The following is a 144179-nucleotide window of genomic DNA, read 5'->3' as shown; positions in this document are numbered from 1 at the left end:
TGTGAATTTTATTCAAAAATATTTTTTACATCATTTGCAGCAAGCTGGAAGTTCATGTTATTATCTCACCCCCAGTTGAGGGGGAGTGTTGGAAGATAAGATCAAGCCCAAAAAACCAAGGAAGGCCCACATATGTTAGATTATTATAAGATGGGCCACATGACCAAGGATTGCCCACAAGATGGGCCCAAGCCCACAAGAAGTAGGACCCACAATGATTACCAAGAGCAGGCATCCTTATCATATCAGTTGGAAGATCAAGAAGGACTCACAAAAGTATCTTTATCTTAAGGTCACGACCAAGAAGAGTTTTAGTTTAAATTATATTTGTCTTTTATCAATATTGAGTTACCTAATTATGTTAGGACTTACGTTAAGTGTTAGAGTTTGGGTGTAATTGGGACAAGGGTAGTTTTATTGTAATTGGACTCTACTACCTTCCTCTATTATAAATAGAGGTTCAAGTACTCTGATTACAATAAGTTATTGAAGTCAATGAAGTATTTCACTTTTCCATAAATTCAACATTTACAAAAAGCGGACCTAACACATATAGATCGACTTTTGATCGATTAATGATGTGTAACGAATATAATTTTTGTTAGAAATGACTTATGGTTTGGGAGTCTACACTCAGTTAAAATGCCTCGCCCCCCCTTTACCGATGATTGCAAAACCTAATATATAAAAAACTAAAAGTGTTTACAATCCTTAAAAATCACAGATACTTTTTGGAAATATCACTCTCAGCATTTGTGCATTTCCTTTTTGGATGTTCAATTTTTTTTCAAATCCAAACTTGAGTTTTCACTTTCCCATTTTTCTCGTAAACAAAAAGATAAGGTAAAAAGATCACAACAAAATGAAAATTTTAGAGTTTATGTATGCAAAAAATTGAAAACTATAATAAATGGAAGGGCAGAAAATTATTTCATGCACTAAAAATGAACACCAAAGTTTTGTTATCCATGTTTTGGAAATTCCACTAGTACAACCCCTAATAGCTTGGTGGAATTTTATGAGAAAGTGATTTCTAATTGATCCTAACATGTTTGAAATAAGGATATGCATGCCTGAAACGTGTTGAAGATACGAATGACCTAATGATCCAAAAGTTTCAAGGCGTACAAAAAATTAAATTCTCAAGTTAACGTGTGGTGGGATATTTACCAGTGCCAAACAACCCAATTGTTGCCTATTTACAAAATGAGGACCTAACAGTCATAGATCATCATAAATATTTTGATCAATTAATGATGTGTAATGGCTAATTTTTTTGTTAGAAATGACTTATGGTTTGAGAGTCAACACTCAGTTAAAAATGCCTCACTTTTCCTTTTCCAATGATTGCAAAACCTTATATATAAAAAACTAAAAGAGTTTAAAATCCATAAAAATCATAGATAATTTTTGGAATTATCTCTCTTAGCATTTGTACATTTCTATTTTGGATGTTAATTTTTTTTTTCAAATCCAAACATGAGTTTTCACCCTCCCAATTTTCTCATAATAAAAAACATAAGGCAAATACATTACAACAAAATGAACAGTTTAGATTTTATGTATGCAAAAAATTGAAAACAATAATAAAATGTAAGTGAAGAAAATTATTTCATGCACAAAACATGAACACCAAAGTTTTCTTATCCATGTTTGGGAAATTTTACTATTACAACCCTTAATGGCTTGGTGGAATTTTATAAGAAAGAGATTTCTAATTGATCCTAACATGTTTTAAATATGAATATGCATGCATGAAACATGTTGAAGATGCAAGTGACCTAATGATCCAAAAATTTCAAGGACTAGAAAAATTAAATTCTCAAGTTAACGTGCGGTGGGATATTTACCAGAGCCAAACAACCCACTTTTTGCCTATTTACAAAAAAGAGGACATAACAATCATAGATAATCGTATATGTTTTGACCAATTAATGATGAATAATGGCTATAATATTTTTTATAAATGACTTATGGTTTGGGAGTGAACACTCATTTAAAAATGCCTCCCCCCCCCCCCCCCCCCCCCCTCAGCTTTTCTGATGATTGCAAAACCTAATATATAAAAAACTAAAAGAGTTTACAATCCTTAAAAATCACATATACTTTTTGGAATTATTTCTCTCAGCATTTGTACATTTCTATTTTGGTTGTTCAATTTTTTGTCAAAATCAAACTTGAGTTTTCACTCTCCCACTTTTCTCGTAAACAAAAAAAAAGGCAAATATATCAATACAAATGAAAATTTTAGAGTTTATGTATGCAAAAAATTGAAAAATATAATAAACAAAAAATAAAATTCTGAAGTTAACGTCTGGTGGGATATTTACCAGAGCCAAGCAACCAAGTGTTTGCCTATTTATAAAAAGTGAACCTAACAATTATAGATCATCGTAAATGTTTTGATCGATTAATAATGTGTAACGGCTATAATTTTTGTTAGAAATGACTTATGGTTTGGGAGTCAAAACTCAGTTAAAAATGCCTGCCTCCACACCCGTCCCCCTCCCCCTCCTTTTCTAATGATTGAAAAACCTAATATTAAAAAAACAAAAAGATTTTACAATCCTTAAAAGTCACAGATACTTTTTGGAATTATCTCTCTCAGCATTTGTGCATTTCCATTTTGGATGTTCAATCTTTTTGCAAATCCAAACTTGAGTTTTCACTCTCTCATTTTCTCGTAAACAAAAACATAAGGTTAATTCATCACAAAAAAATGAAAATTTTAGAGTTTATGTATGAAAAAAATTGAAAACTATAAAAAAATATAAGTGAAGAAAATTATTTCACAAAAAAAAATGAACATCAAATTTTTGTTATCCATGTTTGGGAAATTCCACTATTACAACCCTTAATAGCTTGGTGGAACTTTATAAGAAAGAGATTTCTAATTTATCTTAACATGTTTTAAATATGGATATGCATGCCTGAAACATGTTGAAGATGCAAGTGACCTAATGATCCAAAAATTTCGAGTAGAAAAAAATTAAATTCTCATGTTAACGTGCGGTGGGATAATTACCAGAGCCAAACAAACCACTTTTTGCCTATTTACAAAAAGTGGACCGAATAATCATAGATCATCGTAAATGTTTTGACCAATTAATGATGTGTAACGGCTATAATTTTTGTTAGAAATGACATATGGTTTGGGAGTCAACACTCAGTTAAAAATGCATCACCTCCCCTTTTCCAATGATTGTAAAAGCTAATATATAAAAAACTAAAAGAGTTTACAATCTTTATAAATCACAGATATTTTTTTGAATGATTTGTCTCAGCATTTGTGCATTTCCATTTTGGATGTTCAATTTTTTTAAAATCCAAACTTTAGTTTTGACTCTCCCAATTTTCTCATAAACAAAACGATAAGGCAAATAGATCACAACAAAATGAAAATTTTAGAGTTTATGTATGCAAAAAATTGAAAACTATAATAAATGTAAGTGAAAAAAATTATTTCACGAACTAAAAAAGAACACCAAAGTTTTGTTATTCATGTTTGGGAAATTCCACTAGTACAACCCGTAATAGCTTGGTGGAATTTTGTAAGAAAGAGATTTCTAATTGATCCTAACATGTTTTAAATATTTATATGCATGCCTAAAACATGTTGAAAATGCTAATGACCTAATGATCCAAAAATTTGAAGGAGTAGAAAAAATTAAATTCTCAAGTAAACATGCGGTGGGATGCTTACTAGAACCAAACAACCCAGTTTTTGCCTATTTACAAAAAGAGGACCTAACAATCATAGATCATCATAAATGTTTTGATCGATTAATAATGTGTAATGGCTATAATTTTTGTTAGAAATGACTTATGGTTTGGGAGACAACACTCAACTAAAAATGCTTCGCCTCACCCTGCCCCCCCCCCCCCTCTTTTCTGATGATTGCAAAACCTAATATATAAAAAACTAAAACAGTTTACAATCCTTAAAAATCACAGATACATTTTGGAATTATCTCTCTCAGCATTTGTGCATTTCCATTTTGGAAGTTCAATTTTTTTTAAAATCCAAACTTGCGTTTTCACTCTCCCATTTTTCTCATAAACAAAAAGATAAGGCAAATAGATCACAACAAAATGAAAATTTTAGAGTTTATGTATGCAAAAAATTGAAAAGTATAATAAATGTAATTGAAGAAATTATTTCATGCACTAAAAATGAACACCAAAGTTTTGTTATCCATGTTTGGGAAATTCCACTAGTACAAACCCTAATAGCTAACTGGAATTTTATAAGAAAGCGATTTCTAATTGATCCTAACATGTTTTAAATATGGATATGCATGTCTGAAACACGTTGAAGATGCAAATGACCTTATGATCCAAAAACTTCAACGAGTAGAAAAAATTAAATTCTCAAGTTCACATGAGGTGGGATATTTACCAGAGCCAAACAACCCAGTTTTTGCCTATTTACAAAAAGAGGACTCAAAAATCGTAGCTCATCATAAATGTTTTGATCGATTAATGATGTGTAACGGCTATAATTTTTGTTAGAAATGACTTATGGTTTGGGAGTCAACACTCAGTTAAAAATGCCTCGCTTCACTTTTTTCGATGATTGCAAAACTTAATATATAAAAAACTAAAAGAGTTTACAATCCTTAAAAATCACAAATACTTTTTGGAATTATCTCTCTCAGCATTTTTGCATTTCCATTTTGGATGTTAAATTTGTTTTTCAAATCCAAATATGTGTTTTCACTCTCCCATTTTTTTCGAAAACAAAAACATAAGGCAAATACATCATAACAAAATGAAAATATTAGATTTTATGTATGCAAAAAATTGAAAACTATAATAAAATGTAAGTGAAGAAAATTATTGGAAAAAGGGGGGTGAGGAATTTTTAAATGAGTGTTGACTCCCAAACCATAAGTCATTTCTAACAAAAATTATAGCCGTTACACATCATTAATCAATCAAAAGCTTTACGATGATCTATGATTGTTAGGTCCGCTTTTTTGTAAATAGGCAAAAGTGGGTTGTTTGGTCTGGTAAATATCCCACCTGATGCGAACAAAGGTTGGTTTTACTGTGTTATATTGTGGGACCCACCATGAAGACATGGGCATGATTTACTCTACTACAATGTGGGACTGACCATAGAGGCACAAGCTGGTGGGATCCACCATGAGATTGCATGGGACCCACAAAGATAACCACGAGTTGGCAATCTATCCTAGAAGGGCAGGTGGTTAGAAGATATTGTGGGGTCCACAAGGATATCCATGAGTTGGCAACATATCTTGGAAGATCTTGTTTGCGTAATATTAGGATTCTATTTACATCAAGTTACTGTAAGTAGTTTTCTTTAATTGAATGTAATTAGGGAAAGGGTTTATTCTATCTAGATTCTACCACGTCCTCCTTTATAAATAGAGGGCTTGTAAATGGATTAAAGACCTTTTATTTTATTCATAATTGAGAGATTATTCTTCTTGAGTTCTTAAAGGAACATTTCGAACTTATCAGGGATTTTCCTTGTGGCGTTCAATCGACTTATCAAAAGGATTTCCATCCCCGTTTGTGGAATCTTCAGCATAAAAGGTTCTTGTTTTGCTAAGCAACGGGTCACAGTTTTCCATCAAACTTGAAAGGTCTTGTAGATGATTACCAAATTTGGTACCAGGTTTCGTCACAGGTTGACGTGGTTCGTATCAGTTGGTATCAAAGCTTTGGTTCATCAAGTTTGCCTATCCTTTTTTTGTTTATCATTCTTGTTTGACAAGAAAAAAATTCGAAAAAAAAATTTCAAAAAAAAAAGATGGGAAGCGATTGATTTAGCCATTGCCTACAAGGAGAAAAAATAATTCTGAAAAAAAAAAAGAAGAACAACTATTTTAGTCGTTGCCGAGAAGGAGGAGAAAAAAAAACAAAAAAGAAGAAGAAGAACGATTGATTTGGCAGAGAAGGAAGAGGAGAGAAAAAAAAGAAAAAAAATGAATGATTGTTTCTCTGTTCAGACCATCGCCAAAGAAGGAGGTCCTTCTACGCCGATGCCGAAGAAAAAAAAAAGAGAGAGAAACATTGTTGATGAGGCTTGCGAAGGACTTCTCTGTTCAGAGTAGGGGAAGGAGTTTTGCGTCTCTGTTCATGTCGTTGTCGAAGAAGGAGAGGCCTTCTCGATGCCGTAACTGTTCAACGCCATTGCCGAAGAAGACAGAAAAAACAAAAACAAAAATTTACGACCTCTAAGCCCGTCGGATTATCACCGAGCTTTCGGAAAAGCAAATCAGGTGTTCCATTATCCTCAGAAAATCATTGGTTGTCGTCGCTAATCTTTAGTTGTGGTCTCGGTGCCCTAAGGAAGACGAAGACCGTCTTTCACTCTGTTCGGTGGCGTGAGGAAGAGAATACCGCTATGTTTGGTGCCGTGAGACATAAAAGACTACCATCACCCGCCATATTCGGTGTCGTGAGGGAAGGATCAGCTGTCGACACATTTCCCGAACTCACCAACGCCACACTATTCGGGATTGGCAGAAGGAAGGAGGTTGCCGATTAAAAATTTTCCGAACTTAGTGATGCCCATACTGTTCGGGATCGGCTGAAGGAAGAAGGATGCCGATTAAAATTTTTCCTAATTTAGGAAAATTTTAATCAGCACCGGGTTGCGTCTCTTCAACTCAGTGAGCGGAGTTTCACGCCAGACCGAGGCTACTGAACCGAGTCAACCCAGGCCAACTCAGACCGGGTCAACTCGGATCCAAAAAAAAAAGAGAGTACTCCCTAGGCAACTCGGACCGGGTCAACTCAGTCAGTCAAATAGGATAAAAAAATGAGTACTTGACCCATTCTCTGTTGCATGTTATTTTAACCTTGTTTACAGATTTATAATCATGTCTCATGATCAAGAGATTTCATCATCCGTAGTTGCAAATCTTCCAAAGCAAGTATTAGTGGGGTAGATGAGACGGATGACGAGGGAGGAGTTAGAGAGGGCAAAAAAGGAAACACAACAGAGGCAACTAGGGGTGGCATCGAGCCGAGCCGAGCCCGAACCTGCCTATGTTCGAGCCGAGCTTCGAACCGAGCCTCTTCTCGGGCCTAAAATTGTTTTTGAGCTCGAGCCCAAATATTTTAACCGAGTTTGAGCCTAGCTTCGAGTCAAGCTCGACCTTCAACATACATTTAAAACTTTTCAAAAAATATATATCAAATAAATTGTATATAAAATTATGCATACATTTTACATAAAATTGGGTATCACCTCTACATAAAATTGGGCATAACCTATATATATAATACATGTATAAGATTGGGCACGACCTCTACTTAAAATTGGGCATAATCTATGTATATAATACTTGTATAAAATTCGATATGACCTCTACTTAAAATTGGGCATAATCTATATACATTATACTTGCATAAATACTCCATAAAATTGTCTATACATTCCATAAACAATCCATAACTCCATAAACACTCCATAAAATTGTCTATACATTCCATAAACACTCCATGAAATTGTTTATACACTCCATACACTCCATAAAATAGTCTAAACACTCCATAACATTATGAATAAACTCCATACAATACTCAAACACAACAAAATTAAATGAAATATCACTATCAATTTACAATCACCCAAATAAAACCTATAAATTCATTATAAATTTACAAACTATAGTTGTTTCTTTTCATGCTAGAAAATAATATACGTCCCTGCATGAGCAAAATCTCCACCTATGACAAAAACAAAAAAATTAAATTAGTTATTGTCAGATAAAAAAATACTCTTCCACTACTAGTTACTTAATGTCATTAAAAATATTAAAATTACCATGATGAGAAAAACATGAAAAATCATGTAGCTGGTAGCATTATCTCTACACTCTTCTTCTCAGGCTGTAATCATAAAACAAAATTTTAATAAATAAAGCTAAAAAATATACTAAAAAATATCATAATAAATAATTAATCATAGAAATTCACCTTTTGATTTTTCTTTACACCGTGAAGAGCCTGAACCCAATCACTGCCACAAATCAAAGCTTGAACTGTATTTGGTGCCAATGAAGAACGATATGAGTCTATTACTCTACCACCAGCACTAAATGTAGACTCTGAAGCTACTATGGATATGAGAATTATAAGGATGTCTGCTACCATCTAAGATAATATCCGAAATTTCATATGATTCACTTTCCACCATTCTAAAACATCAAAATCATATTGTGAAGTTCCCTCACAACTATATACACCTTTTTCAAGATAAATTTCCAATTCTGACCTTGGTGAATTAATTACATCCACTTGTTTCACATAATTCATTAACTTTGACCAACCTGAACTTGATGAAGGCCTACGACTTGTGGAAACACTCATAGAGCTAGTACTTGAAGCAATCTCTTCATTTATAATATCCACATTACATAAGGATACATATTCATCATCGATCTCATATAAGGTGCGTCGAACTAAATTTATATTCATTGTAGCTTCCTCCTTGGAATATATCTCTGGAAAACACATTTCGATCAGCCTTAATTTGACCTTTGGATCCAAAACTGAAGCAACAACCATCAATAAATTGCATTCACCCTAGTACTTCTCAAATTTCTCTTTCATTCTACTAACTGTTGTCTTAATGAAAACATTTTCATTTGTAGAATGAAAATTCAGAACTTCATTTACCTTAGGCTAGTCACTCCCAGAAATTATATTAGTAACTGCATTAAAAACTTCTATAATCTTACACACCATTTCAACCTTTTCCCATTCATCAAGACTTGGTAAACAATCATAAGTTGGTTCTCTAGCTTTAAATCTAAGTTGGTTCACCAAGTTCTAGTTGTTGTACAATTTCAAAAAAAGTGTGAAGTCTAGCCTCAAACAGATTTATGAATTTGACACTCTCACGCACATTCTCAATGATATCCTTAATGTGAACAACACCATCTTGGACTAATAAGTTCAGAATATGAGCACAACAACGCACATGAAACAACTTTCCACCAAAAACCAATTTTTTTTCCTTGAAAAATCTTATTTCAAAACTCTCATACAAAAATACTAAAAACTTTATTTTCGATCTCCCAATCTTTCAAACACTTGTAAATAGCATCTGCTATATCAACGTCACGACGAGGAAGAGGAACATGCACAAAACTCAAGACTCATTTTTGTAGCTTCCAATTACAGTCAATAAAATGCCTAGTAATAACCATGTATTCAATCTTTTGATTTTGGGACTTCCAAAGATTTTTGGTAAGACTAATCTTGTTAATCTCTTTTAATAAAATTTTCAATTTCTTTTACTCTGCCTCATACAACTCCATACACTCCTTCTTAATGGTCTTACCGGATATTTTCTCATAATTCATATTTGCCATCTTCATTGCAAAATTAAATCCATCCTCTTCTACTATCATGAATGGATGCTCATGCATATGAATCCAATGAGCAATGACTACTCTCATTTTAGCTTTGATCATATTTGCCTCCAAAATCCATAAAAGGAAGTCCAAATGAAATCTGATCAACATTAGACCCCACTCCCATTGGTTGAAAGTTTAAGGTTTTTTGTTTTCTCATTGCCACTTTTATACTAGGGCAACGTTTCAAATGTCAACTCATATGTGTGGTCACTCCACTACTAATAGCACTCAAATTGCTTTTACAATGAACACTCTGAGCCTTTTTTGTACCATTAAGTGATACTTCTTTTAATTCCAACCACACATGAGACTTTTTCTGTCTTTTTGAAGTATGGGTAGAGTCACCTTCTTCCTCATTTATGGTAATTTCATCTAGGCCCATTTCTATGATAGAGGGTAGTGACTCTCGTGGAGTTGAGTCACTATTTATGGCCACACTAGAACTAGTTTTAATTATTGATGTCAATTGAGGAGGTGTTGACATTCTTACTTCTACAAAAAAATAAAATTACAAATTAAAAACATAAAGAAAAGAAAACAATCTAAACAACAAAGATCCTACACATAATTTAAGATACTTATCAGTAATAACGAGAATAATGTCATTTACTATAACTTCATAACACAATATCCTAAAATAAAATTTCCCAAATACCCCTGACCTTTAACATTCTTATAAAATGTAGGCCTAATCTTATTTTATCAAACTTGTCTATTCTTAGAGGAAGGTACATGACGTTGTGACAATCGGGAATGACCCTTGTCTTTCAATGCAGCGGGGTCTCTTCGAGCTAGTAGCCCTACACCCAATAGTTTCCAGTCCAATATACCGTTCCTTTTTTTATATATAAATTAAAAAATTTCTAAGAAAAGGAAATAAATGAATTTGACAAGGTTTAGGCATCATATATCTTCCAATGAGTGAATATAAGACATCAAAGGTTCACACACAAGGTCTCAATTTCCAAAAGATAGAAAAGGAACTATCAAATCGTTTTTGCTAATACATCAAGCCAGATAACATTTTAGAACAACAACAGGTATCGTTCAATGAGAATTCAGAAAGAAAACTAACTTTTTTTTTTTTTTTTACAATAAAGATAAATTGGATGAAAATAAGAAAGCTCCTGATTCCATTAACTATAATAGAGTATTATTGAACAGAATATGTTATCAACACTCAAAATCATGAAATGAACTTGCTCAAGAATGCAAAGTCATTTCATCAAATTGCAACAATAGAAAGTGTCCATTTCCTGTTTACAATAATTGAAAATTCCGCCAACACTTGAAATTCCCTATGTCCCTGGTTCAACTTGACAATATATAGATAAAAATGATTAGTTAGTTGCCAATTATAGACCATGTTGAGGAGCTGACCAGCTCCACTTCTGTATGACATGAATATGGTCAAACTACGTGACAGGTGAGTATCAGTGCAGGTCAATGTCATTGTTATACTAAATACTATTGGAGTTCCAGTCTGTGTAGTCTCATCTCACTTGTCTACAATGAAGAGAAAATTGGATATTATGCCTTGCACATATAGGCAAGCTTCTGATTCTTCCATCTTTTCATTCCTCCATTGCGGGTGGAATTGTCAAGTTGGTTCTGGATGGAACATTTATTAAGGAGAACCAATTCTAAAAGTGGTTTAGGGTGTTGCAACTCCTTCACTATTATTATAAGGCTGCCATGATGTGTCAGAATTTTGGGGGATGAGATGGTATAATCTATTTCATGGGAGAGTTTAAGGGCCCCAAGACATGTCTAAATTCAGAGATACCCCCCACTGGTTGGGAATGGGATCTCCATCTCCTTGCTATTTACATGAAATTCACTTGTTAAGAAAATTAAAGTGTTCTTCTTTCTATCACTATTTGTTTGTTTTTTTGAATGATCTTACTGTCTCTTTCTGTCACTATTTAGTAACTATGTTATGGAAAAAGATGTTGAGGAGATGTTTGATTGTCATATGTGCTGGAAAAATGCATGTAGGTCAGGCTTTTGTTTTTAATTTTGCAGTAATGGTATAAGGTGATGAATCTGTTTGGTTCTTAACTAAAACAGGTAACATCCTGGCTGAACTTAACTTTAATGCCTGAACATTATTGAACAGAATATATTATCAACACATAAAATCATGAAATAAAATTCATATCGGCAGTTTCTTCCAAGGATTTCTTCCCGAGTGTACTCAGCAGCAGAAAAAAACTAACATTTTTTATTTTTTTTACAATAAAGAGAAGTTGGATGCAATTAAGAAAGCTCCTGATTCCATTAACTATAATAGAGTATAATTGAACAGAATAAGTTATCAACACTCAAAATCATGAAATAAAATTCATATCGGCAGTTTCTTCCAAGGATATCTTCCCGAGTAGACTTTGTAAGTTCAAGAAACTGTCAGATGCAAAAATCTGCAAAAAAAAAAAAAAAAAAAAGCAGATCGTTATCTTTGCTTAGGCATAACTGCATTCTAATACATAACATTTCACTTACAGAAACAGAGTGTTCGCCGTTCGGATATCTCCAAAAGACTTTTCAAGAATGAAGGAGCACTGAAACAAAAGTGAGAGTTAGAGATTTTGTAGGGTTAGGTCGGTGATGAAAAAAAACATAAGATTAAAGAAAAATCTTACCTCATTCCGTCGGACTATCACTTTCGTCTCATCGGCGAGGAAGAACTTTCGATGAAGAAATCGAAGAGGAAGAAGATAAAAGAGGAAGAAATCACAGAGGAAGAAATCGTAGACGAAGAAATCGAAGTCTTACAGAGAGTGAGGAATCGAAAAGGGAGAGGGAGAACGAGGGATATGAAGACAAAAATCCCTCATTTCCCATGAATCCCCGCCGACGGACAACGATTTCCGCAAGAAAATTGTGTTGAAACGGCATGGAAATGGTAGAGAAGTATGGGAATCGCAGACAGAATGGAAGAGAGTCGCATTGAGACATTCTCAAAAATTTTCCAAATTCCTGAATTCCCGAATCGCCGCTCATTAAATTAACGAACCGGCGAGCCAAACCTGGCTCTGGTCGAGCTCAACTCGTTAATTTAAATGAGTCAATTTAAAATCTCGAGCTCGCCTCGAGCTCGAGAAATAACGAATCGAACTGAGTCAACACCGAGCAAAACTCGAGCCGCTCGTGAGCCAGCTCGGTTCGAAGCCACCCCTAGAGGCAACCATCATTTGTTCCGATCAACCCAAGGAGGAACAAGTTGTACCGAAGGAAAGTTGAGGATATGGGCGAATTTGAAAATTTCAAGGAGTATGATAGGATGTCAATTGCCAGCCATATGAGATATGACCGGAATCGAGAAGCTAGGAACCGGGTAGATAACAACTTGGGAAGTGTCAAGATGAAAATTCTTGTGTTTCAAGGAAGAAGTGATCCAGAAGCATACCTCGAGTTGCAAAAGAAGATGGAGTTGGTTTTCAATTGTCACGACTACTGCAACTTCAAGAAGGTAAAACTCGCTGCAATTGAATTTACTAATTATGCTATTGTGTGGTGGGACCAATTGTGCATCAACAGGAGGCGGAATGGAGAACGTCCTATTGAAACTTGGGATGAGATGAAGAAAGTGATGAGACGATGATATGTGATGAGTCATTACTACAGGGATATATAATTTAGGAGGGGTGGTACATGGCCAAGACCAGAGAACTCGAATGCAGCACCTTGGAGGTCAAACTACCCAACGATAGAAGAAAATCCATCCACCTTCAAGGTCAAACATGAGCCAAAAACAATTACCACTACCATGGATTTTCAAGGTAAATCAGCCCCTATTTCGACTCATTCTAGTGAGAATAAATGTTTCAAATGTCAAGGGAGAGGACACATAGCTAGCCAATGTCCAAACAAGCGAGTTATAGTAATCCAGGAAAATGGTGAAATTGATTCCGAAGACGAAGCTGATGACCTGCCACCAGTGGAGGATGCCCCCATCGGAGATGAGAAGTTTGGGACAGATAATTGTGAGATAGTTGGACTAGTCGCACGCGGTTCCTTAAGCTTGCCAGCTAAAGAAGAGGGAGCAGAAGTACAGCGGGAGAATATCTTTCACACTCACTGCCACTTGAAAGAAGAGGTATGTGGTGTTATTATCGATGGCGGTAGTTGCACTAATGTTGCTAGTACTTCTATGATTGAAAATATAGAGTTCACAACTCTTAAGCACTCTCGTCCATACAAGTTGCAATGGTTGAATGATAGTGGTGAAGTAAGAGTTATGAAGCAGGTTGTGATACCATTTCGAATTGGTAAATATGAGGATGAGGTATTGTGTGATATGGTACCCATGCAAGCTGGACATCTCTTCTTAGGGAGACCGTGGCCATTTGACAAATTTGTGCAGCATGACAGCTTCACCACCATGTACTCATTCGCGTAAAATCAGCGGACAATCACTCTAATTCCAATGACACCAAAACAAGTATATGAGGATGAAGTGAGGCTGCAACAATTGAGTAAGGTCGACCTTGGTGAGGATTTGAGGACAAATCCTTTTCAAGAGGGGGAGAAGGATAAGAACAAAGGTTGGTTTTACGCTGTTATATTGTGGGACCCACCACGAAGTCACAAGCTAGTGGGACCCACCATCAAAGGTTGGTTTTACTTTGTTATATTGTGGAACCCACCATGGAGGCACAATCTAATGAGACCCACCATGAAGACATGGGCAAGATTCACTCTACTACAATGTGGGACTGACCATAGAAGCACAAGCAGGTGGAACCCACCATGAGATTTCATGGGATCCACAAGGATAACCACGAGTTAGCAATCTATCCTAGAAGGGTAGGTGGTTAGAAGATCTTGTGGGATCTACAAGAATATCCACGAGTTGGCAACGAATCTTGGAAGATCTTGTTTGCATTATATTAGGATTCTTTTTACATTAAGTTATCGTAAGTAGTTTTCTTTAATTGAATGTAATTAGGGAAAGGGTTTATTCTATCTAGATTCTACCAGGTCCTCCATTATAAATAGAGGGCTTGTAAACGGATTAAAAACCTTTGATTTTCTTCATAATTGAGAGATTATTCTTCTTGAGTTCTTGAAGTTTTCAAACATATCAGGGAGTTTTCCTTGTGGCGTTTAATCGACTTATCAAATGGATTTCCATCCCCATTTGTGACGTCTTCAGCAAACCAAGGTTCTTGCTTTGCTATGCAACGGGTCGCGGTTTTCAATTTTTGGCTTACATAAACTCTAAAATTTTTATTTTGTTGTGATCTATGTGCCTTATCTTTTTGTTCACGAGAAAAATGGTAGAGTGAAAACTCAAGTTTGGATTTGAAAAGAAATTGAACATCCAAAATGCAAATGCACAAATACAGAGAGAGATAATTCCAAAATGAATCTGTGATTTTTAGGGATTGTAAACTCTTTTTGTTTTTTATATATTAGGTTTTGCAATCATCGGAAAAGGGGGGAGGCATTTTTAACTGAGTGTTGACTCCCAAACCATAAGTCATTTCTAACAAAAATTATAGCCGTTACACATCATTAATTGATCAAAACATTTACGATGATCTATGATTGTTACGTAAGCTTTTTGTAAATAGCCAAAAAGTGGGTTATTTAGCTCAGGTAAATATTGCATTGCACATTAACTTGAGAATTTAATTTTTTCTACTCGAAATGTTTGGATCATTAGGTGATTTGCATCCGCAACATGTTTCAGCCTTGCATATACATATTTAAAACATGTTAGTATCAATTATAAATCTCTTTCTTATAAAATTCCAAGCTATTAAGGGTTGTACTTGTAGAATTTCCCAAACATGGATAACAAAACTTTGGTAGTCATTTTTAGTGGATGAAATTTTTTTCTTCAATAACATTTATAATAGTTTTCAATTTTTTGCATACATAAACTCTAAAATTTTCATTTTGTTGTGATCAATTTGCCTTATCTCTTTGTTTACAAGAAAAAAGGGACAGTGAAAACTCAAGTTTCGATTTGAAAAAAATTTGAACATCCAAAATGGAAATGCACAAATGCTGAGAGAGATAATTCCAAAAAGTATTTGTGATTTTTAAGGATTGTAAACTCTTTTAGTTTTTATATATTAGGTTTTGAATTCATCGGAAAAGGTGGGGCTAGGGAGTTTTAACTCAGTGTTGACTCCCAAACCATAAGTCATTTCTAACAAAAATTATAGCCATTACGCATCATTAAGTGATCAAAACTTTTACAATGATCTATGATTGTTAGGTCTGCTTTTTTTAAATGGGCAAAAAGTGGGTTGTTTGGCTTGAGTGAATATCCCACTGCACGTTAACATGAGAATTTAATTTTTCCTACTCCTTGAAATTTTTTGGTCATTAGGTCATTTGTATCTTCAACATGTTTCAAGCATGCATATCCATATTTAAAACATGTTAGGATCAATTAGAAATCTCTTTCTTATAAAATTCCAAGCTATAGGGTGTTGTGCAAGTGGAATTTCTCAAACATGAATAACAAAAACTTTGGTGTTCATTTTTAGTGGGTGAAAAAAATTTCTTCTCTAACATTTATTATATTTTTCAATTTTTTACATACATAAATTCTATAATTTTCATTTTTATGTGATCTATTTACCTTATCTTTTTGTTTATGTGAAAAATGGGAGAGTGAAAACTCAAGTTCGGATATGAAAAAAAGTTGAACATCCAAAATGGAAATGCACAAATGTTGAGATAGATAATTCCATAAAGTATTTGTGATTGTTATGGATTGTAACTCTTTTAGTTTTTATATATTAGGTTTTGCAATCATCGAAAAAGGGGGCGCGAGACATTTTTCTTTGAGTGTTGTCTCCCAAACCATAAGTCATTTCTAACAAAAATTATAGCCATTACACATCATTAATCTATCAAAAACTTTACGATGATCTATGATTGTTACGTCACCATTTTTTAAATACACAAAAAGTGGGTTGTTTGGCTCTGGTAAATATCCCACCACACGTTAACTTGAGAATTTAATTTTTTCTACTCGAATTTTTTGGATCATTAGGTCATTTGCATCCTCAACATCTTTCAGGCATGCATATCCATATTTAAAACATGTTAGGATCAATTAGAAATCTCTTTCTCATCAAATTCCAATCTATTAGGGGTTGTACAAGTGGAATTTCGCAAACATGGATAACAAAACTTTGGTGTTCATTTTTAGAGAGGGAAAAAATTTTCTTCACTCACAGTAATTATAGTTTTCAATTTTTTGCATACGAAAACTCTTAAATTTTCATTTTGTTGTGATTTATTTACCTTATCTTTTTGTTTACAAGAAAAAAGGGAGAGTGAAAACTCAAGCTTGGATTGGAAAATAAATTGAACATCCAAAATGCAAATGAACAAACGCAAAGAAAGATAAATCCAAAAAGTATCTGTGATTTTTAGGGATTTTAAACTCTATTAGTCTTTTATATATTAGGTTTTGTAATCAATGGGAAAGGGGGGCGAGGGATTTAAACTGAGTGTTGACTCTCAAACCATAAGTCAGTTCTAACAAAAATTATAGCCGTTACACATCATAAATCGATCAAATCCTTTACGATTATCTATGATTTTTAGGTTAAATTTTTGTAAATGGGCAAAAAGTGGGTTGTTCGACTAGAGTAAATATCTCACCGCACGTTAACTTGAGAATTTAATTTTTTTACTACTTGAAATTTTTTGATCATTTTGTCATTTGCATCTTCAATATGTTTCAGAGATACATATCCATATTTAAAACATGTTAGGATCAATTTGAAATCTATTTCTTATAAAATTCCAAGCTATTAGGGGTTGTAATAGTGAAATTTCCCAAACATGGATAACAAAACTTTGGAGGTCATTATTACTGGGTGAAAAATATTTCTTCACTTACATTTATAATAGTTTCCAATTTTTTGCATACATAAACTCTAAAATATTCATTTTTTGTGATCTATTTGCCTTATCTCTTTGTTTACAAGAAAAAAAGGGAGAGTGAAAACTCAATTTTAGATTTGAAAAAAAAATTGAACATCCAAAATGGAAATGCACAAATGCTGAGAGAGATAATTCCAAAAAGTATCAGTGAGTTTTAAAGATTGTAACCTCTTTTAGTCTTTTATATGTAATGTTTTGCAATCATCGGAAAAGGGGAGGGGGGTGAGGGATTTTTAACTTAGTGTTGACTCCCAAACCATAAGTCATTTCTAACTAAAATTATAGTCATTACGCATCATTAATCAATCAAAACCTTTACGATGATCTATGATTCTTAGGTTTGCTTTTTTCAAATGGGCAAAAAGTGTGTTGTTTTGCTCGGGTGAATATCCCTCTGCACGTTAACAAGAGAATTTAATTTTTTCTACTCGAAATTTTTTGGTCATTAGGTTATTTGTATCTTCAACATGTTTCAGGCATACATTTCCATATTTAAAACATGTTAGGATCGATTACAAATCTCTTTCTTATGAAATTCCAAGTTATTAGGTGTTGTTCTAGTGGAATTTCACAAACATGGATAAAAAAACTTTGGTGTCCATTTTTAGTGCGTCAAAAAAATTTCTTTACTTACATTTATTATAGTTTTAGATTTTTTGCATACATAAATTCTAAAATTTTCATTTTGTCATGATCTATTTGCCTTATTTTTTTTGTTTATGAGAAAAAAGAGGGAGTGAAAACTAAAGTTTGGATTTGAAGAAAAATTGAACATCCAAAATGCAAATGCACAAATACAGAGAGAGATAATTCCAAAAAGAATCTGTGATTTTTAGGGATATTAAAATCTTTTAGTTTTTGATATATTAGGTTTTGCAATCATTAGAAAAGGGGAAGGGGGGGGCAAGGTATTTTTCTCCGTGTGTTGACTCCCAAACCCTAAGTCATTTCTAACAAAAATTATAGCCATTACACGTCATTAATCTATTAAAATCTTTACAATGATCTATGATTGTTACGTCACCTTATTGTAAATAGGCAAAAAGTGGGTTGTTTGGCTCTGGTAAATATCCCACTGCATGTAAACATGAGAATTTAATATTTTTTGGTCATTAGGTAATTTGCATCTTCAACATGTTTCAGGCATGCATATCCATATTTAAAACATGTTAGGATCAATTAGAAATCTCTTTCTTATAAAATTCCACCAAGCTATTAGGGGTTGTACTAATGGAATTTCCCAAACATGGATAACAAAACTTTGGTGTTCATTTTTAGTGCGTGAAATAATATTCTTCTCTTACCTTTAATATTGTTTTCAATTTTTTGTATACATAAACTCTAAAATTTTCATTTTTTTGTGCTCTATTTCCCTTATCTTTTTGTTTACGAGGACAAAGGGAGAGTGAAAACTCAAGTTTGGATTTGAAAAAAAATGAGCATCCAAAATTCAAATGCACAAACGTAGAGAGAGAAAATTCAGAAAAGTTTCTGCGCTTTTTAGGGATTGTAAACTCTTTTAGATTTTTATATATTAGGTTTTGCAATCATCGAAAAAGGGGAGGCGAGGCATTTTTAACTGAGTGTTGAGTCCGAAACCATAAGTCTTTTCTAAAAAAATTATAGCCTTTACACATTATTAATCGATCAAAATGTTTACGATGATCTATGATTGTTCGGTCAGCTTTTTGTAAATGCGCAAAAAGTTGGTTGTTTGGCTCGGTTGAAAATCCCAGTTTTTAGTTCATTAGGTCATTTGTATATTAACATGTTTCAGGTATGCATATCCATATTTAAAACATGTTTGGATCAATAACAAATCTCTTTCTTATAAAATTCCAAGCTATTAGGTGTTGTGCTAGTGGAATTTCCCAAACATGGATAACAAAAACTTTGTTGTTCATTTTTAGTGTGTGAAAAAATTTTCTTCACTTACATTTATTACAGTTTTAAATTTTTTGCATATATAAACTCTAAAATTTTCATTTTGTTGTGATCTATTTGCCTTATCTTTTTGTTTACGAGAAAAAAGGGACAGAGAAAACTCAAGTTTTGATTTGAAAAAAAATTTAACATCCAAAATGGAAATGCGCAAATGCTAAGTGAGATATTCCAAAAAGTATCTATAATTCTTGTGGATTTTAAACTCTTTTAGTTTTTTATATATTAGGTTTTGTAATCATCGAAAAAGGGGGGCGAGGCATTTTTAACTGAGTGTTGACTCCCAAACCGTAAGTCATTTCTAACAAAAATTATAGCCATTACACATCATTAATCGATCAAAACCTTTACGATGATCTATGATTGTTACATCAGCTTTTTTTAAATAGGCAAAAAGTGGGTTGTCTGGCTCTGGTAAATATCCCACCGCACATTAACTTGAGAATTTAATTTTTTCTACTCCTTGAAATTTTTGGATCAATAGGTCATTTGCGACTTCAACGTGTTTCAGCCTTGCATATCCATTTATAATATATGTTAGTATCAATTAGAAATCTCTTTCTTATAAAATTCCAAGCTATTAGGGGTTGTACTAGTTGAATTTCCCAAACATGGATAACAAAATTTTGGTGTTCATTTTTAGTACTTGAAAAAAAAAATTCTTCACTTAGTTTTATTATAATTTTCAATTTTTTGCATACATAAACTCTAACATTTTCAATTTGTTGTGATCTATTTGTCTATTCTTTTTATTTACAAGAAAAAAGCGAGAGTGAAAACTCAAGCTTGGATTGGAAAATAAATTGAACATCCAAAATGGAAATGTACAAATGCAAAGAAAGATAATTTGAAAATGTATTTGTGATTTTTTGGGATTGTATCCTCTATTTGTTTTTTATATATTAGGTTTTGCAAACAACGGAAAAGGGGGGCGAGGGATTTAAACTTAGTGTTGACTCTCAAACCATAGGTCAGTTCTAACAAAATTATAGCCGTTACGCATCATTAATCGATTAAAACCTTTATGATTATCTATGATTGTTTGGTTAGCTTTTTGTAAATGGGTAAAAAGTGGGTTGTTCGGCATGAAGAAATATCGCACCGCACGTTAACTAGAGAATTTAATTTTTTCTACTCCTTGAGATTTTTGGATCGTTTGGTCATTTGCATCTTCAATATGTTTCAGGGATGCATATCCATATTTAAAACATGTTAGGATCAATTAGAAATCTATTTCTTATAAAATTCCAAGCTATTAGGGGTTGTAATAGTGGAATTTCCCAAACATGGATAACAAAACTTCGGTGGTCATTTTTACGGGGTGAAAAAATTTTCTTCACTAACATTTATAATAGTTTTCAATTTTTTGCATACATAAACTCTAAAATTTTCATTTTGTTGTGATCTATTTGCCATATCTCTTTGTTTACGAGAAAAAATGGAGAGTGAAAACTCGAGTTTGGATTTGAAAAACAATTGAATATCCAAAATGGAAATGCGCAAATGCTAAGAAAGATAATTCCCAAAAGTATCTTTGATTTGTATGGATTGTAAACTCTTTTAGTTTTTTATATATTAGGTTTTGCAATCATCAAAAAAGGTGGGGCAATGGATTTTTAACTAAGTGTTGACTCCAAAACCATAAGTCATTTCTAACAAAAATTACAGCCATTACGCATCATTAATCATTCAAAACATTTACGATGAATAATGATTGTTAGGCCTGCTTTTTGTAAATGGGCAAAGAGTGGGATGCTTGGCTCGGGCGAATATCACATTGCACGTTAACATGAGAATTTAATTTTTTCTACTCCTTGAAATTTTATCGTCATTAGGTCATTTGCATCTTCAACATGTTTCAGGCATGCATATCCAAATTTAAAACATGTTAGGATCAATTAGAAATCTCTTTCTTATAAAATTCCAAGCCTTTAGATGTTGTGCTAGTGGAACTTCCCAAACATGGATAACAAAAACTTTATTGTTCATTTTTAGTATGTGAAATTTTTTTCTACATTTACATTGATAATAGTTTTCAATTTTTTGCATACATAAACTCTAAAATTTTCATTTTGTTGTGATCTATTTGCCTTATCTTTTTGTTTATGAGAAAAAAGGGATAGTGAAAACTCAAGTTTCGATTTGAAATAAAATTGAACATCCAAAATGGAAATGCGCAAATGCTAAGAGAGATATTTCCAAAAAGTATATGTTATTTTTAAGGATTTTAAACTCTTTTAGTTTTTTATATCTTAGGTTTTGCAATCATCGGAAAAGGGTGGGCGAGGCATTTTTAATTGAGTGTTGACTCCCAAACCATAAGTCATTTCTAACAAAAATTATAGCCATTACACATCATTAATCGATCAAAACCTTTACAAGGATCTATGATTCTTAGGTCCACTCTTTTTAAAAAGGCAAAAAGTGGGTTGTTTGGGTCAGGTAAATATCCCACCACATGTTAACTTGAGTATTTAATTTTTTCTACTCGAAATTTTTGGATCATTCGCATCTTCAACATGTTTCAGGCATGCATATCCGTATTTAAAACATGTTAGTATCAATTAGAAATCTCTTTCTGATAAAATTCCACCAAGCTATTAGGTTTTGTACCAGTGGAATTTCCCAAACATGGATAACAAAACTTTGGTGTTCATTTTTAGTGTGTGAAATTATTTTATTCACTTACATTTACTATAGTTTTCAATTTTTTTCATACATAAACTCTAAAATTTCCTTTTTGTTGTGGTCTATTTGCATTATCTTTTTCTTTACGAGAAAAAAAGGAGAGGGAAAACTCAAGTTTGGATTTAAAAAAAAATTGAACATCCAAAATTCAAATGCACAAATGCAGAGAGAGATAATTCAAAAAAGTATCTGCGATTTTTAAGGGTTGTAAACTCTTTTAGTTTTGTATATATTAGGTTTTGTAATCATCGAAAAAGGGGGGCGACGTATTTTTAACTGAGTGTTGACTTCCAAATCATAAGTCATTTCTACCAAAAATTATAGCCGTTACACATCATTAATCAATCAAAATGTTTACGATGATCTATGATTGTTAGGTCAGCTTTTTTTAAATGCGCAAAAAGCAGGTTGTTTTGCTCGATTGGATATCCCACCACACGTTAACTTGAAAATTTATTTTTTCTACTCCTTGGAAATTTTGGATCATTTGGTCATTCGCATCTTCAACATGTTTCAGGCATGCATATCAAGATTTAAAACATTTTAGGATCAATTAGAAATCTCTTTCTTATAAAATTCCAAGCAATTAGGGGTTGTACTAGTGGAATTTCCCAAACACGGATAAAAAAACTTTGGTGTTCATTTTGAGAGCGTCAAAAAAATTTTTTACTTACATTTTTATAGTTTTCAATTTTTTTCATACATAAACTCTAAATTTTTCTTTTTGTTTTGATCTATTTGCCTTATCTTTTTGTTTACGAGAAAAAAAAGGAGAGTGAAAACTCAAGTTTGGATTTGAAAAAAAAATTGAATATCCAAAATGCAAATGCACATATGCAGAGAGTGATAATTCCAAAAAGAATCTGTAATTTTTAGGGGTTGTAAACTCTTTTAGTTTTTTATATATTAGGTTTTACAATCATCGGAAAAGGGGGGGGGCGAGGCATTTTTAACTGAGTGTTGACTCCCCAACCATAAGTCATTTCTTAAAAAAATTATATCCGTTACACATCATTAATCGATCAAAAACTTTACGATGATATATGATTATTAGGTCCGCTCTTTGTAAATAGGTAAAAATTGGGTTGTTTGGGTCTGGTTACTTGAGAATTTAATTTTTTCTACTCCTTGAAAATTTTGGATCGTTAGGTCATTTGCATCTTCAACATGTTTCAGCCTTGCATATCTATATTTAAAACATGTTAGTATCAATTAAAAATCTCTTTCTTATAAAATTCCAAGTTATTAGGGGTTGTACTAGTGGAATTTTCCAAACATGGATACAAAATTTTGGTGTTCAGTTATAGTGCGTGAAAAAAAATTCTTCACTTACATTTGTAATAGTTTTCAATTTTTTGCATACATAAACTCTAAAATTTTCATTTTGTTGAGCTCTTTTTGCCTTATCTTTTTGTTAACGAGAAAAAATGGAGAGTGAAAACTCAAGTTTGGATTGGAAAATAAATTGAACATCCAAAATGGAAATGCACAAATGCAGAGAAAGATAATTCCAAAATGTATCTATGATTTTTAGGGATTGTAAACTCTATTAGTTTTTTATATATTAGGTTACGAGGGATTTAAACTGAGTGTTGATACCCAAACCATAAGTCATGTTGAAGGGGGGCGAGGGATTTAAACTGAGTGTTGACTCTCAAACCATAAGTCAGTTCTAACAAAAAATTATAGTTGTTACACATCAATAATAGATAAAAACCTTTATGATTATCTATGATTGTTAGGTTAGCATTTTGTAAATGGGCAAAAAGTGGTTTGTTTGGCTCGAGTAAATATCCCACCGCACTTTAACTTGAGAATTTAATTTTATCTACTCCTTGAAAATTTTGGATCATTTGGTTGTTTGTATCTTCAATATGTTTCAGGGATGCATATCCATACTTAAAACATGTTAGGATCTATTAGAAATTTATTTCTTATAAAATTCCAAGCTATTAGGGGTTCTAATAGTGGAATTTCCCAAACATGGATAACAAAACTTTGGTGGTCACTTTTAGTGGGTCAAAAAAAATTATTCACTTACATTTATAATACTTTTACATTTTTTGCGTACATAAACTCTAAAATTTTAATTTTGTTGTGTTCTATTTTCTTTATCTCTTTGTTTACGAGAAAAAAGCGAGAGTGAAAACTCAAGTTTGGATTTGAAAAAAAATTGAACATCCAAAATGGAAATCCACAAATGCTGAGAGAGATAATTCAGAAAAGTATCTGTGATTTTTAAAGATTGCAAACTCTTTTAGTTTTTTATATGTTAGGCTTTGCAATCATCGGAAAAGGGGGGGTGATAGATTTTTAACTCAATGTTGACTCCCAAACCATAAGTCATTTCTAACTAAAAATATAGCTATTATGCATCATTAATCGATCAAAACCTTTACGATGATCTATGATTGTTAGGTCTGCTTTTTGTGAATGGGCAAACAGTGGGTTGTTTGGCTCTGGTGAATATCCCACTACATGTTAACATGAGAATTTAATTTTTTCTTCTCCTTGAAATTTTTTGGTCATTAGGTTATTTGCATCTTCAACATGTTTTAGGCATACATATCCATATTTAAAACATGTTAGGATCAATTAGAAATCTCTTTCTTATAAAATTCCAAGCTACTAGGTGTTCTTCTAGTCAAATTTCCCAAACATGGATAACAAAAACTTTGGTGTTCATTTTAGCGACTCAAAAAAATTTCTTCACTTACATTTATTATAGTTTTCAATTTTTTACATACATAAACTCTGAAATTTTAATTTTGTTGTAACCTATTTGCCTTATCTTTTTGTTTACGAGAAAAAACGGAACATGAAAACTCAAGTTTGGATATGAAAAAAAATTGAGCATCCAAAATGGAATTGTATAACTGCTGAGAGAGATAATTCCAAAAAGTATCTGTGATTTTTAAGGATTGTAAACTCTTATAGGTTTTTTATATTGTAGGTTTTGCATTCATCGAAAAAGGGGGGCGAGGCATTCTTAACTGAGTGTTGACTCCCAAACCATAAGTCATTTCTAACAAAAATTATAACCGTTACACATCATTAATCGATCATAACATTTATGATGACCTATGATTGTTAGGTCCGCTTTTTGTAAATAAGTAAAAATTGGGTTGTTTCTTCTCTGGTAGATATCCTACCGCACGTTAACTTGAGAATTTAATTTTTTCTACTCCTTGAAATTTTTGGATCATTAGGTCATTTGCATCTTCACCATGTTTCAGGCATGCATATCCATATTTAAAACATGTTAGGATCAATTAGAAATCTCATTCTTATAAACATTTCACCAAGCTATAAGGGGTTCTACTAGAGGAATTTCCCAAACATGGATAACAAAACTTTGGTGTTAGATTTGAGTACGTGGAAAAAATTTCTTCACTTACTTTTATTATAGTTTTCAATTTTTTGCATACATAAACTCTAAAATTTTCATTTTTTTGTTATATATTTGCCTTATCTTTTTGTTTTCGAGAAGAAAGGGAAAGTGAAAATTCAAGTTTGGATTTGAAAAAAAGTTGAACATCCTAATTGCAAATGCACAAATACAGAGAGAGATAATTCCAAAAAGAATCTGCGATTTTTAGGTATTGTAAACACTTTTAGTTTTTTATATATGAGGTTTTGAAATCATCAAAAAAGGAGGGGCGAAGCATTTTTAACTGAGTGTTGACTCCCTATCCATAAGTCATTTCAAACAAAATTTATAGCCATTCACATCATTAATTGATCAAAACCTTTACGATTATCTATGATTATTATGTCAGCTTTTAGTAAATGGGCAAAAAGTGGGTTGTTTGGCTCTGGTAAATATCCCACCTCACGTTAACTTGAGAATTTAATTTTGTCAACACCTTGAAATTTTTGGATCATTTGGTCATTTGCATCTTCAACACGTTTCAGCCTTGCATATGCATAATTAAAACATGTTAGTATCAATTAGAAATCTCTTTCTTATTAAATTCCATGCTATTAGGGGTTGTACTAGTGGAATTTCCCAAACATGGATAACAAAACTTTGGAAGTGATTTTTAGTGGGTGAAAAAAATTTCTTCACTTACATTTATAAAAATTTTCAATTTTTTACATATAAAAACTCTAAAATTTTCATTTTGTTGTGATCCATTAACTTTATCTCTTTGTTCAGGAGAAAAATGGGAGAGTGAAAACTCAAGTTTGGATTTGAAAAAAAATTCAACATCCACAATGGAAATGCACATATGTTGAGAGAGATAATTTCAAAAAGTATCTGTGCTTTTTAAGGATTGTAAACTCTTTTAATTTTATATATATTAGGTTTTGCAATCATCGAAAAAGGGGGAGCAAGGCATTTTTAACTGAGTGTTGACACCCAAACCATAAGTCATTTATAACAAAAATTATAGCCATTACACATCATTAATTGATCAAAACATTTACGATGATCTATGATTGTTAGGTCCACATTTTTTAAATAGGCAAAAAGTGGGTTGTTTGGCTCTGGTAAATATCCCACCGCACGTTAACTTGAGAATTTCATTTTTTTCTACTCGAAATTTTTTGGATCATTTAGTCATTTTCATCTTTAACATGTTTAAGGCATGGATATCCATATTTAAAACATGTTAGGATTGATTAGAAATATCTTTCTTATAAAATTCCACCAAACTATTAGGGGTTGTACTAGTGGAATTTCCGAAATATGGATAACAAAACTTTGGTGTTCATTTTTAGTGCATGAAATAATTTTCTTCACTAACATTTATTATATTTTTTAATTTTTTGCTTACATAAAATCTAAAATTTTCATTTTGTTGTGATCTATTTGCCTTATCTTTTTGTTTATGAGAAAAAAAGGGAGTGAAAACTCAAGCTTGGATTTGAAAAAAATTTGAACATCCAAAATGCAGAGAGAGCTAATTTCAAAAAGAATCTATGATTTTTAGGGATAGTAAGCTCTATTAGTTTTTTATATATTAGGTTTTGCAATCATTAAGGGGGGGGGGGGGGGGGGGGGGGCATTTTTTAGTGAGAGTTGACTCCCAAACTATAATTCTTTTCTATAAAAAATTATAGCCATTAGACATCATTAATCGATCAAAACCTTTACGATGATCTATGGTTGTTCCGTCAGCTTTTTGTAAATAGGCAAAAAGTGGGTTGTTTGGCTCTGGTAAATATCCCACCACACGATAACTTGAGAATTTAATTTTTTCTACTCCTTGAAAATTTTGAACCATTAGGTCATTTGCATCTTCAACATGTTTCATCCTTGCATATCCATATTTAAAACATGTTAGTATCAATTAGAAATCTCTTTCTTATAAAATTCCAAGCTATGAGGGGTTGCACTAGTGGAATTTCCCAAACAAGGATAACAAAACCTTGGTAGTCATTTTTAGTGGGTGAAAAAATTTTCTTAACTTATATTTATAATAGTTTTCATTTGTTTCATACATAAACTCTAAAATTGTCATTTTTTTGTGGTCGATTTGACTTGTTTACGAGAAAAAAGGGAGAGTGAAAACTCAAGTTTACATTTGAAAAAACATTGAACATCTAAAATGGAAATGCACAAATGCTGAGAGAGATAATTCCAAAAAGTATCTGTGATTTTTAAGGATTGTAAACTCTTTTAGTTTTTAATATATTAGGTTTTACAATCATCGAAAAAGGGTGGGAGGGGGGGAGGGTGGGGGGTGGGGTGGGGGTGTGGGTGTGGTGTTGAGGGATTTTTAGCTGAGTGTTTACTCCCAAACCATAAGTCATTTCTAACAAAAAATTTAGCCATTACGTATCGTTAATTGATCAAAACCTTTATGATGGTCTATTATGATTATTAGGTCTGCTTTTTGTAAATACGCAAAAAGTGGGTTGTTTGGTTCGGGTGAATATCCCACTGCACGTTAACAAGAGAATTTAATTTTTTGCCTTATCTTTTTGTTTCTGAGAAAAATGGGAGAGTCAAAAGTCAAGTTTGGATTTGAAAAAAAAATTGAACATCCAAAATGGAAATGCACAAATGCTGAGAGTGATATTTCCAAAATGTATCTATGATTTTTAAGGATTGTAAACTCTTTTAGTTTTTTATATATTAGGTTTTACAATCATCGAAAAAGGGGGGCCAAGGCATTTTTAACTGAGTGTTGACTCCCAAACCATAAGTCATTTCTAACAAAAATTATAGCCGTTGCACATCATTAATTGATCAAAACCTTTTCGATGATCTATGATTGTTAGGTCTGCTTTTTGTAAATAGTCAAAAAGTGGGTTGTTTGGGTCTGGTAAATATCCCTCTGCACGTTAACTTAAAAATTTAATTTTTTCTACTCCTTGAAATTTTTTGATCATTAGGTCATTTGCATCTTCAACAAGTTTTAGGCATGCATTTCCATATTTAAACACATGTTTGGATCAATTAGAAATTTCTTTCTTACCAAATTCCACCAAGCTATTAGGGGTTGTACTAGTGGAATTTCCCAAACATGGATAACTAAACTTTGGTGTTCATTTTAAGTGCGTGGAATAATTTTCTTCACTAACATTTATTAAAGTTTTCAATTTTTTCATACATAAACTCTAAAATTTTCATTTTTTTATGTTCTATTTACCTTATCTTTTTGTTTACGAGAAAAAAGGGAGAGTGAAAACTCAAGTTAGCATTTGAAAAAAAATTGAACATCCAAAATGCAAATGCACAAATGCAGAGAGAGATAATTTCAAAAAGTATCTGTGATTTTTAGGGATTGTAAACTCTTGTAGTTTTTTATATATTAGGTTTTGCAATCATCGGAAAAGGGGGCTGAGGCATTTTTAACATAGAGTTGACTCCCAAACCATAAGTCATTTCTAACAAAAATTATAGCCGTTACACATCATTAATCGATCAAAACCTTTACGATGATCTCTGATTGTTACGTTAGCTTTTTGTAAATAGGCAAAAGGTGGGTTGTTTGGCTCTGGTAAATATCCCACCGCACGTTAACTTGAGAATTTAATTTTTTCTACTCCATGAAATTTTTGGATCATTAGGTCATTTGCATCTTCAACATGTTTCAGGCATTCATATCCATATTTAAAACATGTTCGGATCAATTACAAATCTCTTTCCTATAAAATTCAACCAAGCTATTAGGGGTTATACTAGTGGAATTTCCCAAACAAGGATAACAATACTTTGCTGTTCATTTTTAGTGCATGAAATAATTTTCTTCACTTACATTTATTATAATTTTCAATTTTTTTTGCATACATAAACTCTAAAATTTTCATTTTGTTGTGGTCAATTTTCCTTATCTTTTTGTTTACGAGTAAAATGGGAGAGTGAAAACTCAAGTTTGGATTTGAAAACAAATTGAACATCCAAAATGGAAATGCACAAATGCTAAGAGAGATAATTCCAAAAAGCATTTGTAATTTTTAAGGATTGTAAACTCTTTATGTTTTTTATATATTAGGTTTTGCAATCATCGGAAAAGGGGGGTAGACTTTTTTAACTAAGTGTTGACTCCCAAACCATAAGTCATTTCTAAATAAAATTATAGCCATAACACATCATTAATCGATCAAAACCATTACGATGATCTATGATTTTTAGGTCCGCTATTTTTAAATAGGAAAAAAGTGGATTGTTTGAGTATGGTAATTATCCCACCGCACATTAACTTGAGAATTAAATTTTTTTTACTCGAAATTTTTGGATCATTAGGCATTTGCATCTTCAACATGTTTCAGGCATGCATATCCATATTTAAAACATCTTAGGATCAATTAGAAATCGCTTTCTTATAAAATTCCACCAAGCTATTAGGGGTTGTACTAGTGGATTTTCCCAAACATGGATAAAAAAACTTTGGTGTTCATTTTTAGCGCGTGAAATAATTTTCTTCACTTACATTTATTATAGTTTTCAATTTTTTGCATACATAAACTCTAAAATTTTCATTTTTTTGTGACCTATTTTCCTTATCTTTTTGTTTATGAGAAAAAATGGAGAGTGAAAACTCAAGTTTGGATTTGAAAAAAAATTTAACATCCAAAATGCAAATGCCCAAATGCACAGAAAGATAATTCCAAAAGGTATCTGCGATTTTTTTGTATATTAGGTTTTGCAATCATTAGAAAAGGGGGGAGGGGGGGGGGGGGGGGGGGGAGTTATTTTTATCTGAGTGTTGACTCCCAAACCATAAGTCATTTCTAACAAAAATTATAGCTGTTACACATTATTAATCGATCAAAACATTTACGATGATCTATGATTGTTAGGGCAGCTTTTTTTAAATGTGCAAATAGTGGGTTGTTTGGCTCGGTTGAATATCCCACCACACGTTAACTTGAGATTTTAATTTTTTCTACTCCTTGAAATTTTTGGATCATTAGGTCATTTGCATCTTCAACATGTTTCAAGCATGCATATCTATGTTTAAAACATGTTAGAATCAATTAGAAATCTCTTTCTTATCAAATTCCAAGCTATTAGCTACTAGTGGAATTTCCCAAACATGGAAAACAAAGCTTTGGTGTTCATTTTTAGTGCATGAAAAAATTTTCTTCACTTACATTTATTATAGTTTTCAATTTTTTGCATACATAAACTCTAAAATTTTCATTTTGTTTGATCTATTTGCCTTATCTTTTTGTTTACGAGAAAAAAAGGGAGAGCAAAAACTAAAGTTTGGACTTGAAAAAAATTTGAACATCCAAAATGCAAATGCACAAATGCAGAGAAAAATAATTCCAAAAAGAATCAGTAATTTTTAGGGATTTTAAACTCTTTTAGTTTTTTATATATTTGGTTTTGCAATCATCGGAAAAGCGGGGGCGAGGCATTTTTAACTTAGTGTTGACTCCCAAACCATAAGTCATTTCTAACAAAAATTATAGCCGTTACACGTCATTAATCGATCAAAATATATGGTTGTTATGTCAACTTTTGTAAATAGGCTGAAAGTGTGTTGTTTGGCTCTGGTAAATATCCCACCGCACGTTAACTTGAGAATTTAATTTTTTTAATCTTTGAAATTTTTGGATCATTATGTTATTTGCATCTTGAACATGTTTCAGGTTTGCATATCCATTAATGTGAATGAAGGATGGTTATACTCTGTTATATTGTGGGACCCATCATGGTGGCACAAGCTGATGGGACCCACCATGATGACGTTGGCTGGATATTCTCTATTACAATGTGGGACCGACTATGGTGGCACAAGCTAGTGGGACCCACCATGAGAACGTGGGACCCCAAGAAGAGTCCTCATGAGTTAGAATTTCAGTTATATTAGATCTCTAGTAGATTATGTTATCATTTCAAGATATTCTTATCTTAGAGAGATAGAGTTTGAGTTATGTTAGAATTCTAGTTTTCATAGAGTTATCTTATTATGATAGGTTTATCTTTAAGAGTTAGAATTTGAATGTAATTAGGACTCTACCACGTCCTCCATTATAAATAGAGGACTTGTACACGGATTTGAAATTTTTTTTATCATTATTGATATTGAGAAATTATTCTTCTTGAGTTCTTGAACGAACTTTTCAAACTTATTAGGGTTTTTTCCTGTGGTGTTCAAATCGACTTATCAAACGGATTGTCCATCCCTGTTTGTGGCGTCTTCACCATACCAAGGTTCTTGCTTTGCTAAACAATGGGTTGTTATTTTCCATCAAACTTGAAAGGTCTTGGGGATGATTACCAAATTTGGTATCGGGTTTCGTCAGGGGTTGACGTGGTTTGTATCAGTTGGTATCAGAGCTTTCCTTAATCAGGTTTGCCTTTTTTTTTTTTTTTTATTCGTTGTCAAAAAAATCCAAAAAAATAAAAGAAGCCCCACTGTTTAGCCATTGCCGAGAAGGAAGAGAAAAAAAATAAAATAAAAACGAATGATTGAAGCTAGTCGTTGCTGATAAGGAGAAAAAAATAGTAGAAGAGAATGATTGATTTAGCCTTGGCCGAAAAGGAAGAGGAGAAAAAAAAAGAGAAAAAAAAAATGAACGACTGTTTTCCCTGTTCATGCAGTTGCCGAAGAAGGAGGTTCTTCTGTGCCATTGCTGAAGAAAAAAAAAAGAAAGAAAGATGACTCCGTTCTTGAGGCTCATGAAAGAGGATTGGAGTTTAGCTGCTCTCTGTTTGTGCATTGCCGAAGAAGTAGAAGTCTTCACGACGCCGTCGCCGGAGAAGAAGAAGCTCTTTTTGGCACCGTTACCGAAGAAGACAAAGAAAAAAAAACTTTACGCCGATGAAGACGATGGCCTCTGAGCACATCGGATTATCGCCGAGCTTTTGGGAAGCAAGACTGATGTTCATTTATCATCAAAAAACCACTGGGGGTGCGGTCTTTGGTCTTGGTGCGTGATGAAGATTAAGACTGTCTCGGTGCCATGAGGAAGACGAAGACCGCTCTATTCGGTGCATGAGGAAGACGAAGACTGTCTCGGTGCCGTGAGGAAGATGAACACCACTTTGTTTGGTGCTATGAGAAAAAAAGACAACCATTGCCTGCCATATTCGGTGTCGTGAAGGAAGGATCAGCTGTTGAAAAGGATTCCGAACTTACCGACGCCCACACTGTTCGGAATCAGCAGAAGGAAAAAGGTTGCCGATTAAATTTTTTTTGAACTAAACGACTCCCGCACTGTTCAGGATTGGCAAAAGGAAGAAGGTTGCCGATTAAAAAAATTTCCTAAGTTATGAAAAGTTAATCAGCACCGGGTCACGCCTCTTCAACTCAGTGAGCTGAGTTTCACACTAGACAGAGGCGACTGAACCAAGTCAACCCAGGCCAACTCGGACCGGGCCCACCTGGCTAAAAAACAAAAAGGAGTGCTGGACCCATTATTTTTTCCATATTATTCTAACCTTGTTTGCAGATTTTTAATCATGTCACATGATCAAGAGATTCCATCATCCTGTGTTCCGAATCTGCAATTGCAAGCATTAATGGGGGAGATGAGATGGATGATGAGGGAGGAGTTAAAAGAAATACATGGGAGTTTGGATAGGGCAGAAAAGGGAGCACAACGGGTACAAATATCATTTGTTCCGAATATCCCAAGGAGGAACAAGTTGTACAAAAGGGAAGTTGAGGATATGGGCGAACTTGACGATTTCGAGGAGTATGATAGGATGCAAATGGCTAGGCCATAGGAGATATGACCGAAATCGAGAAGCTAGGAACTAGGTAGATAACAACTTGGGAAGAATGAAGATGAAAATTCCTACGTTTCAAGGAAGAAGTGATCCTAAAGCATACCTTGAGTGGGAAAAGAAGATGGAGTTGGTTTTCGATTGTCACGACTACTCTGAATACAAGAAGGTAAAACTTGCCACAATTGAATTGACTGATTATGCTATTGTGTGGTGGGACCAGTTGTGCATCAATAGGAGACAAAATGGAGAACGTTCTATTGAAATTGGATAAGATGAAGAAAGTGACGACACGACGATATGTGCCAAGTCATTACTATTGGGATCTATACCTCAAACTGCAAGGTCTCTATCAAGGTAATCGAAGCCTTTATTATTATTATCAAGAGATGGAGATCGCTATGATTAGAGCCAATGTGGAGGAGGATTGGGAGGCAACAATGGCCAGATTTTTGAATGCATTAAACCGAGAGATTGCAAAAAAAATCGAGATACACCATTATGTGGAATTGGCTGATTTGGAGCATATGGTAATCAAAGTTGAGAGACAACTTAAGAGGGGTGGTATACGGCCAAGACCGGCTCTACAGAATTCAAGTACAACACCTTGGAGGTCAACCTACCCAAATAAAGAAGAAACTTCATCCACCTTCATGGCCAACCACGAGCCCAACATAGACACCACTACCATGGATTATCAAGGTAAGTCAGCCCCAATTTCGACTCATTCTAGTGAGATTAAATGTTTCAAATGTCAAGAGAGAGGACACATAGCTAGCCAATGTCCAAACCAGCAAGTTATAAAGATCCAGGAAAATGGTGAAATTGATTCCGAAGACGAACTAATATAGATGACATGCCACCATTGGAGGACGCTCCCTTAGAGTTGAGGAGTTCGGAGTAGATAATGGTGAGATGCTGTTATGGACTCGATAGCCGAATGAGTCATCCAAAGGTGACGCGGTGGAAGGGCAACGCAGATCACTCAATTAATTAGAACTTATGTTTGGTTTATTTCAGAAATTACTAAGAACTTATGTTTGAATTATTTCAGCTCATTGAGCGTGTAAGCCATAATGGCACTTTTGTAAAACTATTTTGGTCCTCAGCGAACAGCTTAAGAGGAGCAGCAAAAATGAAAATGGGTATATCGAATTTGAAAACAGAATACGGTTAAGGTTCTCCTCCGATGAACCTAGGTTGCGGACTCCGTCAGAGCCGTAGGTTATGGTGTCCATCATAACCGGGTTATAATCTACCCCCTTCATCCATTTTCGATCACTCTTCTTTTCCCCTTCTCTCTCGCATTCATCCTGAATTCAGAAACATAGGCAGGCCAAGACGTCAATAGCACCCTGGTGTTGAACCTGAGCTGGATGCAGATGTATAATTCCATCGGATTACTCGGTCCATGGTCAGAAACCATAACACATTTGGTATCAGAGTGGGGAAATATGGGAGAGACATCAGGCTAGGAAGAGTGGTTTGAAAGGTTCAGGTAAGAGATGCAAGTCAGGCAGGACGAAGCAGAGGGTCTCTTGGTAAAAACTTGATGTGAAATTTAATTACATCGGCTTTTATACCTCGCAAGCGTACGAATCATTCCTGTAATCTAGCGGGAAGCGAGGGTCATATCCATAGGGAGGACTGAATTTTGTGTATTATTCAGTCAACTAGCCTAACCAAATATGATGAATTAATCTGAACTAAACACTGATTATATCCTAAATTATCAAGAAATGATCTAATTAACTACTTACACAACAGGAAACATCAACTCTGGATTTTACCAGGATTCGTGCCTCTCTCGAGTGCCACGTAACCACGAATCCAAATTCTCAATCCTTGCGTCTAGCCCCTCTCGGGCGCCTAGAGTTAAAGAAAAAGATCAGATTATAATACCAGAATCCAACCTAAATTATAATCTTGCTCTAACTAGCAAATTACTCAAAAAATTCAGAAAAAAAATATTCGATAAACATTAATTCTCAAATCAAATTTAATAAACATTCAAACCTAAGTTCAAACTATAGGAAACTAATTAAATTAAAAAATGATGGATTACTCCCCTTCTTCTTCCTCTCGCTCAGGCAGCAATTCTGTTCTCACGGTTGCTGCAATTTCCAGAAATTAAAGGCTTCGGGTTGCAGGAGTGAGCAGTCGGAAGTGGAGGCGACGTCGGCGAAGCGGAATTGAAATCGGCGTAAGTGGAGGTGGTACGGTGGAAGACGAGATGGAAGCGAAATCCTCTGACACGGCTCTCTCCAGCCTCCGTCGGAGTTAGACTAGGCTCGGGAAGTGGTCGGAAATCGGTAATCGACATCGGAGGATGGTCGGAATGCGGAATCGGCACCCGAGGAGCCCTCTTGGGTCACCTCTCGGCCTGGAGAGCTGAAAATGATAGTGTCAAACTCGCCGCAATGGAGACTCTCTTGAGCTCTCCTCGGGTATGTTCTCGGTTGCCGGACGGCGGTGGACAACGGTGGCGCGATGAACGATGGCTGGAAATCCTCCCGGGTCTCCCTTCTTTCGGTCGGCGGCCTCTCCCTTTCTTCCCTCACCCCCCCCCCCCCCCTGAGCTCCCTCTTCTATTGATCGATTATGCCCTAAAAATCCCTCTCTTTCACTAATGGCATTTTTGTAAATATCTCCTTCTCCACCAAAATTCTCCTGAAATTCCATAATTGAATCCATAAAAATCATTTCAGGAAGAAATAGACCCTAAAAGTAATAAAATATAATTCAGGAGAGAAGAATATACAATATAAGCAGTGATTAATGCCAAATTCAATAAATGCACATTTCATTTGAAAACCGATAAATAACCACCTATAACACAATTATAAGGGTTATTCTATTATAATTAACCAACTCTCATGTCAAAATCTTGCATCTATCACACCCCCAAACCTAAATCTTTGTTAGTCCCTAGCAAAACAACAACATAACCAAAATTAAGGCTAAGAAAACAAAATGTCACTTTCGTAGGGAACACGATTGCATTTAGCGTATGCAACAAGCCATTAAACCCCTACTTTACGGTAGTGGACGAGTTGTGTCTCGTTAGGGTTTGCATGGAATTTACCCACAAAATTCATCTAAATCAACAATATAAAAAGAAAACTGAAAAAAATCTACTCGTCATTAGCATATGACTAACACTTAGTATCGTAAAATGTCTTAAAATCATTTGAAACCCTGGTCAATTTGAAAACCTGTGTAAAATATAACACATAATCAATCCAAATACACTCACGGGTACTCCACCTAAACCAATGTGACCCATAAACAATTACTTCAATAGAACAAAGAGGCAACAGACAACAATAAAATCTTGGTCACATCACAATTAAAAGAAAATCATAGAGTAAGCCTGTTGTATAACAATCTCACAAAAGAAGTATACATATTTCAATCTTGACCTACAACTTCTTTCAACTTACAATTCATCATCAACGTTAAGGAAACTCATTGCTTCCAGATTTAAACCCATTTTTCGCTATTACCAGCATAATAATTGTTTTTCACTGAATTCTTTTGGTAGTACCACCATTTTGTATTCATCCTCATTGCACATGCACTTATTTTTTAAGTAACAAACTGTTCTGGTGCATGTCCTTGCGTTTGCCCAGGCTGTTTATGAGGTTATCTGTCTTTTGCAAGCAAGAGCATTTCAGTTTGCATTCATACATTACAACAAAGAATTTCACTGAGATATAAAAAAGAATAAGATCAAATAGGCATACAAGACTATTCAGACTAACATAGATCGATGTTAGATTCACATGTTTTCTTTTGCAAATAAGTTCCAAGTCTAATGCAATAATAAGTTATCCCACTGAATTCTCATGGATCACAACAAATGATATCAGATTTCTAATATGTATATTCTACACAGTTTTTTCCACATACTAAGAACCACATTTGAGCAACTTACTTTAACTCTACTAAAGTTAACCACATACTTAGAGGAGTAATTTGAAAACCACATACTCAGAGGAGTAATTTGAAAAACACAAACAAAAATAAAATCATTTCTAAGACATAAAAGAACAATTCCCCCCCCCCCCCCCCCCCCCCCCCCCCCCCCCCCCCCCCCCCTCCCCAAACCTAAACCTGACATTGTCCTCAATGGGGAAAAGTTAAAACACCTAAAAAATCAACTAATAATCATTAAAATATCTGATTATACTCCAGTTGACTCACAACTTAGCTGGTTATACTCCAGCAAAGTAAGGGTTAAGCTCGCTCAAGGCTCCTAAATCCATAGGTGGGTCCATATGTGTTTGGTCATCAACAATAATACTGAAGAGTCAATAAAGACCCCCAGGAATGATACATAGTCTCCCTCGAAGAAGGTTTACTCATATCATCCGTACCCGTAGGTAATCCGTAGATGAAACCGCTATCCCACAGCACACTTTGAAGAAATCTCCATGTGACTGGCCACTGAAGGCAGCAGGAATCACGCGTTGAACACAAGTCCTTGAGTTACTCACCATAAGGTTTTCATTCAATACATCAAGATTGAACTGGTCAATCCCAGAATAGTTGTTTGAGTACAGACCACTCAAACTAGGGACCAAAAGTCTGGTCATCGACTACCAAAACCATTTATGCTCTCAGTCGACAAGAGAGTACCCTGAGTCCACGATGGGGCCGACATCGCCGAGGGACCTCCAATCAATCAAGACCAGAGTACACCAAAGGTTATCCAAATAAGAATGAATAAACCAAAAATAAAAATTGTAATGTACAAAGGGATAGAAACATGGGGATTGCCCACAATGTGCTAAGTTTATAGTCGTAAGCCAGACTTTGACACAGTCAAGATGAATGGACAGGTTCCTCCAAGAAAATCACCATCACGTCCTCTGGTGTGGGGACATTCCCAAGATACGGTTTGAGCCTCTGACCGTTAACTTTAAAGACCATCCCATCTCCGTGATTGCGGATATCAATAGTGCCATGAGGAAACACCTGTGTATCCTAATATGGACCTGACCACCTGGATCTCAGCTTCCCTGGAAACAAATGCAATCATGAGTTATAAAGTAAAACATTTTGCCCAACAGTAAAAGACTTACGAAAAATAGATTTATCATGTAAAAGCTTTGTTCGCTCCTTATACAGTTTGGCATTCTCATAAGCATCATGACGTATCTCCTCCAACTCATTTAATTACAATTTCCTCTCCTCACCCACTTGAGTCAAATCAAAATTCAAAGCCTTAATGGCCCAATAAGCTCTATGCTCAAGCTTAACAGGTAGATGAAATGCTTTGCCGAACACTAGGCGAAATGGAGACATCCCAATAGGAGTCTTATAAGCGGTTCGATAGGCCTATAAAGCATCGTCCAATTGAGTGGACCAATATTTCCTATCAATGCGAACCGACTTCTCCAAAATCCGTTTGATCTCCCTATTAGAGATTTCCACTTGACCACAAGTTTGCGGGTGGTATGGAGTGGACACCCGATGAGTGATGGAGTATTTCTTCAACAAGGTCTCAAATGCTCTATGACAAAAATGAGATCCCCCATCACTGATGATCGCTCTCGGGGTATCGAACCGATTAACGATTTTTTCTTTAAAAACTTTACCACCACTTTGTGATCATTTGTCTTACATGCAATAGCTTCAATCCATCTAGAGACATATTCAACAGCAACAAGGATGTATTGATAGCCGAATGAGACAGGAAAAGGACCCATGAAGTCAATACCCCACACATCAAACAATTCAACAATAAGAATGGGGTTAAGAGGCATCATGTTCTTCCTAGACAAACAACCAGCCCGTTGGCATCTATCACACACACGACAAAACTCATGGGCATCTCTAAATAATGAAGGCCAATAGAAACCACATTGCAAGACTTTAGCTGCGGTCTTTCTAGCACCAAAATGTACACCAAGTGCGTGAGAATGACAAAATTCAAGAATGTTGGCAAAGTCTTGCGCAGGTACACAACGCTTAATGACTTGGTCAGGACACACCTTGAACAAATAAGGGTCATCCCAAAAAAAATATTTGACTTGGGAAAAGAATTTCAACCGATCTTGTTTACTCCAATAATCAGGAATCTTACAAGTTACAAGATAGTTGACTATGTCAGCAAACCAAGGCAACTGGGATACTTGGAGAAGTGTTCATCAGGGAAGGAATCATTTAAAGGAAGGGATCCTTCCTAAGGTGCTACACAGATCCTAGATAGATGATCAGCAACAACATTCTCACAACCCTTCTTATATCGAATCTCAACGTCAAATTCTTGCAATTGCAAGATCCATCTAATCAAGCGAGGTTTAGTGTCCTTGATGGATAATAAGTACTTCAAAGCAGAATGATGAGTGAACACTATAACCTTTGACCCTAACAGATATGATCTGAATTTTTTCAAGGCAAACACAACAGCTAGCAACTCCTTCTCAGTGGTAGTGTAATTCAATTGAGCATCATGAAGAGTGCGGCTAACATACTGAATGACACAGGGAATTTTATCCATCTTTTGCCCCAAAACAGCCCCCAATACATAATCAGAGGCATCACACATCAACTCAAAAGGCAAAGACAAAGTAGGGGTTGGACAATGGGTGTAGTGGACAAACATTTCTTCAGTGTCTCAAAAGCATGAATACAGGCATCATCAAAGGCAAAAAGCAACATCTTGAGCAAGCAAATTCGTCAAATGACGAGAAATTTTGCTAAAGTCCTTAATGAAGCACCTATAGAACCCAACATGGCCAAGGAAAGAACGCACCCCTTCACAGAAGTAGGCGGTGGCGGATTGGCATTTAGGTCAACCTTGGCTTTGTCCACTTCTACACCCCGCATAGACACTACATGTCCTAAAACAATTCCTTCTTTTACCATGAAGTGGTATTTCTCCCAATTCAAGACTAAATTGGACTTAATGCAACGGGACAATACAAGTGAAAGATTGTACAGACATGTCTCAAAGCTAGAGCCAAACACAGAAAAGTCATCCATAAAGAACTCTAAAAAGTCACCAATCTTGTCAGAAAAGATACTCATCACGCACCGTTGGAAAGTGTCGGGCGCATTGCATAAACCAAAAGGCATGCGTCTGTAAGCAAAGGTGCCAAACGGACAAGTGAATGTGGTCTTTTCCTGGTCTTCTGGAGCAATGGGAATTTCATTGTAACCGGAGTATCCATCTAAAAAGCAATAAAAACTGTGGCCGGCCAATCGCTCTAGCATCTGATCAATGAAAGGTAGTGGGAAGTGATCCTTCCTAGTGGCATAATTAAGTTTTCTATAGTCAATGCAGACACGTCACTTGGTGGTAGTTCTTGCGGGAATCAATTCACCACTCTCATTTTTCATTATCGCTATCCCTCCTTTCTTAGGGACAACTTGAATTAGACTCACCCAGGTGCTATCAGAAATAGGGTAAATGATGCCTGACACAAGCAACCTGATGACTTCTTCTCTCACAACCTCCTACATATGGCGATTTAACCTACGTTGCATCTCACATGAGGCTTTAGTACCCTCCTCCAAATGAATACAATGCATGCATATCGAGGGGCTAATCCTTTTTAAGGCATCAAGAGTCCAACCCAATGCCTCTCTGGGTGCTTGTAAAACTTCAGCCAATTGTTCCTCCTGCTCAGTACTTAAATCAGAGGCAATAATGACTGGCAATGAGTTCATGGGCCCCAAGAATGCATACTTCAACGTGGGAGGAAGTGGCTTAAGATCTAGCTTGGAAGTTTCAAGAGGTTTGTCCTAGTCAAGATGAAGATCCTGTGATCTATTTGCCTTATCTTTTTGTTTACGAGAAAAATGGGAGAGTGAAAACTAAAGTTTCGATTTGAAAAAAAAATTGAACATCCAAAATGGAAAAGCACAAATTTAGAGAGAGATAATTCCAAAAAGTATCTTAGATTTTTAAGGATTTTAAAATCTTTTAGTTATTTTATATATTAGGTTTTGCAATCATCGGAAAAGGGTGTGCGATGCATTTTTGACTGAGTGTTGACTCCCAAACCATAAGTCAAATCTAAAAAACGTTATAGCCGTTACACATAATTAATCGATCAAAACCATTACGTTGATCTATGATTTTTATGTCAGATTTTTGTAAATAGGCAAAAAGTGGGTTGTTTGGCTTTGGTAAATATCCCACCCCACGTTAACTTTAGAATTTAATTTTTTCTACACCTTTAAAATTTTGAATCATTAGGTCATTTGCATCTTCAACATGTTTCAGGCATCCATATCCATATTTAAAACATGTTACGAGCAATTAGAAATATTTTTCTTATAAAATTCCATGCTATAACAAAAACTTTGGTGTTCATTTTTATTGCTCAAAAAATATTTCTTCACTTAAATTTATTATAGTTTTCAATTTTTTGCATACATAAAATCTAAAATTTTCATTTTGTTGTGATCTATTTGACTTATCTTTTTTTTTACGAGAAAAATGGGAGAGTGAAAACTCAAGTTTTGATTTGAAAAAAAAATTGAACATCCAAAATGGAAATGCAAAAATTCAGAGAGAGATAGTTCCAAAAAGTATCTGAGATTTTTAAGGATTGTAAACTCTTTTAGTTTTTTTATATATTAGGTTTTGCAATCATTAGAAAGGGGGGGGAGCCTTTTTTGACTAAGTGTTGACTCCCAAACCATAAGTCATTTCTAACAAAATTTATTGCCGTTACACAAAATTAATTGATCAAAACCTTTACGTTGATCTATGATTGTTACGTCAGCATTTTGTAAATAGGCAAAAAGTTGGTTGTTTGGCTCTGGTAAATATCCCACCGCACATTAACTTGAGAATTTAATTTTTTCTACTCCTTGAAAATTTTGGATCATTAGGTCATTTGCATCTTCAACATGTTTCAAGCATGCATATCCACATTTAAAACATGTTAGGATCAATTAGAAATCTCTTTCTTATAAAATTCCACCAAGCTATTTGGGGTTGTCCGTGTGGAATTTTCCAAACAAGGATAATAAAACTTTGGTGTTCATTTTTAGTGCATGAAATAATTTTCTTCTCTTACATTTATTATTGTTTTCAATTTTTTGCATACGTAAACTCTAAAATTTTCATTTTGTTGTGATCAATTTGCCTTCTTTTTGTTTACGAGAAAAAAGGGAGAGATAAAACTAAAGTTTGGATTTGAAAAAAAATTGAACATCCAAAATACAAATGCACAAATGCCGACAAAGATAATTCCAAAAAGTATCTCCAATTTTAGGGAATGTAAACTCTTTTAGTTTTTTCTATATTAGGTTTTGCACGAAAAAGGGGGGGCGAGGCTTTTTAACTGAGTGTTGACTCCCTAACCTTAAGTCATTTCTAACAAAAATTATACCCATTACGCATCATTAATCGATCAAAACATTTATGATGATCTATGATTGTTAGTTCAGCTTTTTGTAAATACGCAAAAAGTGGGTTGTTTGGCTCGGTTGAATATCCCACCGGACGTTAACTTGAGAATTTAATTTTTTCTACTCCTTGAAATTTTTGGATCATTAGGTGATTTGCATCTTCAACATGTTTTAGGCATGCATATCCATATTTAAAACATGTTAGGATCAATTAGAATTCTCTTTCTTATCAAATTCCAAGCTATTAGCTGGTTGTACTAGTGGTATTTCCAAACATGGATAACAATACTTTGGTGTTAATTTTTAGTGCGTCAAAAAATTTTCTTCACTTACATTTATTATAGTTTTCAATTTTTGGCGTACATATACTCTAAAATTTTCATTTTGTTGTGATCTATTTGCCTTATCTTTTTGTTTATGAGAAGAAAGGGAGAGTAAAAACTCAAGTTTGTATTTGAAAAAAAATTGAACATACAAAATGCGAATGTACAAATGCAGAGAGAGATAATTCTGAAAAGAATCTGTATTTTTTAGGGAATGTAAACTCTTTTAGTTTTTTATATATTTGGTTTTGCAATCATCGAAAAAGGGGGGGCGAGGCATTTTTAATTGAGTGTTGACTCCCAAACCGTAAGTCATTTCTAACAAAAATTATAGCCATTATGCATCATTAATCAATCAAAACCTTTACCATGATCCATGATTGTTAGATCTATGTCTTGGGTGAATATCCCATTGCACGTTAACATGAGAATTTTATCTTTTCTACTCTTTAAAATGTTTTGGTCATTAGGTCATTTGAATCTTCAACATGTTTCAAGCATGCATATCCATATTTAAAAAATGTTAGGATCAATTAGCAATCTCTTTCTTATAAAATTCCAAGCTATTATGTATTGTGCTAGTGGAATTTCCCAAATATGGACAACAAATACTTGGGTGTTCATGTTTAATGCGTGCAAATTTTTCTTCACTTACATTTATTATAGTTTTCAATTTTTTGGCATACATAAACTCTAAAAATTTTAATTTTTTGTGATTTATTTGCCTAATCTTTTTGTTTATGAGAAAAATGGGAGAGTGAAAACTCTAGTTTGGATTTGAAAAAAAATTGATCATCCAAAATTGAAATGCACAAATGATGGGAGAGAAAATTCCAACAATTATATGTGATTTTTAAGGATTGTAAACTCTTTTAGATTTTATATATTAGGTTTTTCAATCATCGGAAAAGGGGGGGCGAGGCATTTTTAAGTGAGTGTTAACTCCTAAACCATAAGTCATTTCTAGCAAAACATATAGCTGTTACACATCAATAATCGATCAAAACCTTTATGATGATCTATGATTGTTAGGACATCTTTTTTAAATAGGTAAAAAGTGGGTTGTTAGGGTCTGGTAAATATCCCACCGCACGTTAACTTGAGAATTTAATCTTTTCTACTCGAAATTTTTAGATCATTAGGTCATTTTCATCTTCGACGTGTTTCTGACATGCATATCCGTATTTAAAACATGTTAGGATCAATTAGAAATCTCTATCTTATAAAATTTCACCAAGCTATTATGGGTTGTACTAGTAGAATTTCCCAAATAGGGATAACAAAACTTTGGTGTTCATTTTTAGTGCGTGATATAATTTTCTTCACTTACATTTATTATGGTTTTCATTTTTTTGCATACATGAACTCTAGAATTTTCTTTTTGTTGTGATCTATTTGCCTTATCTTTTTGTTTACGAGAAAAAAGAGAGAGTGAAAACTGAATTTTGGATTTGAAAAAAAATTGAACATCCAAAATGCAAATGCACAAATGCAAAGAGTGACAATTCCTAAAAGTATCTATAATTTTTAGGGATTGTAAACTCTTTTAGTTTTTTATATATTAGGTTTTGTAATCAGGCATTTTTTACTGAGTGTTGACTCCCAAACCATTAGTCATTTCTAACAAAAATTATAGCCGTTACACTTCATTAATCGATCAAAACATTTATGATGATCTATGATTGTTAAGTCAACTTTTTGTAAATGCGCAAAAAGTGGGTTGTTTGGCTTGGTTGAATATCCCACCGTACGTTAACTTGACAATTTAATTTTTTCTACTCCTTGAAATTTTGGGATCATTAGGTCATTTGCATGTTCAACATGTTTTAGGCATACATATCCATATTTAAATCATGGTAGGATCAATTAGAAATCTCTTTCTTATCACATTCCAAGCAATTAGCTACTAGTGGAATTGCTCAAACATCGATAACAAAACATTGGTGTTCATTTTTTGTGCGTGAAAAAAATTTCTTCACTTACATTTGTTAAAGTTTTCAATTTTTTGCATACATAAACTCTCAAATTTTCATTTTTTTGTGATCTAGTGTGATACGAACCACGTCAACCTGTGACGAAACCCGATACCAAATCTGGTAATCGTCCCCAAGACCTTTCAAGTTTGAATGAAAACCGCGACCAGTTGCTTAGAAAAGCAAGAACCTTGGTATAGTGAAGATGCCACAAATGGGGATGGACAATCCGTTTGATAAGTTGATATTGAACGCCACAAGGAAATCCATGATAACTTCGAAAATTTCTTTCAAGAACTCAAGAAGAATAACTCTCAATTTCTATAATGATCAAATCTTTTTAAATCCATGTACAAGTCCTCTATTTATAATGGAGGACATGGTAGAATCTAGATAGAATAAACCATTTCCCTAATTACATTCAATTAAAGAAAACTACTTACGGTAACTTGATGTAAATAGAATCCAAATATATTGCAAACAAGATCTTCCAAGATATGTTGCCAACTCGTGGATATCCTTGTGGTTACCGGAAGATCTTCTAACCACCTGCCCTTCTAGGATAGATTGCCAACTCGTGGCTATCCTTGTGGTCCCACGAAATCGCATGGTGGGTCCCACCAGCTTGTGATTCTATGGTCGGTCCCACATTGTAGTAGTGTAAATCTTGTCGATGTCTTCATGGTGGATCCCACTAGCTTGTGTTTCCATGGTGGGTCCCACAATATAACAGAGGAAAACCAACCTATGTTGGTGGGTCCCACTAACTTGTGACTCTATGGTGGGTCCCACAATATAACAACGTAAAAGCATCCTTTGTTCGCATCATTCCCCCCCTCTTGAGAAGGATTTGTCCACAAATCCTCACAAGGGTCGACCTTACTCAATTGTTGCAGCCTCACTTCATCCTTGTATACTTGTTTTGGTGTCATCAGAACTAGAGTGATTGGCCGTTGATTGGGCGCGAATGAGTACATGTTGGTGAAGCTGTCATGCTGCACATATTTGTCAAATTGCCACGGTCTCCCTAAGAGGAGATGTCCAACTTGCATTGGTACCACATCACGCAACACCTCATCCTCATATTTATCAATTCGTAACGGTACAACAACCTGTGTCGTAAACCTTACTTCACCACTATCATTCAACCAGTACAGTATGTATGGAGGAGGGTGCTTAAGACTTGTGAAACCTAGCTTTTCAATCATGGAAGTACTAGAATTGTTAGTGCAACTACTGCCATCGTAATAGCACTACATACCTCTTCTTTCACGTGCCAGTGAGTGTAAAATATATTCTTCCGTTGTACTTCTGCTTCCTCTTCTTTAGCTAGCAAGCTTAAGGAACCTTGTACGACTAGTCCAAGAATCTCACAATTATCTACTCCGAACTCCTCAACTCTGATGGGGGTATCTTCCAATGGTGGCATATCATCTAGATCAGCTTCGCCTTCATAACCAATTTCACCATTTTCTTGGATCATTATAACTTGCTGGTTTGGACATTTGCTAGCTGTGTCCTCTCCCCTGACATTTGATACATTTAATCTCACTAGAATGAATTGAAAGAGGAACTGATTTACCTTGAGATGTCGTGGTAGTGGTGGCTGTTTTGGGCTCATGTTTGGCCTTGATGGTGGACGGATTTTCTTCTTTCTTATGGTAGTTTGATCTCCACGGTGTTGTACTTGAATTCTGTGGAGCTGGTTTTGGCCATATACCACCCCTCTTGAGTTGCCTCTCAACTTTGATAGCCATATACACCAAATCTTCTAATCCCTTATAATGGTGTATCTCAATTGCGTTAGCAATCTCTCGGTTTAAAACATTCAAAAATCTGACCATTGTTGCCTCCCGATCCTCCTCCACATTGGCTCTAATCATAACCATCTCCATCTCTTTATAATAATCATAAACGCTTTGGTTACCTTGATAGAGACCTTTAAAATAATCTCGGTATTAATAACTTGGCATATATTGTCGTCTCATCACTTTCTTCATCTCTTCCCAATTTTCAATAGGACGTTTTCCATTCCGCCTCCTGTTGATGCACAACTGGGCCAACCACACATTACCATAATCAGTAAATTCAATTTCAACGAGTTTTACCTTCTTGAATTCAGAGTAGTCGTGACAATCGAAAACCAACTCCATCTTCTTTTCCCACTCAAGGTATGCTTCCGGATCACTTCTTCCTTGAAACGCAGGAATTTTCATCTTCATACTTCCCAAGTTGTTATCTACCCGGTTCCTTGCTTCTCAATTCCGGTCATATCTCCTATGGCTGCCCATTGACATCCTATCATACTCCTCGAAATCGTCAAATTCGCCCATATCTTCAACTTCCCTTAGGTACAACTTGTTCCACCTTGGGATATTCGGAATAAGTTATTGTTGCACCCGTTGTGCTCCCATTTCTGCCCTATCCAACTTCCCATGTATATCTTTTAACTCCTCCCTCATCATCCATCTCATCTCCCCCACTAATGCTTGTATTTACAGATTTGGAACATCGGATGATGAAATCTCTTGATCATGCGGCATGATAGAAAATCTTCAAACAAGGTAACAATAACATGCAAAAGAGACTAGGTCCAATACACCTTCTTCTTTTTTTTCTTTGTTTGACCCGAGTTGACTCACTGAGTTGACCCTGTCTGAGTTGGCCTGAGAAAACTCTCTCTTTTTTTTCTCACTTTTTTTACCTGAGTTGACCTGCTTCGAGTTGCCCTGGGTGGACTCGGTTCAGTCGGCCCGGTCCGGCACTCAGCTCACTGCGTTGAAAAGGCGCGACCCGGAGCTGATTAAATTTTTCCTAACTTAGGAAAAAATTTAATCAGGAAATAGTGTCGTCTTCAACCTTCCTCCTTCTGCTGAATCCCGAACAGTGCAGCGCTCAATAAGTTCGAGAAATCTGTCACTAGCTGATCTTCCCTCACGGCACCAAATATGTCGGGCAACGGTTGTCTTTTTGTCTCACAGCACCAAACAGAGCGGTATTCTCCCTCATGGCACCGAACAGAGGCAAAAGAAGGGCTTCGTCTTCCTCATGGCACAATCTAGTAGTTTTACGATGATAAAGGAACGTCCGATTTACTTTTCGAAAGCTCGGTGATAATCCGATGGGCTCAAAGGCCATCGTCTTCATCGGCACAATTTTTTTTCTTCATCGTCTTCTTCGGCAATGGTGCCGAACAAAACTTCTCCTTCTCCGGTGACGGCGTTGAGAATGCTTCTTTGGCGACGGCACAGAGCTTCTCCTTCTTCGGCAACGCACGGACAGTGAGAAAAAAAACTCTTCCTCCTCTGAATAGAGAAGTTCTTCGCGAGCCTCAGCAACTTTTCTCTCTCTCTCTCTTTGTTTCTTGGCAACGACTATCTTCAGTCGTTCTTTGCTTTAGTTTTTTTTTTGGATTTTTTTTTGACAAAGAAGAAAATAAACAACAAAAAAAGGTTAGGCAAACCTGATAAACCAAAGCTCTAATACCAACTGATACGGACCACGTCAACCCGTGACGAAACCCAATACCAAATCTGGTAATCGTTTCCAAGTCCTTTCAAGTTTGGATGGAAATCGAGACCCGTTGCTTAGCAAAGCAAGAACCTTGGTATAGTGAAGACGCACTAATGGGGATGGAAATCTGTTTGATAATTCGTTTTGAATGTCATAAGGAAAAATCCCTGATAAGTTCAAAAAGTTCCTTCAAGAACTCAAGAAGAATAATTATCAATTTCTATAATGATCAAAGGTTTTTAAATCCGTGTACAAGTCCTCTATTTATAATGGATGACGTGGTAGAATCTAGATAGAATAAACTCTTTCCCTAATTACATTCAATTAAAGAAAATTACATACGGTAACTTGATGTAAATAGAATCCTAATATATTGCAAACGAGATCTTTCAAGATATGTTGCCAACTCGTGGATATCCTTGTGGATCCCACAAGATCTTCTAACCACCTGCCCTTCTAGGATAGATTGCCAACTTGTGGCTATCCTTGTGGGTCCCATGAAATCTCATGGCAGGTCCCACCAGTTTGTGACTCCAAGGTTGGTCCCACATTGTAGTAGAGTAAATCTTACCGATGATTTCATGGTGGGTCCCACTAGCTTGTGCCTCCATGGTGAGCCCACAATATAACAGAGTAAAACCAACCTATGTTGGTGGGTCCCACTTGCTTGTGACTCCAAGGTAGGTCCCACAATATAACAGTGTAAAACCATCAATTGTACACATCATAGTGGCATTATCTTTTTGTTTAGGAGAAAAAAGGGCCAGTGAAAACTCAAGTTTGGATTTAAAAAAAAATTGAACATCAAAAATGCAAATACACAAATGCTAAAAGAGATAATTTCAAAAAGAATCTGTATTTTTAAGGGATTGTAAACTCTTTTATTTTTTTATATATTAGGTTTTGCAATCATTGGAAAAGAGGGTGGGGGGGGGGGGGCGAGGCATTTTTAATTGACTGTTGACTCCCAAACCATAAGTCATTTCTAACAAAAATTATAGTCATTACACATCATTAATCGATCAAAACATTTATGATGATCTATGATTGTTAGATCCATTTTTTGTAAAATAGGCAAAAAGTGGGTTCATTGGCTCTGGTAAATATCCCACCTCACGTTAACTTGAGAATTTATTTTTTTCTACTCAAAATTTTTGGATAATTAGGTTATTTGCATGTTCAACAAGTTGTAGGCATGCATATCCACATTTAAAACATGTTAGGATCAATTATAAATCTCTTTTTTAAAAAATTCCACCAATCTATTAGGGGTCGTACAAGTTGAATTTCCCAAACATGGATAACAAAACTTTCGTGTTCATTTTTAGTGCGTGTAATAATTTTCTTCACTTACATTTATTATAGTTTTCAATTTTTTGCATACATAAACTCTAAAATTTTCTTTTTGTTGTGATCTATTTGCCTTATCTTTTTGTTTACGAGAAAAATGAGCGAGTGAAAACTCAATTTTGGATTTGAAAAAAAAATTTACATCCAAAATGGAAATGCACAAATGCTGAGAGAGATAATTTCAAAAAGTTTCTGTGATTTTTAAGAATTGTAAACTATTTTAGTTTTTTATATATTAGGTTTTGCAATCATCGAAAAAGGCGGGGCAAGGCATTTGTAACTGAGTGTGGACTCCCAAACCATAAGTCATTTCTAACAAAAGTAATAGCCGTTACACATCATTAATCGATCAAAACATTTACGATGATCTATGATTGTTAGGTCCGCTTTTTGTATAATAGGCAAAAAGTGGGTTATTTGGCTCTGGTAAATATCCCATCACACGATAACTTGAGAATTTAATTTTTTCTACTGCTTCAAATTTTTGGATCATTAGGTCATTTGCATCTTCAACATGTTACAGGCATGCATATCCATATTTAAAACATGTTAGGATCAATCAAAAATCTCTTTCATATCAAATTCCACCAAGCTATTAGGGTTATACTAGTGGACTTTCCCAAACAAGGATAACAAAACTTTGGTGTTCATTTTTAGTTCGAGAAATAATTTTCTTTACTTAAATTTATTATAGTTTTCAATTTTTGCATCCATTAACTCTAAAATTTTCATTTTGTTGTGATCTATTTGCCTTATCTTTTTGTTTACATGAAAAAAGGGAGAGTGAAAACTCAAGTTTGGATTTGAAAAAAATTGAACATCCAATATGCCAATGCACAAATACAGTGAGAGATAATTCCAAAAAGTATCTGTGATTTTTAGGGATTTTAAACTCTTTTAGTTATTTATATATTTGGTTTTACAATCGACGGAAAAGGGAGGGCGAGGCATTTGTAACTGAGTGTTGACTCGCAAACCATAAGTCATTTCTAAAAAAAATTTTAGCCGTTACCAATCATTAATCAATAAAAACGTTTATGGTGATCTATGATTGTTAGTTCAGCTTCTTGTAAATGCGCAAAAAGTGGGTTGTTTGGCTCGGTTGAATATCCCACTGCACATTAACTTGGGAATTTAATTTTTTTCAACTCCTTGAAATTTTTGGATCATTAGGTCATTTGCATCTTCAACATGTTTCAGGCATGCATATCCATATTTAAAACATGTTAGGATCAATTAGAAATCTCTTTCTTATCAAATTCCACCAACCTCTTAAGGTGTTCATTTTTAGTGCGTGAAATAATTTTCTTCACTTACATTTATTATAGTTTTCAATTTTTTGCATACATAAACTTTAAAATTTTCATTTTGTTGTGATCTATTTGCCTTATCTTTTTGTTTATGAGAAAAAAGGGAGAGTGAAAACTCAAGTTTGGATTGGAAAAAAAATTGAACATCCATAATACAAATGTACAAATGGAAAGAGAGATAATTCCAAAAAGTATCCGTGATTTTTAGGGATTGTAAACTCTTTTAGTTTTTAATATATTAGGTTTTGCAATCATCGGAAATGGGAGGGCGAGGCATTTTTAACTAAGTGTTGTCTCCCAAACCATAAGTCATTTCTAACAAAAATTATAGCCGTTACCCATCATTAATAGATCAAAAAGCTTACGATGATCTATGATTTTGAGGTCAGCTTTTTGTAAATGCGCAAAAAGTTGGTTGTTTGGCTCGGTTGAATATCCCACCGCACGTTAACTTGAGAATTTAATTTTTTCTTCTCCTTGAAATTTATGGATCATTAGGTCATTTGCATCTTCAACATTTTTCAGGCATACATATCCATATTTAAAACATGTTAGGATCAATTAGAAATCTCTTTCTTATCAAATTCCAAGCTATTAGCTACAAGAGGAATTTCCCAAACATCGAGAACAAAACTTTGTTGTACATTTTTAGTGCGTGAATTTTTTTTCACTTAAATTTATTATAGTTTTCCATTTTTTGCATACATAAACTTTAAAATTTTCATTTTTTGTGATCTATTTGCCTTATCTTTTTTATTACGAGAAAAAATTGAGAGTGAAAACTCAAGTTTGGATTTGAAAAAAAATTGAACATCCAAAATGCAAATGCAAAAATTCAGAGAGAGATAATTCCAAAAAGAATAAGAGATTTTTAGGGATTGTAAACTCTTTAAGTCTTTTTATATATTAGGTTTTGCAAATATCGGAAAAGGGAGGGGGGGGGGGGGGGGGGGGGGGGTGCAGACATTTTTAACTGAGTGTTGACTCCCAAACCATAAGTCATTTCTAACAAAAAATTTAGCCATTACACGTCATTCATCGATCAAAACCTTTACGATGATCTATGATTGTTACATCAGCTTTTTGTAAATAGGCAAAAAGTGGGTTGTTTAGCTCCGGTAAATATCCTACCTCACGTTAACTTGAGAATTTTAATTTTTCTACATATTGAAATTTTTGTATTATTAGGTCATTTGCATCTTCTTCATGTTTCAGCCTCTCATATTCATCTTTAAAACATGTTAGTATCAATTAGAAATCTCTTTCTTATAAAATTCCAAGCTATTAGGGGTTGTACTAGTGTAATTTCCCAAACATGGATAAAAAAAATTTGGTAGTCATATTTAGTGGGTGAAAAAATTTTCTTCACTTACATTTATAATAGTTTTCAATTATTTGCATACTTACACACTAAAATTTTCATTTTGTTGTGATCAATTTGCCTGATATATTTGTTTATGAGAAAAAAGGGAGAGTGAAAACACAAATTTGGATTGGAAAAAAAATTGAAAGTCCAAAATGGACATGCACAAATGCTGAGGGAGATAATTCCAAAAAATATATGTGATTGTTAAGGCTTGTAAACTCTTTTAATTTTTTATATATTAGGTTTTGCAATCAACGGAAAAGGGGGGCGAGGGATTTTTAACTGAGTGTTGCCTCCCAAACTATTAGTCATTTCTAAAAAAAATTATTGTCATTACGCATCATTAATCGATCAAAACCTTTACAATGATCTATGATTTTTACGTCAGTTTTTTGTAAATAGGCAAAAAGTGGGTTGTTTGGCTCTTGTAAATATCCCCCCACACGTTAACTTGAGAATTTAATTTTTTCTTCTCCTTGAAAATTTTGGTGCATTAGGTCATTTGCATCTTCAACATGTTTCAAACACGCATATCCATATTTAAAACTTGTTAGGATCAATTAGAAATCTCTTTCTTATAAAATTCCACCAAGCTATTAGTCGTTGTACTAGTGGAATTTCCCAAACATGGATAACAAAACTTTGTTGTTCATTTTTATTGTGTTAAATAATTTTCTTCACTTACATTTATTATAGTTTTTGATTTTTTGCATACATAAACTCTAAAATTTTCATTTTGTTGTGATCTATTTGCCTTATCTTCTTGTTTACGAGAAAAAAGGGAGAGTGAAAACTCAAGTTTGGATTTGAAAAAAATTGAACATCCAAAATGCAAATGCACAATTGCAGAGAAAGCAAATTCGAAAAAGTCTCTGCGATTTTAAGGGAATGTAAACTCTTTTAGTTTTTTATATATTAGGTTTTGCAATCGTCGGAAAAGGAGGGGGGGGGGGGGGGGGGAGGCATTTTTAACTGAGTGTTGACTCCCAAGCCTTAAATCATTTCTAACAAACATTATGGCCATTACGCATCATTAATCCATCAAAATGTTTATGATGATCTATGGTTGTTAGGACAGCTTTTTGTAAATGTGCAAAAGGTGGGTTGTTCGGCTCGGTTGAATATCCCACCGCACGTTAACTTGAGAATTTAATTTTTTGTACTCCTTGAAATTTTTGGATCATTAGGTCATTTGCATCTTCAACATGTTTTTGGCATGCATTTCCATATTTAAAACACGTTAGGATCAAGTATAAATCTCTTTCTTATAATATTCCAAGCTATTAGGGGTTGTACTAGTGGTATTTCCCAAACATGGATAACAATACTTTGGTGTTCATTTTTAGTGCGTCAAAAATTTTTCTTCACTTACATTTATTATAGTTTTCAATTTATGGCGTACATAAACTCTAAAATTTTCATTTTTTTATGATCTATTTGCCTTATCTTTTTGTTTACGAAAATCAAGGGAGAGTGAAAACTCAAGTTTGGATTTGAAAAAAAAATTGAACATCGAAAATAAAAATGCACAAATGCAGGGAGAGATAATTCCAAATAGAATCAGTGATTTTAAGGGATTGTGAACTCTTTTAGTTTTTTATATATTAGGTTTTTCAATCGTTGGAAAAGAGAGGGCGAGGTATTTTTAACTGAGTGTTGACTCCCAAACCATAAGTCAATTCTAACAAAAATTATGGCCGTTACACATCAACAATCGATCAAAACATTTACATTTATCTATAATTGTTAGGTCCGATTTTTTTAAAATAGGCAAAAAGTGGGTTGTTTGGCTTTGGAAAATATCCCACTGCACCTTAACTTGAGAATTTAATTTTTTCTACTCTTTGAAATTTTAGGATCATTAGGTTATTTGCATCTTCAACATGTTTTTGGCATGCATATCCATATTTAAAACATGTTAGGATCAATTAGAAATCTCTTTCTTATCAAATTTTAGGCTATTAGGGGTTGTACTAGTGGTATTTCCAAAACATGGATAACAATACTTTGGTGTTCATTTTTAGTGCGTCAAAAAAATTTCTCACTTAAATTTATTATAGTTTTCAATTTTTGGCGTACTTAAACTCTAAAATTTTCGTTTTGTTGTGATCTTTTTGCCTTATCTTTTTGTTTACGAGAATAAAGGGAGAGTGAAAACTCAAGTTTGGATTTGAAAAAAAATTAAACATCTAAAATGCAAATGCTCAAATGAAAATGCTCAAATGCAAAATGAGATAATTCCAAATAGAATCAGTGATTTTTAGGGATAGTAAACTATTTTAGTTTTTTATATGTTAGGTTTTGCAATCATCAGAAAACGGGGGGTGAATCATTTTTAACTGAGTGTTGACTCCCAAACCATAAGTCATTTCTAACAAAAACTATGGCCATTACACATCATTAATCGATCAAAACCTTTACATTGATCTAAGAATGTTACGTTAGCTTTTTGTAAATAGGCAAAAAGCGGGTTGTTTGGCTCTGGTAAATATCCCACCACACGTTAACTTGATAATTTAATTTTTTCTACTCGAATTTTTTGGATCATTAGGTCATTTGCATCTTCAACATGTTTCAACCTTGCTTATTCATATTTAAAACATGTTAGTATCAATATGAAATTTATTTCTTATTAAATCCTAAACATGGATAACAAAACATTGGTAGACATTTTTAGTGGGTGAAAAAAATTTCTTTACTTACCTTTATAATAGTTTTCAATTTTTTGCATACATAAACTCTAAAATTTTTATTTTGTTGTGATCGATTTGCCTTATCTCTTTATTTTTGAGAAAAAAGGGAGAGTGAAAACTCTTGTTTTGATTTGAAAAAATATTGAACATCCAAAATGGAAATGCACAAATTCTGAGAGAGATAATTCCAAGAAGTATATGTGATTTTTAAGGATTGTAAACTATTTTAGTTTTTTTATATATTAGGTTTTGCAATCGTCGAAAAAAGGGGGGAGGGGGGGGGGGCGGTGAGGTATTTTTAACTGAGTGTGACTCCCAAACCATAAGTCATTTCTAACAAAAATTATAGCCATTATGCATCATTAATCAATCAAAACCTTTACGATGATCTACGATTGCTAGGTCTGGTTTTTGTAAATGGGCAAAAAGTTAAGTTGTTTGGTAAAGTGAATATCCCACTGCACGTTAACATGAGAATTTAATTTTTTCTACTCCTTGAAATTTTTTGGTCATTAGGTAATTTGAATCTTCAACATGTTTCAGGCATGCATATCCATATTCAAAACATGTTAGGATCAATTAAAAATCTCTTCGTTATAAAATTCCAAGCTATTAGGTGTTGTGCTAGTGGAATTTCCCAAACATGCATAACAAAAACTTTGGTGTTTATTTTTAATACGTGAAAAAAATATTCACTTTCATTTATTATAGTTTTCAATTTTTTTCATACATAAACGCTTAAATTTTCATTTTGTTGTGAACTATTTGCCTTATCTTTTTGTTTACGAGAAAAATGGGAGAGTGAAAAAAAATTGATAATCCAAAATGGAAATACAAAAATGATGAGAGAGAAAATTCCAAAAAGTATCTGTCATTTTTAAGGATTGTAAACTCTTTTAGTTTTTTATATATTAGGTTTTACAATCATCGAAAAAGGGCGGCGAGGCATTTTTAACTGAGTATTGATTCCCAAACCATAAGTCATTTCTAACAAAAATTATAGCCGTTACACATCATTAATTGATCAAAACTTTTACGATGATCTATAATTTTTAGGTCCACTTTTTGTAAATAGACAAAAAGTGGGTTTTTGGGGTCTTGTAAATATCCCACTGCACGTTAACTTGAGAATTTAATTTTTTCTACTCCTCCAAATTTTTGGATCATTAGGTCATTTGCATCTTCAACATGTTTCAAGCATGCATATCCATATTTAAAATATTTTAGGATCAATTAAAAATCTCTTTCTTATAAAATCCTCCAAGCTATTACGGGTTGCACTTGTAGAATTTCCCAAATATGAATAACAAAACTTTGGTGTTCATTTTTAGTGCGTGAAATAATTTTCTTCACTTACATTTATTATAGTTTTCAATTTTTTGCATCCATAAACTCTAAAATTTGTATTTTGTTGTGATCTATTTGCCTTATCTTTCCATTTACGAGAAAAAAGGGAGAGTGAAAACTCAAGTTTGGATTTTAAAAAAATTGAACATACAAAATCCAAATGCACAAATGTAGAGAGAGATAATTCCAAAAAGTATCTGCAATTTTTAGGGATTGTAAACTTTTTAGTTTTTTATATATTAGGTTTTGCAATCATCTGAAAAGGGGGGCGAGGCATTTTTAACTGAGTGTTCACTCCCAAACCATAAGTCATTTCTAACAAAAAATTATAGCTATTACAAATCATTAATCGATCAAAACCTTTACGATGATCTATGTTTTTTAGGTTTGCTTTTTGTAAATAGGCTAAAAGTGGGTTGTTAGTGTCAGCTAAATATCCCACCGCACTTTAACTTGAGAATTTTACTTTTCTTCTCCTTCAAATTTTTGGATCATTAGGTCATTTGCACCTTCAACTTGTTTCAGGCATTGGAAACATTTTTGTGTCAGTAACAATTTCAGCAATACAGGAAACGAAATGAAGTCGAATTCCTTTACTCTTGGTTATGGAGATGAAACTTTTGCAAGCCTCCATAATTTCCTTTGGCAGTTTCTCCAACACTGATAAATCGGTGGAGTGCAATACCATCTGTTTTATGAATCCATATGCGTAAAGCATGGATGCATATTTTGAGTCTATTTCATGACTCAGCTTCACTTGATTCCAACTGTTGCTGGGCTCAGTGGTGAAGAAGGGAGTGTTCATCCCTTGCTCAATTTGTTCATTCCATCTCTTGCATATCCGTACTCAAAACATGTTAGGATCAATTAAAAATCTCTTTCGTATAAAATCCACCAAGCTATTACTGGTTGTACTAGTAGAATTTCCCAAATATGGATAACAAAACTTTGGTGCTCATTTTTAGTGCGTGAAATAATTTTTTTCACTCACATTTATTATTGATTTCAACTTTTTGCATACATCAACTCTAAAATTTTTATTTTATTGTCATCTATTTGCCTTATCTATTTGTTTACGAGAAAAAAGGGAGAGTGAAAACTCAAAGTTTAGATTTGAAAAAAAATTGAACATCCAAAATGCAAATGCACAAATGCAGAAAGAGATAATTCCAAAAAGTATATGCGATTTTTAGGGATTGTAAACTCTTTTAGTTTTTTATATATTAGGTTTTGCAATCATCGGAAAAGGGGGGGCGAGGCATTTTTTATTGAGTGTTGATTCCCAAACCATAAGTCATTTCTAACAAAAATTATAGCCGTTACTCATCATTAATCGATCATAACGTTTATGATGATCTATGATTGTTAGGTCAGCTTTTTTTAAATGTGCGAAAAGTGGGTTGTTTGGCTTGGTTGAATATCCCACCGCATGTTAACTTGAGAATTTAATTTTTTCTACTCCTTGAAATTTTTGGATCATTAGGCCATTTGCATCTTCAAAATGTTTCAGGCATGCATATCCATATTTAAAACCTGTTAGGATCAATTATAAATCTCTTTCTTATCAAATTCCAAGCTATTAGCTAATAGTGGAATTGCCCAAACATCGATAACAAAACATTGGAGTTCAATTTTTGTCCGTGAAAAACTTTTCTTCACTTACATTTATTATAGTTTTCAATTTTTTGCATACATGAACTATAAAATTTTCATTTTGTTGTGATCTAGTTCCCTTCTCTTTTTGTTTACGAGAAAAAAGGGAGCGTGGAAACTCAAGTTTGGATTTGAAAAAAAAATTGAACATCCAAATTGCAAATGCACAAATGCAGAGAGAGATAATTCCAAAAAGAATCTGTATTTTTTAGGGTTTGTAAACTCTTTTATTTTTTTATATATTAGGTTTTGCAATCATCGAAAACGTGGGGGCGAGGCATTTTTAATTGAATGTTGACTCCCAAACCATAAGACATTTCTAACAAAAATTATTGCCGTTACACATCATTAATCGATCAAAACATTTACGATGACGTATGATTGATAGGTTAGCTTTTTGTAAATGAGCAAAAAGTGGGTTGTTTAGATCGGTTGAATATCCCATTGCACGTTAACTTGAGAATTTAATTTTTTCGACTCCTTGAAATTTTTAGATCATTAGGTCATTTGCATCTTCAACATGTTTTAGGCATGCATATCCATATTTAAATCATGTTAGGATCAATTAGAAATCTCTTTCTTATCAAATTCCACCATGCTCTTCGGGGTTGTACTTGTGGAATTTCTCAAACATGGTTAGCAAAACTCTGGTGTTCATTTTTAGTCCATGAAATAATTTTCTGCAGTTACATTTATTGTATTTTTCAATTTTTTCCTTACATAAACTCTAAAATTTTCATTTTTTTGTGATCTATTTGCCTTATCTTTTTGTTTACGAGAAAAAAGGAGAGTGAAAACTCAAGTCTGGATTTGAAAAAAAATTGAAAATCCAAAATGCAAATGCACAAATGTAGAGAGAGATAATTCCAAAAAGTATCTGCGATTTTTAGGGATTGTAAACTCTTTTAGTTTTTATATATTAGGTTTCCAATTATGGGAAAAGGGAGGCCGAGAAATTTTTAACTGAGTGTTGTCTCCTAAACCATAAATCATTTGTAACAAAAATATAGCCGTTATGCATCATTAATCGATCAAAACCTTTACGATGATCTATGCTTGTGTGGTCAGCTTTTTGTAAATGCGCAAAAAGTGGGTTGTTTGGCTCGGGTTAATATCCCACCGCAAGTTAACCTGAGAATTTAATTTTTCTACTCGAAATATTTTGATCATTAGGTCATTTGCATCTTCAACATATTTCAAGCATGCATATCCATATTTAAAACATGTTAGGATCAATTAGAAATCTCTTTCTTATCAAATTCAAAGCTATTACTACTACGTTAATTTCCCAATCGATAACAAAGCTTTGGTGTACATTTTTAGTGCGTGAAATTTTTTTATTCACTTACATTTATTATAGTTTTCAATTTTTTGCATACATAAACTCTAAAATTTTCATTTTGTAGTGATCTATTATCCTTATATTTTTGTTTACGAGAAAAAAAGGAAGAGTGAAAACTACAGTTTGGATTTGAAAAAAAATTGAACATCCAAAATGCAAATGCACAAATTCAAAGAGAGATAATTCTGAAAAGAATACGTTATTTTTAGGGATTGTAAACTCTTTTAGTTTTTTATATATTAGGTTTTGCAATCATCAGAAAAGGGGGGCGAGGCATTTTTAACTAAGTGTTGATTCCCAAGCCATAAGTCATTTCTAACAAAAATTATTGCCTTTACACATCATTAATCGATCAAAACCTTTACGATGATCTATGATTGTTACGTCAATTTTTTGTAAATAGGCAAAAAGTGGGTTGTCTGGCTCTGGTAAATGTCCCACTACACGTTAACTTGAGATTTTAATTTTTTCTACTCCTTGAAATTTTTGGATCATTAGGTCATTTGCATATTCAACATGGTTCAGCCTTGAATATCCATATTTAAAACATGCTAGTATCAATTAGAAATCTTTTTCTTATAAAATTCCCAACAATTAGGGGTTGTACTAGTGGAATTCCCAAACATGGATAACGAAACTTATGTAGTCATTTTTAGTGGGTCAAAAAAGTTTCTTCACTTACATTTATAATAGTTTTCAATTTTTTGCATACTTAAACACTAAAATTTTCATTTTGTTGTGATCTATTTGGCTGATCTCTTTGTTTGTGAGAAAAAAGGGAGAGTGAAAACTCAAGTTTGGATTGAAAAAAAAATTGAACATCCAAAATGGACATGCACAAATGCTAAGAGAATAATTCCAAAAAGTATCTGTGATTTTTAAGGCTTGTAAACTCTTTTAGTTTTTTATATATTAGGTTTTGCAATCATCGAAAAAGGGGGGGGGCGAGGGATTTTTAACTGAGTGTTGACTCCCAAACCATAAGTCATTTCTGTCAAAAATTATAGCCATTACACATCATCAATCGATCAAAACCTTTACGATGATCTATGATTGTTAGGTCTGCCTTTTTGTATATAGGCAAAATATGGGTTGTTTGGCTCGGTTGAATATCGCACCGCACGTTAACTTCAGAATTTAATTTTTTTTACGCCTTGAAATTTTTGGATCATTAGGTCATTTGCATCTTCAACATGTTTTAGGCATGCATATCCATTTTTAAAACATGTTAGGATCAATTAGAAATCTCTTTCTTATCAAATTCCAAGCTATTAGGGGTTGTACTAGATGAGTTTCCCAAACTTGGATAACAAAACTTTGGTGTTCATTTTGTGTTCATCAAAAAAATTTCTTCACGTACATTTATTATAGTTTTCAATTTTTGGCAAACATAAACTCTTAAATTTTTATTTTGTTGTGATCTATTTGCCTTATCTTTTTTTTACGAGAAAAAAGGGAGTGTGAAAACTAAAGTTTGGATTTGAGAAAAATTGAAGCCAAAATGCAAATTCACAAATGAAGAGAGAGATAATTAAAAAAAGAATCTGTGATTTTTAGGGATTTTAAACTCTTTTAGTTTTTTATATATTAGGTTTGCAATCATCAGAAAAGGGGGGGCGAGGGATTTTTAACTAAGTGTTGACTCCCAAACCATAAGTCATTTCTAAGAAAAATTATAGCCGTTACACATCATTAATCGATCAAAACCTTTACGATGATCTATGATTGTTACGTTAACTTTTTGAAAATAGGCAAAAAGTGGGTTGTTTGGCTCTAGTAAATATCCCACCGCACGTTGACTAGAGAATTTAATTTTTTCTACTAATTGAAATTTTTTTATCATTAGGTCATTTGCATCTTCAACATGTTTCGGGCATGCATATACATATTTAATTGTTGAACTTTTGAAAAAGTGAAAATGCGTCATTGACATCAATAACTTGTTGTAATCAGAGTACATGAACCTCTATTAAAAATAGAAGAAGGTAGTAGAGTCCAGCTCTTGGTAATCATTGTGGGTCCTACTTCTTATGGGCTTGGGCCCATCTTGTGGGCCTTCCTTGGTCATGTGGCCCAACTTATAATAATCTTACATATGTGGGCCTTCCTTGGTCATTTGGGCTTGATCTTTTCTTCTAACACTCCCCCTCAAGCTAGGGGTGAGAGAACAATGAACTCCTAGTTTGTGGCAAATGAGGTATAAAATATTTTTGTATAAAACAACACATCTTCCAATATGCCTTCATCCTCCAACATTCCCCCTCACGCTGTTGCATCTTTCCATGAGGCCCTGCGGCATTATAAGTGAGAGTAAAAATCACTCCTAGCTGAAAAGCCATTGCTTCATACTCCAGTCTTAATGCTGGATGTAGGGCACACTCCACTGCTATCGATAGTGTGTCTATCAGCATTGCTCTAAAGTGTCCACCACCGTGTCCCTCCATAGGACAACGACTCTCAAGTGGTAGGAGACATAAAAGCCATTACAGGGGGGGTTGGGGGGGATAACATAGATGTAATCATAAGTTCCTCCATCATGGAATTCCAACCACAAATAATTTTCATCTTTTTGACGGGGTTGAAGTTCCTCCGTCGTGGACTCCCAACCACAAATAATTTTTATCTTTTTGAAGGGTATGAAGTTCCTCCGTCATGGACTTCCAACAACAAATAAATTTCATCTCTTTGACGGGGATGAAGTTCCTCCGTCGTGGAATCCCAATCACAAATAATTTTCATCTTTTTGATGGGGATGAAGTTCCTCCTTTGTGGACTCCCAACCACAAAAAATGTTGATCTTTTTGACGGGGTAAAATAAATGATGACATGAGGCCACCTCTTATTCAATAATAATGTCCCCAAAGAGACATAATAGCTGCAGCTGAATATAACATGACCATCTTCCAACACATATAACATGAATCAAATAGTAAACTTTGTCAAAGAACCCATGAAATAATCCGATATAAAAATTTCTTCTTTGATGCACAAGCTTCATCTTTTTTGGTCCCCCTTTCTTGAATATTTTGGTCACATAAACTTATCCACCACATAAGGAATAAAATACCTCTTTCTTGTTCTTCTTCTACTTCTCCCCCTCAAGTTGGGAGGTAATGGCAGTGATCCCAGCTTGAACCAAATATCATAGAAGTAGCAATAATCTTAAATAACAGAGATTTGCAAATAAGCCCTCAAACCAGGGAGAAGTGAGATATTTTCCTGATATATCAACTCAAACAGTGACGTAAAACAATCGGCATAAATTCGGATTTTTCAATACAACAGGATACTAGCATGACCTTTGAATCTTCCAATTCGAATATATCTTTCAATATAGATCAGATTGAAATGAAATATTTTCCTTCTGAAATTAGACTTAAATAAATTTCATCCAATTATAACATCTCTTCATAAAATATAATTATCAGAAGATAAATAATCTGATAGGTTTCGGTCTCTGTCATCTGGCCAAACTAAGTTCTGTTTCTCCTGCTTTTCCAGAACGACCATGGACACTTACAAGATCAATATCTCTTTATAAAAAAATCATACCAAGAATTGGTTGATTATGTCAGAAAATAGACTTGCATACCTTTATCTTGATATATAATTATCCATATAAGGTCTCTTTATTGATAACTTAAAATACCTCGGAAGTTGAGGCTTTCTGATGCCACTCGAATCTCATTTTCAATCTGACCTTTGCTGCTTCAAATATCGATTTCTCTTTGTACATAACTCAGATAAAAAAAATTTTGAATAGGTAAAATAATAAACTTACATATTTTTTGTTTGATATATATTTATCCATATAAATTCTAGTTCTTGATAGCAAAAAATACCTCAGAATCTGAAGATTGCTGATGCTGCTTGAAAATTTTCACAATCTGACTTTCTCTCATTCAAATATCGATATCTCTCTGTAGATAACTCCGATTTGAACAAATCGTTCTTCTTTAGAAAGTAGACTCAAATATATTTCCATTAATATATAACTTGCAATATTAAAAACTACTATAGAGGTTAAAATCCAAACAAAAACTATGGGTGTAGGGACTAAAAAGAATGACTTCGAACCTAGACCTAGGGTTTAGGGTTTAGAGAAAAGGATTACATTACCTCCGTGAGTTGACCAAGTCCACTCACAAAACCTGCCCTGATACCATGTTGAATTTATGGAAAAGTGCAATACTTCATTGACATCAATAACTTGTTGTAATCATAGTACATAAACCTCTATTTATAATAGAGGAAGGTAGTAGATGCCAATTACAATAAAACTACTCTTGTCCCAATTATACCCAAACTCTAACACTTTAGGTAAGTCCTAACATAATTATGTAACTCAATATTGATAAAAGACAAATATAACTTAAACTAAAACTCTTCTTGGTCGTGACCCTAAGATAAAGATACTTTTGTGAGTCCTTCTTGATCCTCCAACTGATGTGATAAGGATGCCAGCTCTTGGTAATCATTGTGGGTCCTACTTCTTATGGGTTTGGGCCCATCTTGTGGCCTGCCTTGGTCATGTGGCTCATCTAATAATAATCTTACATATGTGGGCCTTCCTTGGTCGTTTGGGCTTGATCTTATCTTCCAAAAAAAATATGTTAGGATCAATTAGAAATCTCTTTCTTATAAAATTCCACCATGCTATTAGGGGTTGTACTAGTGGAATATTCCAAACATGGATAACAAAACTTTGGTGATCATTTTTGGTGTGTGAAATAATTTTGTTCTCTTACATTTATTATAGTTTTTGATTTTTTGCATACATAAACTCTAAAATTTTCATTTTGTTGTGATCTATTTGCCTTATCGTTTACAAGAGAAAACTCAAGTTTGGATTTGAAAAAAAATTGAACATCGAAAAAGAAAATGCACAAAAGCAGAGAGAGGTAATTCCAGGGATTGTAAACTCTTTTAGTTTTTTATCTATTAGGTTTTGCAATCATCAGAAAAGGCGGGGGGGGGGGGGGGGGGGGGGGGGGGGGGGGGGGGGGGGGCGAGGCATTTTTAATTGAGTATTGACTCCCAAACCTTAAGTGATTTCTAACAAAAATTATAGCAGCTACGCATCATTAATCGATCAAAACGTTTACGTTGATCTATGATTGCTAGGTCAGCATTTTGTAAATGCGTAAAAAGTGGGTTGTTTGGCTCGGTTGACTATCCCACCGCATGTTAACTTGAGAATTTAATTTTTTCTAGTCCTTGAAATTTTTGGATCATTAGTTCATTTGCATCTTCAACATGTTTTAGGCATGCATATCCATATTTAAAATATGTTAGGATCAATTAGAAATATCTTTCTTATCAAATTCCAAGCTATTAGGGATTCTACTAGTGGAATTTCCCAAACATGTATAACAATACTTGTGTGTTCATTTTTAGTGCGTCAAAAAATTTTCTTCACTTACATTTATTATATTTTTCAATTTTGGAAAGCATAAATTCTAAAATTTTCATTTTGTTGTGATCTATTTTCCTTATCTTTTTCTTTACAAGAACAAGAGTGAAAACTCAAGTTTGGATTTGAAAAAAAATTGAACATCCAAAATGCAAATGCACAAATGTAGAGAGAGATAATTCCAAAAAGAATCTGTGATTTTTTGGGATTGTAAACACTTTTAGTATTTTATATATTAGGTTTTGAAATCATCAGAAAATAGGAAGTGAGGAATTTTTAACTGAGTGTTGACTCCCAAACCATAAGTCATTTTTTTTAACTGAGTGTTGACTCCCAAACCATAAGTCATTTCTTACAAAAATTATAGCCGTTACACATCATTAATCGATCAAAACCTTTACGATGATCTATGATTGTGATGTCAGCTTTTTGTAAATAGGCAAAAAGAGGGTTGTTTGGCTCTGGTAAATATCCCACCGCTTGTTAACTTGAGAATTTAATTTTTTCTACTCCTTGAAATTTTTAGATCATTAGGTCATTTGCATCTTCAACTTGTTTCACCCTTGCATATCTATATTTAAAACGTGTTAGTAACAATTAGGAATCTATTTCTTATAAAATTCCAAGCTGTTAGAGGTTGTACTAGTGGAATTTCCCTAACATGGATAACAAAACTTTGGTAGTCATTTTTAGTGGGTGAAAATTTTTTTTTCACTTACATTTGTAATTGTTTTCAATTTTTTGCATAGATAAACTCTAAAAGTTTCATTTTATTTTGATCTATTTGCCTTATCTCTTTGTTTACGAGAACAAAGGGAGAGTGAAAACTCAAGTTTGGATTTGAACAAAAATTGAACATCCAAAATGGAAATGCACAAATGCTGAGAGAGATAATTCCAAAAAGTATCTGTGATTTTTAAGGATTGTAAACTCTTTTAGTTTTTTATATATAAGGTTTTGCAATCAACAGAAAAGGGAGAGGGGGGGGGGGGGGGGGGGGGGGGGGTCTTTTTTTTTAATCTAAGTGTGACTCCCAAACCATAAGTCATTTCGAACAAAAATTATAGCCATTACGCATAATTTATCGATCAAAATTTTTACGATGATTTATGATTGTTAGGTCTACTTTTTTTAAATGCGCAAAAAGTAGGTTTTTTGGTTCAGGTGAATATCCCACTACACGTTAACATGAGAATTTAATTTTTTCTACTCCTTGAAATTTTTTGGTCATTAGGTCATTTGCATCTTCAACATGTTTCAGGCATGCATATCCACATTTAAAACATGTTAGGATCAATTAGAAATCTCTTATTTATAAAATTCCAAGCTATTAGGCGTTGTGCTAGTGGAATTTCCCAAACATGGATATCAAAAACTTTGGTGTTCATTTTTAATGCTCGAAAAAATTTTCTTCACTTACATTTATTATAGTTTTTGATTTTTTGCATACATAAACTCTAAAATTTTCATTTTGTAGTGATCTATTTGCCTTATCTTTTTGTTTACGAGAAAAATGAGAGGGTGAAAACTCAAGTTTTGATTTGAAAAAAAATTAAACATCCAAATGGAAATGCCCAAATGCTGAGAGAGATAATTCCAAAAATTATCTGTGACTTTTAAGGATTTTAAACTCTTTTAGTTTTTTATATAATAGGTTTTGTAATCATGGGAAGAGGGGGGGGGGGGGGGGGGGGCGGGCTTTTTTACCTGAGTGTTGACTCCCAAACCATAAGCCATTTCTAACAAAATTTTTAGCCGTTACACATAATTAATCGATCAAAACCTTTACAATGATCTATGTTTGTTATGTCAACTTTTTGTAAATAGGAAAAAGTGGGTTGTTTGGCTCTGGTAAATATCCCACTGCATGTTAACTTGAGAATTTAATTTTTTCTACTCGAAAATTTTGGATCATTAGGTCATTTGCATCTTCAACATATTTTAGGCTTGCATATCCATATTTAAAACATGTTAGGATCAGTTAGAAATCTCTTTCTTATAAAATTCCACCAAGCTATTAGGAGTTGTTCTAGTTGAATTTCCCAAACATGGATAACAAAACTTTGGTGTTCATTTTTAGTCTATGAAATAATTTCTTCACTTACATTTATTATAGTTTTCAATTTTTTTGCATACATAAACTCTAAAATTTTCATTTTGTTGTGATCTATTTGCCTTATCTTTTTGTTTACGAGAAAAAAGGGAGAGTAAAAACTAAAGTTTGGATTTGGAAAAAAAATAAACATCAAAGATACAAATGCATAAATGTAGAGAGAGATAAATCCAAAAAGTATCTGTGATTTTTAGGGAATGTAAACTATTTTTATTTTTTATTTATTAGGTTTAGCAATCATCGTAAAGGGGGGGGTGCGTGGCATTTTTAACTGAGTGTTGACTCCTATTGAATTTATGGAACAAAGAAATACTTCATTGACTTCAATAATTTCTTGTAATCAGAGTACATGAACCTCTATTTATAATAGTGGAAGGTAGTATAGTCCAATTACAATAAAACTACCCTTTTCCCAATTACACCTAAACTCTAACACAAAAAGATAGTCCTAACATAATTAAATAACTCAATATTGATAAAAGACAATTATAACTTAAACTAAAAATATTCTTGGTCGTGACCTTAAGATAAAGATACTTTTACGAGTCCTTCTTGATCTTCCAACTGATGTGATAATGAGGCCAGCTCATGGTAATCATTGTGGGTCCTACTTATGGGCTTGGGTCCACCCATCTTGTGGGCCTTCCTTGGTCATGTGGCCCATCTATAATAATCTTACATATGTAGGCTTCATTGGTCATTTGGGCATGATTTCTTCTTCTTTGATGCACAAGCTTCATCTTTTGTGCTGCCCCTTTCTTGAATATTTTGGTCACATAAACTTATCCACAGGATAAGGAATAAAATACCTCTTTCTTGTTCTTCTTCTACTTCTCCCCCTCAAGCTGGAAGGTAATGGCAGTGATCCCAGGTTGAACCAAATATCATAGAAGTATCAATAATTCAAAATAACGGATATTTGTAAATAATCCCTCAAACAAGGGAAAAGTGAGATATTTTCTTGATATATCAACTCAAACAGTGACACAAAACAATCGGCATAAATTCGGATTTTTCAATACAACAGGATACTAGCATGACCTTTGATTCTTCCAATTCGAATATATCTTTCAATATAGATTAGATTGACATGAAGTGTTTTCCTTCTGCAACTAGACTTAAATAACTTTCATCCAAGTATAACTTCTCTTCATAAAATATAATTATCAGAAGATAAATAATCTGATAGGTTTCGATCTTTGTCATACGGCTGAACTAAGTTTTGTTTCTCCAGTTTTTCCAGAACTACCATTGACTCTTCCAAGATCAATATCTCCTTAAAAAAATATTATTCTGTGAATTGGTTGATTAGGTAATAAAATAGACTTACATATCTTTCTTTTTATTTATAATTCTCCACATAAATTCTCTTTCGTGATAGCATAAAATATCTCAGAATTTGAGGCTTTTTGCTGCCGAACCTCTATTTAAATCTGACCTTTGCTACTTCAAATATCGATTTCTCTTTGTAGATAACTCAAATAAAACATTGGTTGAATAGGTAAAGAATAGACTAACAAATATTTCTTTTTATAAATATATCTCTCCATATAAAGTTTAGTCCTTGATAGAAAAACATACCTCGTAATCTGAAGCTTTCTACTGTTGCTCGAACCATTTTTGCAATCTGACCTTCGCTCATTCAAACATGAATATCTCTCTGTATATAACTCTGATTGGAACAAATAGCTTTTCGTTGGAAAGTAAAATCAAATATATTTCCGAAAATATGTAATTTGAAATATAAAAAACTATGTATAGAGGTAAAAAAATGCAAAAACATCTACCAGAGTAGGGACTAAAACAAAATAACTACGAACCTAGACCTAGGGTTTAGGGTTTAGAGAAAAGGATCACATTACCTCTGTGAGTTGACCAAGTCAACTCACAAAACCTGTTCTGATACCATGTTTATTTAGATAAATACTTCATTGACTTCAATAACTTCTTGTAATCAGAGTACATGAACCTCTATGTATAATAGAGGAAGGTAGTAGAGTCCAATTACAATAAAACTACACTTGTCTCAATTACACCCAAACTCTAACACTTAAACATAAGTCCTAACATAATTAAATAACTCAATTTTGATAAAGACAAATAAAACTTAAAGTAAAACTCTTCATGGTCGTGACCTTAAGATAAAGATACTTTTATGAGTCCTTCTTGATCTTGCAACTGATGTGATAATGGTACACGCTCATGGTAATCATTGTGAGTCCTACTTCTTATGGGCTTGGGCCCATCTTGTGGCCTTCTTTGGTCATGTGGCCTATCTTATAATAATCTTACATATGTGGGCCTTCCTTAGTCGTTTGGGCTTGTTCTTATCTTCCAACAACTCCCAAACCATAAGTCATTTCTAACAAAAATTATAGCCATTACGCATCATTAATCGATCAAAACGTTTACGATGATATAAGATTGTTAGGTCAACTTTTTGTAAATGCGCAAAAAGAGGGTTGTTTGGCTCGATTGAATATCCCACCGCACGTTAACTTGAGAATTTAATTTTTTCTACGCCTTGAAATTTTTGGATCATTAGGTCATTTGCATCTTCAACATGTTTTAGGCATGCATATCCATATTTAAAACATTTTAGGATCAATTAGAAATCTCTTTCTTATAAAATTCCAAGCTATTTGGGGTTGTACTAGTGGTATTTCCCAAATATGGATAACAATACTTTGGTGTTCATTTTTAGTGCGTCAAAAAAAAATTTTCACTTAAATTTATAATAATTTTCAATTTTTGGCGTACATAAACTCTAAAATTTTCATTTTGTTGTGATCTATTTGCCTTATCTTTTTGTTTGCGAGAATAAAGGGAGAGTGAAAACTTAAATTTGGATTTGAAAAGAAATTGAACATCCAAAATGCAAATGCACAAATGCAGAGAGTGATAATTCCAAAAAGAATCAGTGATTTTTAGAGGTTGAAGAATCAGTGATTTTTAGAGATTGTAAACACTTTTAGTTTTTTATATATTAGATATTGCAATCATCAACAAACGGGGGCGAGGCATTTTTACCTGAGTGTTGACTCCCAAACCTTAAGTAATTTCTAACAAAAATTATAGCCATTACTCATCATTAATTGATCAAAACGTTTACGGTGATCTAAGATTGTTAGGTCAGCTTTTTGTAAATGCGCAAAAAGTGGGTTGTTTGGCTCGGTTGAATATCCCACCGCACGTTAACTTGAGAATTTAATTTTTTTCTACGCCTTGAAATTTTTGGATCATTAGGTCATTTGCATCTTTAACATGTTTTAGGCATGCATATCCATATTTAAAACATGTTAGGATCAATTAGAAATCTCTTTCTTATTAAATTCCAAGCTATTAGGGGTTGTACTAGTGGAATTTCCCAAACATGGATAACAAAACTTTGGTAGTCATTTTTAGTGGGTGAAAAAAATTTCTTCACTTACATTTATAATAGTTTATATTTTTTGCATACATAAAATCTAAAAATTTCATTTTTTTGAGATCTATTTGCCTTATTTCTTTGTTTATGAGAAAAAAGGGAGAGTGAAAACTCATGTTTGGATTTGAAAAAAAATTGAACATCCAAAATGGAAATGCACAAATGCTGAGAAAGATAATTCCAAAAAGTATCTGTGATTTTTAAGGGTTGTAAACTCTTTTATTTTTTTATATATATTAGGTTTTGTAATCATCAGAAAGGGGGGTGGGGATGGGGAGTGGATGAGGGATTTTTAACTAAGTGTGACTCCCAAACCTTAAGTCATTTCTAACAAAAATTATAGCCATTACTCAACATTAATACCCCAAAATCTTTAAGATGATCTATGATTGTTAGGTCTACAATTTTTAAATGGGCAAAATGTTAGGTTGTTTGGCTCGGGTGAATATCCCACTACACGTTAACATGAGAATTTAATTTTTTCTTCTCCTTGAATTTTTTTGGTCATAAGGTTATTTGAATCTTCAACATGTTTCAGGCATGCATATCCATATTTAAAACATGTTAGGATCAATTAGAAATCTCTTTCTTATAAAACTCCAAGCTATTAGGTGTTGTGCCAGTGGAATTTCCCAAACATGGATAACAAAGCTTTGGTGTTCATTTTAAATGAATGAAAAAAAAATTTCACTTACATTTATTTTAGTTGTCAATTTTTTTCATACATAAACTCTAAAATTTTCACTTTGTTGTGATCTATTTGCCTTATCTTTTTGTTTACGAGAAAAATGGGTGAGTGAAAACTGAAGTTTGGATTTGAAAAAAAATGATCATCCATAATGGAAATGCACAAATTATGAGAGAGAAAATTCCAAAAAGTATCAGTGATTTTTAAGGATTGTTAACTCTTTTATTTTTTGATATATTAGGTTTTGCAATCATTGGAACAAGGAGGGGGGGGGGGGGGGGGGGGGGGGGGGGGGGGGGGGAGGCATGTTTACCTGAGGGTTGACTCCCAAACCATAAGTCATTTCTAACAAAAATTATAGCCGTTACACATCATTAATCGATCGTTAACTTGAGAATTTTATTTTTTCTACTCCTTGAAATGTTTGGATCATTAGGTCATTTGCATCTTCAACATGTTTCAGGCATGCGTATCTGTATCTAAGACATGTTAGGATCAATTAGAAATCCCTTTCTTATAAAATTCCAAGCTTTTAGGTGTTGTGCAAGTGGAATTTCCCAAACATGGATAACAAAAACTTTGGTGTTCATTTTAAATGCATGAAAAAAAAATTTCACTTACATTTATTTTAGTTTTTGATTTTTTTCATACATAAACTCTAAAATTTTCATTTATTTGTGATATATTTGTCTTATCTTTTTGTTTAGGAGAAAAATGGGAGAGTGAAAACTCAAGTTTGGATTTGAAAAAAAATTGATCATACAAAATGGAAACGCACAAATGATGAGAGAGAAAATTCCAAAAAGTATCAGTGATTTTTAAGGATTGTTATCTCTTTTAGTTTTTTATATATTAGGTTTTGTAATCATTGGAACAAGGGGGCGAGGCATGTTTAACTGATGGTTGACTCCCAAACCATAAGTCATTTCTAACAAAAATTATAGCCGTTACACATAATTAATCGATCAAAACCATTACGATGATCTACGATTGTTAGGTCCGCTTTTTGTAAAAAGGCAAATAGTAGGTTATTAGGGTCTGGTAAATATCCCACCGCACGTTAACTTGAGAATTTAACTTTTTCTACTCCTTGAAATTTTTGGATCATTAGGTCATTTGCATCTTCAACATGTTTTAGGCATGTGTATCCGTATTTAAAACATGTTAGGATCAATTAGAAATCACTTTTTTATTAAATTCCACCAAGCTATTACGGGTTGTACTAGTAGAATTTCCCAAATATGGATAACAAAACTTTAGTGTTCATTTTTAGTGCGTGAAATAATTTTCTTCACTTACATTTATTATAGTTTTCAATTTTTTGCATACATAAACACTACAATTTTTATTTTGTTGTGATCTATTTGCTTTATCTTTTTGTTTATGAGAAAAAAGGGAGAGTGAAAATGTTATGGTCTCTGACCATGGGCCTTGTAATCCGACGAGAAGGAGGCTCTGCATCCAACACAGGTTCAGCACCAATGTGCTGTAATCATCTAGGTCTGCCTATGATGGTGAAATCTGGGTGAATTGGATGATGGAAAGGAGAAAAGTGAAGAGCTTGGAAGGAATGGAGGGAAGGAAGGGTAACCCGGCTCTGAGGGAGACCGTAACCTGCTGCTCGTGAAGGGAGACAACAACCTGGTTCATCAAGAGGGGAACCTCCCTGTCGTGTTCTGTTTCTGGGTTCAAAATTTCCATCCTTCTCATTTCAATTTGCCCCTACTTAAGTTGTTCGAAACGGAGCCAAAAATATTACATGTGTTGCCATTATATGGCTTACATAAGCTGCCTTTATGTGGCTTACATGCCTAAGGCTGAAACACACAAGTTGAGCTACGTTGCTGCATCACTCAATATTACAAAAATAGCCCTCAAGACTTACACGCTCAGCATGCTGACTCTGCTGAGCTGCTGAAATAGTTGCTGAATTGCTGACTTAATTCCTATACAAACACTTCCATAAAACACTTCAACTGGGACGCCTTTGGATGACTCATTCAGCTATCGAGTCTATAACATCACTCCCCACTTTCAAAGAGAGCTTGTCCTCAAGCTCCAATGAAGGATACACGTGCTGAAACACCTGTAAATCTTCTAATGTGGCCTCTATGGAATCAATATGCGACCATTGAACCAAAATCTGGGTGTTGTTGTGGAGCTGCCTAGACCGCAGAATTTTGACCGGAGTGAGAGAGACCTTACCGTCTTCAACCGGTGGCAGAGCAGGGATGGACTGAGGTGCTGGGCCCTTGAGAGGCTTGAGCAGTGAAACATGGAAAACATCGTGGATTTGAGACTCCGGTGGCAGCTCACTTACATATATTATAGTTTTCAATTTATTTTTGCATACATGAATTAATAAAATTTCATTTTGTTGCGATCTATTTGCCTTATATCTTTTTTGTTTACGAGAAAAATGGGAGAGTGAAAACTCAAGTTTGGATCTGAAAAAAAATTTGAACATCCAAAATGGAAATGCAGAAATCCTCAGAGAGATAATTCCAAAAAGTATCTGTGATTTTTATGGATAGGCAAAAAGTGGTTTGTTTGGCTCTGGTAAATATCCAACCACACGTTAACTTGAGAATTTAATTTTTTCTACTCCTTCAAATTTTTGGATCATTAGGTCACTTGCATCCTCAACATGTTTCTAGCATGCATATCCACCACATTTAAAACATATTAGGGTTAGTCATAAGTCTCTTTCCTATAAAATTCCACCAAGCTATTATTAGGGGTTGGACTAGTGGAATTTCCCAAACATGGATAGCAAAACTTTGGAGTTCATTTTTAGTACGTGAAATAATTTTCATCACTTACATTTATTATATTTTTCAAATTTTTTTGTATACATGAACTCTAAAATTTTCATTTTGTTGCGATCTCTTTGACTTATATCTTTTCTGTTTACAAGAAAAATGGGAGAGTGAAAACTCAAGTTTGGACCTAAAAAAAATTTTGAACATCCAAAATGGAAATGCAGAAATGCTGAGCGAGATAATTCCAAAAAGTATCTATGATTTTTATGGATAGGCAAAAAGTGGTTTGTTTGGCTCTGGTAAATATCCAACCACATGTTAACTTGAGAATTTAATTTTTCTACTCAAAATTTTTGGATCATTAGGTTACTTGCATCCTCAACATGTTTCTAGCATGCATATCCACCACATTTAAAACATGTTCGGATTAGTTAGAAGTCTCTTTCCTATAAAATTCCACCGAGCTATTATTAGGGGTTGTACTAGTGGAATTTCCCAAACATGGATAGCAAAACTTAGGAGTTCATTTTTAGTGCGTGAAATAATTTTCTTCACTTACATTTATTATAGTTTTCAATTTTTTTTTGCATACATGAACTCTAAAATTTTCATTTTGTTGCGATCTATTTGCCTTATATCTTTTTTGTTTACGAGAAAAATGGGAGAGTTAAAACTCACGTTTGGATATGAAAAAAAATTTGAACATCCAAAATGGAAATGCAAAAATTCTGAGAGAGATAATTCCAAAAAGTATATGTGATTTTTAAGGATAGGCAAAAAGTGGGTTGTTTAGCTCTGGTAAATATGCAACCACACGTGAACTTGAGAATTTAATTTTTTCTACTCGAAATTTTTGGATCATTAGGTCAATTGCATCCTCAACATATTTCTGGCATGCATATCCACCACATTTAAAACATGTTAGGATCAGTTAGAAGTCTCTTTCCTATAAAATTCCACCAAGCTATTATTAGGGATTGTATTAGTGGAATTTCCCCAACATGGAAAAAAAAACTTTGGAGTTCATTTTTAGAGCGTGAAATAATTTTCTTCACTTACATTTATTATTGATTTGAAATTTTTTTGCACACATGACCTCTAAAATTTTCATTTTGTTCTGATCTATATGCCTTATATCTCATTTCTTTACGAGAAAAATGGGAGAGTGAAAACTCAAGTTTGAATCTGAAAAAAAATTTGAACATCAAAAATGGAAATGCACAAATGCTAAGAGGGATAATTCCAAAAAGTATTTATGATTTTAATGATAGGCAAAAAGTGGGTTATTTGGCTCTGGTAAATATCCAACCACACAGTAACTTGAGAATTTAATTTTTTCTACTCCTTGAAATTATTGGATCATTAGGTCACTTGCATCCTCAACATGTTTCTGGAATGCATATTCACCACATTTAAAACATGTTAGGATCAGTTAGAAGTCTCTTTCCTATAAAATTCCACCAAGCTCTTATTAGGGGTTGTACTAGTGGAATTTCCCAAACATGGATAACAAAACTTTGGAGTTCATTTTTAGTGCGTGCAATAATTTTCTTCACTTAAATTTATTATAGTTTTCAAATTTCTTTGCATACATGAACTCTAAACTTTTCATTTTGTTGCGATCTACTTGCCTTATATCATTTTTGTTTACGAGAAAAATGGGAGAGTGAAAACTAAAGTTTGGATCTGAAAAAAAAATTTGAACATCCAAAATGGAAATACACAAATGCTGAGAGAGATAATTCCAAAAAGTATCTGTGATTTTTATGGATAAGCCAAAAGTGGGTTGTTTGGCTCTGGTAAATATCCAACCACACGTTAACTTGAGAATTTAATTTTTTCTACTCCTTGAAAATTTTGGATCATTAGGTCAGTTGCATCCTCAATATGTTTCTGGTATGCATATCCACCACATTTAAAACATGTTAAGATCAGTTAGATGTCTCTTTCCTTTAAAATTCCACCAAACAATTATTAGGTGTTGTACTAGTGGGATTTCCCAAACATGCATAACAAAATTTTGGATTTCATTTTTAGTGGGTGAAATAATTTTCTTCACTTACATTTATTATTGTTTTTAAATTTTTTTGCAAACATGAACTATTAAATTTTCATTTTGTTGCGATATATTTTGCTTATATCTCTTTTCTATAGGAGAAAAATGGGAGAGTGAAAACTCAAGTTTGGATTTGAAAAAAAATTTGAACATCCAAAATGGAAATGCACAAATACTAAGAGAGTTAATTCCAAAAACTATCTGTGATTTTTAAGGATAGGCAAAAAGTGGGTTGTTTGGCTCTGGTAAATATCCACCCACCCGTTAACTAGAGAATCTAATTTTTCTACTCATTGAAATATTTGGATCATTATATCACTTGGATTCTCAACATGTTTCTGGTATGCATATCCAGCACATTTAAAACATGTTAGGATTAGTTAGAAGTCTCTTTCCTATAAAATTCAACCAAGCTCTTATTAGGGGTTGTACTAGTGGAATTTCCCAAACATGGTTAACAAAACTTTGGAGTTCATTTTTAGTGCGTGAAATAATTTTCATCACTTACATTAATTATTGCTTTCAAATTTTTTTTGCATCCATGAACTCGAAAATTTTCATTTTGTTGCGATCTTTTTGCCTTATATCTTTTTTTCACAAGAAAAATGGGAGAGTGAAAACTCAAGTTTGGATCTGAAAAAAAAATTTGAACATCCAAAATGGAAATGCACAAATGCTGAGAGAGATAATTCCAAAAAATATCTGTGATTTTTAACGATAGGCATAATGTGGGTTGTTTGGCTCTGGTAAATATCCAACCACACGTTAACTTGAGAATTTCATTTTTTCTAGTCCTTGAAATTTTTGGATCATTAGGTCACTTGCATCCTCAACATGTTTCTGGCATGCATATCCACCCCATTTAAAACATGTTAGGATCAGTTAGAAGTCTCTTTCCTATAAAATTCCACCAAGCTCTTATTAGGGGTTGTACTAGTGAAATTTCCCAAACATGGATACCAAAACTTTGGAGTTCATTTTTAGTGCGAGAAATAATTTTCTTCTCTTACATTCATTATAGTTCTCAAATTTTTTTGCATACATGGACTCGAAAATTTTCATTTTGTTGCGATCTATTTGCCTTATATCTTTTTTGTTTACGAGAAAAATGGGAGAGTGAAAACTCACGTTTGGATATGAAAAAAAATTTGAACATCCAAAATGGAAATGTACAAATGTTGAGAGAGATAATTCCAAAAAGTATCTATGATTTTTAGGGATAGGCAAATTGTGGGTTGTTTGGCTCTGATAAATATCCAACCACACGTTAACTTGAGAATTTAATTTTTTCTACTCGAAATTTTTGGATCATTAGGTCACTTGCATCCACAACATGTTTCTGACATGCATATCCACCACATTTAAAACATGTTAGGATCAGTTAGAAGTCTCTTTCCTATAAAATTCCACCAAGCTCTTATTAGGGGTTGTACTAGTGGAATCTCCCAAACATGGATAACAAAACTTTGGAGTTCATTTTTAGTGCGTTCAATTATTTTCTTCACTTACATTTATTATAATTTTCAATTTTTTTGCATACATGAACTCTAAAATTTTCATTTTGTTGCGATCTATTTGCCTTATATCTTTTTTGTTTACTAGAAAAAATGGAGAGTGAAAACTCAAGTTTGGATCTGAAAAAATATTTGAACATCAAAATTGGAAATGCACAAATGCTAAGGGAGATAATTCAAAAAATTATTTGTGATTTTTAAGGATAGGCAAAAAGTGGGTTGTTTGGCTCTGGTAAATATCTAACCACACGTTAACTTGAAAATTTAATTTTTTCTACTCTTTGAAATTTTTGGATCATTAGGTCCCTTTCATCCTCAAGATGTTTCTAGCATGCATATCCACCACATTTAAAACATGTTCAGATTGGTTAGAAGTCTCTTTCCTATGAAATTCCACCAAGCTATTATTAGGGGTTGGACTAGTGGAATTTCCCAAACATGGATAGCAAAACTTTGGAGTTCATTTTAGTACGTGAAATATTTTTATACACTTTCATTTATTAAAGTTTTCGAAATTTTTTGCGTACATGAACTCTAAAATTTTCATTTTGTTGTGATCTATTTGCCTTATATCTTTTTTGTTTATGAGAAAAATGGGAGAGTGAAAACTCAAGTTTGGATCTGAAAAAAAATTTGAACATCCAAAATGGAAATACACAAATGCTGGGAGAGATAATTCCAAAAAGTATCTGTGATTTTTATGGATAGGCAAAAAGTTGGTTGCTTGCCTCTGATAAATATCCAACCACACGTTAACTTGAGAATTTAATTGTTTCTACTCGTTGAAATTTTTGGATCATTAGGTCTCTTGCATCCTCAACATGTTTCTAGCATGCAAATCCACAACATTTAAAACATGTTAGGATTAGTTAGAAGTTTCTTTCCTATAAAATTCCACCAAGCTATTATTAGGGGTTGGACTAGTGGAATTTCTTGAACATGGAGAGCAAAACTTTGGGAGTTCCTTTTTAGTGCGTGATATAATTTTATTCACTTATATTTATTATAGTTTTCAAATTTTTTTTCAAACATGAACTCTAAAATTTTCATTTTGTTGCCATCTATTTGCTTTATAACTCTTTTGTTTACAAGAAAAATGGGAGAGCGAAAACTTAAGTTTGGATCAGAAAAAAAATTTGAACATCCAAAATGGAAATGCACAAATGCTGAGACAGATAATTCCAAAAAGTATCTGTGATTTTTAAGGATAGGAAAAAAGTGGCTTGTTCGGCTCTGGTAAATATCCAACCACACGTTAACTTGAGAATTTAATTTTTTCTACTGTTTGAAATTTTTGGATCATTAGGTCACTTGCAACCTCAACATGTTTCTGGCATGTATATCCACCACATTTAAAACATGTTAGGATCACTTAGAAGTCTCTTTCCTATAAAATTCCACCAAGCTCTTATTAGGGGTTGTACTAGTGGAATTTCCAAAACATGGATAAAAAAACTTTGGAGTTCATTTTAAGTGCATGAAATAATTTTCTTCACTTACATTTATTATAGTTTTCAAAATTTTTTGCATGCATGAACTCAAAAATTTTCATTTTGTTGCGATCTATTAGCTTTATATCTTTTTTGTTTACAAGAAAAATGGGAGAGTGAAAACTCAACTTTGGATCTGAAAAAAAATTTGAACATCCAAAATAGAAATGCACAAATGCTAAGAGAGATAATTCCAAAAAGTATCTGTGATTTTTATGGATAGGAAAAAAGTGGGTTGTTTGGCTCTGGTAAATATCGAACCACACGGTAACTTGAGAATTTAATTTTTTCGCCTTGAAATTTGGGATCATTAGGTCACTTGCATCCTCAACATGTTTCTTGCATGCATAAATTCCACCAAGCTATTATTAGGGGTTGTACTTGTGGAATTTCCCAAACATCGATAGTAAAACCTAGGAGTTCATTTTTAGTGCGTGAAATAATTTTCTTCACTTACATTTAATATAGTTTTCAAATTTTTTTGCATACATGAACTCTAAAATTTTCAGTTCGTTGCGATCTATTTGCCTTATATCTTTTTTGTTTACGAGAAAAATGGGATAGAGAAAATTCAAGTTTGGATCTGAAAAAAAATTTGAACATCCAAAATGGAAATGCACAAATGCTGAGAGAGATAATTCCGAAAAGTATCCGTGATTTTTAAGGATAGGCAAAAAGTGGGTTGTTTGGCTCTGATAAAAATTCAACCACACATTAACTTGAGAATTTAATTTTTTCTACTCCGTCAAATTTTTGGATCATTAGCTCACTTGCATCCTCAACATGTTTCTGGCATGCAAATCCACCACATTTAAAACATGTTAGGATCAGTTAGAAGTCTCTTTCCTATAAAATTCCACCAAGCTATTATTAGGGGTTGTACTAGTGGTATTTCCCAAACAAGGATAAAAAAACTTATGGAGTTCATTTTTAGAGTGTGAAATAATTTTCTTCACTTACATTTATTATAGTTTTAAAAATTTTTTTAATACATGAACTCTAAAAGTTTCATTTAGTTGCGATCTATTTGCCTTATATCTCAATTTTTTACAAGAGAAATGGGAGAGTGATAACTCAAGTTTGGATCTGAAAAAAAAATTGAACATCAAAAATGGAAATGCACAAATGCTAAGGGAGATAATTCCAAAAAGTATTTGTGGTTTTTAAGGATAGGAAAAAAGTGGTTTGTTTGGCTCTGGTAAATATCCATCCACACGTTAACATGAGAATTTAATTTTTTCTACTCCTTGAAATTTTTGGATCATTAGGTCACTTGCATCCTCAACATGTTTCTGGCATGCATATCCACCACATTTAAAACATGTTAGGATCAGTTAGAAGTCTCTTTCCTATAAAATTTCACCAAGCTCTTATTAGGGGTTGTACTAGTGGAATTTCCCAAACATGGATAACAAAACCTTGGAGATCAATTTTAGTGCGTAAAATAATTTTCTTCACTTGCATTTATTATAGTTTTGAATTTTTTTTGCATACATGAACTCCAAAATTTTAATTTTGTTGCGATCTATTTGCCTTATATCTTTTTTGTTTACGAGTAAAAAGGGAGAGTGAAAACACAAGTTTGGATCTGAAAAAAAATTTGAACGTCCAAAATGGAAACGAATAAATGCTGAGAGAGATAATTCCAAAAAGTATCTATGATTTTTTAGGACAGGCAAAAAGTGGGTTGTTTGGCTCTAGTAAATATCCAACCACACGTTAACTTGAGAATTTCATTTTTTCTACTCCTTGAAATTTTTGCATCATTAGGTCGGTTGCAGCCTCAACATGTTTCTAGCATGCATATCCACCACATTTAAAACATGTTAGCATCAGTTAGAAGTCTCTTTCCTTTAAAATTCCACCAAGCCATGATTAGGGGTTGTACTAGTGGAATTTCCCAAACATGGATAACAAAACTTTGGAGTACTTTTTTAGAGCGTGAAATAATTTTCTTCGCTTACATTTATTGTATTTTTCAAAAAATTTTGCATACATAAAGTCTAATATTTTCATTTTGTTGCGATCTATTTGCCTTATATCTCTTTTTTTTACGAGAATAATGGGAGAGTGAAAACTCAATTTTGGATTTGAAAAAAAATTTAAACATCCAAAATCAAAATGCACAAATTCTGAGAGACATAATTCATAAATGTATCTTGGACTTTTAAGGATAGGCAAAAAGTGGGTTGTTTGGCTCTGGTAAATATCCAACCACACGTTAACCTGAGAATTTAATTTTTTCTACTCCTTGAAATTTTTGGATCATTAGGACACTTGCATCCTCAACATGTTTCTTGCATGCATATCCACCACATTTAAAACATGTTAGGTTCAGTTCGAAGTCTCTTTCCTATAAAATTCTGCCAAGCAATTATTTGGAGTTGTACTAGTGGAATTTCCCAAACATGGATAGCAAACCTGAGGAGTTCATTTTTAGTGCGTGAAATAATTTTTTTCACTTACATTTATTATAGTTTTCAAATTTTTTTGCATACATGAACTCTAAAATTTTCATTTTGTTGCTATCTATTTGCCTTGTATCTTTTTTGTTTACAAGAAAAATGGGAGAGTGAAAACTCAAGTTTGGATCTGAAAAAAAAAATGGAACATCCAAAATGGAAATGCACAATTGCTGGGAGAGATAATTCCAGAAAGTATCTGTGATTTTTATGGATAGGCCAAAAGTGGGTTGTTTGGCTCTGGTAAATATCCAACCACACGTTAACTTGAGAATTTAATTTCTTCTACTCCTTGAAATTTTTGGATCATTAGGTCACTTGCATTCTCAACATGTTTCTGGCATGCATATCCACTACATTTAAAACATGTTATGATTAGTTAGAAGTATCTTTCCTTTAAAATTCCACCAAGCAATTATTAGCGTTTGTACTAGTGAAATTTCCCAAACATGGATAATATTTTTTTGGAATTCATTTTTAGTGCGTGAAATAAATTTCTTCAGTTACTTTTATTATAGTTTTAAAATATTTTTGCACGCATGAACTCTAAAATTTTCATTTTGTTGCGATCTATTTGCCTTATATCTCTTTTGTTTACGAGAAAAATAGGAGAGCCAAAACTCAAGTTTGGATCTGAAAAAAAAATTGATCATCCAAAATGGAAATGCACAAATGCTGAGAGAGATAATTCCAAAAACTATCTGTGATTTTTAAGGATAGGAAATAAGTGGATTGTTTGGCTTTGGTAAATATCCAACCACACGTTAACTTGAGAATTTAATTTTTTCTACTCGAAATTTTTGGATCATTAGCTCACTTGCTTCATCAACATGTTTCTTGCATGCATATCCACCACATTTAAAACATGTTAGGATAAGTTAGAAGTCTCTTTCCTTTAAAATTCCACCAAGCTATTATTGGGGGTTGTCCTAGTGGAATTTCCGAAACATGGATAACAAAACTTTGGAGTTCATTTTTATTGCATGAAATAATTTTATTCACTAACATTTATTATAGTTTTCAAATTTTATTGCATACATGAAATCTAAAAATTTCTTTTTGCTGCGATCTATTTGCCTTATATCTTGTTTTTTTTACAAGAAAAATGGGTGAGTGAAAAGTAAAGTTTGGATCTGAAAGAAAATTTAAACATCCAAAATGGAAATGCACAAATACTGAGAGACATAATTCCAAAATGTATCTGTTATTTTTAAGGACAAGCAAAAAGTGGGTTGTTTGGATGTGGTAAATATCCAACCACAAGTTAACTTGAGAATTTAATTTTTTCTACTCCTTAAAATTTTTTGATCATTAGGTCACTTGCATCGTCAACATGTTTCTGGCATGCATATCCACCACATTTAAAACATGTTAGGTTCAGTTCGAAGTCTCTTTCCTATAAAATTCTGCCAAGCAATTATTTGGAGTTGTACTAGTGGAATTTCCCAAACATGGATAGCAAACCTGAGGAGTTCATTTTTAGTGCGTGAAATAATTTTTTTCACTTACATTTATTATAGTTTTCAAATTTTTTTGCATACATGAACTCTAAAATTTTCATTTTGTTGCTATCTATTTGCCTTGTATCTTTTTTGTTTACAAGAAAAATGGGAGAGTGAAAACTCAAGTTTGGATCTGAAAAAAAAAATGGAACATCCAAAATGGAAATGCACAATTGCTGGGAGAGATAATTCCAGAAGGTATCTGTGATTTTTATGGATAGGCCAAAAGTGGGTTGTTTGGCTCTGGTAAATATCCAACCACACGTTAACTTGAGAATTTAATTTCTTCTACTCCTTGAAATTTTTGGATCATTAGGTCACTTGCATTCTCAACATGTTTCTGGCATGCATATCCACTACATTTAAAACATGTTATGATTAGTTAGAAGTATCTTTCCTTTAAAATTCCACCAAGCAATTATTAGCGTTTGTACTAGTGAAATTTCCCAAACATGGATAATATTTTTTTGGAATTCATTTTTAGTGCGTGAAATAAATTTCTTCAGTTACTTTTATTATAGTTTTAAAATATTTTTGCACGCATGAACTCTAAAATTTTCATTTTGTTGCGATCTATTTGCCTTATATCTCTTTTGTTTACGAGAAAAATAGGAGAGCCAAAACTCAAGTTTGGATCTGAAAAAAAAATTGATCATCCAAAATGGAAATGCACAAATGCTGAGAGAGATAATTCCAAAAACTATCTGTGATTTTTAAGGATAGGAAATAAGTGGATTGTTTGGCTTTGGTAAATATCCAACCACACGTTAACTTGAGAATTTAATTTTTTCTACTCGAAATTTTTGGATCATTAGCTCACTTGCTTCATCAACATGTTTCTTGCATGCATATCCACCACATTTAAAACATGTTAGGATAAGTTAGAAGTCTCTTTCCTTTAAAATTCCACCAAGCTATTATTGGGGGTTGTCCTAGTGGAATTTCCGAAACATGGATAACAAAACTTTGGAGTTCATTTTTATTGCGTGAAATAATTTTATTCACTAACATTTATTATAGTTTTCAAATTTTATTGCATACATGAAATCTAAAAATTTCTTTTTGCTGCGATCTATTTGCCTTATATCTTTTTTTTTTTACAAGAAAAATGGGTGAGTGAAAAGTAAAGTTTGGATCTGAAAGAAAATTTAAACATCCAAAATGGAAATGCACAAATACTGAGAGACATAATTCCAAAATGTATCTGTTATTTTTAAGGACAAGCAAAAAGTGGGTTGTTTGGATGTGGTAAATATCCAACCACAAGTTAACTTGAGAATTTAATTTTTTCTACTCCTTAAAATTTTTTGATCATTAGGTCACTTGCATCGTCAACATGTTTCTGGCATGCATATCCACCACATTTAAAACATGTTAGGTTCAGTTCGAAGTCTCTTTCCTATAAAATTCTGCCAAGCAATTATTTGGAGTTGTACTAGTGGAATTTCCCAAACATGGATAGCAAACCTGAGGAGTTCATTTTTAGTGCGTGAAATAATTTTTTTCACTTACATTTATTATAGTTTTCAAATTTTTTTGCATACATGAACTCTAAAATTTTCATTTTGTTGCTATCTATTTGCCTTGTATCTTTTTTGTTTACAAGAAAAATGGGAGAGTGAAAACTCAAGTTTGGATCTGAAAAAAAAAATGGAACATCCAAAATGGAAATGCACAATTGCTGGGAGAGATAATTCCAGAAAGTATCTGTGATTTTTATGGATAGGCCAAAAGTGGGTTGTTTGGCTCTGGTAAATATCCAACCACATGTTAACTTGAGAATTTAATTTCTTCTACTCCTTGAAATTTTTGGATCATTAGGTCACTTGCATTCTCAACATGTTTCTGGCATGCATATCCACTACATTTAAAACATGTTATGATTAGTTAGAAGTATCTTTCCTTTAAAATTCCACCAAGCAATTATTAGCGTTTGTACTAGTGAAATTTCCCAAACATGGATAATATTTTTTTGGAATTCATTTTTAGTGCGTGAAATAAATTTCTTCAGTTACTTTTATTATAGTTTTAAAATATTTTTGCACGCATGAACTCTAAAATTTTCATTTTGTTGCGATCTATTTGCCTTATATCTCTTTTGTTTACGAGAAAAATAGGAGAGCCAAAACTCAAGTTTGGATCTGAAAAAAAAATTGATCATCCAAAATGGAAATGCACAAATATTGAGAGAGATAATTCCAAAAACTATCTGTGATTTTTAAGGATAGGAAATAAGTGGATTGTTTGGCTTTGGTAAATATCCAACCACACGTTAACTTGAGAATTTAATTTTTTCTACTCGAAATTTTTGGATCATTAGCTCACTTGCTTCATCAACATGTTTCTTGCATGCATATCCACCACATTTAAAACATGTTAGGATAAGTTAGAAGTCTCTTTCCTTTAAAATTCCACCAAGCTATTATTGGGGGTTGTCCTAGTGGAATTTCCGAAACATGGATAACAAAACTTTGGAGTTCATTTTTATTGCGTGAAATAATTTTATTCACTAACATTTATTATAGTTTTCAAATTTTATTGCATACATGAAATCTAAAAATTTCTTTTTGCTGCGATCTATTTGCCTTATATCTTTTTTTTTTTACAAGAAAAATGGGTGAGTGAAAAGTAAAGTTTGGATCTGAAAGAAAATTTAAACATCCAAAATGGAAATGCACAAATACTGAGAGACATAATTCCAAAATGTATCTGTTATTTTTAAGGACAAGCAAAAAGTGGGTTGTTTGGATGTGGTAAATATCCAACCACAAGTTAACTTGAGAATTTAATTTTTTCTACTCCTTAAAATTTTTTGATCATTAGGTCACTTGCATCGTCAACATGTTTCTGGCATGCATATCCACTACATTTAAAACATGTGAGGATCAGTTAGAAGTCTCTTTCCTATAAAATTCCACCAAGCTATTATTAGGGGTTGTACTAGTGGAATATCCCAAACATGGATAAAAAAACTTTGGAGTTCATTTTTTGTGTGTGAAATAATTTTCTTCACTTATATTTATTATAGTTTTCAAATTTTTTTCCATACATGAACTCTAAAATTTTCATTTTGTTGCGATCTATTTGCCTTATATCTTTTTTGTTTACTAGAAAATTGGGAGAATAAAGACCCACGTTTGGATCTGAAAAAAATTTGAACATCCAAAATGGAAATGCACAAATGCTGAGAGATATAATTCCAAAAAGTATCTATGATTTTTAAGGATAGGCAAAAAGTGGGTTTTTTGGCTCAGATAAATATCCAACCACACGTTAACTAGAGAATGAAATATTTTCTACTCATTGAAATGTTTGGATCATTAGGTCACTTGCATCCTCAACATGTTTCGGGATGCATATCCACCACATTTAAAACATGTTAGGATCAGTTAGAAGTCTCTATCCTACAAAATTCCACCAAGCTATTATTAGGGGTTGTACTAGTGGAATTTCCCTAACATGGATAACAAAACTTTGGAGTTCATTTTTAGAGCGTGAAATAATTTTCTTCACTTAAATTTATTACTTTCAAATTTTTTTGCATACATGAACTCTTAAATTTTCATTTTGTTGCAATCTATTTGCCTTATATATCTTTTCTTTACGAGAAAAAAGGGAGAGTGAAAACTCAAGTTTGGATCTGAAAAAAAATTTGAACATCCAAAATGGAAATGCACAAATGCTGAGAGAGATAATTCCAAAAAGTATCTGTGATTTTTAAGGATAGGAAAAAAGTGGGTTGTTTGGCTTGGGTAAATATCCAACCACACGTTAACTTGAGAATTTAATTTTTTCTACTCCTTGAAATTTTTGGATCATTATGTCACTTGCATCCTCAACATGTGTCTTGCATGTATATCCACCACATTAAAAACATGTTAGGATCAGTTAGAAGTTTTTTTACTATAAAATTCCACCAAGCTCTTATTAGGGGTTGTACTAGTGGAATTTCCCAAACATGGATAACAAAACTTTGGAGATCATTTTTAGTGCATGAAATAATTTTCTTCACTTACATTTATTATATTTTTCAATTTTTTTTTGCTTACATGAACTCTAAAATTTTCATTTTGTTGCGACCTATTTGCCTTATTTATTTTGTTTTTTTACAAGAAAAATGGGAGAGTGAAAACTCAAGTTTGGATTTTAAAAAAAAATTGAACGTCCAAAATGGAAATACACAAATGTTCAGAGAGATAATTCCAAAAAGTATCTGTGATTTTCAAGGGTAGGCATAAAGTGGGTTATTTGGCTCTGGTTAAAATCCTACCACATGTTAACTTTAGAATTTCATTTTTTCTACTCTTTGAAATTTTTGGATGATTAGGTCACTTGCATCCTCAACTTGTTTCTGGCATGCATGTCCACCACATTTAAAACATGTTAGTATCAGTTAGAAGTCTCTTTCCTATAAAATTCCACCAAGCTCTTATTAGGGGTTGTACTAGTGGAATTTCCCAAACATGGATAACAAAACTTTGGAGTTCATTTTTAGTGGGTGAAATATTTTTCTTCACTTACATTTATTATAGTTTTCAAATTTTTTTGCATACATGAACTCTAAAATTTTCATTTTGTTGCGATCTATTTGCCTTATATTTTTTTTTGAACAAGAAAAATAGAAGAGTTAAAACTAGAGTTTGGATTTGAAAAAAAAATTTGAACATCCAAAATGGAAATGCACAAATGCAGAGAGAGATAATTCCAAAAAGTATCTGTGATTTCTACCGATAAGCATAAAATGGGTTGTTTTGCTCTGGTAAATATCCAACCACATGTTAACTTGAGAATTTAATTTTTTCTACTCCTTGAAATTTTTGTATCATTAGGTCACTTGCATCCTCAACATGTTTCTGGCATGCATATCCACCACATTTAAAACATATTAGGATTAGTTAGAAGTCTCTTTCCTATTAAATTTCACCAAGCTTATTAGGGGTTGTACTAGTGGAATTTCCTAAGCATGGATAACAAAACTCTGGAGTTCATTTTTAGTGCGAGAAATAATTTTCTTCAGTAACATTTATTATAGTTTTCAAATTTTTTTGCATACATTAACTCTAAAATTTTCATTTTGTTGCATTATATCTTTTTGGTTTACAAGAAAAATGGGAGAGTGAAAACTCAAGTTTGGATTTGAGAAAAAAATTGAATATCCAAAATGGAAATGCACAAATGCTGAGAGATATAATTCCAAAAAGTATCTGTGATTTTTAAGGATAGGCAAAAAGTGGGTTGTTTGGCTTTGGTAAATATCTAACCACACGTTAACTTGAGAATTTAATTTTTTCTACTCGTTAAAATTTTTGCATCATTAGGTCACTTGAATCCTCAACATGTTTCTGGCATGCATATGCACCACATTTAAAACATGTTAGGATCAGTTAGAAGTCTCTTTCCTTTAAAATTCCACCAAGCAATTATTAGGGGTTGTACTAGTGGAATATCCCAAACATGGATAAAAAAACTTTGGAGTACATTTTTCGAGCGTCAAATAATTTTCTTCTCTTACATTTATTATAGTTTTGAAATTTTTTTGCATACATGAAGTCTAAAATTTTCTTTTTGTTGCGATATTTTTGCCTTATATCTCTTTTTTTTACGAGAATAATGGGAGAGCGAAAACTCAATTTTGGATCTGAAAAAAAAATTTGAACATCCAAAATGGAAATGCACAAATGCTGAGAGACATAATTCAAAAATGTATCTATGTCTTTTAAGGATTGGTAAAAAGTGGGTTGTTAGGTTCTGGTAAAAATCCAACGAGACGTTAACTTGAAAATTTAATTTTTTCTACTCCTTGAAATTTTTGGATCATTAGGTCACTTGCATCTTCAACATGTTTCTTGCATGCATATCCACTACATTTAAAATATGTTAGGATCAGTTAGAAGTCTCTTTCCTATAAAATTCCACCAAGCTATTATTAGGGGTTGTACTAGTGGAATATACCAAACATGGATAGCAAACCTTAGGAGTTCATTTTTAGTGCGTGAAATAATTTTCTTCACTTACATTTATTATAGTTTTCAAATTTTTTTGCATACAAGAACTCTAAAATTTTCATTTTGTTGCGATCTATTTGTCGTATATCTTTTTTGTTTACAAGAAAAATGAGAGAGTGAAAACTCAAGTTTGGATCTGAAAAAAAAAAATTGTACATCCAAAATGGAAATGCACAATTACTGAGAGAGATAATTCCAGAAAGTATCTGTGATTTTCAACGATAGGATATAGTGGGTTGTTTGGCTCTGGTATTTATCCAACCACACGTTAACTTGAGAATTTCATTTTTTCTACTCCTAGAAATTTTTGGATCATTAGGTCACTTGCATCCTCAACATGTTTCTAGCATGCATATCCAAAACATTTAAAACATGTTAGGATTAGTTAGAAGTCTCTTTCCTATAAAATTCCTCCAAGCTATTATTAGGGGTTGGACTAGTGGAATTTCCTAAACATGGATAGCAAAACTTTGGAATTCATTTTTAGTGCGTGAAATAATTTTCTTCACTGACAATGATTATAGTTTTTATATTTTTTTGCACACATGAACTCTAAAATTTTCATTTTGTCGTGATCTGTTTGCCTTATATCTTTTTTGTTTACGAGAAAAATGGGAGACAGAAAAGTCAAGTTTTGATCTGAACAAAAAATTGAACATCCAAAATGGAAATGCACAATTACTGAGAGAGATAATTCCAAAAAGTATCGGTGATTTTTATGGATAGGCAAAAAGTGGGTTGTTTGGCTCTGTTAAAATATCCAACCACACGTTTACTTGAGAATTTAATTTTTTCTACTCCTTGAAATTTTTGGATCATTAGGTCACTTGCATCCTCAACATGTTTCGGGCATGCATATCCACCACATTTAAAAAATGTTATGATCAGTTAGAAGTCTCTTTCCTTTAAAATTCCACCATGACATTATTAGAGGTTGTACAAGTGGAATTTCCCAAACATGGATAACAATTTTTTGGAGTTCATTTTTAGTGCGTGAAATAAATTTCTTCACTTACATTTATTATAGTTTTAAAATATTTTTGCACGCATGAACTCTAAAATTTTCAATTTTTTGCGATCTATTTGCCTTATATCTCTTTTGTTTACTAGAAAAATAGGAGACCGAAAATTCAAATTTGGATCTGAAAAAAAATTTGAACATCGAAAATGGAAATGCACCAATGCTGAGAGAGATAATTCCAAAAAGTATCTGTGATTTTTAAGGATAGGAATTAAGTGGGTCGTTTGGCTCTGGTAAATATCCAACCACACATTAACTTGAGAATTTAATTTTTTCTACTCCTAGAAATTTTTGGATCATTAGCTCACTTGAATCCTCAACATGTTTCTTGCATGCATATCCACAACATTTAAAACATGTTAGGAGAAGTTAGAAGTCTCTTTCCTATAAAATTCCACCAAGCTATTATTAGGGGTTGTCCTAGTGGAATTTCCCAAACATGGATAACAAAACTTTGGAGTTCATTTTTAGTGAGTGAAATAATTTTCTTCACTAACATTTATTATAGTTTTCAAATTTCATTTTGTTGCGATCTATTTGCCTTATATCTTTTTTGTTTACGAGAGAAATGGGAGAGTGAAAACTCATTTTTGGATCTGAAAAAAAATTTGAACATCCAAAATGGAAATGCACAAATGCTGAGAGAGATAATTCCAAAAAGTATCTGTGATTTTTAGTGAGTGGTTTGGCTCTGGTAAAATATCCACCCACTTGAGAATTTGATTTTTTCTACTCCTTGAAATTTTTGGATCATTAGGTCCCTTGCATCCTCAACATGTTTCTGGCATGCATATCCACCACATTTAAAGCATGTTAGGATTAGTTAGCAGTCCCTATCCTATAAAATTCCCCCAAGCTATTATTATTGGTTGTACTACTGGAATTTCCCAAACTTGGATATCAAAACTTTGGAGTTCATATTTAGTGCGTGAAATAATTTTCTTCACTTACATTTATTATAGTTTTCAATTTTTATGGCATACTTGAACTCTAAAATATTCATTTTGTTGCGATCTATTTGCTATATATCTTTTTTTTTTACGAGAATAATGGGAGAGTGAAAACTCAAGCTTGGATCAGAAAAAAAATTTTAACATCCAAAATGGTAATGCACAAATACTAAGAGAGATAAATGCAAAAAGTATCTGTGATTTTTAAGGATAGGCAAAAAGTGGGTTGTTTGGATCTGGTAAATATCCAACGACTTGTTAATTTGAGAATTTAATTTTTTTCTACACCTTGAAATTTTTGGATCATAGGTCACTTGCATCCTCAACATGTTTCTGGCATGCATATCCACCACATCTAAAACATGTTATGATCAGTTAGAAGTCTCTTTCTCTTAAAATTCCACCAAGCAATTATTAGCGGTTGTACAAGTGGAATTTCCCAAACATGGATAACAATTTTTTGGAGTTCTTTTTAGTGTGTGAAATAAATTTCTTCACTTACATTTATTATAGTTTTAAAATATTTTTGCACGCATGAACTCTAAAATTTTAATTTTGTTGCGATCTATTTGCCTTATATCTCTTTTGTTTACGAGAAAAATAGGAGACCGAAAACTCAAGTTTGGATCTGAAAAAAAATTTGAATATCCAAAATGGAAATGCACAAATGCTGAGAGAGATAATTCCAAAAAGTATCTGTGATTTTTAAGGATAGGAAATAAGTGGGTCGTTTGGCTCTGGTAAATATCCAACCACACGTTAACATGAGAATTTAATTTTTTCTACTCCTAGAAATTTTTGGATCATTAGCTCACTTGCATCCTCAACTTGTTTCTTGCATGCATATCCACCACATTTAAAACATGTTAGGATAAGTTAGAAGTCTCTTTCCTATAAAATTTCACCAAGCTATTATTAGGGGTTGTCCTAGTGGAATTGGCCAAACATGGATAACAAAACTTTGGAGTTCATTTTTAGTGCGTGAAATAATTTTCTTCACTCACATTTATTATAGTTTTCAAATTTTATTGCATACATGAAATCTAAAAATTTCATTTTGTTGCGATCTATTTGCCTTATATCTTTTTTTTGGACGAGAAAAATGGGTGAGTGAAAAGTCAAGTTTGGATCTGAAAACAAATTTGAACATCCATATTGGAAATGCACAAATGCTGAGAGAAATAATTCCAAAATGTATCTGTGATTTTTAAGGACTGGCAAAAAGTGGGTTGTTTGGATCTGGTAAATATACCACCACACGTTAACTTGAGAATTTAATTTTTTCTACCCCTTGAAATTTTTGGATCAAAAGGTCATTTGCATCCTCAACATGTTTCTTGCAGGCATATCCACCACATTTAAAACATGTTAGGATCAGTTAGAAGTCTCTTTCCTATAAAATTCTACCAGGCTATTATTAGGGGTTGTACTAGTGGAATTTCCCAAACATGGATAGCCAAACTTTGGAGTTCATTTTTAGTGCGTGAAATAATTTTCTTCACTTATATTTATTAAGGTTTTCAATTTTTGTTGCATACTTGAACTCTAAAATTTTCATTTTATTGTGATCTATTTGCCTTATATCTTTTTTGTTTACGAGAAAAATGGGAGAGTGAAAACTCAAGTTTGGATCTGAAAAAAAATTTGAACATCCAAAATGGAAATGCACAAATGCTGAGAGAGATAATTCCAAAATGTATCTGTGATTTTTAGTGAGTGGTTTGGCTCTGGTAAAATATCCACCCACTTGAGAATTTTATTTTTTCTACTCCTTGAAATTTTGGATCATTAGGTCCCTTGCATCCTCAACATGTTTCTGGCATGCATATCCACCACATTTAAAGCATGTTAGGATTAGTTAGCAGTCCCTATCCTATAAAATTCCCCCAAGCTATTATTATTGGTTGTACTACTAGAATTTCCCAAACTTGGATATCAAAACTTTGGAGTTCATATTTAGTGCGTGAAATAATTTTCTTCACTTACATTTATTACAGTTTTCAAATTTTATGGCATACGTGAACTCTAAAATTCATTTTGTTGCGATCTATTTGCTATATATCGTTTTTGTTTACGAGAATAATGGGAGACTGAAAACTCAAGTTTGGATCAGAAAAAAAATTTTAACATCCAAAATGGAAATGCACAAATGCTAAGAAAGATAAATGCAAAAAGTATCTGTGATTTTTAAGGATAGGCAAAAAGTGGGTTGTTTGGCTCTGGTAAATATCCAACGACATGTTAATTTGAGAATTTAATTTTTTCTACACCTTGAAATTTTTGGATCATTAGGTCACTTGCATCCTCAACAAGTTTCTGGCATGCATATCCACCGAATTTAAAACATGTTAGGATCAGTTAGAATTTTCTTTCCTATAAAATTCCACCAAGCTATTATTAGGGGTTGAACTAGTAGAATTTCCCAAACATGGATAGCATAACTATGGAGTTCATTTTTAGTGCGTTAAATAATTTTCTTCACGTATATTTATTATCGTTTTCAAAATTTTTAGCATACACGAACTCTAAAATTTTCATTTTGTTGTGATCTATTTGCCTTATATCTCTTTTGTTTAGGAGAAAAATGGGAGATGAAAACTCAAGTTTGGATGTGAAAAAAAATTTGAACATCCAAAATGGAAATGCACAAACGCTGGGAGAGATAATTCCAAAAAGTATCTGTGATTTTTAAGGATAGGCAAAAAGTGGGTTGTTTGGCTTAACTTGAGAATTTTATTTTTTCTACTCCTTGAAATTTTGGATCATTAGGTCACTTGGATACTCAATATGTTTCTGGCATGCAAATCCACCACATTTAAAATATGTTAGGATCAGTTAGAAGTCTCTTTCATATAAAATTCCACCAAGCTATTGTTAGGGGTTGTACTAGTGAAATTTCCCAAACATGGATAACAAAATTTTGGGGTTCATTTTTTGTTCGTGAAATAATTTTCTTCACTTACATTTATTATAGTTTTCAAATTTTTTTGCATACATGAACTCTAAAATTTTCATTTTGTTGCGATCTAATTGCCTTATATCTTTTATGTTTACAAAAAAAATGGGAGAGTGAAAACTCAAGTATGGATCTGAAAAAAAATTTTGAACATCCAAAGTAGAAATGTACAAATGCTGAGAAAGATATAATTCCAAAAATTATTTGTGATTTTAAAGGATAGGCAAAAAAGTTCGTAGTTTGGCTCTGGAAAATATCCAACCACACATTAACTTGAAAATTTAAAATTTTCTACTCCATGAAATTTTTGGATCATTAGGTCACTTGCATCCTCAACATGATTCTCGCATGCATATCCACCACATTTAAAACATGTTAGGATTAGTTAGAAGTCTCTTTCCTATAAAATTTCACCAAGCTATTATTAGGGGTTGTACTAGTGGAATTTCCCAAACATGGATAACAAAACTTTGGAGTTCATTCTTAGTGCGTGAAATAATTTTCTTCACTTACATTTATTATAAATTTCAAATTTTTTTGCATACATGAACTCTAAAATTTTCATTTTGTTGCGATCTATTTGCCTTATATCTTTTTTGTTTACGAGAAAAATGGGAGAGTGAAAACTTAAGTTTGGATCTAAAAAAAAAATTTAACATCCAAAATGGAAATGCGAAAAATGCTGAGAGAGATAATTCCAAAAAGTATCAGTGATTTTTAAGGATAGGCAAAAATTTGGTTGTTTGGCTCAGGTAAATATGCAACCACGCGTTGACTTGAAAAATTAATTTTTTCTACTCCTTGAAATTCTAGGATCATTAGGTCACTTGCATCCTCAACATGTTTCTAGCATGCATATCCACCACATTTAAAACATATTAGAATCAGTTAGAAGTCTCTTTCCTATAAAATTTCACTAAGCTATTCGGGTTGTACTAGTGGAATTTCCCAAACAAGGATAATAAGACTTTGGAATTGATTTTTAGTGCGTGAAATATTTTTCTTCACTTTCATTTATTTAGTTTTCAAAATTTTTTGCTTGCATGAACTCTAAAATTTTCATTTTGTTGTGATCTATTTGCCTTATATCTTTTTTGTTTGCGAGAAAAATGGGAGAGTGAATACTCAAGTTTGGATCGAAAAAAACATTTGAACATCCAAAATGGAAATGCAGAAATACTGAGACAGATAATTCCAAAAAGTATCTGTGATTTTTATGGATAGGCAAAAAGTAGGTTTTGGCTTTGGTAAATATCCAACCACATGTTATCTCTAGAATTAAATTTTTTCTTCTCCTTGACATTTTTTGATCGTTAGGTCAATTGCATCCTCAACATGTTTCTGGCATGCATATCCACCACATTTAAAACATGTAAGGATCAGTTAGACGTCTCTGTCCTATAAAATTCCACCAATCTATAAGGGGTTGTACTAGTGGAATCTCCAGATTTTGGATAACAAAACTTTGGAGTTCATTTTTAGTGCGTGAAATAATTTTCATCACTTACATCTATTATAGTTTTCAATTTTTTTTGCCTGCATGAACTCAAAAATTTTCCTTTTGCTGTGATCCATTTGCCTTATATCTTTTTTGTTTACGAGAAAAATGGGAGAGTGAAAACTCAAGTTTGGATCTGAAAAAAAAATTTGAACATCAAAAATGGAAATGCACATATGCTAAGAGAGATAATTCCAAAAAGTATTTGTGATTTTTAATGATAGGCAAAAAGTGGGTTATTTGGCTCTGGTAAATATCCAACCACACGTTAACTTGAGAATTTAATTTTTTCTACTCCTTGAAATTATTGGATCATGAGGTCACTTACATCCTCAACATGTTTCTGGCATGCATATCCATCACATTTAAAACATGTTAGGATCAGTTAGAAGTCTCTTTCCTATAAAATTCCACAAAGCTCTTATTAGGGGTTGTACTAGTGGAATTTCCGAAACATGGATAACAAAACCTTGGAGATCATTTTTAGTGCGTACAATAATTTTCTTCACTTACATTTATTCTAGTTTTGAATTTTTTTTGCATACATGAACTCTAAAATTTTCATTTTTTTGCGATCTATTTGCCTTATATCTTTTTTGTTTAAGAGTAAAAAGGGAGAGTGAAAACACAAGTTTGGATCTGAAAAAAAATTTGAACATCCAAAATGGAAATGAACAAATGCTGAGAGAGATAATTTCAAAAAGTATCTATGATTTTTTAGCATAGGCAAAAAGTGGGTTGTTTGGCTCTGGTAAATATCCAACCACACGTTAACTTGGGAATTAAATTTTTTCTACTCCTTGAAATCTTTGCATCATTAGGTCATTTGCATCCTCAACATGTTTCTGGCATGCATATCCACCACATTTAAAACATGTTAGGATCAGTTAGAAGTCTCTTTCATTTAAAATTCCACCAAGCAATTATTAGGGGTTGTACTAGTGGAATTTCCCAAACATGGATAACAAAACTTTGGAGTACATTTTTAGAGCGTGAGATAATTTTCTTCGCTTAGATTTATTGTATTTTTCAAATTTTTTTGCATACATGTAGTCTAAAATTTTCATTTCTTTGCGAACTATTTGCCTTATATCTTTTTTTCTTACGAGAATAATGGGAGACTGAAAACTCAATTTTGGATCTGAAAAAAAATTTGAACATCCATAATGGAAATGCACAAATGCTGAGAGACATAATTCCAAAATGTATCTGTGACTTTCAAGGATAGGCAAAAAGAGGGTTGTTTGGCTCTGGTAAATATCCAACCACACGTTAACCTGAGAATTTAATTTTTTCTACTCCTTGAAATTTTTGGATCATTAGGTCACTTGCATCCTCAACATGTTTCTTGCATGCATATCCACCACATTAAAAACATGTTAGGATCAGTTAGAAGTCTCTTTCTTATAAAATTCCACCAAGCAATTATTAGGAGTTGTACTTGTGGAATTTCCCAAACATGGATAGAAAACCTGAGGAGTTCATTTTTAGTGCGTGAAATAATTTTCTTCACTTACATTTATTATTGTTTTCAAATTTTTTTGGATACAAGAACTCTAAAATTTTCATTTTGTTGCGATCTATTTGCCTTATATCTTTTTTGTTTAAAAGAAAAATGGGAGAGTGAAAACTCAAGTTTGGATCTGAAAAAAAAAATTTGAACATCCAAAATGGAAATGCACAATTGCTGGGAGAGATAATTCCAGAAAGTATCTGTGATTTTTATGGATAAGCAAAAAGTGGGTTGTTTGGATCTGGTAAATATCCAACCACACGTTAACTTGAGAATTTAATTTCTTCTACTCCTTGAAATTTTTAGATCATTAGGTCACTTGCATCCTCAACATGTTTCTTGTATGCATATCCACCACATTTAAAACATGTTACGATCAGTTAGAAGTCTCTTTCCTTTAAAATTCCACCAAGCTATTATTAGGGGTTGTCCTAGTGGAATTTCCCAAACATGGATAACAAAACTTTGGAGTTCATTTTTAGTGCGTGAAATAATTTTCTTCACTAACATTTATTGTAGTTTTCAAATTTTATTGCATACATGAAATCTAAAAATTTCATTTTATTGCGGTCTATTTGCCTTATATCTTTTTTTTACGAGAAAAATGGGTGAGTGAAAAGTAAAGTTTGGATCTGAAAGAAAATTTGAACATCCAAAATGGAAATACACAAATGCTGAGAGACATAATTCCAAAATGTATCTGTTATTTTTAAGGACAAGCAAAAAGGGGGTTGTTTTGATGTGGTAAATATCCAACCACACGTTAACTTGAGAATTTAATTTTTTCTAGTCCTTGAAATTTTTGGATCATTAGGTCACTTGCATCCTCAACATGTTTCTGGCATGCATATCCAGCACATTTAAAACATGTGAGGATCAGTTAGAAGTCTCTTTCCTATAAAATTCCACCAAGCTATTATTAGGGGTTGTAGTAGTGGAATATCCCAAACATGGATACCAAAACTTTGGAGTTCATTTTTTGTGCGCGAAATAATTTTCTTCACTTACATTTATTATAGTTTTCAAATTTTTTTGCATACATGAACTCTAAAATTTTCATTTTGTTGCCATCTATTTGCCTTATATCTTTTTTGTTTACGAGAAAAATTGGAGAATAAAGACTCACGTTTGGATCTGAAAAAAAATTTGAACATCCAAAATAGAAATGCAAAAATTCTGAGAGATATAATTCCAAAAAGTATCTATGATTTTTAAGGATAGGCAAAAAGTGGGGTTTTTGGCTCAGGTAAATATCCAACCACACGTTACTAGAGAATGTAATTTTTTCTACTCATTGAAATGTTTGGATCATTAGGTCACTTGCATCCTCAACATGTTTCAGGATGCATATCCACCCCATTTGAAACATGTTAGGATCAGTTAGAAGTCTCTTTCCTATAAAATTCCACCAAGCTATTATTAGGGGTTGTACTAGTGGAATTTCCCAAACATGGATAACAAAACTTTGGAGTTCATTTTTAGAGCATGAAATAATTTTCTTCACTTACATTTATTACTTTCAAATTTTTTTGCATACATGAACTCTTAAATTTTCATTTTGTTGCGATCTATTTGCCTTATATATCTTTTCTTTACGAGAAAAATGGGAGAGTGAAAACTCAAGTTTGGATCAAAAAAAAATTTGAACATCAAAAATGGAAATGCAAAAATTCTGAGAGAGATAATTCCAAATAGTATCTTTGATTTTTAAGGATAGGAAAAAGTGGGTTGTTTGGCTTTGGTAAATATCCAACCACACGTTAACTTGAGCATTTAATTTTTTCTACTCCTTGAAAATTTTGGATCATTAGGTCACTTGCATCCTCAACATGTTTCTTACATGCATATCCACCACATTAAAAACATGTCAGGATAAGTTAGAAGTCTCTTTCCTATAAAATTCCACCAAGCTCTTATTAGAGGTTGTACTTGTGGAATTTCCCAAACATGGATAACAAAACTTTGGAGATCATTTTTAGTGCCTAAAATAATTTTCTTCACTTACATTTATTATATTTTTCAATTTTTTTTGCATACATGAACTCTAAAATTTTCATTTTGTTGCGACCTATTTGCCTTATATCTTATGTTTTTTTACAAGAAAAAAGGGAGAGTGAAAACTCAAGTTTGGATCTAAAAAAAAATTTGAACGTCCAAAATGGAAATACACAAATGCTGGGAGAGATAATTCCAAAAAGTATCTGTGATTTTTAACGATAGGCATAAAGTGGGCAGTTTGGCTCTGGTAAAAATCCTACCACATGTTAACTTGAGAATTTTATTTTTTCTACTGTTTGAAATTTTTGGATCATTAGGTCAGTTGCATCCTCAACTTGTTTTTGGCATGCATGTCCACCACATTTAAAACATGTTAGGATCAGTTAGAAGTCACTTTCCTATAAAATTCCACCAAGCTCTTATTAGGGGTTGTACTAGTGGAATTTCCCAAACATGGATAACAAAACTTTGGAATTCATTTTTAGTGGGTGAAATATTTTTCTTCACTTACTTTTATTATAGTTTTCAATTTTTTTTGCATACATGAACTCTAAAATTTTCATTTTGTTGCGATCTATTTGCCTTATATTTTTTTTTGAACAAAAAAAATGGGAGAGTCAAAACTCAAGTTTGGATTTGAAAAAAATTAGAACATCCAAAATAGAAAAGCACAAATCCAGAGAGTGATAATTCCAAAAAGTATCTGTGATTTTTATTGATAGGCATAAAATTGGTTGTTTTGCTCTGGTAAATATCAAACCACATGTTAACTTGAGAACTTAATTTTTTCTATTCCTTGAAATTTTTGTATCATTAGGTCACTTGCATCCTCAACAAGTTTTTGGCATGCATATCCACCACATTTAAAACATGTTACGATTAGTTAGAAGTCTCTTTCCTATAAAATTCCACTAAGCTCATATTAGGGGTTGTACTAGTGGAATTTCCTAAACATGGATAACAAAACTCTGGAGTTCATTTTTAGTGCGTGAAATAATTTCCTTCAGTAACATTTATTATAGTTTTCAAATTTTTTTGCATATATTAACACTAAAATTTTCATTTTGTTGCGTTATATCTTTTTGGTTTACAAGAAAAATGGGAGAGTGAAAACTCAAGTTTGGATTTGAAAAAAAAATTGTATATCCAAAATGGAAATGCACAAATGCTGAGAGATATAATTCCAAAAAGTTTCTGTGATTTTTAAGGATAGGCAAAAAGTGGGTACTTTGGCTTTGGTAAATATCTAACCACAGGTTAACTTGAGAATTTAATTTTTTCTACTCCTTCAAATTTTTGCATCATTAGGTCACTTGCATCCTCAACATGTTTCTGGCATGCATATCCACCACATTTAAAACATGTTAGGATATGTTAGAAGTCTCTTTCCTTTAAAATTCCACCAAGCTATTATTAGGGGTTGCACTAGTGGAATATCCCAAACATGGATAACAAAACTTTGGAGTACATTTTTAGAACGTGAAATAATTTTCTTCTCTTATATTTATTATAGTTTTCAAATTTTTTTGCATACATGAAGTCTAAAATTTTCTTTTTGTTGCGATATTTTTGCCTTATATCTCTTTTTTTTACGAGAATAATGGGAGAGTGAAAACTCAATTTTGGATCTGAAAAAAAATTTGAACATCTAAAAAGGAAATGCACAAATGCTGAGAGACATAATTCCAAAATGTATCTGTGTCTTTTAAGGATAGGCAAAAAGTGGGTTGTTCGGCACTGGTAATTAAACAACCACACGTTAACTTGAAAATTTAATTTTTTCTACTCCATGAAATTTTTGGATCATTAGGTCACTTGCATCCTCAACATGTTTCTTGCATGCATATCCACCACATTTAAAACATGTTAGGATCAGTTAGAAGTATCTTTCCTATAAAATTCCACCAAGCTATTATTAGGGGTCGTACTAGTGGAATTTCCCAAACATGGGTAGTAAACCTTAGGAGTTCATTTTTAGTGCGTGAAATAATTTTCTTCACTTACATTTATTATAGTTTTCAAATTTTTTTGCATACATGAACTCTAAAATTTTCATTTTGTTGCGATCTATTTGCCGTATATCTTTTTTGTTTACAAGAAAAATGGGAGAGTGAAAACTCAAGTTTGGATCTGAAAAAAAAATTTGTATATCCAAAATGGAAATGTACAATTGCTGAGAGCGATAATTCCAGAAAGTATCTGTGATTTTTAACGATAGGATATAGTGGGTTGTTTGGCTCTGGTAATTATCCAACCACACGTTAACTTGAGAATTTCATTTTTTTCTACTCCTAGAAATTTTTGGATCATTAGGTCACTTGCATCCTCAACATGTTTCTAGCATGCATATCCACCACATTTAAAACATGTTAGGATTAGTTAGAAGTCTCTTTCCTATAAAATTCCCCCAAGCTATTATTAGGGGTTGGACAAGTGGAATTTCCAAAACATGGATAGCAAAACTTTGGAGTTCATTTTTAGTGAGTGAAATAATTTTCTTCACTTACAATGATTATTGTTTTTTAAATTTTTTTGCATACATGAACTCTAACATTTTCATTTTATCGCGATCTATTTGCCTTATATCTTTTTCGTTTACGAGAAAAATGGGAGACTGAAAAGTCAAGTTTGGATCTGAACAATAAATTGAACATCCAAAATGGAAATGCACAATTTCTGAGTGAGATAATTCCAAAAAGTATCTGTGATTTTTATGGATAAGCAAAAGTCGGTTGTTTGGCTCTGGTAAAATATCCAACTCCATGTTTACTTGAGAATTTAATTTTTTCTACTCCTTGAAATTTTTGGATCATTAGGTCACTTGCATCCTCAACATGTTTCTTTCATGCATATCCACCACATCTAAAACTTGTTATGATCAGTTAGAAGTCCCTTTCCTTTAAAATTCCACCAAGCAATTATTAGCGGTTGTACAAGTGGAATTTCCCAAACATGGATAACAATTTTTTGGAGTTCATTTTTAGTGCGTGAAATAAATTTCTTCACTTACATTTATTATAGTTTTAAAATATTTTTGCATGCATGAACTCTAAAATTTTCATTTTGTTGCGATCTATTTTCCTTACATCTCTTTTGTTTACGAGAAAAATAGGAGACCGAAAACTCAAGTTTGGATCTGAAAAAAATTTGGACATCCAAAATGGAAATGCACAAATGCTGACAGACATAATTCCAAAAAGTATCTTTGATTTTTAAGGATAGGAAATAAGTGGGTTGTTTGGCTCTGGTAAATATCCAACCACACGTTAACTTGAGAATTTAATTTTTTCTACTCCTAGAAATTTTTGGATCATTAGCTCACTTGCATCCTCAACATGTTTCTTGCAAGCATATCGACCACATTTAAAACATGTTATGATAAGTTAGAAGTCTCTTTCCTATAAAATTCCACCAAGCTATTATTATGGGTTGTCCTAGTGGAATTTCCCAAACATGGATAACAAAACTTTGGAGTTCATTTTTAGTGAGTGAAATAATTTTCTTCACTAACATTTATTATAGTTTTCAAATTTTATTGCATACATGAAATCTAAAAATTTCATTTTGTTGCGATCTATTTGCCTTATATCTTTTTTTTTTACGAGAAAAACGGGTGAGTGAAAAGTCAATTTTGGATCTGAAAACAAATTTGAACATCCAAAATGGAAATGCACAAATGCTGAGAGACATAATTCAGAAATGTTTCTGTGATTTTTAAGGACAAGCAAAAAGTGGGTTGTTTGGATCTGGTAAAAATCCCACCACAAATTAACTTGAGAATTTAATTTTTTCTACTCCTTGAAATTTTTGGATCAATAGGTCATTTGCATCCTCAACATGTTTCTTGCATGCATATCCACCACATTTAAAACATGTTAGGATCAGTTAGAAGTCTCTTTCCTATAAAATTGTACCCGGCTATTATTAGGGGTTGTACTATGGAATTTCCAAAACATGGATAGCCAAACTTTGGAGTTCATTTTTAGTGCGTGAAATAATTTTCTTCACTTACATTTATTAAGGTTTTCAATTTTTGTTTCATACTTGAACTCTAAAATTTTCATTTTGTTGTGATCTATTTGCCTTATATCTTTTTTGTTTACGAGAAAAATGGGAGAGTGAAAACTCTAGTTTGGATCTGAAAAAAAATTTGAACATCCAAAATGGAAATGCACAAATGCTGAGAGAGATAATTCCAAAAAGTATCTGTGATTTTTAGTGAGTGGTTTGGCTCTGGTAAAATATCCACCCACTTGAGAATTTGATTTTTTCTACTCCTTGAAATTTTTGGATCATTAGGTCCCTTGCATCCTCAACATGTTTCTGGCATGCATATCCACCACATTTAAAGCATGTTAGGATTAGTTAGCAATCCCTATCCTATAAAATTCCCCCAAGCTATTATTATTGGTTGTACTACTGGAATTTCCCAAACTTGGATATCAAAACTTTGGAGTTCATATTTAGTGCGTGAAATAATATTCTTCACTTATATTTATTATAGTTTTCAATTTTTATGGCATACATGAACTCAAAAATTTTCATTTTGTTGCGATCTATTTGCTATATATCTTTTTTGTTTACGAGAATAATGGGAGAGTGAAAACTCAAGTTTGGATCAGAAAAAAATTTTTAACATCCAAAATGGAAATGCCTAAATGCTAAGGGAGATAAATGCAAAAAGTATCTGTGATTTTTAAGGATAGGCAAAAAGTGGGTTATTTGGCTCAGGTAAATATCCAACGACATGTTAATTTGAGAATTTAATTTTTTCTACACCTTGAAATTTTTGGATCATTAGGTCACTTGCATCCTCAACAAGTTTCTGGCATGCATATCCACCGCATTTAAAACATGTTAGGATCAGTTAGAATTCTCTTTCCTATAAAATTCCACCAAGCTATTATTAGGGGTTGAACAAGTGGAATTTCCCAAACATGGATAGCATAACTATGGAGTTCATTTTTAGTGCGTGAAATAATTTTTTTCTTCACTTATATTTATTGTAGTTTTCAAAATTTTTAGCATACAGGAACTCTAAAATTTTCATTTTGTTACGATCTATTTGCCTTATATCTCTTTTGTTTACGAGAAACATGGGAGATGAAAACTCAAGTTTGAATGTGAAAAAAAATTTGAACATCCAAAATGGAAATGCACAAATGCTGGGAGAGATAATTCCAAAAAGTATCTGTGATTTTTAAGGATAGACAAAAAGTGGGTTGTTTGGCTTAACTTGAGAATTTTATTTTTTCTACTCCTTGAAATTTTGGATCATTAGGTCACTTGCATACTCAATATGTTTCTGGCATGCATATCCACCACATTTAAAATATGTTAGGATCAGTTAGAAGTCTCTTTCATATAAAATTCCACCAAGCTATTGTTAGGGGTTGTACTAGTGAAATTTCCCAAACATGGATATCAAAACTTTGGGGTTCATTTTTAGTGCATGAAATAATTTTCTTCACTTACTTTTATTATAGTTTTCAAATTTGTTAGCATACATGAACTCTAAAATTTTCATTTTGTTGCGATCTAATTGCCTTATATCTTTTATGTTTATGAGAAAAATGGGAGAGTGAAAACTCAAGTTTGGATCTGAAAAAAAAATTTGAACATCCAAAGTAGAAATATACAAATGCTGCGAAAGATATAATTCCAAAAAGTATCTGTGATTTTAAAGGATAGGCAAAAAGTTGGAAGTTTGGCTCTGGAAAATATCCAATCACACATTAACTTTTTTCTACTCCTTGAAATTTTTGGATCATTAGGTCACTTGCATCCTCAACATGTTTCTGACATGCATATCCACCACATTTAAAACATGTTAGGATTAGTTAGAAGTCTCTTTCCTATAAAATTTCACCAAGCTATTATTAGGGGTTGTACTAGTGGAATTTCCCAAACATGGATAACAAAACTTTCGAGTTAATTTTTAGTGCGTGAAATAATTTTCTTCACTTACATTTATTATAGATTTCAAATTTTTTTGCATACTCGAACTCTAAAATTTTCATTTTGTTGCGATCTATTTGCCTTATATCTTTTTTGTTTACGAGAAAAATGGGAGAGTGAAAACTCAAGTTTGGATCTAAAAAAAAATTTTAACATCCAAAATGGAAATGCGAAAAATGCTGAGAGAGATAATTTCAAGAAGTATCAGTGATTTTTAAGGATAAGCAAAAATTTGGTTGTTTGGCTCAGGTAAATATCCAACCACACGTTGACTTGAGAATTTAATTTTTTCTACTCATTGAAATTTTAGGATCATTAGGTCCTTGCATCCTCAACATGTTTCTAGCATGGATATCTACCACATTTAAAACATGTTAGAATTAGTTAGAAGTCTCTTTCCTATAAAATTTCACTAAGCTATTAGGGGTTGTACTAGTGGAATTTCCCAAACAAGGATAATAAAACTTTGGAATTGATTTTTAGTGCGTGAACTATTTTTCTTCACTTTCATTTATTTAGTTTTCAAATTTTTTTGCTCGCATGAACTCTTAAATTTTCATTTTGTTGTGATGTATTTCCCTTATATCTTTTTTGTTTGCGAGAAAAATGGGAGAGTGAAAACTCAAGTTTGGATCTGAAAGAACATTTGAACATCCAAAATGGAAATGCACAAATACTGAGACAGATAATTCCAAAAAGTATCTAAGATTTTTATGGATAGGCAAAAGGTGGGTTTTGGCTCTGGTAAATATCCAACCACATGTTATCTCTAGAATTAAATTTTTTCTTCTCCTTGACATTTTTCGATCATTAGGTCACTTGCATCCTCAACATGTTTCTGGCATGCATATCCACCACATTTAAAACATTGAAGGATCAGTTAGACGTCTCTGTCCTATAAAATTCCACCAATCTAGAAGGGGTTGTACTAGTGGAAACTACAGACTTTGGATAACAAAACTTTGGAGTTCATTTTTAGTCCGTGAAATAATTTTCATCACTTACATTTATTATAGTTTTCAAATTTTTTTGCCTGCATGAACTCGAAATTTTTCCTTTTGCTGCGATCGATTTGCCTTATATCTTTTTTGTTTATGAGAAAAATGGGAGAGAGAAAACTCAAGTTTGGATCTGAAAAACATTTTGAACATCCTAAATGGAAATGAACAAATGTTGAGAGAGATAATTCCGAAAAGAATCTGTGATTTTTAAGGATAGGTAAAAATTGGGTTGTTTGGCTCTGGTAAATATCCAAACACACGTTAACTTGAGAATTTAATTTTTTCTACTCCTGGAAATTTTTGGATCATTAGGTCACTTGCATCCTCAACATGTTTCTGGCATGCATATCCACCAATATTAGGATCTGTTAGAAGTCTCTTTACTATAAAATTCCACCAAGCTATTACGGGTTGTACTAGTGGAATTTCCAAAACATAGATAACAAAACTTTGGAGTTCATTTTTAGTGTGTGAAATAATTTTCTTCACTTACATTTAATATAGTTTTAAATTTTTTTTGCATGCAAGTACTCTAAAATTTTCATTTTATTGCGATCTATTTGCCTTACATCTTTTTTGTTTACGAGAAAAATGGGAGTGTGAAAACTCAAGTTTGGATCTGAAAAAAAATTCGAACATTCAAAATGGAAATGCAAAAATGCTGAGAGAGATAATTCCAAAAAGTATCTATGATTTTTATGGATTGGCAAAAAGTGGGTTGTTTAGCTTCCATAAATATCCAACCACACATTAACTCTAGAATTTAATTTTTTCTACTCCTTGAAATTTTGGATCTATAGGTCACTTGCATCCTCAACATGTTTCTTGCATGCATATCCACCACATTTAAAACATGTTAGGATCAGTTAGAAGTCTCTTTCCGGTAAAGTTCCAACAAGCTATTAGGGGTTGTACTTGTGGAATTTCCCAAACATGGATAACAAAACTTTGGAGTTCATTTTTAATGTGTGAAATATATTTCTTCACTTACATTTATTATAGATTTCAAATTTTTATGCAAACATGAATTCTTCAATTTTCATTTTTTTGCGATCTATTTGCCTTATATCTTTCTAGTTTACGAGAAATATTGGAGAGTGAAAACACAAGTATGGATCTGAAAAAACATTTGAACATCAAAAATGGAAATGGACAAATGCAGGGAGAGATAATTCGAAAAAATATTTGTGATTTTTAAGGATAGGCAAAAATTGGGTTGTTTGGCTCTAGTAAATATCCAACCACACGTAAACTTGAGAATTTAATTTTTTCTACATGAAATTTTTGGATCATTAGGTCACTTGCATCCTCAACATGTTTCTGGAATGCGTATCCACCACATTTAAGACATGTTAGGATCAGTTAGAAGTCTCTTTCCTATAAAATTCCACCAAGTTATTTGAGTTTGTACTATTGCAAACATGGATAACAAAACTTTGCAGTTCATTTTTAGTGCGTGAAATAATTTTCTTCACTTACATTTATTATAGTTTTCAAATTTTTTTCCATACATGAACTCTAAATGTTTCATTTTGATGCAATCTATTTACCATATATCTTTTTTGTTTACGAGAAAAATGGGAGAGTGAAAGCTGAAGTTGTATGAGAAAAAAAATTTGAACATCCAAAATGGAAATGCACAAATGCTGAGAGAGATAATTCCAAAATGTATCTGTAATTTTTAAGGATAGGCAAAAAGTGGGTTGTTTGGCTCTGGTAAATATCCAACCTCACGTTAAATTGAGAATTTAATTTTTTTTACTCCTTGAAAATTTTGGATCATTAGGTCAGTTGCATCCTCAACATGTTTCTGGCGTGCATATCCACCACATTTAAAGCATATTAGCATCAGTTAGAAATCTCTTTCCTATAAAATTCCACTAAGCTATTAGGGGTTGTACTAGTGGAATTTCCCAAACAAGAATAACAAAACTTTGGAGTTCATTTTTAGTGCATGAAATAAGTTTTTTCACTTACATTTAATATAGTTTTCAAATTTTTTTGCTTGCATGAACTCTAAAATTTTCATTTTGTTCCGATCTATTTTGCTTATATCATTTTTGTTTCCGAGAAAAATGGGAGAGTGAAAACTCAAGCATGTATCTGAAAAAAAATTTGAACATCCAAAATGGAAATGCACAAATGCTGGAGAGAATTCCAAAAAGTATCTGTTATTTTTAAGGATAGGCAAAAAGTAGCTTGTTTGGCTATTGTAAATATATCCAAGCACACGTTAACTTGAGAATTTAATTTTTTTTACTCCTTGAAATTTTTGGATCATTAAGTCACTTGCATCCTCAACATGTTTCTGGCATGCATATCCACCACATTTAAAACATGTTAGGATCAGTTAGAAGTCTCTTTCCTATAAAATTCCACCAAGCTATTAGGAGTTGTACTAGTGGAATTTCTCAAACATGGATAACAAATCTTTGGAGTTTATTTTTAGTTCGTGAAATAATTTTCTTAACTTATATTTATTATTTTTTTCAAATTTTTTTGTTTGTATAAACTCTAAAATTTTCAATTTCTTGCGATCTATTTGCCATATATCTTTTTTTTTACGACAAAAATGGGAGAGTGAAAACTCAAGTTTGAATATGAAAAAAAATTTAACATCCAAAATGGAAATGCACAATTACTGAGATAGATAATTTCAAAAAGTATCTGTGATTTTTAAGAATAGGCAAAAAGTGGGTTGTTTGGCTCTGGTAAATATCCAACCACACGTTAACTTGAGAATTTAATTTTTTCTACTCATTGAAATTTTTTGATCATTCGGTCACCTGCAACCTCAACATGTTTTTGGCATGCATATCCACCACATTTAAAACATTGTTAGGATTAGTTAGAGGTCGCTTTCCTATAAATTTCCACCAAGCTATTAGGGGTTGTACTAGTGGAATTTCCTAAACATGGATAACATTCATTGGAGTTCTTTTTTAGTGCGTGAAATAATTTTCTTCACTTACATTTAGTATAGTTTTCAAATTTTTTGCATACATGAACTCTAAAATTTTCATTTTGTTGCGATCTATTTTCCTTATATCATTTTTATTTACGAGAAAAATGGGAGAGTGAAAACTCAAGTTTGGATCAGAAAAAAAATTTGTACATCCAAAATGGAATTGCACAAATCCTGAGAGAGATAATTCCAAAAAGTATCTGTGATTTTTAAGGATGGGCAAAAAGTGGGTTGTTTGGCTCGGGTAAATATCCAACCACAGGTTAAATTGAGAATTCAATTTTTTCTACTTGAAATTTTTGGATCATTAGGACGCTTGCATCCTCAACATGTTTCTTGCATGCATATCGAGCACATTTAAAACATGTTAGGATCAGTTAGAAGTCTCTTTCCTATAAAATTCCACCAAATTATTAGGGGTTGTACTAGTGAAATTTCCTAAACATGGATAACAAAACTTTGGAATTCATTTTTAGTGCATGAAATAATTTTCTTCACTTACATTTAATATAGTTTTCAAATTTTTTTGCATGCACGAGCTATAAAATTTTCATTTTGTTGCGATCTATTTTCCTTATATCATTTTTGTTTATTAGAAAATTGGGAGAGTGAAAACTCAAGCTTGTATCTGAAAAAAAATTTGACATCCAAAATGGAAATGCACAAATGCTGAGAGAGAAAATTCCAAAAACTATCTCTTATTTTTATAGATTGGCACAAAGTGGGTCGTTTGGCTATTGTAAATATCCAAGCACACGTTAACTTGAGAATTTAATTTTTTTTACTCCTTGAAATTTTTGGATCATTAAGTCACTTGCATCCTCCACATGTTTCTGGCATGCATATCCACCACATTTACAACATGTTAGGATCCGTTAGAAGTCTCTTTCCTATAAAATTCCACCAAGCTATTAGGGGTTGTACTAGTGGAATTTCGGAAAAATGGAAAACAAAACTTTAGAGTTCGTTTTTTGTGTGTGAAATAATTTTCTTCACTTATATTTATTTTAGTTTTCAAATTTTTTTGCATGTATGAACTCTAAAATTTTCAATTTGTTGCGATCTATTTGCCTTATATCTTTTTTGTTTACAATAAAAATGGGTGAGTGAAAACTCAAGTTTGAATCTGAAAAAAAATTTGAACATCCAAAATGGAAATGCACAAATGCTGAGAGAGATAATTCCAAAAAGTATCTGTGATTTTTAAGGATAGGCAAAAGTGGGTTGTTTAGCTCTGGTAAATATCCAACCACACATTAATTTGAGAATTTAATTTTTTCTACTCAATGAAATTTTTGGATCATTCGGTCACCTGAACCTCAACATGTTTTTGGCATGCATATCTACCACATTTAACATATGTTAGGATCAGTTAAACGTCTTTTTCCTATAAAATTCCACCAAGCTATTAGGAGTTGTACTAGTGGAATTTCCTAAACATGGATAACAAAACTTTGGAGTTCATTTTTAGTGCGTGAAATAATTTTCTTCACTTACATTTATTATAGTTTTCAAATTTTTTGTGTACATGAAATCTAAAATTTTCATTTTGTTGCGATCTATTTGCCTTATATTGTCTATATTTATGAGAAAAATGGGAGAGTGAAAACTCAAGTTTGGACCTGCAAAAAAATTTGAACATCCAAAATGGAATTGCTCAAATCCAGAGAGAGATAATTCCAAATAGTATCTGTGATTTTTAAGGATGGGCAAAAAGTGGGTTGTTTGGCTCTGGTAATATCCTACCACAGGTAAAATTGCGAATTTAATTTTTTCTATTCCTTGAAATTTTTGGATCATTAGGTCACTTTCATCCTCAACATGTTTCTGGCATGCATATCCACCACATTTAAAACATGTTAGTTTCAGTTAGAAGTCTCTTTCCTTTAAAATTCCATGAAGCTATTATGGGTTGTACTAGTGGAATTTCCCAAACATGGATAACAAAACATTGGAGTTCATTTTTAGTGCGTGAAATAATTTTCTTCACTTACATTTATTATTGTTTTCAAAAATTTCTTGCATGCATATCCACCACATTTAAAACATGTTAGGATCAGTTAGACGTCTCTTTCGTTTAAAATTCCACAAAGCTATTAGGGGTTGTACTTGTGGAATTTCCAAAACATGGATAAAAAAAACTTTGGAGTTCATTTTTAGTGCATGATATAATTTTCTTCACTTAAATTTTATTATAGTTTTTAAATTTTTTTGCATACATGTACTCTTAAATTTTCATTTTGTTGCGATCAATTTGTCTTATATTTTTTTGTTTACGAGAAAAATCGGAGAGTGAAAACTCTTGTTTGGATCTGAAAAAAAATTGGAACATCCAAAATGGAAATCCACAAATGCTGAGAGACATAATTCCAAAAAGTATCTCTGATTTTTATGGATTGGCAAAAAGTGGGTTGTTTGGCTCTGGTAAATATCCAACCACACGTTAACTTGAGAATTTAATTTTTTTCAACTCATTTAAATTTTTGGATCATTAGTCTCTTTCATCCTCAACATGTTTCTAGCATTCATATCCACCACATTTAAAACATGTTAGGATAAGTTAGAAGTCTCTTTCCTATAAAATTCCACCAAGCTATTAGGCGTTGTACTAGTGGAATTTCCCAAACATGGATAACAAAAATTTGAAGTTGATTTTTAGTGCGTGAAATAGTTTTCTTCACCTACATTTATTATAGTTTTCAAATTTTTTTGCATACATGTACTCTTAAATTTTCATTTTGTTGCGATCTATTTGCCTTATATCTTTTTTGTTTACGAGACTAATGGGAGAGTGAAAATTCCAATTTGGATCTAAAAAAAAATTTGAACATCCAAAATGGAAATGCAAAAATGCTGAGAGAGATAATTCCAAAAAGTATCTGTGATTTTTAAGGACAGGCAAAAAGTGGGTTGTTTGGCTCTGGTAAATATCGAACCACACGTGAACTTGCGAATTGAATTTTTTCTACTGCTTGAAATTTTTGGATCATTAAGGCACTTGCATCCACAACATGTTTCTTGCATGCTATCCACCACATTTAAAACATGTTAGGATCAGTTAGAAGTCTCTTTCCTATAAAATTCCACCAAGATATTAGCGGTTTTACTAGTGGAATTTCCCAAAGATGGATAAAAAAACGTTGGAGTTCATTTTTAGTGCGTGAAATAATTTTCTTCACTTACATTTATTAAAGTTTTCAAATTTTTTTGCATGCAAAAACTCTAAAATTTTCATTTTTTAGCAATCTATTTGCCTTATATCTTTTTTCTGTATGAGAAAAATGGGAGAGTGAAAACTCCAGTTTGGATCTGAAAAAAAATTTCAACATCCAAAATGGAAATGCACAAATGCTGAGAGAGCTAATTCCAAAAAATATCATTGATTTTTATGGATAGGCAAAAAGTGGGTTGTTTGGGTCTGGTAAATATCCAGGCACACATTAACTCTAGATTTTATTTTTTTCTACTCGAAATTTTTGGATCATTAGGTCACTTGCATCCTCAACATGTTTCTGGCATGCATATCCGCCACAGTTAAAACAAGTTAGGATCAGTTAGAAGTCTCTTTCCTTTAAAATTCCACCAAGCTATTAGGGGTTGTACTAGTGGAATTTCCCAAATATGGATAACAAAACATTGGAGTTCATTTTTAGTGCGTGAAAATAATTTTCTTCACTTACATTTATTATAGTTTTCAACTTTTTTTGCATGCAAGAACTCTAAAATTTTCAATTTGTTGCGATCTATTTGCCTTATATATTTTTTGTTTATGAGAAAAATGGGAGAGAGAAAACTCAAGTTTGAATATGATAAAAAAAATTGAACATCCAAAATGGAAATGCACAAATGCTGAGAGAGACAATTCCAAAAAGTATATGTGATTTTTACGGATAGGCAAAATGTGGGTTGTTTGGCTCTGGTAAATATCCAACCACACGTTAACTTGAGAATTGAATTTTTTCTACTCCTTCAAATTTTTGGATCATTAGGTCACTTGCATCCTCAACATGTTTTTGGCATGCATATCCACCACATTTAAAACATGTTAGGATCAGTTAGAAGTCTCTTTCCTATACAATTCCACCAAGCTATTAGATGTTGTACTAGTGGAATTTTCGAAACATGGATAACAAAATTTTGGAGTTCATTTTTAGTGTGTGAAATAATTTTCTTCAATTAAATTTATTGTAGTTTTCAAATTTTTTTGCATGCATGTACTCTAAAATTTTCATTTTGTTACGATCTTTTTGCGCTATATCTTTTTTGTTTACAAGAAAAAATGGAGAGTGAAAACTCAAGTTTGAATCTGAAAGAAAATTTGAACATCCAAAATAGAAATGCACAAAAGTTGAGAGAGATAATTCAAAAAGGTTTATGTGATTTTTATGGATACGCTAAAAGTGGTTGTTTGGCTCTAGTAAATATCCAACCACATATTAACTCTAGACTTTTAATTTTTCTTCTCCGTGAAATTTTTGCAACATTAGGTCAATTGCATCCTCAAGATGTATCTGGCATGCATATCCACCACATTTAAAACATGTTAGGATCAGTGAGAAGTCTCTTTCCTTTAAAATTCCACTAAGTTATTAGAGGTTGTACTAGTGGAATTTCCCAAATATGGATAACAAAACATTGGAGTTCATTTTTAGTGCGTGAAATAATTTTCTTCATTTACATTTATTAAAGGTTTCAATTTTTTTTGCATACATGAACTCTAAAATTTTCATTTTGTTGCGATCTATTTGCCTTATATCTTTTTCGTTCATGAGAAAAATGCCAGAGTGAAAACTCAAGTTTGGATCTGAAAAAAAATTTGAACATCCAAAATGGAAATGCACAAATGCTGAGAGAGATCATTCCAAAAAGTATCTGTAATTTTTAAGGATAGGCAAAAAATGGGTTGTTTGGCTCTTCTAAATATCCAACCACACGTTAACTTGAGAATTTATTATTTTCTACTCGAAATTTTTGGATCATTCGGTCACTTGCTTCCTCAACTAGTTTCTAGCATGCATATCCACCACATTTAAAACATGTTAGGATCAGTTAGAAGTCTCTTTCCTATAAAATTCCACCAAGCTATTATAAGGGGTTATACTAGTGGAATTTCCCAAACATGGATACCAAAACTTTGGAGTTCATTTTTAGGACGTGAAATAATTTTCTTCTCTTACATTTAATATACTTTTCAAATTTATTTGCATACATGAACTCTAAAATTTTCATTTTGTTGCGATCTATTTGCCTTTTATCTTTTTTGTTTACGAGAAAAATGGGAGAGTGAAAACACAAGTTTGGTTTTGAAAAAAAATTTGAACATCCAAAATGGAAATGCACAAATGTTGAGAGAGATAATTCCAAAAAGTATCAGTGATTTATAAGGATAGGCAAAACGTGGGTTGTTTGTCTCTGGTAAATATCATACCACACGTTCACTTGAGAATTTTTTTTTTTCTACTCGAAGGTTTTGGATCATTAGGTCACTTGCATCCTCACCATGTTTCTGGCATGCATATCCACCACATTTAAAGCATATTAGGATCAGTTAGAAGTCCCTTTCCTAAAATTCCACTAAGCTATTATTAGGGGTTGTATTTGTGGAATTTCCTAAACATGGATAGCAAAACCTTGGAGTTCATTTTTAGTGCGTGAAATAATTTTCTTCACTTACATTTATTTTAGTTTTCAAATTGTTTTGCATACATGAACTCTAAAATTTTCATTTTGTTGCGATCTATTTGCCTTATATCTTTTTTGTTTACGCGAAAAATGGGAGAGTGAAAACTCAAGTTTGGATCTGAAAAAAAATTGGAACATCACAAATGGAAATGCACAAATGCTGAGAGAGATAATTCCAAAAAGTATCAGTGATTTTTAAGGATAGGCAAAAAGTGGGTTGTTTGGCTCTGGTAAATATCATACCACACGTTCACTTAAGAATTTGATTTTTTTCTACTCGAAAGTTTGGGATCATTAGTTCACTTGAATCCTCCCATGTTTCTGGCATACATATCTACCACATCTAAAGCATATTAGGATCAGTTAGAAGTCGCTTTCCTATAAAATTCCACTAAACTATTATTAGGGGTTGTATTAGTGGAATTTCTTAAACATGGATAACAAAACCTTAGAGTTCATTTTTAGTGCGTGAAATAATTTTATTCACTTACATTTATTATAGTTTTCAAATTCTTTTGCATACATGAACTCTAAAATTTTCATTTTGTTGCTATCTATTTGCCTTATATTTTTTTTGTTTACGAGAAAAATAGGAGAGTAAAAACTCAAGTTTGGATCTGAAAAACAATTTGAACATCCAAAATGATAATGCACAAATGCGGAGAGAGAATATTCCAAAAAGTATCTGTGATTTTTAAGGATAGGAAAAAAGTGGGTTGTTTGGCTTAGGTAAATATTCAACCACACGTTAACTTGAGAATTTAATTTTTTCTACTCTTTGAAATTTTTGGATCATTAGGTCACTTGCATCCTCAACATGTTTCTGGCATGCATATCCACCACATTTTAAACATGTTAGGATCAGTTAGAAGTCTCTTTCCTGTAAAATTCCAAGAAGCTATTATTAGGGGTTGTATATGTTTAGGATCAGTTAGAAGTCTCTTTCCTATAAAATTCCATGAAGCTATTATTAGGGGTTGTACAAGTGGAATTTCTCAAACATGGATAACAAAACTTTGGAGCTCATTTTTAGTGCATGAAATAATTTTCTTCATTTATATTTATTATTGTTTTCAATTTTTTTTGCATACATGAACTCTAAAATTTTCATTTTGTTGCGATCTATTTGCCTTTTATCTTTTTTGTTTACGAGAAAAATGGGAGAGTGAAGACTCAAGTTTGGATCTGAAAAAAAATTTGAACATCCAAAATGGAAATGCACAAATGCTGAGAGAGATAATTCCAAAAAGTATCTGTGATTTTTATGGATAGGCAAAAAGTGGGTTGTTTGGCTCTGGTAAATATCCAACCACACGTTAACTTGAGAATTTAATTTTTTCTACTCCTTGAAATTTTTGGATCATTAGGTCACTTGCATCCTCAAGATGCTTCTGGCTTGCATATCCACCACTTTTAAAACAAGTTATGATCAGTTAGAAGTCTCTTTCCTATAAAATTCCACCAAGCTATTAGGAGTTGTACTAGTGGAACTTCCCAAACATGGATAAAAAAACTTTGGAGTTCCTTTTTAGTGCGTGAAATAATTTTCTTCACTTACATTTATTATAGTTTTCAAATAGTTTTGCATGCATGTACTCTAAAATTTTCATTTTGTTGTGATCTTTTTGCGTTATATCTATTTTGTTGACAAGAAAAATGGGAGAGTGAAAACTCAAGTTTGGATCGAAAAAAAATTTGACCATCCAAAATGGAAGTACACAAATGCTAAGAGAGATAATTCCAAAAAGTATCTGTGATTTTTATGGATAGGCAAAAAGTGGGTTGTTTGGCTCTGGTAAATATCCAACCACACGTTTACTGCAGAATTTAATTTTTTTGACTTTTTGAAATTTTTGGATCATTAGGTCACTTGCATACTCAACTTGTTTCTTCCATGCATATCCACCACATTTAAAACATGTTAGGATCAGTTAGAAGTCTCTTTCCTATAAAATTCCACCAATAAATTAGGGGTTGAACTAGTGGAATTTCCCAAACATGGACAAGAAAACTTTCGAGTTTATTTTTAGAGTGTGAAATAATTTTCTTCACCAACATTTATTATAGTTTTCAAAATATTTTTAATGCATCTACTCTATAATTTTCGTTTTGTTGCGATCTTTTTGCCTTATATCATTTTTGTTTATGAGAAAAAAGGGAGAGTGAAAACTCAACTTTGGATCAGAAAAAAAATTTGAACATCCAAAAAGGAAATGTGCAAATGCTGAGAGAGATAATTCCAAAAAGTATCTATTATTTTTAAGGATAAGAAAAAAGTGGGTTGTTTGGCTATGGTAAATATCCAACCACTGGTTAACTTGAGAATTTAATTTTTTCTACTCCTTGAAATTTTTAGATCATTAGGTCACTTGCATCCTCAACATGTTTCATGCATGCATATCCACCACAATTAAAATATGGTAGGATCAGTTAGAAGTCTCTTTCCTATAAAATTCCACCAAGCTATTAGGGGTTGTACTAGTGGAATTTCCCAAACATGGATAAAAAAACTTTGGAGTTCATTTTTAGTGCGTGAAATAATTTTCTTCATTTACATTTATTATAGTTTTCAAATTTTTTTGCATGCATGAACTATAATATTTTCAATTTGTTGCGATCTATTTGCCTTATATCTTTTTTGTTTACGAGAAAAGTTGGAGAGTGAAAACTCAAGTTTGAATATGAAAAAAAATTTGAACATTCAAAATGGAAATACACAAATGCTGAGAGAGAAAATTCCAAAAAGTATCTGTGATATTTATGGATAGGCAAAAAGTGGGTTGTTTGGCTATGGTAAATATCCAACCACACGTTAACTTGAGAATTGAATTTTTCTACTCCTTGAAATTTTAGGATCATTAGGTCACTTGCATCCGCAACATGTTTCTGGCAAGCATATCCACCACATTTAAAACATGTTAGGATCACTTAGAAGTCTCTTTCCTATAAAATTCCACCATGCTATTAGGGGTTGTACTAGTGGAATTTTCCAAACATGGATAAAAAAACGTTGGAGTTCATTTTTACTACGTGAAATAATTTTCTTCACATACATTTATTTTAGTTTTCAAATTTTTTGGCATGCAAGAACTCTAAAATTTTCATTTTTGTACGATCTATTTGCCTTATATCTTTTTTGTTTACAAGAAAAATGGGACAGTGAAAACTCCGTTTGGATCTGAAAAAAAATTTGCACATCCAAAATGGAAATGCACAAATTCTAAGAGAGATAATTTCAAAAAGTATCTGTGATTTTTATATGTAGGAAAAAAGTGGGTTGTTTGGCTCTGGTAAATATCCAAGTACACGTTTACTCTAGATTTTATTTTTTTCTACTCCTTGAAATTTTTGGATCATTAGGTTACTTGCATCCTCAACATGTTTCTGGCATGCATATCCACCACATTTAAAAGATGTTAGGATCAGTTAGAAGTTTCTTTCCTATAAAATTCCACCAAGCTATTAGGGGTTGTACTAGTGGAATTTCCCAAATATGGATAACAAAACTTTGGAGTTCAATTTTAGTGCGTGAAATAATTTTCTTCACCTACATTTATTATAGTTTTCAAATTTTTTTGCATGCAAAACTCTAAAATTTTCAATTTGTTCCGATCTATCTGACATATATCTTTTTTGTTTACGACAAAAATAGGAGAGTGAAAAGTCACGTTTGAATATGAAAAAAAATTGGAACATCCAAAATGGAAATGCACAAATGCTGAGAGAGATAATTCCAAAAAGTATCTGTGATTTTTAAGGATAGGCAAAAAGTGGGTTGTTTGGCTCTGGTAAATATCCAACCACATGATAACCTGAGAATTGATTTTGTTCTTCTCCTTGAAATTTTTGGATCATTAGGTCACTTGCATCCTCAACATGTTTCTGGCATGCATATCCACCACATTTAAAACATGTTAGGTTCAGTTAGAAGTCTCTTTCCTATAAAATTCCCCCAAGCTATTAGGAGTTGTACTAGTGGAATTTCCGAAACTTGGATAACAAAACTTTGGAGTTCATTTTTAGTGTGTGAAATAATTTTCTTCAATTACATTTATTATAGTTTTCAATTTTTTTTGTATGAATGTTCTCTAAAATTTTTATTTTGTTGCGATCTTTTTGCGTTATGTCTTTTTTGTTTACAAGAAAAATGGGAGAGTGAAAACTCAAGTTTGGATCTAAAAAAAAATTTGAACATCCAAAATGGAAATGCACAAATGCTGAGAGAGATAATTCCAAAAAGTATCTGTGATTTTAATGGATAGGCTAAAAGTGGGTTGTTTGGCTCTAGTAATTATCCAACCACACATTAACTCTAGAATTTCAATTTTTCTACTCCGTGAAATTTTTGGATCATTAGGTCACTTGCATCCTCAACATGTTTCTAGCATGTATATCCACCACATTTAAAACTTGTTAGGATCACTGAGAAGTCTCTTTCCTATGAAATTCCACCAAGCTATTTAGGGTTGTACAAGTGGAATTTCCCAAACATGGATAACAAAACTTTGGAGTTCATTTTTAGTGCGTGAAATAATTTTCTTTATTTACATTTATTATAGGTTTCAAATTTTTTTACATACATGAACTCTAAAATTTTCATTTTGTTGCGATCTATTTGCCTTATATCTTTTTTGTTTACGAGAAAAATGGGAGAGAGAAAACGCAATTTTGTATCTGAAAAAAAATTTGAACATCCAAAATGGAAATGGACAAATGCTGAGAGAGATAATTCCAAAAAGTATCAGTGATTTTTAAGGATAGGACAAAAGTGGGTGTTTTGGCTCTGGTAAATATCCAACCACACGTTAACTTGAGAGTTTAATTTTTTCTACTCCTTGAAATTTTTGGATCATTAGGCAACTTGCATCCTCAACAAGTTTGTGGCATGCATATCCACCCAATTTAAAACATGTTGGGTTCAGTTAGAAGTTTCTTTCCCATAAAATTCCATGAAACTTTTATTAGGCGTTATACTAGTGGAATTTTCCAAACATGGATAACAACACTTTGGAGTTAATTTTTAGAGCGTTAAAAATTTTTCTTCATTTACATTTATTATAGTTTTCAAATTTTTTTGCATACATGAACTCTAAAATTTTCATTTTTTAGCGATCTATTAGCCTTTTATCTTTTTTGTTTACGAGAAAAATGGTAGGGAGAAAACTCAAGTTTGGATCTGAAAAAAAAATTTAACTTCCAAAAAGTATCAGTGATTTTTAAGGATTGGCAAAAAGTGGGTTATTTGGCTCTGGTAAATATCCAACCACACGTTAACTTGAGAATTTAATTTTTTCTGCTCCTTGAAAATTTTGGATCATTAGGTCACTTGCATCCTCAACAAGTTTCTAGCATGCATATCTACCACATTTAAAACATGTTAGGATCAGTTAGAAGTCCCTTTCCTATAAAATTCCACCAAGCTATTATTAGGGGTTGTACTAGTGGGATTTCCCAAACATGGATAACATAACTTTGGAGTTCATTTTTAGTGCGTGAAATAATTTTCTTCACTGACATTTATTATAGTTTTCAAATTTATTTGCATACATGAACTCTAAAATTTTTATTTTGTTGCGATCTATTTGCCTTATAACTTTTTTTTTACGAGAAAAATGGGAGAGTGAAAACTCAAGTTTGGATTAGAAAAAAAAATTTAACTTCCAAAATGGAAATGCACAAATGCTGAGAGAGATAATTCCAAAAAGTATCTGCGATTTTGAGGGATAGGCAAAAAGTGGGTTGTTTGGATCTGGTAAATATCCAACGACACGTTAACTTGAGAATTTAATTTTTTCTACTCAAAATTTTTGGATCATTAGGTCACTTGCATCCTCAACATGTTTTTGGCATGCATATCCTCCACATTTAAAACATGTTAGGATTAGTTAGAAGTCTCTTTCCTATAAAATTCCACCAAGCTATTATTATGGGTAGTACTAGTGGAATTTCCAAAACATGGATAACAAAACTTTGGAGTTCATTTTTAGTGTGTGAAATAATTTTCTTCACATACATTTATTGTAGTTTTCAAATTTTTTTGCAAACATGAACTCTAAAATTTTCATTTTGTTGCGATCTATTTGCCTGATATCTTTTTTGTTTATGACAAATAATGGGTGTGTGACAACTCAAGTTTGGATCTGAAAAAAAATTTGAACATCCAAAATGGAAATGCACAAATGCTGAGAAGATAATTCCAAAAAGTATCAGTGATTTTTAAGGAATGGCAAACAGTGGGTTGTTTGGCTCTTGTAAATATCCAACCACACTTTAACTTGAGAATTTAATTTTTTCTACACCTTGAAATTTATGTATCATTAGGTCACTTGCATCCTCAACAAGTTTCTGGCATGGATATCCTCCAAATTTAAAACATGTTAGGATCAGTTAGAACTCTCTTTCCGATAAAATTTCATGAAGCAATTAGTAGGGGTTGTACTAGTGGAATTTCCCAAACATGGATAATAAAAGTTTGGAGTTCATTTTTAGTGCGTGAAATAATTTTCTTAATTTACATTTATTATAGTTTTCAAATGTCTTTGCATACATAAACTCTAAAATTTTCATTTTGATGCGATCTATTTGCCTTATATATTTTTTGGAATACATGAACTCTAAAATTTTCCTTGAAATTTTTGGATCAGTAGGTCACTTGCATCCTCAACAAGTTTCTGGCATGCTTATCCACCACATTTAAAACATGTCAGGATCAATTTGAAGTCTCTTTCCTTTAAAAGTCCACCAACCTATTATTAGGGGTTGTACTAGTCGAATTTTCCAAACATGGATACCAAAACTTTGGAGTTCATTTTTAGTACGTGAAATAATTTTCATCACTTACATTTATTATAGTTTTCAATTTTTTTGCATACATGAACTCTAAAATTTTCATTTTGTTGTGATCTTTTTGCCTTATATTTTTTTTGTTTACGAGGAAAATGGGAGAGTGAAAACAGAAGTTTGGTTTTAAAAAAAAATTGAACATCCAAAGTTGAAATGCACAAATGCTGAGAGAGATAATTCTAAAAAGTATATGTGATTTTCAAAGATAGGCAAAAAGTGGGTTGTTTGGCTCTGGCAAATATCCAACAACACGTAAACTTGAGAATTTAATTTTTTCTACTCCTTCAAATTTTTCGATCATTAGGTCACTTGCATCCTCAACATGTTTCTGGCATGCATATCCACCACATTTAAAACATGTTAGGATCAGTTAGAAGTCACTTTCCTATAAAATTCCACCAACCTATTACGGGTTGTACTAGTGCAAACAAGGATAACAAAACTTTTCAGTTCATTTTTAGTGGGTGAAATAATTTTCTTCTCTTACTTTTATTTTTGTTTTCAATTTTTTGCAAACATGAACTCTAAAATTTTCATTTTGTTGTGACCTATTTGCCATTTACCTTTTTTTTTTACGAGAAAAATGGGAGAGTGAAAACTCAAGTTTGGATCTAAAATAAAATTTGAACATCCAAAATCGAAATGCACAAATGCTGAGAGAGATAATTCCAAAAAGTATCTGTGATTTTTATGGAAAGGCAAAAAATGGGTTGTTTGCTCTGGTAAATATGCAACCACACGTTAACTTGAGAATTTAATTTTTTCAACTCCTTGAAATTATTGGATCATTAGGTCACTTTCATCCTCAACATGTTTCTGGCATGCAGATCCACCACATTTTAAACATGTTAGGATCAGTTAGAAGTCTCTTTCCTATAAAATTCCACCAAGCTATTAGGGGTTGTACTAGTGCAAACATGGATAACAAAACTTAGGAGTTCATTTTTAGTGCATGAAATAATTTTCTTCACTTACATTTATTATAGTTTTCAATTTTTTTTTGCAATCATGAACTCTAAAATTTTCATTTTGTTGCGATCTATTTGCCTTATAACTTTTTTGTTTACGAGAAAAATGGGAGAGCAAAAAATCAAGTTTGGATCTGAAAAAATATAAGAACATCCAAAAAGGAAATGCACAAATGCTGAGAGAGATAATTCCAAAAAGTATCTGTGATTTTTAAGGATAGGAAAAAAGTGGGTTGTTTGGCTCCGATAAATATCCAACCACATGTTAACTTGAGAATTTAATTTTTTCTACTCCTTGAAAGTATTGGATCATTAGGTCACTTGCATCCTCAACATGTTTCTGGCATGCATATCCACCACATTTTAAACAAGTTATGATCAGTTAGAAGTCTCTTTCCTAGAAAATTCCACTAAGCTATTATTAGGGGTTGTATTAGTGGAATTTCCAAAACATGGATAACAAAATCTTGGAGTTCATTTTTAGTGCATGAAATAATTTTCTTCACTTACAATTATTAAAGTTTTCAAAGTTTTTTGCATACATGAAACTCTAAAATTTTCATTTTGTTGCGATCTATTTGCGTTATATTTTTTTTTACGAGAAAAATGGGAGAGTAAAAACTCAAAAGTTTGGTTCTGAAAAAAAAATTTGAACATCCAAAATGATAATACACAAATGCTGAGAGAGAATATTCCAAAAAGTTTCTGTGAATTTTAAGGATAGGAAAAATGTGGGTTTTTTGGCTTTTGGTAACTATCCAACCGCACGTTAACTTGAGAATTTAATTTTTTCTTCTCCTCGAAATTTTTGGATCATTAGGTCACTTGCATCCTCAACATGTTTCTGGGATGCATATCCACCATATTTTAAACATGTTAGGATCTGTTAGAAGTCTCTTTCCTATAAAATTCCACCAAGCTATTAGGGGTTGTACTAGTGGAATTTCCCAAACATGGATAACAAAACTTTGGAGTTCATTTTTAGTGCATGAAATAATTTTCTTCACATACATTTATTATAGTTTTCAATTTTTTTTCATACGTGAACTCTTAAATTTTCATTTTGTGGCGATCAATTTGCCTTATATCTTTTATGTTTACGAGAAAAATGGGAGAGTGAAAACTCTAGTTTGGATTTGAAAAAAAATTTGAACATCCAAAATGGAAATCCGCAAATGCTGAGAGAGATAATTCCAAAAAGTATCTGTGATTTTTAAGGATAGGCAAAAAGAGGGTTGTTTGGCTCTGGTAAATTTCACACCACACGTTGACTTGAGAAATTAATTTTTTCTACTCCTTGAAATTTTTGGATTATTAGGTCACTTGCATCCTCAACATGTTTCTGGCATGCATATCGTCCAAAGTTAAAACATGTTAGGATCAGTTAGAAGTCCCTTTCCTTTAAAATTCCACTAAGCTATTAGGGGTTGCACTAGTGGAATTTACCAAACATGGATAATAAAACTTTGGAGTTTATTTTTAGTGTGTGAAATAATTTTCTTCACTTTCATTTATTATCATTTTCAAATTTTTTTGCATGCATGAACTCTAAAATTTTCATTTTGTTGCGATCTATTTGCCTTATATCTTTTTTGTTTACGAGAAAAATGGGAATGTGCAAACTCAAGTTGGGATCTGAAAAAACATTTGAACATCCAAAATGGAAATGCAGAAATACTGAGATAGATTATTCCAAAATGTATATGTGATTTTTATGGTTAGGCAAAAAGTGGCTTGTTTGGCTTTGGTATCCAACCACACGTTATCTCTAGAATTTAATTTTTTCTACTCCTTGAAATTTTTGGATCACTAGGCACTTGCATGCTCAACATGTTTCTAGCATGCATATCCACCACATTTAAAACATGTTAGGATCCGTTAGAAGTCTCTTTCCTATAAAATTCCACCAAGCTATTAAGGGTTGCACTAGTGGAATTTCCAAAACAGGGATAACAAAACTTTGGCGTTCATTTTTAGTGCGTGAAATATTTTTTTTCACTTACATTTAATATTGTTTCCAATTTTTTTTGCATGCATATACTTGTGGAATTTCCCAAACATGGATAATAAAACTTGGGAGTTCATTTTTAGTGCGTGAAATAATTTTCTTCACTTTCATTTATTATAGTTTTCAAATTTTTTGCATGTATGTACTCTAAAATTTTCAATTTGTTGCCATCTATTTGCCTTATATCTTTTATGTTTACGAGGAAAATGGGAGAGTGAAAACTCAAGTTTGGAAATGAAAAAAAATTTGAACATTCAAAATGAAAATGCACAAATGCTGATAGAGATAATTCCAAAAAGTATCTGTGATTTTTAAGGATAGGCAAAAAGTGGGTTGTTTGGCTATTGTGAATACCCAAGCACACGTTAACCTGAGAATTTAATTTTTTCTACTCCTTCAAATTTTTGGATTAATAGGTCACTTGCATACTCAACATGTTTCTGGCATGCATATCCACCACATTTAAAACATGTTAGGATCAGTTAGACGTCTCCTTCCTATAAAATTCCACCAAGCTATTAGGGGTTGTACTTGTGGAAATTCCCAAACATGGATAACAAAATTTTGGAGTTCATTTTTAGTGCATGAAATAATTTCCATCACTTACATTTATTATAGTTTTGAAATTGTTTTGCATGTATGAACTCTAAAATTTTCAATTTGTTGCGATCTATTTGCCTTATATCTTTTTTATTTACGAGAAAAAAATTGGAGAATAAAAACTCAAGTTTGGATCTGAAAAATAATTTGAACATTCAAAAGGGAAATGCACAAATACTGAGAGAGTTTATTCCAAAAAGTATCTGTGATTTTTAAGGATAGGCAAAAAGTGGGTTGTTTGGCTCTGGTAAATATCCACCCACACGTTAACTTGAGAATTTAATTTTTTCTACTCCTTGAAATTTTTGGATCATTAGGTCACTTGCATCCTCAACATGTTTTTGGCATGCATATCTACCACATTTAAACCATGTTAGGATCAGTTTGAAGTCTCTTTACTATAAAATTCCACCAAGCTATTAGGGGTTGTACTAGTGGAATTTCCCAAACATGGATAACAAACCTTTTGAGTTCATTTTTAGTGCGTGAAATAATTTTCTTCACTTACATTTATTATAGTTTTCAATTTTTTATGCACGCAATAACTCTAAAATTTTAAATTTCATGCGATCTTTTTTCCTTATATCTTTTTTGTTTACAAGAAAAAAGGGAGAGTGAAAACTCTATTTTGGATCTGAAAAAAAATTTGAACATTCGAAATGGAAAAACAGAAATTCGGAGAGAGATAATTCCGAAAGGAATCTTTGATTTTTAAGGATAGGCAAAAAATAGGTTGTTGGGCTCTTGTAAATATCCCACCACACGTTAACTTGAGAATTTAATTTTTTCTACTCTTTGAAATTTTTGGATCATTAGGTCACTTGCTTCCTCAACATGTTTTTGGCATGCATATCCACCACATTTAAAACATGTTACGATCAGTTAGAAATATCTTTCCTATAAAATTCCACCAAGCTATTAGGAGTTGTACTAGTGGAATATCCCAAACATGAATAACAAAACTTTGGAGTTCATTTTTAGTGCATGAAATAATTTTCTTCACTAACATTTATTATTGTTTTCAAAATTTTTTGTATGCATGTACTCCAAATTTATAATTTTTTTGCGATCTTTTTGTGTTATATCTTTTTTGATTACATGAAAAATGGGAGAGTGAAAACTCAAGTTTAGATCTGAAAAAAAATTTGAACATCCAAGATGGAAATGCACAAATGCTGAGAGAGATAATTCCAAAAAGTATTTGTGATTTTTATGGATAGGGAAAAAGTGGGTTGTTTGTCTCTGGTAAATATCCAACCACACGTTTACTTGAGAATTTAATTTTTTCTACTCCTGGAAATTTTTAGATCATTAGGTCACTTGCACCCTCAACTTGTTTCTGGTATGCATATCCACCAGATTTAAAATATGTTAGGATCACTTAGAAGTCTCTTTCCAATAAAATTCAACCAAGCTATTAGGGGTTGTACTAGTGGAATTTCCCAAACATGGATAATAGAACTTTGGAGTTTATTTTTACTGCGTGAAATAGGTTTCTTCACTTACATTTATTACTGTTTTCAAATATTTTTGAATGCATGCACTCTAAAATTTTCATTTTGTTGCGATATATTTGCCTTATATCTTTTTTGTTTACGAGAAAAATGGGAGAGTGAAAACTCAGGTTTGGATCTGAAAAAAAATTGAACATCCAAAATGGAAATGCACAAATGCTGACAGAGATAATTCCAAAAAGTATCTTTGATTTTTATGTATAGGCAAAAAGTGGGTTGTTTGGCTCTTGTAAATATCCAACCACACGTTAACTTGAGAATTTAATTTTTTCTACTCCTTGAAATTTTTTGATCATTAGGTCACTTGTATCCTCAACATGTTTCTTGCATGCATATCCACCACATTTAAAACATGTTAGGATCAGTTAGAAGTCACTTTCCTATAAAATTCCACCAACTTATTAGGGGTTGTACTATTGGAATTTCCCAAACATGGATAAAAAAACATTGGAGTTCATTTTTAGTGCTTGAAATAATTTTCTCTTCTTTCATTTATTTTAGTTTTCAATTTTTTTTGCACGCATGCGCTCAATAATTTTCCTTTTGTTGCGATCTATTTGCCTTATATCTTTTTTGTTTATGAGAAAAATGGGAGAGTGAAAACTCAAGTTTAGATATGAAAAAAATTTTGAACATCCAAAATAGAAATGCACAAATGCTGATAGAGATCATTCCAAAAAGTGTCTGTGATTTTTATGGATAGGCAAAAAGTGGGTTGTCTGGCTCTTGAAATTATCCAAGCACATGTTAACTCTAGAATTTAATTTTTTCTACTCGAAATTTTTGGATCATTAGGTCACTTGCATCCTCAACATTTTTCTGGCATGCATATCCACTACATTTAAAACATGTTAGGATCAGTTAGAAGTCTCTTTCCTATAAAATTCCACCAAGCTATTAGGGGTTGTACGAGTGGAATTTCCCAAACATGGATAACAAAACTTTGGAGTTCATTTTTAGTGCATGAAATAATTTTCTTCACTTACATTTATTTTAGTTTCCAATTTTTTTTGCATGCTTGTACTCTAAAATTTTCATTTTGTTGCGATCTATTTGCCTTATATCTTTTTTGTTTACGAGAAAAATGGGAGAGTTAAAACACAAGTTTGGATTAGAAAAAAAATTTGAACATCCAAAATGGAAATGCACAAATGCTGAAAGATATAATTCCAAAAAGTATCTGTGATTTTTATGGAATGGCAAAAAGTGGTTTGTTTGGTTCTGGTTAATATCCAACCACACGTTAAAGTGATAATTTAATTTTTTCTACTCTTGAAATTTTTGGATCATTAGGTCACTTGAATCCTCAACGTGTTTCTGGCATGCATATCCACCACATTTAAAACATGTTAGGATCAGTAAGAAGTCTCTTTCCTATAAATTCCAAAAAGCAATTAGGGTTGTACTAGTGGAATTTCCCAAACATGGATAACAAAATTTTGGAGTTCATTTTTAGTGCGTGAAATAATTTTCTTAACTTACACTTATTATAGTTTTCAAATTCTTTTGCATGCTTGTACTCTAAAATTTTCATTTTGTTGCGATCTATTTGCCTTATATTTTTTTGTTTACGAGAAAAATGGGAGAGTGAAAACTCAAGTTTGGACCTGAAAAAAAATTGGAACACCCAAAAAGGAAATGCACAAATGCTGAGAGAGATAATTCCAAAATGTATCTGTGATTTTTAAGGGTAGGCAAAAAGTGGGTAGTTTGGCTCTTGTGAATAGCCAACCACACATTAACTTAAAAATATAATTTCTTCTACTCGTTGAAATTTTTGGATCATTAGGTGACTAGCATCCTCAACATGTTTCTGGCACGCATATCCACCACATTTAAAACATGTTAGGATCAGTTAGAAGTCTCTTTCCTATAAAATTCCACCAAGCTATTAGGGGTTGTACTAGTAGAATTTCCCAAACCTGGATAACAAAACTTTTGAGTTTATTTTTAGTGCGTGAAATAATTTTCTTCACTTACATTTATTGTACTTTTCAAATTTTTTTGCATGCAAGAACTCTAAAATTTTCATTTTGTTGCGATCTATATGCCTTATATCTTTTTTGTTTATGAGAAAATTGGGAGAGTGAAAACTCCAGTTTGGATTTGAAAAAAAATTTGAACATCCAAAATGGAAATGCACAAATGCTGAGAGAGATCATTCCAAAAAGTATTTGTGATTTTTATGGATTGGAAAAAAATGTGTTGTTAGGCTCTGGTAAATATCCAAGAACACGTTAACTCTAGAATTTAATTTTTTCTACTCCTTGAAATTTTTGGATCATTAGGTCACTTGCATCCTCAACTTGTTTCTAGCATGCATATCCACCACATTTAAAACAAGTTAGGATCAGTTTGAAGTCTCTTTCCAGTAAAATTACACCAAGCTATTAGGGGAGGTACTAGTGGAATTTCCCAAACATGGATAACAAAACTTTGGAGTTCATTTTTACTGCGTGAAATAATTTTCTTCACTTACATTTATTATAGTTTTCAAATTTTTTGCATGCTTACACACTAAAATTTTTATTTCGTTGCGATCTATTTGCCTTTTTTTTTTTGTGTACGAGAAAAAAGGGAGAGTGAAAACTCGAGTTTGGATATGAAAAAAAATTTGAAGATTCAAAATAGAAATGCACAAATGCTGATAGAGATAATTCCAAAAAGTATCTGTTATTTTTATGGATAGGTAAAAAGTGGGTTATTTGGCTCTTGTAAATATCCAAGCACACGTTAACTCTAGAATTTAATTTTTTCCACTCCTAGAAATTTTTGGATCATTAGGTAACTTGCATCCTTAACATGTTTCTGGCATGCATATCCACCACATTTAAAACATGTTAGGATCAGTTAGAAGTATCTTTCCTACAAATTTCCACCAAGCTATTAGGGGTTGTATTAGTGGAATTTCCCAAATATGGATACCAAAACTTTGGAGTTCATTCTTAGAGCGTGAAATAATTTTCTTCACTTAGATTTATTATAGTTTTGAAAGTTTTTTGCATGCATGAATTCTTAAATTTTCATTTTGTTGCGATCTATTTGCTTTATTTCTTTTTTGTTTACGAGAAAAATGGGAGACTGGATACTCATGTTTGGATTAGAAAAAAAATTTGAACATCCAAAATGGAAATGCACAAATGCTGAGAGAGATAATTCCAAAAAGTATCTATGATTTTTATGGATTGGCAAAAAGTGGTTTGTTTGGTTCTGGTTAATATCCAACCACACGTTAAAGTGATAATTTAATTTTTTCTACTCCTTGAAATTTTTGGATCATTAGGTCACTTGAATCTTCAACATGTTTCTGGCATGCATATCCACCACATTTAAAACATGTTAGGATCAGTTAGAAGTCTCTTTCCTTTCAAATTCCACCAAGCTGTTATGGGTTGTACTAGTGGAATTTCCCAAACATGGTTAACAAAACATTGGAGTTCATTTTTAGTGCATGAAATAATTTTCTTCACTTGCATTTATTATAGTTTTCAAGTTTTTTCGTATACGTAAACTCTAAAATTTTCATTTTGTTGCGATCTATTTGCCCTATATTTTTTTTGTTTAGGAGAAAAATGGGAGAGTGAAAACTCTAGTTTGGATATGAAAAAATATTCAAACATGCAAAATGAAAATGCACAAATGCTAAGGGAGATAACTCCAAAAAGTATCTGTGATTTTTGAGGATAGGCAGAAAGTGGGTTGTTTGGCCCTGGTAATATCCAACCACATGTTAACTTGAGAATTTAATTTTTTGTACTCCTTGAAATTTTAGGATCATTAGGTCACTTGCATCCTAACCATGTTTCTGGCATGCATATCCACCACATTTAAAACATGTTAGGATCAGTTAGAAGTCTCTTTCCTATAAAATTCCACCAAGCTATTAGGGGTTGTACTAGTGGAATTTTCCAAACCTGGATAACAAAACTTTGGAGTTCATTTTTAGTGCGTGAAATAATTTTCTTCACTTACATTTATTATAGCTTTCAAATTTTTTAGCATGCATGAACTCTAAAATTTTCAATGTTTGCGATCTATTTGCCTTATATCTTTTTTGTTTATTAGAAAAATGAGAGAGTTAAAATTCAAGTTTGGATCAGAAAAAAAATTTGAACATCCAAAATGGAAATTCCCAAATGTTGTGAGAGATAATTCAGAAAAGTATCTGTGATTTTTATGGATTGGCAAAAAGTGGTTTGTTTGGCTCTGGTAAATATCCAACCACCTTAAAGTGATAATTTAATTTTTTCTACTCCTTGAAATTTTTGGATCATTGGGTCACTTGAATCCTCAACATGTTTCTGGCATGCACATCCACCACATTTAAAACTTGTTAGGATCAGTTAGAAGTCTCTTTCCTATAAAATTCCACCAAGCTATTAGGGGTTGTCCTAGTGGAATTTTCAAAACATGAATAACAAAACTTTGGAGTTCATTCTTAGAGCGTGAAATAATTTTCTTCACTTACATTTATTACAGTTTTAAAATTTTTTTGCATGCCTGAATTCTTAAATTTTCATTTTGTTGCGATCTATTTGCCTTATATCTTTTTTGTTGACGAGAAAAATGGGAGACTGAAAACTCATGTTTGGATATGAAAAAAAATTTTGAACATCCAAAATTGAAATGCATAAATGCTGAGAGAGATAATTCGAAAAAGTATCTGTGATTTTTAAGGATAGGCAAAAAGAGGGTTGTTTGGCTTTGGTAAATATCCAACCACACGTAAACTTGAGAATTTAAATTTTTTACTCAAAATTTTTGGATCATTAGGTCACTTGCATCCTCAACATGTTTCTGGAATGCATATCCACCACATTTAAGACATGTTAGGATCAGTTAGAAGTCTCTTTCCTATAATATTCCACCTAGCTATCAGGGGTTGTACTAGTGCAAACATGGATAACAAAACTTTAAAGTTCATTTTTAGTGTGTGAAATAATTTTCTTCACTTACTTTTATTGTAGTTTTCAATTTTTTTGCATACATGAACTCTAAAATTTTCATTTTGTTGCGATCTATTTGCCATATATCTTTTTTGTTTACGAGAAAAATGGGAGAGTGAAAAATCAAATTTGGATCTGAGAAAAAATTTGAACATCCAAAGTCGAAATGCACAAATACTGAGAGAGATAATTCCAAAAAGAATCTATGATTTTTAAGGAAAAGCAAAAAGTGGGTTGTTTGGCTCTTTAACTTGAGAATTTAATTTTTTCTACTCCATGAAATTTTTGGATCATTAGGTCACTTGCATCCTCAACATGTTTCTGGCGTGCATATCCACCACATTTAAAACATAATAGGATCATTTAGAAGTCTCTTTCCTATAAAATTCCACTAAGCTATTAGGGTTTCTACTAATGGAATTTCCCGAACATGGATAATAAAACATTGGAGTTCATTTTTAGTGCGTGAAATAATTTTCTTCACTTACATTTATTATAGTTTTTAAATTTTTTTGCATGCATGATCTCTAAAATTTTCAATTTGTTGCGATCTATTTGCCTAATATCTTTTTTTTTTTCATGAAAAATGGGAGAATGAAAACTCAAGTTTGGATCTGAAAAAAAATTTGAACATCCAAAATAGAAATACACAAATGCTGAGAGAGAATTTTCCAAAAAGTATCAGTGATTTTTAAGGATAGGTAAAAAGTGGGTCGTTTGGCTCTGGTAAATATCCAACCACACGTTAACTTGATAATTTAATTTTTTCTGCTCCTTGAAATTTTTGGATCATTCGGTCACTTGCATCCTCAACATGTTTCTGGAATGCATATCCACCACATTTAAAACATGTTAGGATCAGTTTGAAGTCTCTTTCCTATAAAATTCCACTAAGCTGTTAGGGGTTATACTAATGGAATTTCCCAAACATGGATAATAAAACTATGGAGTTCATTTTTAGTGCATGAAATAATTTTCTTCACTTTCATTTATTAAAGTTTTCAAATTTTTTGCATGTATGAACTCTAAAATTTTCAAATTGTTGCGATCTATTTGCCTCATATCTTTTTTGTTTACGAGAAAAAAATTGGTGAGTGAAAACTCATGATTGGATCTGAAAAATAATTTGAACGTCCAAAATGGAAATGCACAAATGCTGAGAGAGATTATTCAAAAAAGTATCTGTGATTTTTAAGGTTAGGCAAAAAGTGGGTTGTTTGGCTCTTGTAAATATCCACCTACACGTTAACTTGAGAATTTAATTTTTTCTACTCGAAATTTTTGGATCATTAGGTCACTTGCATCCTCAACATGTTTCTGGCCTGCATATCCACACATTTAAAACATTTTAGGATCAGTTAGAAGTCTCTTACCTATAAAATTCCACCAAGCTATTAGGAGTTGTACTAGTGGAATTTCCCAAACTTGGATAACAAAACTTTGGAGTTCATTTTTAGTGCGTGAAATAATTTTCTTCACTTACATTTATTATAGTTTTTAAATTTTTTTGCATGCATGATCTCTAAAATTTTCAATTTGTTGCGATCTATTTGCTTAATATCTTTTTTTTTTACATGAAAAATGGGAGAATGAAAACTCAAGTTTGGATCTGAAAAACAATTTGAACATTCAAAATAGAAATACACAAATGCTGAGAGAGAATTTTCCAAAAAGTATCAGTGATTTTTAAGGATAGGTAAAAAGTGGGTTGTTTGGCTCTGGTAAATATCCAACCACACGTTAACTTGATAATTTAATTTTTTCTGCTCCATGAAATTTTTGGATCATTCGGTCACTTGCATCCTCAACATGTTTCTGGAATGCATATCCACCACATTTAAAACATGTTAGGATCAGTTTGAAGTCTCTTTCCTATAAAATTCCACTAAGCTATTAGGGGTTATACTAATGGAATTTCCCAAACATGGATAATAAAACTATGGAGTTCATTTTTAGTGCATGAAATAATTTTCTTCACTTTCATTTATTAAAGTTTTCAAATTTGTTGCATGTATGAACTCTTAAATTTTCAAATTGTTGCGATCTATTTGCCTCATATCTTTTTGTTTATGAGAAAAAAATCGGTGAGTGAAAACTCAAGATTGGATCTGAAAAATAATTTGAACGTCCAAATTGGAAATGCACAAATGCTGAGAGAGATTATTCAAAAAAGTATCTGTGATTTTTAAGGATAGGCAAAAAGTGGGTTGTTTGGCTCTTGTAAATATCCAAGTACACGTTAACTTGAGAATTTATGTTTTTCTACTCAAAATTTTTGGATCATTAGGTCACTTGCATCCTCAACATGTTTCTGGCCTGCATATCCACCACATTTAAAACATTTTAGGATCAGTTAGAAGTCTCTTACCTATAAAATTCCACCAAGCTATTAGGAGTTGTACTAGTGGAATTCCCCAAACTTGGTTAACAAAACTTTGGAGTTCATTTTTAGTGAGTGAAATAATTTTCTTCACTTACATTTATTATAGTTTTAAATATTTTTTGCATGCATGTACTCTAAATTTATCATTTTTTTGCGATCTTTTTGCGTTATATCTTTTTTGTTCACAAGAAAAATGGGAGGGTGAAAACTCAACTTTGGATCTGAAAAAAAATTGATCATCCAAAATGGAAATGCACAAATTCTGAGAGAGATAATTCCAATAAGTATCTGTGATTTTTATGGATAGGCAAAATGTGGGTTGGTTGGCTCTGGTAATTATCCATCCACACGTTTACTTGAGAATTTAATTTTTTCTACCCCTTGAAATTTTTTGATCATTAGGTCACTCACATCTTGAACCTCTTTCTGGCATGCATATCCACCACAATTCAAACATGTTAGGATCAGTTAGAAGTCTCTTTCCTATAAAATTCTACCAAGCTATTAGGGGTTGTAGTAGTGGAATTTCCCAAACATGGATAACAAAACTTTGGAGTTTATTTTTAGTGCGTGAAATAATTTTCTTCACTTTTATTTATTATAGTTTTGAAAATTTTTTGCAAGCATGTACTCTAAAATTTCAATTTTGTTGCAATCTATTTGCCTTATATCTTTTTTTTTATGTGAAAAATCGGAGAGTGAAAATTCAAGTTTGGAACTAAAAAAAAATTTGAACATCCAAAATGGAAATGCACAAATGCTGAGAGAGATAATTCCAATAAGTATCACTGATTTTTATGGATAGGCAAAAAGTGGGTTGTTTGGCTCTTGTAAATATCCAACGACATGTTAACTTGAGAATTTAATTTTTTCTCCTCCTTGAAATTTTAGGATCATTAGGTTACTTGCATCCTCAACATGTTTCTGGCATGCATATCCACCACATTTAAAACATGTTAAGATCAGTTAGAAGGTTCTTTCCTACAAAACTCCACCAAGCTATTAGGGGTTGTACTTGTGGAATTTCCCAAACATGGATAAAAAAACTTTAGAGTTCATTTTTAGTGCGTGAGATATTTTTCTTCACTTATGTTTATTATAGTTTTCAAATTCTTTTGCATGCAAGAACTCTAAAATTTTCATTTTGTTGCGATCGTTTTGCCTTATATCTTTTTTGTCTACGAGAAAAATGGGAGAGTGAAAACTCCAGTTTGGATTTGAAAAAAAATTTGAACATCCAAATGGAAATGCACAAATGCTGAGAGAGATAATTCCAAAAAGTTTATGTGAATTTTATGGAATGGTAAAAAGTGGGTTGTTTGGCTCTCCTAAATATCCAAGCACACGTTAACTCTAGAATTTAATTTTTCTACTCCTTGAAATTTTTGGATCATTAGGACACTTGCATCCTTTACAAGTTTCTGGGATGCATATCCACCACATTTAAAACATGTTAGGATCAGTTAGAAGTCTCTTTCCTGTAAAATTCCACCAAGATATTAGGGGTTGTACTAGTGGAATTTCCCAAACATGGATAACAAAACTTTGGAGTTCATTTTTAGTGCGTGAAATAATTTTCTTTACTTAGATTTATTATAGTTTTGAAATTTTTTTGCATATATGCACTCTAAAATTTTCATTTTGTTGCGAGCTATTTGCCTTATATCCTTTTTGTTTACGAGAAAAATGGGAGAGTAAAAACTCATGTTTGGATCTGAAAAAAAATTGAACATCCAAAATGGAAATGCACAAATGCTGAGAGAGATAATTCAAAAAAGTATATGTGATTTTTATTGATACGCAAAAAGTGGGTTGTTTGGCTCTTCTAAATATCCAACCACCGTTAACTTGAGAATTTAATGTTTTCTACTCGAAATTTTTGGATCATTAGGTCACTTGTATCCTCAACATGTTTCTTGCATGCATATCCACCACATTTAAAACATGTTAGGATAAGTTAGAAGTCTCTTTCCTATAAAATTCCACCAAGCTGTTCGGGGTTGTACTAGTGGAATATCCCAAACATGGATAAAAAAACTTTAGAGTTCATATTTAGTGCGTGAAATAATTTTCTCCTCTTATATTTATTTCAGTGTTCAAATTTTTTTGCATGCAAGCACTCTATAATTTTCATTTTTTTGCGATCTATTTGCCTTATATCTATTTTGTTTACGAGAAAAATGGGAGAGTGAAAACTCAAGTTTGGATAAGAAAACAAATTTGGACATCCAAAATGGAAATGCACAAATGCTGATAGAGATAATTCTAAAAAGTATCTGTGATTTTTATGGATAGGAAAAAAGTGTTTTGTTTGGCTCTTGTAAATATTCAAGCACATGTTAACTCTAGAATTTAATTTTTCCTACTCCTTGAAATTTTCTGATCATTAGGTCACTTGCATCCTCAACATGTTTCTGGCATGCATATCCACCACATTTAAAACAAGTTAGGATCAGTTAGAAGTCTCTTTCCTATAAAATTCCACCAAGCTATTAGGGGTTGTACTAGTGGAATTTCCCAAACCTGGATCACAAAACTTTGGAGTTCATTTTTAGTGCGTGAAATAATTTTTTTCACTTACATTTATTATAGTTTTTAAATTATTTTGCATGCATGAACTCTTAAATTTTCAATTTGTTGCGATCTGTTTGCCTTATATCTTTTCTGTTTATTAGAAAAATGGGAGAGTGAAAACACAAGTTTGGATCTGAAAAAAAATTTGAACATCCGAAATGGAAATGCATTAATGTAAGATATATAATTTCAAAAAATATCTGTGATTTTATGGATTGGCAAAATGTGGTTTGTTTGGCTCTAGTAAATATCCAACCACACATTAAAATGATAATTTAATTTTTTCTACTCGAAATTTTTGGATCATTAGGTCACTTGAATCCCCAACATGTTTCTGGCATGCATATCCACCACATTTAAAACATGTTAGGATCAGTTAGAAGTCTCTTTCCTATAAAATTCCACCAAGCAATTACGTTTGTACGAGTGGAATTTCCCAAACATGGATAACAAAACTTTGGAGTTCATTTTTAGTGCGTGAAATAATTTTCTTTACTTACATTGATTATAGTTTTGAAATTTTTTTGCATGCTTGTACTCTAAAATTTTCATTTTGTTGCAATCTATTTGCCTTCTATCTTTTTTTTTACGAGAAAAAAGGGAGAGTGAAAACTCAAGTTTGGATCTGAAAAAAAATTCGAACATCCAAAATGGAAATGCACAAATGCTGAGAGAGATAATTCCAAAAAGTATCTGTGATTTTTAAGGATACACAAAAAGTGGGTTGTTTGGCTTTGGTAAATATCCAACCACACATGAACTTGAGAATTTAATTTTTTATACTCCTTGAAATTTTTGGATCATTAGGTCACTTGCATCCTCAACATGTTTATGGCATGCATATACCCACATTTAAAACATGTTAGGATCAGTTAGAAGTCTCTTTCCTATCAAAATTCCAGCAAGCTATTAAGGGTTGTACTAGTGGAGTTTCCCAAACAAGGATAACAAAACTTTGGAGATCATTTTTAGTGCGTGAAATAATTTTTTTCACTTACAATTATTATAATTTTCAAATTTTTAGCATACATAAACTCTAAAATTTTCATTTTGTTGCAATCTCTTTGCCTTATATCTGTTTTGTTTACGATAAGAATGCGAGAGTGAAAACTCAAGTTTGGATCTGAAAAAAAATTCGAACTTCCAAATTGGAAATGCACAAATGCTGAGGGAGATAATTCCAAAAAGTATCGGTGATTTTAAAGGATAGGCAAAAAGTGGGTTGTTTGGCCCTGTTAAATATGCAACCACACTTTACCTTGAGAATTTAATTTTTTCTACTCCTTGAAATTTTTGGATCATTAGGTCACTTGCATCCTCAACATGTTTCTGGCATGCATATCCATCACATTTAAAACATGTTAGGATCAGTTAGAAGTCTCTTTCCTATCAAATTCCACCAAGCTATTAGGAGTTGTTCTAGTGGAATTTCCCAAACTTGGAAACATATCTTTGGAGTTCATTTTTAGTGCGTGAAATAATTTTCTTCACTTACATTTATTTTAGTTATCAAATTTTTTTGCATACTTAAACTCTAAAATTTTCATTTTGTTGCGATCTATTTGCCTTATATCTTTTTTGTTTGCAAGAAAAATGGGAAATGAAAACTGAAGATTGGATCTAAAAAAATTTCGAACATCCCAAATGGAAATGCACAAATACTGAGAGAGATAATTCAAAAAAGTATCTGTGATTTTTAAGGATAGGCAGAAAGTGGGTTGTTTGGCCCTGTTAAATATCACACCACAAGTTAACTTGAGAATTTAATTTTTTCTACTCCATGAAATTTTTGGATCATTAGGTCACTTGCATCCTCAACATGTTTCTTGGATGCATATCCACCACATTTAAAACAAGTTAGGATCAGTTAGAAGTCTCTTTCCTATAAAATTTCACCAAGCTATTAGGGGTTGTACCAGTGGAATTTCCCAAACATGGATAACAAAACTTTGCAGTTCATTTTTAGTGCTTGAAATAATTTTCTTCACATACATTTATTATAGTTTTAAATTTTTTTGCATACATACTCTAAATTTTTCATTTTGTTGCGATCTATTCGCCTTATATCTTTTTTGTTTACCAGAAAAATGGGAGAAAACTCAAGATTGGATCTTAAAACAAATTCGAACATACAAAATAGAAATGCACAAATGCTAAGAGAGATAGTTCCAAAAACTATCTGTGATTTTTAAGGATATGAAAAAATTGGGTTGTTTTTCCCTGATTAATATCCGACCACAAGTTAACTTGAGAATTTAATTTTTTCTTCTCCATGAAATTTTTTGATCATTAGGTCAATTGCATCCTCAACAAGTTTCTGGCATGCATATCCACCACATTTAAAACATGTAAAGATCAGTTAGAAGTCTCTTTCCTATCAAATTCCACAAAGCTATTAGGGGTTGTACTAGTGGAATTTCCCAAACATTGATAACAAAACTTAGGAGCTCATTTTTAGTGTGCGAAATAATTTTCTTCACTTACATTTATTATATTTTTCAAAAATTTTTATATACATAAACTCTAAAATTTTCATTTTGTTGCGATCTATTTGCCTTACATATTTTTATTTACGAGAAAAATGGGAGAGTGACAACTCAAGTTTGAAACCGAAAAAAAATTTGAACATCCAAAATTGAAAGGCACAAATGCTGAGAGAGATAATTCCAAAAATTATCTGTGATTTTCAAGGATAAGCAAAAAGTGGGTTGTTTGGCCCTGTTAAATATCCAACCACACGTTAACTTGAGAATTTAATTTTTTTCTACTCCTTAAAATTTTTGGATCATTAGGTCACTTGCATCCTCAACATGTTTCTGGCATGCATATCCATCACATTTAAAACATGTTAGGATCAGTTAGAAGTCTCTTTCCTATCAAATTCCACCAAGCTATTAGGGGTTGTACTAGTGGAATTTCCCAAACTTGGATAACAAAACTTTGAAGTTCATTTTTAGTGCGTGAAATAATTTTCTTCACTTACATTTGTTATAGTTTTCAATTTTTTTGCATACTTAAACTCCAAAATTTTCATTTTGTTGCGATCTATTTGCCTTTATATATCTTTTTTGTTTGCTAGAAAAATGGGAGAGTAAAAACTGAAGATTGGATCTGAAAAAAAATTCGAACATCCCCAATGGCAATGCACAAATGCTGAGCGAGATAATTCAAAAAAATATCTGTGATTTTTAAGGATAGGCAAAAAGTGGGTTGTTTGGCCATGGTAAATATCCAACCACACGTTAACTTAAGAATTCAATTTTTTCTACACCTTGAATTTTTGGATCATTAGGTCACTTGCAGCCTCAACATGTTTCTGGCATACTTGTAGCCTCAACATGTTTCTGGCATACTTGTAGCCTCAACATGTTTCTGGCATGCATATCCACCACATTTAAACACATGTTAGGATCAGTTAGAAGTCTCTTTCCTTTCAAATTCCACCAAGTTGTTACGGGTTGTACTAGTGAAATTTCCCAAACATGGATAACAAAACATTGGAGTTCATTTTTAGTGCATGAAATAATTTTCTTCACTTGCATTTATTATAGTTTTCAAGTTTTTTTGTATACGTAAACTCTAAAATTTTCATTTTGTTGCGATCTATTTGCCTTATATTTTTTTTGTTTAGGAGAAAAATGGGAGAGTGAAAACTCTAGTTTGGATATGAAAAAAAATTCGAACATGCAAAATGGAAATGCATAAATGCTAAGGGAGATAACTCCAAAAAGTATCTGTGATTTTTGAGGATAGGCAGAAAGTGGGTTGTTTGGCCCTGGTAATATCCAACCACATGTTAACTTGAGAATTTAATTTTTTCTACTCCTTGAAATTTTAGGATCATTAGGTCACTTGCATCCTAACCATGTTTCTGGCATGCATATCCACCACATTTAAAACATGTTAGGATCAGTTAGAAGTCTCTTTCCTATCAAATTCCACCAAGCTATTAGAGGTTGTACTAGTGGAATTTCCCAAACATGGATAACAAAACTTTGGAGTTCAGTTTTAATGCGTGAAATAATTTTCTTCACTTACATTTATTATAGTCTTCGAATTTTTTTGCATACATAAACTCTAAAATTTTCATTTTGTTGTTATCTATTTGCCTTATATCTTTTTTATGTGCGAGAAAAATGGGAGAGTGAAAACTCAACTTTGGATCTGAAAAAAAAAAATCGAACATCCAAAATGGAAATGCACAAATGTTGAGAGAGATAATTCCAAAAAGTAACTGTGCTCTTTAAAGATAGGAAAATAGTGGTTGATTTGGCTCTGGTAAATATCAAACCACACGTTAACTTGAGAATTTAATTTTTTCTACTCCATGAAATGTTTGGAACATTACGTCACTTGCATCCTCAACATGTTTATGGCATGCTATCCACTACATTTATAACATGTTAGGATCGGTTAGATGTCTCTTTCCTTTCAAATTCCACAAAGCTATTAGGGGTTGTACCAGTGGAATTTCCCAAACATGGATAACAAAACTTCGGAGTTCATTTTTAGTGCGTGAAGTAATTTTCTTCACTTTAATTTATTATAGTTTTCAAATTGTTTTGCATACATAAACTCTAAAATTTTCAATTTGTTGCAATCTAGTTGCCTTATATCTTTTTTGTTTACGAGAAAAATGGGAGAGAGAAACTCAAGTTTCGATCTGAAAAAAAATTCGAACATCCTAAATGGAAATGCAAAAATGCTGAGAGAGATAATTCCAAAAAGTATCTGTGATTTTTAAGGATAGGCAAAAAGTGGGTTGGATGGCCCTGGTAAATATCCAACCACACGTTAACTTCGGAATTTAATTTTTTGTACTCGTTGAAATTTTTTGATCATTAGGTCGCCTGCATCCTCAACATGTTTCTAGGACGCTTATCCACCACATTCAAAACATGTTAGGATCAGTTAGAAATCTCTTTCCTATCAAATTCCAGCAAGCTATTAAGGGTTGTACTAGTGGAATTTCCCAAACATGGATAACAAAACATAAGAGTTCATTTTTGGAACGTGAAATAATTTTCTTCACTTACATTTATTATAGTTTTCAAATTTTTTTGCATACGTAAACTCTAAAATTTTCTTTTTGTTGCGATCTGTTTCCCTTATATCTTTTTTGTTTACGAGAAATATGGGAGAGAGAAAACTCAAGTTTTGATCTAAAAAAATATTCAAACATTCAAAATGGAAATGCACAAATGCTAAGGGAGATAATTCCAAAAAGTATCTGTGATTTTCATGGATAGGCAAAAAGTGGGTTGTTTGGCTCAGTTAAATATCTAACCACACGATAACTTGAGAATTTAAATTATTTAAATTTTTCTACTCCTTGAAATTTTTGGATCATTAGATCATTTGCATCCTCAACATGTTTCTGGCATGCATATCCACCACATTTAAAACATGTTAGGATCTGTTAGAAGTCTCTTTCCTATAAAATTCCACCAAGCTATTAGGGGTTGTACTAGTGGAATTTCCCAAACGTGGATAACAAAACTTTGGAGTTCATTTTTAGTGCATGAAATAATTTTCTTCACTTACATTTATTATAGCCTTCAATTTTTTTTTGCATACATAAACTCTAAAATTTTCATTTTGTTGCGATCTATTTGCCTTATATCTTTTTTATTTATGAGATATATGGGAGAGTGAAAACTCGAATTTAGATCTGAAAAAAAATTCGAACATCCAAAATGGAAAGGCACAAATGCTGAGGGAGATAATTCCAAAAATTATCTGTGAGTTTTAAGGATAGACAAAAAGTGGGTTGTTTGGCCCTGTTAAATATCCAACCACACGTTAACTTAAGAATTTAATTTTTTCTACTCTTCAAAATTTTGGATGATTAGGTCACTTGAATCCTCAACATGTTTCTGGCATGCATAACCACCACATTTAAAACAAGTTATGATCAGTTGGAAGTCTTTTTCCTATAAAATTCCACCAAGCTATTCGGGGTTGTACCAGTGGAATTTCCCAAACATAGAAAACAAAACTTTGGAGTTCATTTTTCGTGCGTGAAATAATTTTCTTCACATACATTTATCATAGTTTTCAAATTTTTTTCCATACATAAACTCTAAATTTTTCATTTTGTTGCGATCTATTCGCCTTATATCTTTTTTGTTTACAAGAAAAATGGGAGAGAGAAAACTCAAGATTGGATCTGAAAAAAAATTCGAACATACAAAATGAAAACGCACAAATGCTGAGAGAGAAAATTCAAAAAAGTATATGTGATTTTTAAGGATATGCAAAAAATGGGTTGTTTTTCCGTGCAAAATATCCAACAACAAATTAACTTGAGAATTTAATTTTTTCTTCTCCATGAAATTTTTTGATCATTAGGTCATTTGCATCCTCATCAAGTTTCTGGCATGCATATCCACCACATTTAAAACATGTTAGGATCAGTTAGAAGTCTCTTCGGATCAAATTCCACCAAGCTATTAGGGGTTGTACTAGTGGAATTTCCCAAACATTGATAACAAAACTTTGGAGCTCATTTTTAGTTTGTGAAATAATTTTCTTCACTTACATTTATTATATTTTTTGATTTTTTTATATACATAAACTCTAAAATTTTCATTTTGTTGCGATCTATTTGCCTTATATCTTCTTTATTTACGAGAACAATGGGAGAGTGACAACTCAAGTTTGTATCTGAAAAAAAATTCGAACATCCAAAATGGAAACGCACAAATTCTGAGAGAGATAATTCCAAAAATTATCTGTGATTTTTAAGGATAGGCAAAAAGTGGGTTGTTTGGCCATGGTAAATATCCAACCACACGTTAACTTGAGAAATTAATTTTTTCTACTCCTTCAAATTTTTGGATCATTAGGTCACTTGCATCCTCAACATGTTTCTGGCATGCATATCCATCACATTTAAAACATGTTAGGATCAGTTAGAAGTCTCTTTCCTATGAAATTCCACCAAATTATTAGGGGTTGTACTAGTGGAATTTCCCAAACATGGATAACAAAACTTTGGAGTTCATCTTTAGTGCGTGAAATAATTTTCTTCACTTACATTTATTATAGTTTTCAATTTTTTTTGCATACTTACACTCCAAAATTTTCTTTTTGTTGCGATCTATTTGCCTTATATCTTTTTTGTTTGCTTGAAAAATGGGAGAGTGAAAACTGATGATTGGTTTTGAAAAAAAATTCGAACATCCCAAATGGAAATGCATAAATGCTGAGAGAGATAATTCAAAAAAGTATCTGTGATTTTTAAGGATAGGCAAAAAGTGGGTTGTTTGGCCATGGTAAATATCCAACCACACGTTAACTTTAGAATTTAATTTTTTCTACTCCTTGAAATTTTTGGATCATTAGGTCACTTGCATCCTCAACATGTTTCTGGCATGCATATCCACCACATTTAAAACATGTTAGGATCAGCTAGAAGTTTCTTTCCTATCAAATTCCACCAAGCTATTAGGGGTTGTACTAGTGGAATTTCCCAAAAATGGATAACAAAACTTTGGAGTTCATTTTTAGTGCGTGAAATAATTTTCTTCACTTACATTTACTATAGTCTTTATATTTTTTTGCATACATAAACTCTAAAATTTTCATTTTCTTGCGATCTATTTGCCTTATATCTTTTTTATGTACGAGAAAAATGGGAGAGTGAAAACTCAAGTTTGGATCTGAAATAAAAATCGAATATCCAAAATGGAAATGCACAAATGTTGAGAGACATAATTCCAAAAAGTATTAGTGATTTTTATGGATAGGAAAATAGTGGTTTATTTGGCTCTGGTAAATATCCAACCACACGTTAACTTTAAAATTTAATTTTTTCTACTCTTGCAATGTTTGGAACATTACGTCACTTACATACTCAACATGTTTATGGTATGCTATCCACTACATTTAAAACATGTTAGGATCAGTTAGATGTCTCTTTCCTTTCAAATTCTACAAAGCTATTAGGGGTTGTACCAGTGGAATTTCCCGAACATGGATAACAAAACTTTGGAGTTCTTTTTTAGAGCTTGAAATAATTTTATTCACTTA

Source organism: Aristolochia californica, unplaced genomic scaffold (assembly GCF_029961685.1).
Source record: "Aristolochia californica isolate CCGP_79_NKW_82.1479 unplaced genomic scaffold, dmAriCali1.0.hap1 SCAF_2, whole genome shotgun sequence".
Taxonomy (NCBI): domain Eukaryota; kingdom Viridiplantae; phylum Streptophyta; class Magnoliopsida; order Piperales; family Aristolochiaceae; genus Aristolochia; species Aristolochia californica.
This window is presented reverse-complemented; position numbering follows the sequence as displayed.